The 124999-nt window shown below is 47.2% G+C and overlaps 3 protein-coding genes and 1 pseudogene across 7 annotated transcripts; 3 read left to right on the plus strand and 1 right to left on the minus strand.

Annotated features, from left to right (window-relative positions):
• The first annotated feature begins 779 nt into the window (after positions 1 to 779).
• On the plus strand, positions 780 to 40845 carry LOC8053207 (protein-lysine N-methyltransferase EEF2KMT). 3 transcript variants are annotated; one of them, XM_040212810.3, is made up of 9 exons: positions 780 to 1024; positions 13759 to 13860; positions 20467 to 20604; positions 22800 to 22901; positions 25386 to 25466; positions 28069 to 28124; positions 33948 to 34180; positions 38619 to 38753; positions 40665 to 40845. In XM_040212810.3, exons 2-9 carry the CDS (start codon positions 13783 to 13785, stop codon positions 40781 to 40783), a joined length of 942 nt encoding a protein of 313 aa, XP_040068744.1. In that variant the 5' UTR covers positions 780 to 1024; positions 13759 to 13782; the 3' UTR covers positions 40784 to 40845. The 3 variants fall into 3 exon arrangements, with proteins under 3 accessions (XP_040068744.1, XP_042144236.1, XP_029823053.2); XM_042288302.1 differs by lacking the exons at positions 780 to 1024; positions 13759 to 13860 and adding an exon at positions 14519 to 14552; XM_029967193.4 differs by lacking the exons at positions 780 to 1024; positions 13759 to 13860 and adding an exon at positions 20283 to 20380.
• On the minus strand, positions 37148 to 74131 carry LOC115309046 (dihydrofolate reductase). The gene is made up of 5 exons (XM_029967195.3): positions 73966 to 74131; positions 65527 to 65782; positions 59204 to 59315; positions 52438 to 52673; positions 37148 to 38284 (listed from the first exon to the last, which is right to left on the minus strand). Exons 1-5 carry the CDS (start codon positions 74114 to 74116, stop codon positions 38278 to 38280), a joined length of 762 nt encoding a protein of 253 aa, XP_029823055.3. The 5' UTR covers positions 74117 to 74131; the 3' UTR covers positions 37148 to 38277.
• Positions 74132 to 74238: 107 nt separating this feature from the next.
• On the plus strand, positions 74239 to 85834 carry LOC121834577 (serine/arginine-rich splicing factor 2-like). 3 transcript variants are annotated; one of them, XM_042288299.1, is made up of 4 exons: positions 74240 to 74799; positions 79732 to 79818; positions 83178 to 83867; positions 84670 to 85834. In XM_042288299.1, exons 1-4 carry the CDS (start codon positions 74408 to 74410, stop codon positions 84674 to 84676), a joined length of 1176 nt encoding a protein of 391 aa, XP_042144233.1. In that variant the 5' UTR covers positions 74240 to 74407; the 3' UTR covers positions 84677 to 85834. The 3 variants fall into 3 exon arrangements, with proteins under 3 accessions (XP_042144234.1, XP_042144233.1, XP_042144235.1); XM_042288300.1 differs by lacking the exon at positions 79732 to 79818 and having other exon boundaries at positions 74239 to 74799; XM_042288301.1 differs by lacking the exon at positions 84670 to 85834.
• A 34784-nt stretch (positions 85835 to 120618) lies between these two features.
• Positions 120619 to 121307, plus strand: LOC115309028 (annotated as a pseudogene).
• The last annotated feature ends 3692 nt before the right edge of the window (positions 121308 to 124999 follow it).

Here is a 124999-nt window from a genome sequence, read left to right on the forward strand (position 1 = left end):
CGCGTTCAAAAAAAGTTTAAATCATCCAACTTTCTTGCGCAGAAGGCGCAAGAAATCAGTGTTACGTCACGAACTACGCAATTTCCGGCAGACGCACGGCCTACGCTTGCCTACGCGCGCACAAAAGCGAGTTGGTTTGAATCGCGCTTTCCAAAAACCGCGCGACGCGACGAGTGACAGCGAGAAGTCTCCGTCGCTCGTCTCATCGCTTACATGCAGTTCATCTTTCAGTATCCGTTGACCGACCGCAATCGCAGGGAAATAAAAAATAGCGCCGTTTCTCCCGCAAGACATACCTGCCCTCCTTGGTCACGAAGTGCGGATGACTGTTCAACAGGGACCGCTGCAGAGTCGGCAGGGTGCTCAGCGTCTTTGACAGGGCGTCGCTTACGCAGATTGCGGCGCACAACCCCCTTCGAAGACATGGCTGTAAGGACGTTGCGAAGACACACGCTTCAACCACAGTTTATCATAGGCTTCAACGCTTCAACTTGGCGTCGCAACAACAGCAACACCGTCCGTCCGTCCTGTCCGCCCATAGAGATCCGTCCGTCCGTCCGCCCGCGTTCACACATTTGCCATCATCATCATTAAATTTTAGTTTTCTTGGACTATTTCAGCACACAGTTGTTACGCGCAATACACGTGTTTTTATACATTTAAATGGCATTGCGAATACTAACTCATCTTTCCGAAACTGTTCATTTCCAAAAGCTATCAATTTCAACCGAGTCTTTAGTTGTCATCATCACCGGTGCGGGGTTGGCGGGGTTCCGTAAAGTCCGGTCGTCTGGTGCTGGTGGTTCGGCACGTTGACCGCATGCTTATCGGTACTTGTCGTGAGAAGACCGTGTTGTCCTTTTTTAAACGAGGAATCGTCAGGTGCACCGGAAGTCGGCTGTTCTTGCTGTCTAGTGGAAAGGGTCGCAGACTCCTTCACTCCGGAGTAATTCAAGCTTTGCTTGAAAAGGCCAGCAATTCAAACGAATGTTCGAATATAGGCGATAACTCTAAACACTAGCAGGGTAAAGATGTCGCTGGTCTGCCGCTGGCGTGGCCTAAGAAGAGGGGAGGAGCCTGGGAGAGGGGAGGGGGAGGGGCTATTGCGGAGCGCCAATGGCGAGGTGCGCGGAGGGGCGCGCGCCGGGAAGCAGGCACGGGCGCTGCGGGCTCCTATTTCAGTTGCTTTGTCGGAGTACAGATGGCGCTACGAGCGCGCTGTCGCGTGGAGTGAGGGAGACAGGGCAGACGGGCGCACCAAGGACGCGGACACCTCTTTGAGTTGCTTTGTCAGAGTACAGACGGCGCTACGAGCGGCGCAGTGCGCTCGTGACGGTTGTGCGCCTTTGCGCTACGCGGTGAAACGGGCGCACGGCAGGGTTACCAGATTGGGCTATTAATAGCCAAATTGGGCTACTTCTTTTTTTATTTGGCGTCAAAATGTGGCGGTTGGCTATGTGGCTATTTTTGGGCTATTTCAAATCATGACGGAGAAAAATAATTCAACATGACAAACATTGAGACTGCGGGCAATATAAGGGGACACGAAGACACAGAGGTCTCTATTATTTATTTTTCTTGTGCTTGCTTTAGGGTAGAGAGATAAAAGACACTTTAGGATGGACACAAATCAACAGTCCATTTTTTACGGATTCCTGCTTTCAAGGTTTTCTGTGAAGATGCGTAGGCATGACGTCAGGACCACGGCTTTGACCTAGATTCAGTTCTAATGGCATCGCTTCTGTATTCATTGTCGCTTATCTTATGCCTCCAAGTTCACACAAAGAAGGACCTTGCCCCTGCATCCTCCTCCCTGACCTTTCTTTTCATCACCCTACCATTTCCTAGGAAAGAAGTGGATTGGAAGGCTACATCTAGGTCAAAGCCGTGCAAGGGCAACTCTTCGATATTGATGAAACGAGTAATCATGCCGAATTACGCATCACCCGAATGCGCGGACTGGGAAACGAATGTGCTTCATGTACGTGCATGTGGCTTCGGAAGTGTTTTTCTGAATACTCTTGAACAGTCCTCGCTTTGCGAGAAGGACAGAATTGCGCTCTTGGAAGTATGTCGGAGGTTTGTGATTGCGTGTATCAAACGTGTGATGAAACGCCTCCCTGCGAACATGCAGCTTCTCAACGATTTGTTGTTTCTCAAGCCTGGCAGCATCACACAGCTTTCTTTTGACAGTTTTTACAAAGCGTTTTCGCCTTTTATACAGACTTCGGTGATCTCGGCCATGGAGTCCGAGTACAGGCTTCTCCAGACGAATATCAGAGATCTGTCTGATGATTGTTTAGAGCTATTTTGGAAAAATGTAAGGGAGGCAAGAAACAGCTCTGGGGCAGCCATGTTCCCGTTGCTCTCTGCGCTTGGCACCGCGCTTTTGACACTACCCATGTCAAATGCCGCCGTTGAGAGGGTGTTTAGTTAGGTGTCCCTCACGAAGTCGGACCTCAGAAACAGATTGTCCCATTCCACCCTGGAAAGCATCCTGTTTGTGAAGTTCGCATTCCTTGGGAAGAAAGAGTGCTGCAAGGACGTCAAGCCCACAGAAGAATTTTTTGTGCGCTTCAACTCGCAACTGATGTATGAGGTCAGCCCGGTCAGCCAGCCCTGCACGAGCGATTGTTAACTCTATGTGACTCTACAAACGTGTGTCAATACTTAAAAATGCCGATACTTTTTTGTTAGTGTTTTTCCAATAAAATGTTTCATATACATTTCAAGATGTTGCTGTTCTTGGAAGCTTCTTCTACACAATATATGCAGATGCAGTTCCGGCTCCAGTTCCTACTTGCGACAGCATAATTTTGAATTTTGTGGACCCTGTCACTCAGCTGGTTTTTGGCTACTTTTTGGCTATACAAATTTTTTGCATTTGGCTACTTTTGGGCTACACCGTTTGGCATTTTGGCGGTTTGAGCTAAACCTACCTGGCAACCCTGGCGCACGGTCGCACTAGCGACGCCGGCGTGCTGTCGTGACGGCTCTTGCGGCGCGCCGCCGTGTTTCGCTTGCTTTTGACGGGTCTGCGCTCGGTCGCGCGTCATCGCTCTCTGGGCGCGCTTATGGCGCTGGTCACTTGATGAACTCGCGCTCACTTTTCTGCGCGCTTTTAAACTGCAGATGACGGGGCTCTGTAGCGCTTTTGAGTGTACACATTTGAAAAGTGATGGCAGTGAGGTCTTGTGAAAGTAATTTGGAATACGTAAATCAATCCCTGATTGATAGACAGTTTGACGTCTATTTTTAGGTTATTGGTTGTCGTATCAATACCGCTTTTCTTCTAGCAGTCTTCTAGCTGAAAGGCTCAATATAAAAAAAAGAAAACGCATTATAGCGCTGGTACCTGATCCCCCCCCCCCCCCCCCCCCCCTCACTAACGCAGATGAAAGCGGGGGACAGAAATAACTCTCGTATAGTAATAAAGTTATCATTTTTGCATGAAAAAGCAACGGTAGAAAATTGCGAAGGGAAATCAATTTCCTTATCACATATTTATGTTTTCTTTTCACATTTTTTTCGTTAATTTCAGTACGGATATTGTGATCCGAAATCGGAGCAAGCAAGCCCAAACACACAACTACGCAAAGCAGCAGAGACTGTGTTAAAGAATTATACATATATCATTTTGGGACTCCACAATTAGCTCACATTTCTCACCTACCTTCAAAACAACTTCTCACAAGGTGTATCAAGTGATTAAAAAAAAATACAGTAGAGATATTTCGACTTGTGTACGCGATCAACCTATCGCGCGAGCACGGACATAGCAACCGGAGCAGCTATCATCCAAGCATTTCAGACTGCTGCCGGGCGAAAACAATAAAAATGAAGGAACAGCTGCACTGCGCGATAAACCGGCCCTCACGTTAGGGTGCCCGTTTGGAATTTTGCTTTTTGTGGTGGTGCTCAGATACGGGTTCCCCACCAATGCAAGCCTCGTCATCGTCCGTTCATTAGAGCTCAGTTATAAAATTTATTGAGGTTTTTCGTGTTTTGTTTTTTGCTTCCAAAGCACCTGTCAACGTGCTCCTGGCACTACTTGACCGCGCGCAGAGCAGAAGATGTCGCGGTGTTACAAAGTCCCTACATACGAGCAATTCTTACAAGCTGCGACATTCTTTGAAGCGCCGACTGCTTGACGGTGCAGTTTTCAGGAAGCGAATGGCGGCGCACAGCAGAAGACTGAACGGAATGACGCCATTTTGTTTCAGCGGAATGGGCCCCGTCATTTGGATTGGTTCTCGTTACTTGTAAAATTAATAATGAAGGGACTTTACAGTGCTAAGAAGCGGGGCGTCCCCTACATCGTGATGTCACCGTCCTCCAGGCGCCGGCCGCTCCCAATGCACGGCGGAGGCTACGCGGTCACTGTCGTGCTGTCGTGTGACCGCCAGTGACCGCCTGTGGCCGTGTGGACGTACACTTTCGTTCGCGGCTCCCGGAAGGCTCCCACTTGCTTTGCAGTCACTTGCTTTCTCTTTCTTTATGACAGCATTTCAGAAATTTCATAACATAAGTATCGTGATAGTTTAATACCAAAATTAAAAAAAAAAAGAAATAAGACATCCTCGTTGCCTTTTTTAGTGCGACACCTTTAAGCTCAATTATCATATTCAATCTCGAGCCCTTGTTTGTTTCATTCTCCCAAGCTTGCCGATCGATACCAGAAGGTCCGGAAACTGTGCCAGTCTGACAAAGCCACGAAAGAAGCCAAGTACGAGTTTCCCATCAACTCATAAGCCGTCATACATACACAGAATGAGAGTCATGGAAAAATGCACAGCCATCTAACGACAGCTTTTTGGGAGTGCCAGATAATGTGTGTGTGTGTAGGGGGGGGGGGGGGGGGGGGGGATCATAACGCGTTGACACGTGCTGAAACGCGCAGTTGTTCGGCGCCGCAAGTGCACATGCTTCGGACAGGTGGCGAATTCTGAGTTAGGTTCCGTTAGAATGGAATTCTACATTGATATTGGGAACTTCTAGCAATCCGTTACCGTGTTCCGCGTACTGCGCTACCGTCCGCTCAAGGTATCATCGGGGCGCGCCCTTAAAAGCTTGCTTCAGAGGCTCCGGTAGTGCGGTACGCGAAACACGGTAGCGGATTGCTAAAAGTCCCTATTACTACTATCTACGACTACAAACTGTTCAGAACGCTATTGAGCCAAAATATTGCGCTACTTTTACTCTGAAATTGTTTCTCCCCACGTCACCTCCAGTTGACTTCTTCAGACATGGCTCGCATACGTCAATCGTACAAACCCACCGTAGGGACGTATACCGTTCAGAAGTCTGGCACTCTGGGACTGATATGTTTTCTTGTTTTTTAGACTACCCAGCTATGCGGAGAGTCAAATAAAAACACATAAAGCTGTATGAAAGTAAGACAAAGCATAGAAGAGTAAAATAAGGAATAAGGAGAAACATAGTAGATTTTTTTATTCAGCGATGAACATGAACAGAGTTTTAAGTCGCACTGAATAAACTGATGCACTTTACACACATAAGTCGGATCTATTTCAAGATACGCGTATTCATTTCAAATACCATTCATAATGCGACCGTTGGATATAAAGAGAAAAACAATTATATGTTGCTCTTTCAAGACGAAATCAAAACTAGCCCATAAAGCGCGATCCAAACCAACGCTTCTTTTTGCGCCTGTAGGTCGTGCGGCTGCGGATGTGACGTATTTTCGTGACGTCGCGCCACTTCTTCGCTCCTTCCGGGCGCGCACAAGAAAGTTGGTTGATTTCAACTTCTTTCTCAACGCGCACAAAAACGCGCGGTGACGTAGTAGGGCGCTCCTGTGTCCCGGCCAATCGGTGGAGGGCAAGCTAGTTCCGGCTCCGCGTTTCTCGCCGTCTGGCTGCCCTCTCCTCCCCCCCCCCCCCCCCCCCCTTTATTCTATTCCAACATGACAACGCGATCTCTCTCTCTCTCTCTTTCTCTCGCCGTCTGGCGCAGTTTCACTTTGCTTGTGCGCTCGTGCCGAAGTTTCGCCCGTCCAAACCAAAGCGCACGGTTCTGACTCAGAAAGCGCGCCCGGAAACAGCAAAAACGCAGCGAAATGCGTCACATCCGCAGCCGCACGACCTACAGGCGCAAAAAGGAGCGTTGGTTTGGATCGCGCTTAAGGGGGGCGGTAAAACAAATTCTGTATTTTGCGCGAATACGGCCTATACCCACGTCAGACGGGAAGGTAAATGTCATTTTGATCGAATGTCATTCATCGCTGGGCGAATCAGCTCGTGATGCTATAGTTCTGCATGTGGCGGGTGCACGCGCAGCGTGGCTTATTAAACACGCGGATTGGCCGAGCTGTAATGTCATTTTGCTCAAATGTCATTTAACGTGCCCGTCTGGCAGGGGTATTAATACAGTGGTCTCGAACTCATTTGAGTGTAGGCTTATAGATTAGACACGACAACTGCGTGGGCACTCGACTTCGGCTCGTAACAGTCAATGCCTCGGCGGACACTCGGATCGTGGCTCGTGTCCACCCACTGCGGTGATGAGAATAGCCGTAACAATTCCTGGATTCCTGGAGCCGTTTAACGGCATAGGATTGGCACGAGGCCAAGTGGCCGCTTGTTCTAGCTTAGATTTGAGGGGATAGACGATGCATATAGATATTTCTCGAATTTTTTTAGCGACTGCCCAATGCCTAGAAAGAAAAACTAAGTCAAGTTTATTCAGTTATTAACGTTAGTGAGTGATTTTAAGTAGAGATTGGCGAAGGTACAAAAATCGTTTCGTGGCTCCTTTGATGGTGATATTTATTTTATATTTTTTTGAAGGCGAGAATCCCGAGCTTTTAGCTTTATTTTTGGCAGTTGCTCCTGTTGATCGAGAGATCGCGCAACCGAGATGCATCCCTCAACGAATAGCTCGCTCTTGCATTACAAAAAGCTGTAAAGCAAAAATAAAACAATACAAAGGGCAAATGAACACGGATAAGTTTAAACTATGTGAATACGTTAAAAGAGCAGAGGTACTTTTCGAGCAAAAATGAATCGACGACACGAGATCACTACGGCGCATGCCATGTCTAGCGGTCCAGACATCGGAACCGCGGGACTCGAAGCTGATAGCCTGCGGGCCGCGTGTTTGAAACCCCTGGCTTAGAACGAATCCCTGCACGTTTATGATTAATGAAACACGCGTTCGTTTTTCTCCGCACGAAATGAATGTTTGAAACCCCTGGCTTAGAACGAATCCCTGCACGTTTATGATTAATGAAACACGCGTTCGTTTTTCTCCGCACGAAATGAACGTCGCAGAAAAAAGAATGATAATAAAAGAAAAACAAAAAAAAACAGCGTTCATTCTCTCAACTCGCAGTCAGAACAAGCGGCCGAGTGATCTGGAGCCGATGATATGCCGCCAGAGTGGATCATAGCCACACGCTGAGGTTGGCAAAGCACAGGACACGCGCTGAGTTTCAGACATTATTTGGGTTCGGCGTGGTGATTGCCGCGATCGGACACACGAGCCACTATACCCGAATGCTTGTCGAGCTATCGATTATCACGAGTCCAAATCGAGTGCTCACGCGATGCTCGGGTTCAATCTATGAGCCGCATTTAAATATTATCACTAGGGGACTATACCAACACTGCGACCCCCACGCTACGTCATCAAGTTTTGCGAAGGATAGACTGAAAGAACACGCTCGCTTTTATCCTTGAATTTGCACTGCAACAAAGAGGTTTCTCGGTCAGTGGTGTTGCGTGCGAGTATACCTGGGTCCCACGAGCGCCGGTAAACTCGTGTAAAGTGAAACACATTCCAACTGAATATCCTTGCACCGCCCATTTGTAGGGGTAGTGCAACAATTTTAGTGTTAAAAAATTGTCAGTTTTTTTTTTCTCTTTTTTATGCATCCAATCACTACGAATGACATGTAACAAAACGACGAATAACTGAGGAAAGTGAGACGTTTAACAAAACGAATTTGTACAAATCCACGATCCCGGCACGTTGCAGAATAAAGTTGTTTTTCTGGTCTTAAAAAAAAAAAAAAAGAGATGCTTTTGATGGCATTGCGGCCATCTTAGTGGCATTTACAGTCAGTGCCTCCATCACGCGCTCTTTGTCTTTCGCAGCGCTTTGGCTAGAGTGTACTTTGGCTGCGTGTATAGGGAGTATTCACTGTCGGCCATAGCTGTGTGCGCGAATGCTGATCGCGTGCTGATGGCGAGCTTCCACAGTTCTTTTGCAACGTGCATTCCGCACCATCAAGAGTGTCGGTCTTAGCAGCCTATTGATGTGAGCTCGTTCTGAGCTTGCGCTCTAAACAGCACCCACAAATATGGCGTCCAGTGAATACTCCCTGCAGCTGCGTGAGCACTCTTCCGCTTTCAAGACGAGAAAGCTCGCGCTGGAGGCGGAGCTTCGACTGCGCTCTTCGCCTGTCACCACGACTATTCGCCCCGAGATTCGATCGACACGGCTCATACGGTGAAAATCAGAACTACTCTTTGTTTTACACTTACTTGGAGCAAAAGGAATGCTACGCACGTGAGGCCGAACCCATGGGAGACGCCAATGCAGCGCTCGCGCACTGGGATCAAGTGCTAAGAACTCGTGCTCTGTACCCTTGCCCGTGCTCTGTGCCGCTGGTGTGGATGCTTTGTCTCCACCCGCATTGTGGACAGATGGAATCACCACATGCCTCATAGAGATAGGTAAACAAAAGCACGCTTCCATACAATCCAATCTTGGTCTCGAGGCCAATAATGTTTGTTTTGTGCGCCATAAAGAGAGCAAGACGCGTTATCGGAACTGTTTTCTAACGCCTATAAACGAGACAAAATGCCTTTATATAAAATCGGCTTCGATACTTAGAGTGATGACATAACGAGGAAAGGATCATGCCGGCGGCATCGCTTCTTTCGCCTATTGTTCGTGATAGCCTAGATCAGGGGTCTCAAACACGCGGACCGCATGCGGCCCGCGACTCGCCGAGACGCAGCCCGCAGGCAACCGGCTACGAGTCCCGGTTCCCATGTCTCGAGTACTAGAAATGGCCTGCGCCATCGTGATCTCGTCTCGCCTATTCATATTCGCTCGGAAATTGGCCCTCTTTTTTCAACTTTTTCACATCGTTTTTACATACCCTATCTGTGTTCATTTGCCCTTTGTTTCACTTTATGTTTTGCTTCCCAGTTTTTTGTGATGTACAACGATTCCGCGACTAGGCTGCAAGCGTGAACTCTTCCTTGAAAAATGCATCTCGGAGAACTCTCGATCAGCAGGAGCAACTGCCTAAGATAAAACTGCGAGCTCGGGATTCTCGCCTTAAAAAGAAAAATATATATATATATATATATATAATGTATATCGCCATGAAAAGACAAGTATATGGGTGCTGTAATGAAAATCTTTGGAAAAGCAAGAACTGCCAAATTAACTGATTCTTTCATAGAGACATATCGAGCTTGGTTAATTCGCGAGTGAATTGAGCAATGGGAACGACAGTGTACTTGATCTCCTATTTTAAAAATGCGAGCACGTTGGCTGGGCGGTGTCATTTTAATTATCGTTATCACATCAAGTCAGGGCCCAGAGTAGTCATATAAACAAATGAAATCTAAAAACGTCCCTCGGAAAACTGAGTTTACCTAGAATGTAGCGTAGATTGTAGAGAGGGTCCAACTCAAACTATGGGGAGCGTTTGCCATTTGAAAGCGGACGCCTCTATCGGAGATTGGTCGCAAGTGTATCTTGTTAGCTCCATAACCTAAAGGTGTACCTTCTGTTTGCAAGTAGAAAAATGCTCATGCACTCTTTGGTGTAGTGTCCTTAGGTATGGTGTAACTCTATTTTTTAACTGCTTTCGACAATGGCACGCCAGAATTGATAGCATTCTGAGGGGGATGTTGAAAAGTGTTACTTCAACACCTCAGGTAATAATTTATTTAGTTTACTCAAATTGCCTTGTTTCTATTCGTTATTTATTCAGGCGGTTGTTTTTTGTCACTTTTGATGCAGTGATTTTAAAACTGAGAGTTTGGCCCCACGTATATTTAGAGCACTACTCGGCTTTGAAATTCCTCGTATTTATACTCATTATAGGGAAAGCATTCAGTAATTTTACGCGCCGAAGATTTTTAATGAGCTACCAGATAACTTATTCTAACCATGGGTTCAAAAAGAGTCTGAAAAAATTTATTACATGATATCACCAAGTGATAAATGTACAGATGATATTTAGTGAGTTATGTTGCTACCTGCTATTTCTGCAAGGAATGGGCTGTACTGCAAGGTCATGCAACATAAGCCTCCCTTGGCTCACGCACACCTGTATTTGTATTTGTTTATTGCTATGAATAAAAATGTATAATTATTATATTATTAATAGTATTATTACTAGTATTATTAAGTGCGCATGACTGCGTTATCGCGTGACTATACCCCGTCTCACTAAAACTGTGCAGTAAAGCCAAAGATACAGGAGAGAGTGTACCCCTGACCTGTTCAAGAGGAGGGAAAGGGGGAAGGAGGGAATCCCGTTCTCCCCTCGTGAACAGGTTGGCACATGCTCTCTCCCCTGTAACTTTGGCTGTACTGAACGGTTTTAGTGAAATGGAGTATAGACACTTTTCACAAGGGCGCCCCAGTATCGGCGAAAACGTTGTTTTGCCGTCGCCACGCCAATATAATATATTTAGGATATAAGTGGTAGCCGTCACACATTCTCGTTTTGCCGCCCCTCTATTTTTTTTTTTTTTTTTTTACTATTTACAGGTTGAAGCGTTTTATTATTTTTTCGTCGCTCATACCGGATACGTTTATTAAGTGGCCGGGGACAAGAGCACAAAATATGCGGATGGCTCCGGTCAGCTGTGCCCGGAAGCAAAGCGAGAGGCGCCTTGGGGTCGCCAACGTGGCCTCCAACGAAGGATTATTGAGTTGACTGACGAAGTTCGTCCCGACAGCCTTGGAGAGATTCCGCCTTCTCCTAGCTTCTGGCGCGTTTGTGGGATTATCCCTTACCGCATGGATTATCCTCTTCCTCCGTCCGGACTTCGATGGCGACACAGCGACGAAGGACGTCTGGCCCCTTGGCGCGGGTGTGGTTAACGCGAATGGCGGTGTTTGAGGGAGAGGGAAAGGCATAGCTGTACGTTGAGACAATGGCCCTATTGCTTTGGTCGGGGCATTGTCCATCGGGATTCCCTGCTAGCGATATGGAGAAATGTGACGTTATAAAAGGAGCGGCAGGCGGCTGCTAGCGTGGGTGCGATTGCGCTATGAGCAAAAAGTTTCCATATGCCGCCAACGAAGTTTTGACGCAAAAAAACCATCCTGTCGGCAAAAAAAAAAAAAAATCTTTTTTTTCATTGCGCGCCCTCAATTGTGACGGACGGCTCAAGGAGCCGCTTGTAGTAAAACATTTACGATCTTTCGAAGTACTGGTAAGCAAAGTAAGGTTACCGTCATAATCTAAACCCTGAAAAAAGGAGAAAAAAATACTGAACGACGACTCTCCTTGTATCAAGGTTTAAATTATATTTCCTAAGCAGCTCACGTGCACACTTTCGCTCCTTGCAAAGGTTATCGTGTCGCAGACGGCACAAGCCGATGCCCCGGCGGCGGCGTCTCTGTGAGCGTGCACACGGCGGCGCCGCTGACCGATCGCCGTCTGGCCGGGCAAACAGCCCAAATGTGCGCTTGAAGCGTGGAAACGGCGTGATGAAACGAAAGGCCGAGGGTATCTCCAGGACGAACGGAGAAAGCAGATGCAAAGGTGTGCACCAACGCAAACAACGGTAGAAAAGTGCGGTCGCTCGCCGCTATGAAATCCGTCCGCAAACTCAGTAATGCGCGCCCGCATTCCTTTCCTGCTGCTCGTACTTTTTCTAACTTGATGATTACTCTGTCGCGGGGCATGCCGACGAAACGCTGGGCAGGGCACTTAGCAATTGCTACAACCGAGCGCGGCGCAGTTTACCAAGGCTCTTGCCGCGAATCACCATCGACTCAACCACCAGCATGGGTGTTACCGGTGTTCAACGTCGTCATGTGACGTAGGTTCAAGGCATGTACACAAATGACGAAGCAGATTCCGCTGGAACAAAATGGCGCCATTCCGTTTAGTCTTCTGCTGTGCGCCGCCATTCGCTTCCTTAAAACTGCACCGCCACGCAGTCGGCGCCTCAAGAAATGTCGCAACTAGTAGGAAGCTCTTATCTAGGGACTTTGTAACACCGCGACGCCCCTGCCCAGCGCGCAGTCAAGTAATGCCAAGAGCACGTTGACAGGTATTTCGGGAACAAAAACAAGACACAAAAAACCTCAATAAACTCTATAACTTAGGTCGAATGAACGGACGATGACGAGACTTGTATTGGTGGGAACACGTATCTACGCACCACCGCGAAAAAAAAAAAAAAATTCCAATCGGGCATTGTGGCGTGGGAGCCAGGTTTTTCGCGCAGTGCAGCTGTTCCTTTATTTTTATTGTTTTCGCCTGGCAGCAGTTGCTACACTGCGAAGTATGAAATGCTTGGATGATAGCTGCTCCGGTTTCTATTTCCGTGCTCGCTCGATTGGTTGATCCAGAGCCTTTTATACTGGGTTGATCACCTACAGAAGGGGAAATATTTCTACTGTATTTTTTTCTTCATGTTATTGATACACTGAGTGAGAAGTTGTTTGATGGTGGGCGAGAGATGTGAACTAATTGTGCAGTCCAAAAAATTGGATATATGTAAAATTCTTTAACCCAGTCCCTGATGCTTTGCGCCGTAGTGCCTTTGGGCTTGCTCGCTCCAATTTTGAGTCACAATACCCGTGCACAAACTAACAAACCTACGAAAAGAAAAAGAAATTTGTGAAAAGAAAGCAGGAATATCTGATAAGGAAATTCATTTCCCTTCGCAATTTACAAGCATTGCTTTTTCATGCAAAAATAACAACTTTATTACCGTTCGAGAGTTATTTCTGTTCCTCGCTCTCATCTCCATTAATGCGAGGTCATGTACCCAGTGCGTTGTCTTTGTTTGTCTTGAGCCTTTCAGCTAGCAGACTGCTAGAAGAAAAGCAGTATTGATACGACAACCAATAACCTAAAAATAGACGTCAAACTGTCTATCAATCAGGGATTGTTTTACGTATTCCGATTAAATTTTACAAGACCTCACTGCCATCACTTTCCAAATGTGTACACTCAAAAGCGCTACAGAGCCCCGTCATCTGCAGTTTAAAAGCTCGCAGAAAAGTGAGCGCGAGTTCATCAAGTGACCAGCGCCATAAGCGCGCCCAGAGAGCGACGACGCGCGACCGAGCGCAGAGCCGTCAAAAGCAAGCGAAACACGGCGGCGCGCCGGAAGAGCCGTCACAACAGGGCTGCGACAACATGCCGGCGTCGCTAGTGCGACAGTGCGCCCGTTTCACCGCGTAGCGCAAAGGCGCACAACCGTCACGAGTGCACTGCGCCGCTCGTAGCGCCATCTGTACTCTGACAAAGCAACTCAAAGAGGTGTCTGCGTCGTTGCTGCGCCCGTCTGCCCAGTCTTCCCCACTCCACGCGACAGCGCGCTCCTAGCGCCATCTGTACTCCGACAAAGCAACTGAAATAGGAGCCCGCAGCCTCCGTGCCTGCTTCCCGGCGCGCGCCCCTCCGCGCACCTCGCCATTGGCGCTCCGCAATAGCCCCTCCCCCTCCCCTCTCCAGGCTCCTCCCCTCTTCTTAGGCCACGCCAGCGGCAGACCAGCGACATCTTTACCCACTAGCAGTTTAGTGTGCTTAGAATAGTCGCGATGACGGAAGGTGTTCTCAAAGAACTTGCCAACCGCTTCCTTGCCTGTGTTCCCGCGTCGGAAGCGATGCAGTGCCTGGTAAGTTGAACTCGTACGAGGTCCTTATCACGTGAGCGAATGACGTTTTAGCGAACAGCGGTTTTGGACTGAATTAAAGGCCGCCGTACAGTTCGCGCTTTCCACTTTCTCTGCGTTTCCTCCTCTCCTGCCCTCCTTTCCTTCCTTCACCGCCCTCCCCCACCTGTTTACCGCCCTCCCCCGAGGGGACAACACGGAGAGTGGATTAGGAGACGCCTCCGTTAATCCGGCCTAACCCGCCGAAGAGGGGGCCTGCTCCTTGACTAAAATTATTTCGCTGCTCGAAAAAAAAAAAAAAAAAAACGCCACGGGCAGCGACCACATGCGCTTTGCCGGATGCGCAACGCTCCGTCCGCCTTGAAAAAGCTTGTATGAATTGGACTAACATTTTTCGAAGCGCGGCAGGTTTAGTGTAGGTCCTATCATAATGGTCCTGCAAGATTTCCCTGTCCGCCACAAGCTAGCCAATAATTCAAGAACATAACGACGGCAGCGTATTCAAACAGTGTAAAATAAAATGTATATAATATTTATAAGAACCATGTTGCCTTCACTGCTTGGCTTTCAAATTTGTAGCGTTGCCAATAACCTTAATCAAACTATTTTTATGATTGAAGACCCCTCGTCGTGCATCGACCCCAAGATTACGCTTGCGTGAAACATGATTCGGCGCGGGAGCGGCTCGAGTCACCGTAAGCTTTTTTTTTTTTTTCAACGTGGATTTTGCTTTTTAATTTAGCTGAGGTACCACTGGCAGAACACGAATCGCATTCTTGGAAGGTATATACCGTCTGAAAACTCATATAGCCGGTTGAGTGAATGCATTCGTTGAAGCTTGATTTGTTGATTCGAACTTCAACAAATCACACGCACCCATTCTCCCCATTCCTGTTTACCCAGTCAGTTCCCTCACGATGCAATACGAGTACAAGTAACTGCAGTTTATGCATTGTTGACGTTGCACAGCCGTGATCGCACGGTTTTTAGAAGTGCTATAGAACGAGCACAAGCGTCGAATTCCGGTACACTGATTGATTTCTGTCTCACCGCTGTGACGCCACACGAGAAAAGCGATTTCGTTCTGTCTGTGAAATTAGGAACACAAAAATCAAGCTATAATCCCGGTAATAAAACAAAGCGAAATGCATCTCTGCAGCCAATACCCAACCATTTGCGAGGTGACTAGGCGAAAGCATATATTACCTCCGTGCCTTTACCCTCTGCAAACCGCCAGAGAGAGTCATACAAACTCCTTGGAGCTATTGTCAACACGATTGCGTTTGCAAGCCGGTAGTTTGACTCGGCTGGGATTCGTCCCTTTCATAGCTCTCTATGAAACCAGAAAGGTAGATACTTTTCTACATTGCGTTTTGCCCGGGGCCTCCAGTTATTTACGGCCAAAATCACACTGGAGGCGCTTCAGCAATGTTCACTCTGGTCGACACGTGCACTCTAAAAATGCCAGTCGTCTGCCTTCCCAAAAGATACTTGAAGAGCCAATCATAGAGACCGACGGATAACGAGGCCGAAATTATGCTTATACCTCAAAAAAATTATAACACAAATTTGGCCTCGTCATTCCCAAACTGGTTGCCGGACGAAATTCTCTATCCGTATTGGAAGCCAGGATTGGTAATAGTAACTTAAGATGGTTAGAGTCTACGTTGTACTTTTTCTTGTTACTTACCTAACCAGGCGGAGTGCCGCCGAAATGTTTACATTTAACTTAAGATACGCACGGCAGAATTCCCTGCCATAAATAAAATGATTTGGCTAACGTCAAAGTAATGCGAAATAGGTGCAAAGAGTTTTGCAGAAGGGAGCGTAAACCGAAAAAAAAAAAAAGGAAAAAAAAAAAGACAGAAGAAAAGGAAAATAAGAAAAAAAAAATCTCTGGTGACGTGGCCAAAAAAAATTCTGTTCATGTGATTTTTATTGACACGTGACCCAACAAAAAAAAAATATAAACGAAATAGAAAAATAACACGAGAAAAAAAACCATCCCCTGCCCTGTTTCGAAGCTAGGCCCTCTTGATCGTGAAACTAGCGCGCTATTCGTTGCGCCTAGTTGTGCCAACATAACTTTTTTTTTCTTTCTTTATTGCAAGTTGCGCCGACATAACTCTGCCTGTTATACTCACGCATTCTCACATCATAGGAGAAAGCTTAGGTGCCTTCGTAGTTTTTCATGTATGTGTCATTTTTATTTGTGGCAAGAGTTCACGTTCCAGAGTGCTTTTAGAGTTTTGGAGCAAAACGAGTTTTCTTCATCCGAGTCACCTTCTAGAGCCAGGAGACCGCACTGGGTCATCCGGCTAATCAAGCAGCTATTTTCAAATTTTCCGACGTGCCCGTCCTCGCATCCGAGGTCGCCGTTTGACAAGCTTATCTTCCACCTGGTAGCCGGAACCCCCACGGCAGCTTCGTTCCGTCCCCACTCCTTCTCGAGAGGATGGCTCGCCCCGAGGCTAATCCCATTCTCTAGACGCCCTTTCCACCCAACGCTGGCCCTTTCCCTTCCCCTCTCCAGCTTCGGGAGAGAAGGTTCTTCCCTGCAAAACGTCCCGTTTGTACAGCGGCCTTTAAGCGCAAATGAGGACAGAGCGCTTACTTACAACTAGGGGTGTCGCAAACTTTTGTCAAACCAGATTTTTTGGTCGAACTTTCGGGGTTTGACGAACCTTCAAACTTTTCACCAGATTCGACCGGTTCGACTTTGTGGACAGTGTGGCCAGACACAACATAAGATCAGCAGTAGAAGCTCTGCCTACAGCACATGCTTGCCCTCTAGCGTCTGTAGTGCGTTGGTGCACGCACACGCTTGTCTTTTCAAATGAAAGCTCTCGCTGGAGACGGCACCTTTACTACTGATCTCACGTTGCAAAAGATTTAGTTCAATCGGATCGCTCCACCGGTCGGACAGTATAGTGTGTTCCACTTCGTAAAATTCGCATGACATACGTTCCTCTGCATGCCATAACCGCTTGATCGTGTAGCCGTGCTCAGCAGAACAACCCGGACTGCGAGAAAAACAATTGTCTCGCTTACTCAGTGTGCTGGGTGGCTAGTATCGTTCCCTCTTGTTGACGACACTAAAGTACTGTTGATGGTGACGTTTCAAATGTATCGAGGCCGCGCTTGTTGCTCCCGGTATTGACATGCTTGGACAAAGAAACAATTCCTAGCATGCGGCGAGCTCGGGTCCCCGGGGTAATGTTGTGCGGTGACGACTACGAGGGACGTATTTTGAGTCGTGACCACGCGAACATACAAATAACAGCTGCGTGCAGAGGTAAACAGTCGCTCGAACAGGTTTGTTATTGTGCGGGGCCACGGGACTTGTACTACTCTGACACTCTATTGCCCGCCACCGGAGGGCGCCACAATACATTCAAAGCTGCAGCACAGGGGGCCTACGAATCGAACCTCGAAACCAGGAGGAGCACTAAACGGAGTGAAAAGGGACGAGAACTCCATTGTGTTTGCGGCGGCAGCGGCGGTAGAGATGGTCAAGGTTTGGGGAAGAACTTGGAAACGACACTCCTGTGAGATTTTGAGTGACTGCCAACGTTCGACTGTCCTTCTGAAGCCAGTAGGATCTTCCTTTTAAGGTATCCCTCACGTACACACTAGTAGTTCTCTTTATCGTCGGATTAATAAGTCGCATTTAGCTTTTATTCTTGGATTCGACTTTCTGAAACAGTTCAGCAACAGCGCAATAACATCGTTGGGTGCCTCAATGATGTGTACATGTGAAACGGGTCGTGCAACTATATGTTTACTTTCAGTAAATACCGCTAAGAGCTAATCCCTAACGTTGATAACTTGCAAAAACACCCATTAGTTTTCCTCTCCACGCAATGGCAGACGTGGAAAAAAAAAAAAAAAAAAAGCTCCCCCCTCCTCAACTTGCTATTAGAATAAATGGCCACGTGATCTGACACTAATTACAGTACATATACCGTCGGTGTTCATCATAGTCATGTGCTAGGGTTGGTAAAGAATAAAGCATGGGTTGAGCCAGTGCCTCTTATATAAGTTACACTATGTCCGTCAGCTTCTCTCCAAGACGTGTCCAGGCCCGATGCTTCACCTCACAACACGCACGTACAGCTAGGCAGCGCCGCCTGGCGGACGTTCGTTTTGTCTATTTTTCTAGCATGTTGTATTTACCTTATTATTGAAGATATATCATATATATGTTTTTTTAACAACATGCCGAACACTGTTCTGAATGTGACCGCCCTGATTCAAACGAGTTTCGCAGAGACAAAATACGAAACTACGAAACAAGCACGGCCAGGTTTCGCTTCTGCAGCGCGAACGCGGAGAACGCTTGGCCGCTTGATCGTCTGCTTTGGCGGCACTTTGGGGCTTTGGCGGTCACCTTGAATAGCGCACATAGAAATAGTTGGCGCCGGGTCGTGTGTGGGTGAAAAGGTAGGAAAATAAGAAGTAATATTCCGTTGAAAACGGCGAGCTGGTCCCGAGCTGTCAGTCAAAAACATTAGATTTCGTGCTCTCGGTGCTGCTGGGGCAACATCATTGGACCTGCTACGGAAGAGATGGTTGGCTTCACTACATGGCACGTTTGTACGCCTAGTGGCTCCACCGCACGGCAACCACACATACTATTTGCCCTCTCCCTTCCGCTTGCCAATGCTCGGAGCTGATAGGCATAGTGTAACTTATATAGGAGGCACTGGTTGAGCTTTAGACATTGTTAGAGTTCGGCCATTCTATCTTTGATTGAACACAAGCCGTTACCCGAATGTTTAGTGATGCTGATTGTCATGAACCCGAGCACTCGATTCGGACTCATGACGAGTATGTCACGTGATTCGCGTTGAGAAGTTGCAATGTCATGTGACGTCACGGTGTCAACAATGCTAATAAATTTAGTGATGTTCTCAATTTAAGCTGACTTGACACGGGAGTCGCGTGACTATGTTGCCACGTGACGTGACATTACTTGGCAGCATTTCTTGGCACCATGGCGTCACATGACCACGTGACACGATTTATAATAGTGCCAATACAAAGTGCCATGAACACCCACAATTTCTTATACATTTCAATTCAGTATATGACATTTCGATCACAACATAGAAATACAGCTGCCCATTTTTATTTCTCAAACATCAATTTTGTAATACAAAAAAATAATATTGTGAACCATTTTGAATGGGTTACCATTATATTTTTTCCCGGTTTAGTTCTAAGATGGCGGCAAAGATTTCGGTTCGGTTCAGTTCTGGTTCCGCTAACAATAATGGTTTGGTTCGGTTCCGGTTCGACACTGTACTACACTAAGGACATGAGATATGTTCTACTAGGGCAGGGATTGTGGGTTCAATTCCTGCCCATTGAGTCTGGACGAGCTACACGGTTGTTCATCACTGCCGAGTGATGCGCATTGCAGAGCCCGGGCTAGCAGGGGTCCCGCACTGGCTGAATTGCTCATCTACAGCGTCCCAATGCCCATTGAAGCCGACCAACTTCCCGCTGCTCTATGCACAATACACTTACTTGCACGGGGTGTCTAGCGACCGGTAGAACCAGGAAAACCAGGAATTGTCAGGGAAAATTTAGTTACTGGGAAAAAATCAGTGAATTGTCAGGGATATTGTCAAAAAGCGAGCCCAGTCAGGGAAAATGAGCCGGAAATACCATTGAGTGCCCTGAGCACAGAGTTGAGGACTTGGAGGCAGAAAAATATGCAGTAAAGTCGGCTTAGAGCGGAGCGCGGGCTCTGCTCACCCGATGTAGAGTGTGCTGCCCGATACAAAGGGAACAGCTGACAAATCCAGTCCAAGCCTTGAATTGAATTGGATTGAGAGCGCGACATTAGGCTAAATCCAGTTAGAGCAACTAGGTTTAGTAACAAATGGGAAAGCCGCAAACCCCAAAAGTATCCGAAAGTGTGCATCTGGCGGCCATGCTGCCATTCTGTTATTGGCGTCTGTGCTTGAGCACTTGAGCGTCGTGTTTTCATGGTGTTTCCAGAAGTGGCCTCTTCACTGACGATGTCGGCGGCAAGAAAACGCTCGTTTAATCCGGACTGGACGAACCTAATAATTTCGGAATATGCAAGTTAGATTAGGCCCGTGCAAAATGATCCTCACAGTGCTCAATGCTGAATGCCTTGTGTTGTAATGGCCTTATATATTTAACCGCCTCCACAGTGGTCAGGAAATTTTACCTGAAATTGTCGGGGAATTTCACCTGAAGTTGTCAGGGAAAACCTGGAAAAGTCGGGGATTTTCAAAATAATAATTCGCTAGACACCCTGCTTGCATACTTATGTGCATTTAATTCTTCTCGCAATCCATCCTTCTCCCGTAGCATTTGAACTCGATTTCAAAGTTGCTATTTAGAGGTTTTTCATTCTTCTAAGATTTTCTTCCAGATGCCTAACTGGAGCTGCCTGCTGCGGCCATTACTTGAATAAGCGTTTCTCTGCGCGTCCTTTATGGTGCTTAGTGAAGAATGGGCTGTGAAAGGCGTCTGAAATTGCACAGTATGTGTTCCGCAGCCCAGTAGATAAGGATGGTGCTTTTAAGCAGAATATTCTAAATGAAGCATCCTGTGGTTGTTTTGGCACAGGAAGGTATCCCCACGCACGCACTTACCCAAGAACTGCAGAAGAGAATAATGGCAGCCACCTTGGAACACCCGACTGCGAAACGTTTTCCGGCCACCAGCACCTACGTGAAGCACTACCTGAAGCTTCTCATCGACAAGGTACACCCCTGAACCAGTTCCCCCCACCCCCACCCGTCAAGCTTCAGCGCGTTTGGGGCAGATCAATGACACTCTGGATGGCCTCAACTTTGCAGTCTTGGTTCATCATAATGGTTCTTCTCTTTAGCCCAGAGTGAGTGGTAGAGCAGTGAAATGTAGGAAACAATTTGATGCTTGCAGGTCTTCCTTCATAGTAACGACATTTATTTACTTTTCTTTTTATATACTTTATTTATATTATTATATTATATATATATATAATATATATTTATATACTTTTCCCCTTATGTACTGGAGGTGGCGACACATATCAGCAAATCGGTTTTTGTGTGTAGGCAGCAGCTAAAAAGAGCTTTTAGAAGCAGCTCTGTACAGCGGGACGCCATGATTTTTTCGGTCATAGCTATCAGACTTTGTCCCTACGTTCTTACCAGCTAGTAGAACAAAGACGTTGGATAGATGAAAAATTTCCACCAATTTCAAGCTTTGCTTCGAAAAGACGTTGAAGGTTATTAAAAATTTAGTTTGTGTTTTCTCCTTTCTGGAAATTCCAAGTGCCGTCAAGTTTTTCTCAGGCATACGACTATGCTTGATGGTGCATCTCTCCGATGTCTTGTTTTGTTTATCTGTAAGAAAACATTTGTTTTGCTTTCAGCAAGGGCGACTGCAGAAGACAAAGACGTTGTGCGTATGTTTTGTTTGTCCACCGCAACTGCCCACAGCCTCGCCACTACGGTCCGATTGTGGTCTATTCGATCGATTTGTTCCCCATTAATTTTTTTGTTTGGGTCACGAGTCAGACAGCATAAACTTGATGGAAAGATGGATGCGAATGGCTGAACTCTTCGAGTCGGACAGCAGCTTGCACCACCTATCCAGTGTTTCTAACAGCTAACCACTGCCTAATAAAAAACATGTCCCTGAAACAAATTTTCACAGTTTATTGTGCCACGAAAATGAAGCACACAGAGCTGAATGCTGAGTGTCCGCTTAAATGTTGTGCCTCTGGACACCAAAGTTTCACAACTACCCGCTATCTTATTCAAAGTTAAAAGTGATTTTCTGAAAGACAGAAAAACAGCTGGTCCCCTTAGCCATTCAGCTTTATGTATTTGTGGATTTGGTCAGCCGCCATTTTCCCATTGAAAATTTTCAAAAATTGCTTTTTGAACCAGATAAGAGCAAGCTGGGAGGCTTTGGTATTTACATGATTGTAAACCTGAGTCTGGGGTAGACAAGAAAACACAACAGAAGGTAGAAAAAGAGGAGGCAACATCTCAAACTCAGCTGAGTTTGAGACGTTGCCTCCTCTTTTTCTGCCTTCTGTTGTGTTCTCTTTTCTACCCCAGTCTCAGGTTTACAATCATGTTCAACTTACACCAGCTCGCCTGCACTCTGACTATTTTTTGGTATCTGGTTGGAACTGGTGCATTTGGGCAGAGCATTTGGCAATGCATAGTTTCTTTGTGCAGCGAAAAGGCTCGAAGTACACCTAAGCACTTCTTATGAGTTGTTAATGCGAAAGCATGCACGCCGCTCTTTCGCTCCCTTCTTTCGTCGACGATCAAGCGCACGCGCTGACCTTGGGCATGGAACGGTGGAGGCGTTGAAACTGACGCGCTGTGGCCAATGGGAGCCTTGTCGGTGCACGCCAGCCAATGGGACTAAAGCCGAAAATCCATCAGCTTTGCTCCGCTCCTTTGGGATCAGAAAATTTTGGTGCCATTGGCTAGCTTTTCGCGTGGTTTCATAGCTGGGAGCTGGCTTCACTTGGAGAAAGGATTTAAGGTGCCGTTTGGCGCGGTTTCAAAACTGAGGACGTCGGCTTGCTCTATGAGACAGTTAATGCTTTCGCATTACAAAGCACTTTTCAGGGACACCCTAACGTGGGGGTTAAGCCTTTTAAGGCTTAACCCCAACATGAGTGACCCGCATAACAACGCCTCAATCGAGGCAAAGATGCTACAATATGTTACCATTTTGTTACCATGGTGCAATGCATACGAGCAATAGATGTTTGTAAGCACCTATTTCTAAGGGGGGTAGGTCTTCAGAAAAATTATTGTTTAAAGTATATAAACAACAAAAGCAAAAAAAAAAAATTTTTTCAAGATGGGTATCAGAGGACCGAGGCTTTTGAGGTGGCGTCTCTGCTGTCCTGCTCCGGTCTTATGTGGGCCCGTTGATTTCTCCAGCTCGAGAGCCGCGAGGTCGAGGTGCTTGAAGACCTCTACGTCTGCTACACGGAGCTACTTGGCAGCGTTGACAGCGGCCCGGGATTCGTCACCTATGTGCTGGTAATCTTCTTGGTTGTCTGTTGTCTGCTTTGAAAGCAAACTGGTTTTTATTTATTCGTTTGGGTCATCCTTCCCAGGGACATGATCGCGGGATAGTGGTTGGAGTGCATGATCAATGTGTAACAAATACATTCTGTATGCACACGCAAATATATGAACAGTAATAAACGCGACTACCAGGGAAAGACCAATGGTACAATATCTCGTAACTAGGGTTTTGTGTTTTTAGAGTTTATGTTTGCATGAAATTTAAAAGGGTATTTTCTGGAGTTCATTTGTGTTGTTCAAAACTCTAGGGTTGGTTTTTTGTTTTTTTTTAGATTATTTTTGTTGGATTTTCAATTCTCCAAAATTGTGAGCCTAAATTTTGCTGTGCTCGCTAATTTTCTTAAAATTAGATACAAAAATAATATTCAGACATAAACATACCTTAAATTCATAAGGCTCTTGCACACATCAATTGCGAGCACACAACGAAGCAAGATATTCCAAAACCATGAAATCTAACATTAATAAGCCATGTGCAGCCCTGCTGGTGAGACCTTCTGCTAGATCTTTTTTTTTTTCGCATGCATGTTAGCGTTATCGTCGGCAGAAGGTAGAAGCAAATTAGTCAATGACAGGACTCAAGGAACATGTAATTGGAACTTTGACGGTTGAGTTTTATTTCCAAAAAGATGTTTCCCAGTGGTTGAGTTTTGTTTCTAAAGAAACAGTATAAAGAAAGGGGTAATGCACCGGTCTTTTCCTAATTATCTAGCAGACGCACGTATAGTGCTTGCAAGCTTTTCAGGGATAGAAGCATCAAGTGGAAATATTGAAGGCTAAATTGGTTACCTTCCTTTAGGGGTGTGTGAATATTTAGAATATTCAAGTATGAATTAAATATTTTCCTTGTTCGAAACAGATTCGATTTGAGAATTGCATATTCGGAATTTCCTGAATATTCGGCCAAATAACCATGAATATTCGGAAGTGTACGGCTAAAAAATAAATAATATGCATGTCGCGCATGCCTTGAACCTTCTGAAGCATCTCAGAATGTTTATTCACCAAAATCTAAGCACGATGCATTCATTATTTGTTTCATACCAGCTCTGTTTTACTTTGACATAGAACTCTTATCTGCCCCACAAAAGTCACGGTTTCTTTTTTTCGTTTGTCATTCTGGTCTAACGAGTGCAAGCTCGTTGAACCAGAAAACAGTCCAAGAAGAAATCGGGGGTTAAACATATTTCCTCTGTAAGTAGTTTTGTGGTAGCTAAAGAGGCATGAGATTGTGTAAGAAAAATAAAAGGCAACTACCGTGGTTTCACTATCCCGGTCTTTAATTTGCCCCTTGGGTCGGTCAGAGATGTCTCCAACGTGCTCGCCCAGCATTTTCACGCCGTATCGAGCTCCGGTAACTACAGCGCAAAATTTCGAGAGTTCAAATCTTGCTCGGAAAGCCATTCGATTTGCATGTCGGGGTCAAGCTCAACACAGAACAAAATTAGTATGAAAACGTCATTTAGCCGATTAGTAATTGCAATTCTAGAATGAGCAGTCATAGTTGGAGTGACCGTGAGGTCGGTCAGAGTGTCTCACCACAAAGGGTTAAATCATTTTAAGGGGGGACACTGGCTAGAGGTTGAACTTCTGAACTACTCAAGTGATCGGAATGAAATTTGCAGCGGTGTACTGTGCAAACTTTCAGCTCCCTAAGACAACTTCACATACTTGCATAAGGAGATGTGTCACTCTTCAATAAGAAATCTATGATATGCAAATGAAGCTATTAAGCAGCATTTTAACTGCTTGAGTATAAAGTGGGGGATGTGGGACTTCAGGCTATCTATAACTCTAATGTAAATATTTCAGAAAGAGTGACTAGTACCTCAAAATATGAGATGCATATCTGTCCTATGTCAATTTTTGAAAACATGTCTTTTTCTTAATGAGAACTTTAATGTAAAACAAAATAAAGTGGATAGCCCGATTCCCCAGTAAATTTCAGTCCAGAAACACCTTGATTATGATATCAGAATAATTTTACCTTCGGACAAAAGATTCCTTCGTATGAAATTTGCAGAAAAAAGTGAAACTGAGAAAAATGCATTCAAACATTGAACTCCTTTACTTTGTTACTGCCTCACAATGTGTTGAAAATATTTAATATCAACGTAACTATTTGGCGCATAGTTATGAAATTTAGTGTAAGGGTGTATAATTAGTTTCTAAAACTGAAAACCTCAAAATTGAAAAATGAGTTTTTTAAAAAAAATTTAAAACTTAGGCCCATGTCCCCCCTTAAGAATTTGGGAAAGTGCCAGTTTCGGAAATGTTCTGTGGGCACAGAATTTCGCGATTGGTAATGCTGCGGTGTCTGTTGGTCACCAAAGGTGTACTTGCGCGATGCATTTTTTGCAGTGTGGTTCCAACGGGCATTATGTGAAATCCACGCAACACGTTAAGTTGCTTAGCATATTTTGGTTTGTTTTTCAGGATGGCCATGACATGGAGGTGACAGTGAGAGAGGCGAAAGCCCTGGTCGCTGACGGCACCACCGGTCTCAGGGCGTGGCAGGTGAGTGCCTCGGGGCAAGGGTACATTCTGCACGGCTTGCCCAGATCCCTCCAGCTGTAAGAACCTCCAAGTTGTGGCTTCTCTGGTTGTTAGACCACATTGTAACTGGTCTACCATTTGGGTCAAAGAGATTCTTAGCTCTTTGAAGGGACTGCATAAATCACTTTCTAGACCTATTGAGCCCAAAATTTGTACGAAGGTGGCCAAAGAATGTGCATCAAGGCAAGAAAAATAAAACTTCACTGAACAAACTTGCTCAAATAAAAAGTTACAAATCAAAAACTTGAAATCCGTACCTACGGTGTCCATCTGCTAATGAAAGGAGCCCGATCGGCACAAGAGCCGACAGATGGTGGCACGTAAAATGGCAGGCGGCCATGACGGACACTTCCCTCCACCCCGGCATTAGCAGATGAGGTTTCCGAGCCAAGCAACGCGCTCTTTTTCTGCGCGAATTCTCAGGGCATGACTCTTTCATTTTTGCCAATCGAATGTAACAAATAAACGCAAACATAAAACATCTGTAATATCTTTTTTTTTTTTTGGCAATTATTTTCAGCTACATGTTGTCTGCTTTGCACTCGCTGGTTGTAACCGCGTCTCTTGTCTGCAATTTCCATCCGTGCTCTTTTGGAGTATAAGTTGATGGTGCGATTAGCTCCCAATGAGCGAGTGAAGGCTGCTCTCCACTGCGCGGAGTGCCAGAGGACGAAAGAGGTTCGCCGACGTTTTGCAGCCGAGTTTGGGCGGTGACCTCCCCTACAATCTTACGCCGGGTGAGGCGCTTCAACGAGGATGGAAATCTATAAAACACACCACTGATTGGTTGCATATATCGAGTTCCTGCTCACCGGCCAATCAAAAGCCCACGTTTTGCACTATGCTAGGCTCGCTGCGCTCAACGTCGGTGAATAATACAAGCCTTAAGAGAGTGCCACGACAAAGCTCGGTAATTTGGCCCCCTTCGGACGGGGCGACTTTTCCCAGTGTCTTGGCGTCGCACTCCTGGCAATGTGGGGAGTGAGACACAAAACATGAATTGCAGACTTTTGTTGTCGCTAGGCTCGTTCGATTTACCCGCACCTTTTACACCGGCACAGAAACGTGTGAGGTGGCATACCTACGGTCGTATCTCGATACGTGTACCACACTGCCCCACACTTTACTGCACCGGCACGATAGGTGCGGGTAAATGGAACCTGCGAGGAAAATCTAAATTTTTGTGCACTACGCAGACACTGAAGGCTGGTTCACATACTTGCAACCAAGTGCGTTGTGCTTTCTTGAAAAGAAAGAACACACTGATTGGGCGGAATATCATCATTTCACTAGGGTGCCTGGAACTCCGACTGGTGTGTTCCAAAAAAGTGCTCCCTCCACTTCCGCCCGGTGTCACGCTGTCTCCAGTCGAGATCCTGGCGGCAGCACCGGATGTGGCAGACGCCCATTCTGCTGCACTTCGCTGTGCAGTGTGCTACCTTTAGAATATTCGGCAACCACGCTCGCGTCGGCTCGTGGTTTTCGCCAACATTTCGCTGGCTTGTACGGTGTCGCTTGTTGCCGCTTCGCTTTGGCCGTATGGGCAGACGCCAAACGTGCCTGTGGGAGACGCACTTCGGGCCCCGTACCATGGGCTTTAAAACTTACGACAAAGTTACGCGGAGTGCAGGTTCGTCCACTTCTTTTGCGGGAGTTGCGGCAGCGTGGGAACGCCGAGCTCCGATTGGCTCCGATCGAAGGGTGGTGGGTCGACCTCGAGGGCAGCTTGCTTCGAGGTCTACCCACTATCTTTCAGTCGGAGCCAATAGGAACTCGCCATTCCGACGTCGCCGTAACCCCCGCAAAAAAAGTGGACGAACGAGTTTTCCTATGGGAAGCAACTTTTTCCAAACATTGGGCTTTCTATAGATGCTTTACACACGTTCCAATTACAGCCGCCATGGCTGACCTTCTCTTGTCTTGCCGAGATTCCGAGCCTCTGAAACGGGCATTGCCGTGCCTCTATAAAGGCTGTTGGGACAAAGAACACAATAGAAGCTAATACGGCAAAAACCTGGCCTACTATGGTAACGATGAAGTGAAGTAAAGATAATAAGAGAAAACAAAAATTGAAGGTCCGTCATGGCGGCGCCCATGCATCGCTGCTGTAAAGCGTCAATAGTGCATTGCACCTGAAGAAGAGCAGGAAACGGAGCCCTTCCCTCTGTCGACATTAGCACTGCAAACGCTGGAATGCGCTCTCTCATTCTCTCCAGCATTCGCTCTGCTAATATGGAAAGAGGAAAGGACTCTGTCTCCTGCAGTTCTTAGGTTGCGACAAACTATAGGCGGCCACGAAATATATACTGTAAACAACTTGATTTTCGGGAGGACCTCATTTGTGGTAATTTTGGGACTCGAATAATTTGACGAAAAATTAATCTTGCGAATATATTTTCCCATGGTAACAGATACTGTATCCTATCACCCCGAGACGTTTTTGTGCCCTCGAAATAGTTCTGAAACCCTACTAAATTCACGAAAATGAAGTTGTTTGCGGTAATGTTCGTGGACAGATGGATGTCTAATTTTGTTGTTGCTTCTTCGTTTTCCCGTGCCCAAGGCTTCCAAGTTTCTGGCAGAGTGGTGTCTGGAGAACCGGCAAGTCCTGAGTGGCAAGTAGGCTTCCCCGTCGCACCTAAAACGCGCGCATTTGGTACTGTACCATGCTCCGTGAAGGTATTCCACGCGGCGCTGGGGTGATGTGCACCTTCTCGAGCGATGTGCCCCGGTAATTTTCCAAAGAGAGTAAGTCAATACGCCTCGCAAGTGGGCTCATTTTCATCTTCTGCGCATGAGAAACGAAGTAGCGGTGACGTCAGAACGCCGAGCCCTGATTGGCTGATCGCGACCCTCTATTTCAGCGTCGTCTGCTCCTTTGCAACGTCGTCTGCTCGCAACATCGTCTGCGTCTGTCTTACCTTTCCTGCGACTTTCGGAAGTGCAGGTCTTTACGTGCGAGCTCGACTTAGCCTTTCAGAGAGGGCAGACGAAATAACTCGAGCGGTACGTTGTTTTTGTCTAACAACTAGCAGACGCGCATCAAGGAGGGAAGTCAAAGGACTCACTGGCGAGGTGTCCCGAGGCGCCGAGGTTTGTTTGCTAAGAACCGAGAGTGAGCGTGTTAGTGCCCCACAAGTTCCCTCCCAAATACTTTTTCCCTCCTTTCGTGTGCGGCAAGACCCCTCATCCTTTAACGGCGTCGGCGGGTTGGCGCAGTTAACGTCGCCTGCTTTACGTCTGCTAGTCAAAGCGATGGCTGCTTTACCTTTCCTGCATCTGTCGGAGATTTACCGCTTTTTCACCGGCGAGAGTAACCGTTACCTCGGGAAACAAGGAGATAACAAGAGGAAGAAATTGATCTCTTGATCTAAAATTGAGGTCAGCGATCGAAGTATATTGGGGGAAGGGTTCACAAGGGTCGCGCGGGCATATTCCATTCAGCACGCCAGCCGGTAGTGGGCAGACGGTCGCCGAGTCGCAGAATGCCTTCTAGGCCTAAATGCCGAAGCTCGCTTGGTGCGTTCGGTGGAATCGTGGCCGTTGGAGCTTTTCCCGGGTGTTTGTGGAGCCAGCGTTATTGTTCGTTGTGGTCTGTTTCAAGCACTTCTTACTTTTTTCTTGCTGCTTGAAGTCGGGACGCATGAGAAGCGCACATAGAAAAATAATTGTCCGTGGGTCGTCGCGATCGCGACGCTGTCGGCCATGCTGATTTGATTGTAAGAAGTGCGTAAGACAGCTTCGGAGCTGTCGTAGGATTTCGTCGTAACCTGCGCAAAACTTACGAAAATTTCGTTTCGTGAATACGAATTAGTTTTTAAGTTTTGTCTTACGCACATTCTTGGCGTAAGATTATTGTTTCGTGAATCTGGCCTCTGCACTTCCGAAAGTCGCGGGAAAGGTAAGACAGACGCAGTCGACGTTGCGAGCAAACGACGTTGCAAAGGAGCAGACGACGCTCAGATAGGGGGTCGCGATCAGCCAATCAGGGCTCAGCGTTCTGACGTCACCGCTACCCCCTGCGCAAAAAGCAGACAAACTTGCCCTCCGCATTATCTAACTGAAACATTACAGCGCTTTGCAAGCTCTCCAGATTGAATGGAAATATTAATAACCAACCTTTCTTCCATTTCTTTTTTTTTTTTCTTTTTTTTTTTTTTTTTGGCACATTTACAATGCTTTTTTTAGACTCAAAATCAGAGGTACTTTACAAAGCCTCTCCATTGCATGACGAGCTCTCCTCCTCTCGATGCAGTTTTGAGAAATGTTAAAAGTCTGACTCGGACAAACCGGCACTCGATTTGCTGTCTTTGAATAAGAAAATTCTGAAGTTCCCAAAAACAAATTTGTATCCGCAGCTTTATTTTGAGTTCGCCCACAATGCAGCGCCCAATGTCCACAAGAATGCTGCTTTTTTTGGGAACCTCTTATCTATTGGCACATTTTCGGTATTTGCACCCGTTCACTGGAGGTTGGGACGCCCTTTAATGTAAGCCTCAATAAACGACTCGCTGAATCTCTGGGAAAACCTGAAAAAGCAGCCTCGAATTAAAAAAAACGTTCAGCCTTTCCACTCTCGTGAAGAAGGAAGACCAGCGGAGCTCTACTCGATACGCTGTGTGCTTCTTCTTCATCGTCGTCTGTTTTTCGCACTGTTTCCTACGATGAATTCCCACCAACGCACCCAACTATCCATTCTATTATAGCCGGAAAGGTTGGTGCCATCTACGAGCAACGGCGGAAACCATACAGGTTGTGTGCTTGCCGCCGTCGCTTATAGATGGCGGTAGCTGTCTAGGCAGGTTTGTGTCGACATACCGGACACGATCCTGGGGAACCTAGCCCCTAAGAGCTCCGCTGTAAAAAGCTCCCAAACGCAGTGCCCCGGTTACATCCTAATGTGGGGTTTTTGAACTTGCACGAAATACCATACTGTATATTTGGTGGCAGGTTAAGAGGGGAAGCTCTTCCCACTTTAGCAGAGCTGGAGACGAGGTTGTCTTCTCTGCAACCTTTACTCTGCTACAATGGGGTGGAAAGGGCTGAGTTCTTAACCTGTCACCAACTCTCTAGGGCTGTGTTCCAAATCTTGCCCAAAAAGATCAGAGTTACTCCGGCGGGTCGTGTCACGTGACAACACAGACTGAAAAACGCTGGGCGCGGGTAAGTTTTAGAATGCCAAGCGTTTAAAACCCTTACCCTGGAATAGAATCGAGTAAATTTTGGAACACGGCCTAGCTTGCCTGCACTCCTCACGCCGGAGCAACCTTGTTCGAGGTGTTTCACATCTTGGAATCTCAGCCTCAAAGAGTAACTTTTGATATTAGTCTGCCACATGTTAACTTGCAGTACAAACTTTGCTTTTTGATGCACTTTAACGATGTTTCCTGCGCAAATTAGCCAACGGCAGACGAAAATGACGACGTGTGTCTTTCACGGAGCAAAGGCACAGATAGTGTCACTAACTAAGCTACGCCTGGAGTCTTGACGCGACATCTTGCGTGTGCCACCATTTTGCGGCCTTGTGCGAAACGGGCGAAAATTGCGATAGCTCCAATTAAAAACTCGGACTTCCCAATCTTTATATAAGATGTTGAATGACTCGGTCAGGTGATATTGTTTTTTTCTCTCGCGACTGTTTTCACATTCCTGGAAGACAGAAAAGAGTTTCGCGCAATTTAATATTTCATATAACTGGCAGCGGCAATTTTAAACACTTTTTAGCGTAGCTAGAGTCACTCAAAGAGCTATGCCTGAGAATAACCACACTGCTGCCATTTCGGAGCTTAGAAGTATTGAATGTGAAAACAGTCCATGACGGAGCGAAACATGTTGCCCGAGCCTCCCTCGGCTGCTTATCTAAAGCCCGGGAAGTAGAGTTTTGAAGTTGTAGCTGTCGCCAATTGCACCCGTTCCACATAGAGCAGCGAGAGCATCTGTAAGACCGTTGGGGAATGGAACTGTGAGCTGGGATTTCTCTTCCGTCTCAAAGATCCAGTAGTTGAGGAACCCCTCGCGGTCCTGGCATTCGTGCAACCAAGCAGGAGCCTACGTACTTTGTAAACAGCAATGTGTATACTACAGAGTCAAAAGAAAGAAAACTCAAACCAAAAGTTTAGAAACAAACCGTTCACAACGTTTCGGGGTCGACTTGACTCCTTCTTCAGGGGTGGCTAAAAATGGAATGGGACAGCCCGAGCTTCGACCTCTCCTTCGTCTTCTACCGAGGTGATATTTTGTGAACGTGACGCAGGCCATGGACGTAAATAGACAGTAAGGCCCCAAGGGACCTGTTAACGTTCCCCGGTGTATTCTGGATATGCCACGACTTCAAGAACAGGCGTTTCCGAATATGTGGCTCCGTGTCTATCACGTGCGCGTTTCCGAAGTCGATCCAATGATCAAATATCTCACAATGTTCCGCGACGGCGCTACGCTCGCGATCGAAATTGCACACATCGTTTTGGTGCTGGCGCATGCGTTCGGGAAAAGATTTAGTTTCACCGATGTAGGCGGCGGGGCACTCTGCACACGGTATCTTATGGACCACGCCTTGTGCTTTCTCTTTTGGTAGGCGATCTTTTAGCCTTGGCATGAGCAGTCCTAATGTTGACACTGGCTTGTGCGCCACTTGGATCCCTTCTTTTTGCAGCACGCGCGCATCAGCGTCCCCTACGTAAAAGGGACGAGCGAGACATTGGCGCGCGCGCTGCGAAAAGAAGGGATCCAAGTGGCGCACAAGCCAGTGTCAACATTAGGACGGCTCATGCCAAGGCCGAAAGATCGCCTACCAAAAGGGAAAGCACAAGGCGTGGTCTATAAGATACCGTGTGCAGAGTGCCCCACCGCCTACATCGGTGAAACTAAATCTTTTCCGGAACGCATGCGCCAGCACCAGAACGATGTGTGCAATTTCGATCGTGAGCGTAGCGCCGTCGCGGAACATTGTGAGATATTTGATCATTGGATCGACTTCGGAAACGCGCACGTGATAGACACGGAGCCACATATTCGAAAACGCCTGTTCTTGAAGTCGTGGCATATCCAGAATACACCGGGGAACGTTAACAGGTCCCTTGGGGCCTTACTGTCTATTTACGTTCATGGCCTGCGACACGTTCACAAAATATCACCTCGGTAGAAGAGGAAGGAGAGGTCGAAGCTTGTGCTGTGGCATTCCATTTTTAATCACCCCTGAAGAAGGAGTCAAGTCGACCCCGAAACGTTGGGAACTCTTTGTTTATAAACTTTTGGTTTGAGTTTCCTTTTCTCCGAATTGTTCCCCAAACCAGACAGATTTCTGTCGAAGATGTTTACTTTCAAGATAGTGCAGAGTGGTTGGCCCATAGCTACACATCAGTGGGTGTCTCAGATCTGCCCAAAATCTGCTTAAAGGGACACTGACGGGTATTTATGCTCGTCAAGGTTTTGATTTCTACATGACGCAAAAGAGCCCAACTACTCGGAGCACAATTTGCGGCTCAAATTTCTTTTCTTCCGGCCCGAAAACCACCGATCGAGAACTGGCCGGTTCGAGTCGTGCTTACTGTCTTCTTCATGGTCACGAGCCGTTGTCTATGGTTTACTCACAACCACCAAAGCTAATCAAAGTTGTGGGTCATCGATGGCACACACCTAATATTAAAAATAGAAGCAAAAAATGACACCTATTTTTTGTGGCTTCTAAAAAGCCGCAAATACTTTGATTGAAGCCAGCCACGTGACTTCCGCCAACTCTCTCCTCCTCTATATTTCTTCTTCCTCCCCAGTCCAGTTTCGATTTCAGTTTTGAGCAGTTGCATCTTTTTACTTTATTAAAAATATATGGGACGCCGTAGCAAAATATTGATTGGGTAGTCTTCCGACACCATAATAAATTGCCTGGCAAGAAATAAAACAAATTTTAAGGGGTGTTAGTGTCCCTTTACATAACACTTCACTGGGGGTAAGGGACAACCCAGGAAATTTGGGAGCTTGGGGAGAGTAGCGTGGGCCATCATCCTAAGAAACGGGCTTGGTTTGTTGCGATACTCTCTTTGAGATGGGTATCTGTATTTCTGTATGAAAATACAAATGGATTTGTGTTTCAGTAGTGAAATGCGCTGACAATATGTCGCAATCGTCCACCATGCTTCGTCAGATTTGTTGTCGACCATCATCCGTCGAGTCCTTACGATAAACTAAAAAACAGCCCTTTGGAGCGCGGGGCCCCAACTTCACCGCATGAACTTGACCCAGGGGGGGAAATCCGAAAGGAAAGCCCGACACGTTGCGAGCAGTTACCAAAACATGAACCATTTGCGTTGGCCACGAACCGCAGTTTGGAAGAATTAGTATTTGTGCACGTATTCCAAGATTGCTGCCCCGCTAGGAACCCAGTTGCCACGGTCTAAGCGCAGCTCGTTTAGGGGCCACAGTTTCAAAAGTTTCTTCTTTGGGAAGGCGAGTGCTGGAGCTGGGCAGTGGCGTGGGGCTGACGGGCCTGGTGGTGTGCCGGGCGTGTCGGCCGTCTCGCTACACCTTCACCGACGGCCATCAAAGCGTCCTCCGGGTGGTGGAAGAAAACGTGGCCACAAACCGGTGGCCGTCCATGCCGGACGTCAAGGTGGAGACGCTGCGCTGGGGCCAGCAGCTCGAGGAGGACCACTTAGGGACCGACGTGGTACTGGGTGCCGGTAAGCCATGCCTGGACTTTTTCCTCTTTCTTGGGTTGTTTTTTACAGCTCCGATTTTTCTCAAATCAGCTCGGGGGTCGATTTTGGGGTTTATCTGTATTTACTGACGGAACCCTAATTGTGGGTAGAGTCCCGTGTTTGCAACAAATACCGACAAACCCTAAATTTAAGCTTTGAGTTAAAGTATCTTTCCGTGAAGCTTGGTTTTTTTTTTATTGAAGTACGACTACAACTCCGGGTTTTTCTGTTTTCCCCAGTAATAATCACGTCGGGTCAGGGTTACTTTTCGGGATTTATCCGTGCATACTGAAAACACGGAACCCTAATTACAACAAATCTTTAAACGTGCAGTGTAATCCACTCATTTTGCAAAGTGTGATCATTTCATCGAGAGTTTATTAAGAACGAATAATATGTAATAAGCCTGGCTCGAAATTTGTGCTTTCTTCTTTTTTGTTCGTTGTAATTGGGTTTCGTGTTTTCGGTAAATACCGATACACCCCGATAATTAACCCCCGATTTTATCTAGATGGGGGAACACGGAAAAATCTCTAATTGAAGCTTGAATTGAATTGAGATTGAGAAAAAGATTGAGTTGGTAGAAGAAAAAGTTGAGCCTCAAAGGAAGAAAAAGACAGCATCCTTTTCTGTTGAGTCGAAACACGGCCCCTGGTGATCTGGCCACCAGGCTGCTGCTTCGGTCGGACCTTATTTCGCTTCCGTCTCTGGTCGACACAGGGAAGTTGTCCAAGCGCTCGGGTCACGCCTCTCTGGAGGTCGATGGAACTCGTGCCCATGTCCCATTTTCATCAACAGAAACCCCGATTTTTCGTCCAACCCCAAAAATAATGATACTAAAAAGTGCAGAATTTGTGGGAAAAAATTTGCCTAGTAAAAGCAGCGCGAAATTGAAAGAAAAATTAACCCCGGAAAAATGGAACCCTAGTTATAATAGAAGTTTGTTATATGTGAACCTGTTATAAGTGGCTTCACGGTATAGGAAAAACTACTCTATATTTTACGAGTGGCGTATATTAGAAGTTTGCTATAAGTGGATTAGGACTTACACGTGATAACCTTCGCTCAAAGCTTGTTGCTACTTCCAGTTGTTACTTCCATATGCGGGGGCTGTACGCGATTGTAGATTTGCAATTAATTGTTTTGCTGCAGGCACCGATCATTTAGAGGTCGGTACGTACATAAACCTTCCCGACAGTTGCTTCCAGTTATCAGTGTGAGTGCGTGGTATCCTCCGTCTCCTTTTCTTCTTTCTACTACCTTTGACGCGCCCCAGGTGAGCGTGCCTAGTGACAGTTGAGAAAGAAGCCACCCTCGTGCCCGGCCCGGACGGCACGTGCGTTCTAGTCTGGCGCCTGTCTCATGCCTGTCAAGCCTTCAGCCAGTCAAGTCAGCCAGCACTAACTCGCTCTTAGCCCTATTACTTAACATCTTTATTTAATGTAAATATACTTTCCTCATTCCTTTCGAAGACTCAGCCCTCATATCTTATATCAGTTACCGCGAAATGGCGTCCTCACTTTGTGTTTCCCAACGGATGATAATCACTGGTGTCAGGCCACACCCATGCACGATTACATGTCTGACCGGTCGAACGATGTGCGAATGAGACAGCCAAACCCGATCGGACGCCAGCAAATTACGGCTGTACGCGAGTGTCGCAGTGATTGACCGGCAGCCGATCGGGTTCGGCCGTCTCTTCGACACTTTGTACGACCCGTCGGACGTTTGGTCGTGCATGGGTGCAACTTGACTGGGCCTGTTTGATGGCACGAAAAAAACCCTGCGAAGGCACCATTTTGCATACGATCTGGAAGCCTCGGGTGCGAGGTACTTCCAAAAAGTGGTTCCAGTGGTGCATGGGGAGGTACGGGGCGAGTCCGTCGAGAATTTGGACATACGTGCTGACCTCTAAGGGACCGGTCTCTGCGGAAAATGTGGAGTGTGCATTATAGCGAAAAATAGTCCAATTTACGACGGAGGTGCGACTAAAACTGCATTTGCCACATGAAAACACCCAGACTTGGCATCACCTGCTCTACATGATGTCGTTGATAGCGTAGCTTCCGCAGTGCTTCGGCCCCACACTGCAACGCAAAAATGTGGCTTCATCTTGTCGGGACGCAATCTCTTGCGAAGAAGATGCCGAACTAAGCCACGCCCTTATAGCTTTCACGGCGGCGTGGAAACTAGGCCAGTCTCGACAATGCAGGCAAGTGGAATATAAGGAAGATCCTCCTTTGACTAAAAGTTAGAAACATAACTTTTCGTTTACTTTTTTTGCAAATTTTAAATGGATACTGAGGACAATTTCAATTTTTTCCGAACTGCTTCCTCGAGGACTCAACAAAGAGCTCATTTTTAAATTTTTTTTTTTCGAGGACCATAAGTAAGGTTAAATATATTGGGCATATAGCCCCGAAAATGAGCCTCCGAGCGAGTTTTATTCAAATTGAGGAAAAGGGAGAAATCTCGTCCTTGATTCAGAAAAAGCCAGACTTGATGGGAGGTTTACTTGGTGTTGAGCCAGAACAAGGCCCCCACTTAACTGTCCGCGAGGCTGCCTGTTTCTCCTCCGTTGGCTTCCCTTATCGGCGCAGGAACATTTTTACTGGAACGACACTCCCTGGAGGTTGGGGAATCTCATGCCCCTGCCGATAAACACCCATTTCTTGTCCAACCCCAGGGTGGAGAAAGACAATTTAAATCGTGATTTAAATTACGACGGTATAAATCAAACCATAAAAACAATTAAAAAAGTATTACATTTATCATCCATCACTCGACGCTTTCTATGGGCATTTGTTTTGTATTCAAATCAAAGAATCGTCAAGCAGGAAAGGTTTAGATTATACGAGGCAGAAAGTTGGCCGAGTTGGTTGATTCCCTTACAAGGTAGGATGGTGGAGAAAACAGATGCAAGAAACAAGGAAGGCACAAACACAGCGCTGACTTTCAACCCAATGTTTATTCTAGCCAACTAGAAAAAAGATGAAGGGGAAAAACAAAGGCACATAATAATGATAAAAATATTTCTACCGCACCATATCACCTACATACAAATCTGGTATATTTCTTGGTAAAGCCTGCAGCTTGAATGAATGAATGAAAAAAACAAATAGGAAGGAATCGGTAGAGCATCAGTCAGTTGATTTCCAGTGAAGTTTGAGAGTGAATATATAATAGCCAGGCGAGGGTGAATGTTTGAAAACTTGACATTGATGTTATACTTTCCGGTAGACCGTTCCATGTTTTAGTTGCTACATATGTGAATGAAAAAGCACCGTAGTTAGTTTGAATTTGCAGAATCAGAGACATTGGTGTACACAATCTGAGTGGGTGGTCACGTGTTTTGATGTGTCAGGTGTATTGATGGACAGTGTACAAGATTGGAGAGAAGCCTGAAAATTAATGTGGATTACAGTGTTCTTGATGTTGTTGAACGATGACATGTTAACACACACTCCTTTAAAAGTTGCGGTGGCTGCATGCGAAACTGCCGACGCTTGAAAGAACAGACTGGTTCTCTGAAAACAGCAAACCCCTACTCTAAATGTTTCATTTCATTTAATATACCCTTAAAGTGCCCAGGGCTTTACATAAGGGGGGGCATACGCAACAGATATTAAAGAAATGGAAAACACAAAGATGTCAGGTTGCTAAGTATTAAAAGAGGTGCCGAGTGCAGCTCTGAAACCGGACGATTCCTGAATATTGACAATACTCTCTTGAAGTGAGTTCCAGTCTGAAATGGATAACTGAAGCGGTGGAAATTTGAAATGGTTTGTTTTCGGTGTGGTCAAATGAAGTTTTTGAGAGTGGTCAGTACTTGTTGAAATGTGATGTGCAGCCGGGCAGTACAATAATGAATTTTATCGAGAATCAGCGTAATGACACCAGCGATTTCGGCATCATTTTTTTTCTTTGTTTTTGAAGATTCCATAGTTTGCAAACTCTTTTCAAACATCTCAGTCTTCTCTTCTGCTTCTTTTTTTTTTTCCACAGTTGCATGGTGTGGCTGGGGGAGCTTGCAGGTCGGTGCACGGCACTCGTCCAACTCTCCTCGATCGTTGGATGCTTCACTTTCTAAGGATAAATCATTTAGCGTTTGTAAGAATGCAATACTGCATTTAAGAAAAACAAAAAAAAACATTTTAGCGCAATATTTATGTTACAAGACATATACTGAGTTCCCCAAAACTTGCTTTACTTCCCTTAAAATTGCTCCTTACCCAGCGAGATGCACTAAACATTTTTTTATTTTTTGGGGGGAAGCTTTTTTTTGTGTAAAAAATGTTTTTTGGGAGTTTTTTATTTATTAAAAGTGAGTAGCAACCATCTTTGCGGTGGATCCATGCGCCCAACTAGACAAACTCCCCGAGGGCGTCCCGCGAATGACTCAGTCTTTGTTCTTCCACAGACCTAGTGTTCGACCCCGACCTGATCGAGCCGCTGGCAGCAACCCTGACAGACCTGTTGCGGCATAGAGGCACGGCCTACATCGTTTCGACGATTCGCAACGCAGACACATACTACACGTTTCAAACGGCGTTGGGTGGGTGCTTGTCCCGAGCCTCCCGAATTTCCTTCCAGTCTAAGGTGGCGTCGAGATTCAACCAATGTGACCCTGTTGCAGGTTAAAGGGAAGCACTTTTTGAGAAATCCAAGTTAGGAGCAGACTTCTATGGCTTCTTGTCTCGTAAATTCAGTTATTACACTTGTGTAGAAGTAAATGTAAACCGCATTTATTATAAAAAGTACACGCAGCAATTGCCGCAGCGCATGCGGCGAACCTCTCTGCCACCTGTTGTCTGTCTCAAGCGCCGTGACTTCATCGTCGGCATCCTTGAGCTAGCTTAGTGGCAAGGAAAGGTCATCTGACCTCACCGATGACGTCAGTCTTGCTAGGTTTTCTCACCACTCTAGTGCTCTGCTGCGGTCGTTGTGTTACAACGGGCAAAGTAATATGTGATGTCACGGTGTCAACAACGCTAAAAATCTTGCGACGTCCTCAATTTAAGCCGACGCAGTGAGTCACGCAAGTATGTCATGGGGCCACATGACGTGACATTACTCGACAGCATGTCTTGACGTTACGTGACCCACGATTGATCTTAGTGCCAATACAAAAGCGCTACCAAAACCAACAATTTCTCAAACATTGCAAAAGACGATATGTGAAACTGCTTGGTGGTCTGGCAGCACTGTGCTTGTGGCCATCTTGGTAGCTCCAAATTTCCTGAGTTTCGGTTTCTCAGCATTTTCAAAGTAAAGACGCTTTGCCATTGATTGTGATTTAGCAACTTTATTGTTTTCCGACTTCCAATCATTCCACGTGAAAAATGGACTAGGCCGTCGTGCCTTTCATCTGTGAGGACACTTTCAATCCTTTTTTCGATGGAAAGACGCATGAAGTTGTTCAGTTTAGCGGTAACTCCGTGAAATGAAGTTGGCATCGCCAGGTCCAGATCAAGGAATTTTAATGCCTTGGGCTAAGGCAGTTCATGAGGCTCATAATGATAATATTGACTATGATGACGATTGTGGTGATGGTAACGACACAGACGGCAATATGTATATTTCACCGCTTTATAAAATACAAATATTGTTCATTTTATGATACATTTTAGAATGTTTCTGTACCGGTAGATTCATTGATTAGGGTTTCACTGGGTCGAAATGAGGCAGATGCCATTGTGGATTAGAGGCTCACTAAGAGCACAAAGCAAAGGATGATTGTGAGAAATGTGAAGTGTCGCGCACATTGAGCAGCTCCATAGGGCCTCACAAATGTCGGATGAAATTGTTGTTTAAGTAGTTGTTTGACAAAGTCGACAACCCTATTTATGCAGTATGTGTCTCTGCCGGCTTGCATAAATTCATCATGACGTTGAGTTAGAGAGATGGCACGGTAACCCTTTGATGTCCAGTGGCATGATTACATGAGCACATATTTCATTAGACAGTAACCAAGAGGACTGCCGCAAAGTTCGTATTACAAAAAAAAAAAATAGGAATTTTGCAACTTTAAAGACATGTCTCGCGATTCACAACTTGAAAACTGTCCGATAATATAGTGTTTTTATTCCACTAATTGCTCAGATTGATCTGAGCTTGTCCAATTAGCCCTTTTTAACTTTTGTACAGACTAGAACAGTAAAGCAACACAGACAACAGTGTAATCTTGGTGACAACGCTCGCTGCTCCTTCTTCGCATGTTCTTTTTTGGTTTCAAGCACACTTTCACACCCATTAAATCTATAGTTGTTCTGTTTTCTCCTGCCTTATCGTCCGTCATTCGTGACAATATGTCCTTGCACTTCTGCTTTATCTTCCTTTGAATCTTCACTAAACGTGAATTGTGAGTCGGCGCTTGGTTCGTGTCTTCTGCTTGTGCTCGTCTTTAGTGCTACCTTTATTTGTGTAATGCACCAGGTAATGTGAACCTTACCCTCTCTTCTCCCAGAGACAGCGATGCTGCAGTGGACAGTCGTTCTTCCCCCGCAGAATCGGGTCTTTGTGTACGACCGGTCGTGCAAGATGGAAATCCTCCGGATCACGCGAGCGTCTTCAACAACTCCATGAGTTTGCGTGCATTTTGGTTCAACCAAGACAGACTTCCTGAAATACAATCTATTTTGCCTTTCCATTTGAACAAACTGCCGATCCAGACATCGGCGATCCTGGAGAGACCGGCATTAATGGCATATTAACCTCAATTTTCTGCGAGAACTCCTCCTCTCTCTATCCTCCCATACTGCACTCGTTGCGAGGCACACACAGTGTGTACATTAACCCTTCGAACCTACTTTAGACGGTCCGCAAAAGGTGGTTTCTCAACGTATCGCACTGAAATCTAGGCTGAACTTACCCCGGTAAAAAAAAAAAGAGAAAAGAAGAACCTGTTTGGGGCAATATATGGCGGCATTCGCAGACGGCGTGTGCTGTTTGCACAATGCTGGTGACACATGCTGGGAGCGTCGAGGATGCCCCGGCACCGAGCTTGGTAGACGATCTTCCAAAAATGTTTCCTTTCCTCAGTGCAGTCCCTGTCTCTGCAATGCTCAATTTTTGAAAGTGTGATGATATTTTTAAATAAACTAAATATGAAAAGAAGTCCCCCAGAGCCCCCCATCCCTTGTACAAAGACGATCAAACGAGCTGCCGCATTCTCTCATACTTTACGTTGCAACATCTATCGACAGCCCTTCCAAGTCGGCAAGCACCGTCGTGGCACCATCTAAAAATGTCGCCGTAGATTGCCCGTGACAGGTTTTTCTTTTTTGAACGAGCTAAGTTCATTCAATGATATTTTTTACTCCAAACTTGCACCACCTAGCTGCACCTCTCTAGTAAATCACAGCGAGATACATTGAGAAACTGAAATTTGCGGACTGTTTAAAGAGAGTTCAAAGCGTACATGATGTAGTTGAAATATTCAATATTTGTGAAAAAGAAAAACCATTACAACCTGGAAAACATAATATGGAAGAGGTAAAACTAGAATGACCAACATTTGCGATTAAAACGTGAACGCTGTCGGCAGTGTGGCGAGAGCAAAAACCATGTTTTTCTGCATACTAAAAGTTTAGCGATTCCAGGCCACGCAGGAAGGTCTATAGACAGACACGCGGGCTTGACGTCACGGCGCTGCGATCCCGCCGGAGCCGGGGGGTGTGGGCAAGAGAGCGCACGTTTTGCATGGGCGTCGTAGCATTTCAAGCATGCCGCGAAGGTGTGTTGCCGTTAATCTCACCGAAATGTACAAGAAAAGTAGCGGAGTGAGTTTCTACAAGTTCCCGGCAGACCCTGAAAGACATAGAAGGTGAATAATATCCGTAGATCGAAAATTATGGTCGCCTCGCACGAACGACCGTTTGTGCGGCAAACACTTTCTTGGAGGCAAGTGCGGCAAGTGGAGACGTTGACACACAGGTACACATCCAGATAAAGTTAACGAATATGTATATCTGGTTTATTTGCATACACTCACAGACTAGGTTTGGATCTTATGAGCTACGCGAGACCTCTCTGAGTCTTGGTAGCATCTTGTCCCATCAGATGCTCAGCGTAGACTGCCTTTCTCTTTCCCGCGCGCCCCCAAAATTCCAGGAATCGTCCCCACTTTCCCGGGTGTCTGGTCAGCATCACTTGTCACCTCGCTGGGTCGCTCCGCACTCCCCCCCCACACACACACACACACACACACCGCGTCGTTCTGACTCGGCGGTACTTCTCGCCGACTCCCCACATTTCCAACCCCGGTGCTTGATATTCGGGTTACCTCGGAATTCGTCAACTGCCGTCGCGTCCGGGACTCATAAACATGTCAAGGCCCGCATTCCTTGCCCGGTCCAACCCCACCAAAATCCCCCTAAGACAACAACCCAGAGGTCTTCAAACCTAACAGGCCCGTTAGTGGGCAGCCAGATACCAGCGGACAAAGCATGCAGTATTATGCTCAGCTACGGGGACACAATGCCTGCAATGTATCAGAATTGTCAGTGTACATCCAACAGCTACTGAATATATTTTAGGAGTGTAATACTTTTCCTGTGTTTCTTAAGCATATAAACATAGTACCACTAACATCAAAAAAAGACAATTTATATGAGCTTAACACTAACCACAGGGAGCCAAACCTGCGTAACACACTTTCAAAATATATATTCGGGCTAATTCCTACCCTTCGTTAGGATCTTGGGTCCACCAAAAGTACCTACATTCTTTTCATCAATGAGAGCAAATGTAAGCTTTTTTTAAACATAGCATACATTTGAGCAAGAGCTCCGAGAAATGGAACCGCGAGTGTCATCTGCCCTCATCGGCTGCTTCTGCACGGTTACTGAACTGACTACGGAGCCGGTGCAAGGTTCTGAAGAACTGGGTCTGTACTCTTTCAGAACTGAGATGAATCGAACGTGCCAGTGCAGCAGCCGTGCAACTTCCGGTTGAATCGAATGTTGCACAGCTGAACTAGTTCAGCCAGTTCAAGCGAATCGAATAGACCTATACACGTTGCCCACTATGCTGGCCACTAATCCCAAACAGGTTTGGCAAGATACCAGTGATAACTACTTGCAAACCATGAAAAAAAGTGCAGTAATCTTGAATCATTTTCTTTCCTTTCACCTTGTTTGTTTCCCGAGTGAGACTCCGTGCCCATGGATAAATTTCAGGGTAATCTCATTGATATTGTAAAGTAATTGAAATCCTGAAACTGGGCACCCTCTACTTGCACGGTTCATAGCGTTGCCACCTGCCCGGCTTTCGACCAACACGGCCAGATTTTTGGACAAAGGTCCGGCTGCCGGTCGGTATCTAAAACCGGACGTTATTTGCAGTTCTTTTCATAGCGCTTTTTATTTGGGGGGGGGGGGGGGGGGGGGGGGGGTTTGATTATATTTAGGGCTCCGTGTTTTCGGAGTTTACTTTTCATGAAATTCGGAGGGTGTTTTTCGGAGTTTATTTTTTAGAAAAAATTCTTTGTTTATCGGAGTTTATTTTTCGTAAATCCCCAGTTCTCCAAAATTCGGAGATTAATTTCGCAGTGTTTCCTATTAAAAAATAATAAATAATAACCGGACGCAAACGTATGCCAGGTAAAAAATAAAGCGCGCTTGTATCAATTAAGATTTCTTCAGTTGAATTTGACGTCGGCGTCATTGGGAATACTGATTCGTCCCACGACAAAAGTCGCTCACGCTTCGATAAACGTTGATACCTTAAAATCAATAAACTGCCGGAGGTAGCCGCAAGGAAGCTCGTAGTCATCCCATCAATCTATCCCATGGCCACGCGAGGTGGAGTGGTTAAGGATGTAATAGAGAAGTCTCAACTGCCCCTCTTCCCCATTTTATACAATCTCTATAGTCCATATAGCTTTCCCTGTTACCCCAGAAACATACCCTCTCTTTTCTCTAAATCCCATGGCCCAAACTGGAAACCAAAAGAGTGGCTTTTGTCGTGGCACGAATGGTACGATGACCTCTTTCCCAGAACCAACCTTGACGAGACAAGCCGTAAGTAAGACCCCCTTTTGACAACGGTCTGAGGCTTGAAAGATAATTATGGTGTCATTTTCCCAGGACCATTAATCCTGCCCTGCTCATATTGTACAAAAAAAAAAAATTCCTTTTTTTTTTTTTTTGCTGGGGAGAAGGGAAAGGGTGGGGTGGGGGGGGGGGGGGGGGGGCGGCAGCATGGGCATATAACAATTCAGAGTTTATTGAATAAATCCGAATTGACAAAAATTTTACCGGCGGGCGTTTTTCGAATTTATCCGAAGACACGGAGTTCTAATTATATTTATAAACCATCAACATTATTTTTATCTAGTCTTGTGAATAATCCCCTTGTACATGGAATTACTTGTACTAATACTTTATTTGTACTCAGTGGGGGGGGATTACCCGGGCATACAGGGTCACAAAAGGCAATGCTGCCCAAACCGGAATGGCTTATGTACCCAACCTTGGCCCGTTAGTGCATACATATGCATCAACGAAAGTTATTATAAAGAAGGGGAAGGAACAAAAAGGGGGAGGGATGTTGGGCTGACGGAAGGCGACCAGTCCTTCCGTCAGCCCAACATCCCTCCCCGACTAGACCAGGCCGGTCTAGTCATGAGCCCGCCCGAGATGGCCGGCTCCAACGTGCTGTCGAGGCAAGACAATCCCCAGCCGCAGTCGGACAGGGGCGCCAAGGGGCATAGGTAACGCCAAACACTACCGCATGCGCAGCCTTCCTGATGGAAGAACTGTCGCTGTGAGTGTGAGGGCAGCTGCCGCCATGAAGCGACAGCTCGTGGCAGTCAGGAAGAGCCGTGCCTCTGCATTCGGGTAGGGGGGGGCTGAAGGCAGCCAGTGCGGCTGTTTCAACATTGAGCGGCCACTAGGATCTGGTGCTTGGAGTTGGCATAGCAGGCGGATCGTGGCGGCCTGCACCCTCGACGCAAGCGACTGCCACGAAGCACATCGCATCAGCGGAGTGAGGGCTTTCGCCTTCATAATACATTTACAGTCTAAATCCGCATGCTGAGCATCGTGCTCAGTGTCTTAGAACCATTTTTACTCAAAGCGTTAATTAATTTGCCACCATTTTTATGTAAACTGCAATAATCGGTTCTTCACCCGTTGCACAGGACGAGTGAAAGTGCGAGATTTCGGTTGGGCACTTGAATTTTGACTAAATGGTACTCATCTATTTGACATAGGGAAGAGGCAGGGGAATATATTGAGGAGACAATCAAAGAGGCTTTCTCCCAGCGTGAGCAGTGCGGGACGGTGGATAGCACTGACAGCAGCATAGAGAAGGAGCAGAATTGTGTGACAATGAAGACAACCACAAGAGAATGGGAAAAGGCAGAAAGTAAGGCTCCAGCAGATACAGCGACAGGCCCGGACGATATACCCATGGAACTCATAAAGACACTAGGAAAAACAAGCAAATGGAAGTTACGGCACGTGATTAGCTGAGTAATTATGGGCGGAGTGGTACCCAATGATTGGAAACAGTAAAATAAGACTAATGTATAAAGGCAAAGGAAACAAAGACAACATTAAGTCATATCGCCCGATAACGGTAACTTCAGTTCTAAAAGCAGTGATGGAAGTGCTGCGCCAAATTGCGCCAAGGACGCAACCCTGCTACATGTAGCGCCAAATTGTCATTTTACCGAAGAATTGCGCCATGCCTGCGCCGAGATGAGATGTAGCAATAAAAAATAAAAATTGAAGTCTTATCAGAGCGCGTGGCAGTACCGCGGTATTTTCCACGCCGCAACTGTTACGCAAACCGAAACTGCGAGGGCGCATTATCATCATCATCATTGAAAGGAACAACATTAGCAACATCTGAGACCAAAGCCGCAGAGGCTAAGCGAAGAACCATCCCACTGAGCAGCCTATAAAAAAAAAAGAGGCCGAGCATGTGGATGTTTTCAATGTTGGCCCGCCCTGTTCCCGTTCGCTATAGTCGGTTGCAAGCTAAGAAAAAACCGGAAATGCCTCTCAGAGGAAAATGTAATCCTACGCCGAGAAACGCCAGCCAATCGTTTTCATGACGTCACGATTCCGTGGACCAATCACAATCCTTTTGAAAAAAAAAAATGCTCAACATGGCTGCTGGCCTTACCAACGCGACGCTAGTTTCTCGTGACAATTATTCTACTTTTTTGCACCGTGTTTTACGTGCCCGAGGTTACGCCGCAAAATCTTGATGGTATCGCCCTGCGTTTCCAGCAGTTTTTGCGCGACAACGTGAGAATCCAGCGACGCTATCGCCAACGAAAATTTCGAAGCGGGCGCGAGGCTTAGTATTGCTGAGAGGCAGTGTTGCGGAATTGCCACTCCGGAGTTGGAATGATTCCGGAATCATTCCGCATTTTTGCTACCCCGGAATGGAATGGGAATGGAATGGTGGTAACGATGAGGGGAATGGAATGGGAATGGAATTAGACGCCTTTTGCCCGGAATGGAATGGGAATGGAATGGGCCTGGTTCTTTATTATTTTTGTTTTAGGGGGGGGGGGGGGGGGGGGGGGCGGGGCGTTCAGCTAAACGGAGCCAGTCAGCGAGTCAGTTGCTCAGAAAAAGAAATGCGCGGGAACTGCTAGCAATACAAAAAACAAGCGTCAGAGCAAAGACCAAAGGAGGGAGGGGGTAGTGGTGGTGCTTTTCACGGACGCGCAGACGACGGGCTTTACTGGTGTTATATGAGAGCGAAACAAGAAACCTAGCACCAAAAAAAGAAGCGAAGAGTGGCAAAGAAAGAAGCCGCCATGCACGGCTCCTCATCGTGCTTCTTGTATTACTTTTTTTGTTTTTGTGTCTTTGCGACGGCATGGAGAATGTACGCGCGCGCACAGACTGAGATCTGGGAGCGGGGGCGATTCATAACTCGCAGAGCTCTGATAACTCGTTGACTCGCACGCTGCCGCTGAAGGATGATCAGTTATTGTTTTCTTGTAGTTCGAGTAGCGTTGTTTAGCAGGTGGCCAATCCTGCTGCCTTCCGCGTTCATTCGCGTGCACTCCTTTGACGTGCAAAATCTGGGTTTGCTTTGGCATTAAAACAAAGCGAGATTCACTTCTCACTTCTTCTCTCACGCTTTGCTCCGACACTTGTTTTTTTTTATACTGCATTTTTACGTCTAAGTCCGCCTTTTACTTGGTCGTTGTTCTTATGCTTGTTTTCTGTGTTATATGTTTTACATTCAAGTGGGTTGGGGTTACAAACAAGCTAGCGGATGCCCGCTCATTTTCTTTGACTTTAGTCACTGCATACCTTGTTTCACCTTGTGATGGACCGCTGCGGACGCTTCGAGTCGCCCCAGGCAATCCAGCATTGTAAGCTTGGTAAGATCAGTGCTTTTATTGAGGCATTTAACTTTTTTTTTTTTTTTTTTGCAAGTGTGTAGGCGTTTGACAATGTGATCAGCTTTATGCTGCTTATGCCGGAAACATTGCACAGTGTCAATTTTTACGTTTAGGAATTAGAGGAATGGAATGGAACGATTCAACCACTCCAGGAGTGGGAATGGGCCCAGTGTCCCCTTTCCTAGGAGTTGAAAGGAATTGAATTATCGAAAACTCTAATTCCTGAAATGGAATTGGAATGGAATGGAGGTGCCCATTCCGCAACACTGCTGAGAGGTATGTTAGACGGTATGTTAGACAGTATCTTGGACAGAAAATGAATTGGGAAGACGGTACATTGGACATATGACTTTCTTTCTTTACTAAACAGCTATTTCGTTGACAAAACCGTATTCTAACTTATTTAAATGTCCTGAATGAATTAAATAAATATTGTAGCAGTTTAAGACACGTTTCCTGGAGGAAGAAAAAGCAACGTTGCTAGCGAACTTCTTTCTCGACGGCGGAGGCACTTCAGATGGGTGCAATGCGCTTGTGGGTGGAGCTAAAATATTGTTCTTAGGTTGCATCCGACTATAGCTACCAGCGAAGTCAAAGCTAGCGCGAGCCCAATGCTCTGTGCATTCCTGACTCGCGCGTGGGCTCGTGCAGTGCGGGTACCGTTACGGGCTCCATGCACACGCTTGTAGCTTCGGCTGCGCTCGCACCGAAGCTGAAAGAAAGTATAGTTTAGTTGTACCAAACTCTGGATGTAGTGCTGGTAAAGCCTCACCGTCCTTTTCGGAGCACAAAGCACTGCGCGACTCGCGCGACGGCGGTGTCTGCTCCGCGGGTGTCACTTCTCTGCAGCGCGTCGGTGCATGCCAAGGAGCGCACTCAACGGTTTAACTCGCCGTGATCCGATCGTGACTTCACCAGCACATTGAAAATGAATCGGAATTTTTGAAGCGAATATCAGATACCGCAATATTTGAAGTTGCTGTCCGAAAGACAACACTAACCCAAACTAAAACATTCCACAACAGTGAAGGTCGTTAGGTGCTGCTACAGATACCTTAAAAGAAGTGCAGGCTGATAAAACTAAATATTCTGTACCATCAGAACTCAGTGTGACATTTTTAATTGTATTTTTTTGTCTGACGAGCAGATAAACTTTATTTAAAAAATGTTTTTTTTTTTGTGTGTGTGTTTACTTTGTTGAATTTTATATATCCTGTCTTAAAAAGGCGACAGGCGCTGTGTTCCAATAATAAAGATGGGCTTTATGTAGCAACGCAGCATTATTTCATTTTCAAGTATTATGCTAACATATGCCGGACCCTGCTCCAAAAGGGCCACTACCTGCTCCAAAACAACATTTTGCCTGCTACAAGGCCTGCTCCAAAAGGTCAAATGGCACTTCCATCACTGTAAAAGATTAGCTGTCCAGATAGTGAAACGTAAAATAGAGGAATGGGCAGAAGATATGCAAATACTGGATGAGCTCCAAAATGGATTCCGAAGAGATAAGACTATAAGGTAACTTATTCATCACCACTCAATGAAGAACCAAACCCCTTTATGGTTAGCTTATTTGGACATCAAGGGGGCGTACGACAATGTGAGCCAGGAAAAACTGGGGTCAGCTGAGGTATTAGATGCAAATTTGGTTAGGTTTCTTCAGCAGGTGTACACAGACAATAAGATAGTTCTAACACGGGAAGCAGAAACCACACAACCCGCAGCAATAAAGGAAGGGCTCAGGCAGGACTGTCCACTGTCACCTCTGCTCTTCATGATATATCTCGGGGAAATGAAAAAGAAATTAGAGCAGAGCTTAGATTTTGATGCAAGTTATACGGAAGGAGGGAGAAATGTAGTACCGGTAATACCAGGACTGATGTATGCAGACGACATAGTACTTATGGTAGATAACCAGGATAGACTACAGCAGCGGTTCTCAAATGGGCGTCCGCAGACCCTTTGGGGTCCGCGAAGGTATTCTAGGGGTCCGCGAAGCCCAGCTTTATCAGTCAAGCCCGGAGGTAAAAGTTGTCTTTTCTCAGATTGTGAAGAAACATTCCAATTTTTGGGTGAGTTCCCTCCTGTATATGTCAGAAAGAGAAGTATACTTCACACAAGGCCCTGCTTATATCAATTTATTAAATCACTGTCATAATTAAGTTATACTTTCCCTTCCCCTCACCACAAACAGGGTCCTCCATCATCTCAAGCGATCCACAAGGGGTCTGCGAAACATCAATGGCTGAGAACCACTGGGTTACAGGAACTAGCTGGAATATGCGGAGAGGAGGGGGGCACCCTGGGCATGAGTTTTAGTAGTGACAAGTCTGGGGTAATGGTGTTTAACGACGAAAAGAGGGAACCCCTGAGGATGCAAGACATTCTAATAGACCTCGTAGGAAAATACAAATATATCTGGCAGTCTGGCCCAGTAAGGGAAGCAAATACCTAGAGGAACATGAGGAAAAACAGAAGGTCAAGATTTACTAGGATATTTAAAGTCTCTCTCTACTAGAGGACTTCGGGGCAGTCGTACTGAAATGCTGAGGCCTATGAAAGCCTGGATTGACCTTTTTAGGTATTCCTTTTTTCCCCCCGAGGACTATGGCCAAGTGGAACAGCCTTCCGCAAGATGCTTCTGAATGTGACACCGTTCAAGGTTGTTGAAGTCGGCCTGAGAGGCCTTGCCCAACAATATACATAATTTCCTTTCGCTCCTTTTCTGTGTTCCTTACTTCAGGGGTGAAACTCATGAAATGTACTTGGGAGCAGCCACGGGAGCAGCTGAAGCAGCTGTTTTGGAGCGGGTTGGGAGCAGCTAAGACTACATTCTGGAGCAGGCTAGCAGCAGCCCAGGTCAGCTTTCATTGCACTTCAGCTTGTGCCTTAGACAAGCACGGGAGAAATTTCAATTGTGCTTAGCAGTACAGATGAACATGAGTGGTTAGGGACCTTAGGTGGATGGGATAACAGTGTAATAGATGCGAAAACTTGAAACTTTGTGAGCCTTAATGAGAACCAAAAATAAAGTACCATATGTTTCTGAAGATAGTGTCCTGCACATTTTCTGAGTGGCTTTCAGCTGCTCAAATTCGAAACCAGCACTGCTTATCGCGCAACCCACACAGGCTGGACGTAGTAATTATATCTGCGAACCACGTAACGTGCGTAAGCAACGGACGTGCAGTTGCGCGGAGGAACAGGGCAACAAATTTCGAGTTTATCCTATTGTGCAACTCAATATCGAAGCAGCAAATTACGATTAAGGGAGTTATCGTATTCAAAGCGATAAGCAGGCGCAAGGTTAAAGTACGCCGAGCAGATCTACCGCTCGCCAGAGAGCTACTGGCTGGCAAGGTTTCGGATCGGACCGCGTTTCAGTTCTATCAAATGACGATTTATCTTGCGGGAATGCGGTTCCAACTTCTAACGATGAAGTGCTAAGCGAAATCTTTTGCTCATTTGCTTTCAACTGACGACGTCCGGATCCTGGGCCGCAGAGCCTCAGGCAATCTGATGAATAACGACTCAACCTCACCTCGGCCGACTTGCTTAAGGGGGGACACTACCCAAAAGAGTAAATTTTTGAACCACTTGTCGGATTTAAATTATATTTACACTGCTTGTTTCTGTTGATGTTGAGAACATTTCTGCCAATTTTTGTTAACCTGGGTGAAGTACAAAAGAAATTGCAAACGTTCAAAGACAAAAGTAGGCGTGTCTGCTTAGGAAAACTATCGTTTTGAAATTACTTATAAATTTGTTGTTTTCATGTGTTATATTGCATTAGGACAGTTCAAAGCAGATAACTATGGAGCTATATTTCTATGTTATACCATCTTTCATGACAAAAAAGCCACATAAACACAAATACAGTTTTTTAGATTTCCATCCTTTGTCCAAACTTTTAGTTCTTGAGCATGAAAAATTACAAAAATAAAAAATACAAGCTCATAGTTATCTTCCCCTTAAAATTTCACTCCAGAAAAATTCATAAAAATGAATCCAAGTTGCATAATAACAAAACGATAGTTTTCCTAAAGTGAATTTTATGCCAAAAAGGGGAATGGAGAAAAATGCGTTCAAAGTGCTCCAACCTCTACCTTTTCTTTAGCATCGGAGGACCGAAAATAATTTATAAAAAATTAACTATGCAGTGTAAACTAATGAAACTTTCTGGGAATACTCTCTAGATGTTGGTGGATGTAAATATGACATTTTTGAAAATCAACTTTTTTTTGCAGAAATTGTTTTTCTGGGTAGTGTCCCCCCTTAACCGCTTATGGTTGAAGAATAGCAATCTACTCGCAGGTGGTGCGGCGCTTGGAATCCGACCCCGAGTTTTTTCGCCCGCTTCAGACACGGGATACACAGGGAGAATAAAAAGAACAAAGGATTGCAAGGACGACCAAGCTAAACGCACTCATTGTTGCCAATTGAGTCGATAAAAACCGAAACCAAAACAAAATCCAATTTGTTTTGGCGCATGTTTTGCGATTTGGTGCATAATGGCGCGAGGTATCGGCTGTGGCGCAGGACGGCGCAGACAGATGCGTCTGGTGCAAAATGGCGCAAATGGCGCAGCCGTTCCACCCCTGTTACTTGGATGATATTTATATAGGTTTAAAGGCATCTGTGTTTGAATCATTAATGTGCATATCATTTGGGAAAGTGTGCTTTAAAAATTTTGTAATTTTACTAACAACCCACTCCTGCAACGACCAAAAGGCCAACATTACGAATAAATAAATACATAAATAAAAACAGTAAACGGCAAGCTCTTTAATGGTGAACAATAATGCAGGTATTACCTTCCTTTCGTCAATTCCATTTAAGGAAACACGGGGCTCAAACTGACCCCGAAGAGATCCTCTGGTAGACGTTGAAGCGGTAGGTGAGGCCGCCCTCCGTCTGCTCCTCCTGGGGCACCCCCTCCTCCTGGACGAGCCGGAACTGGCCCGGCTCCAGTTCGGGGAAGAAGACGTCGCACTCAAAGTCGGCGTCTATCTCCGTCAGGTAGACTCGCGTGCAGCGGGGGTCGGCCAGGGCCTCCCGGTACAGCTGGGCCCCGCCCACCACAAACGTCTTGTCCACCTGCAGAGCCACGCGTCCTACGTTCAGGCGCCATAGCCAATGCAAACCAGAACGAATTTCAAAAATACAGTGCAATCCACTTATGGGGGAACCCAAAGATTTGTTCTAACCGATTATTGTTGTACTATCTGGACTCGAAACTTAATGTTTCCAGTCTAGAGACTGATGCGTACCTACCAACCTGTGGACTTTCAAATTCGTAGAACTCCTGCGGTTGCAAAGGAAGGGGGGGGGGGGGGGGGGGGGGGGGAAGTAGGATGAAGGCACTTTTCGGGGTGAACGATAGTAAACACCAGGGATATCGCACATATCCCTGGTGTTTACGCGAAGCAATGTGCAGCTTACATCACACGTGCATGTGCTACAGAATCCAAACTTCTCTCCCTTCTTGGACGGCACGAAGCACAAGAATTTTGACGTGTAGGACTTCAGGAACACCTGAAAGTACTTTTGAGGTACGGAGTTCGCCATTGTGCCGTGAAGCCACTGGAACTAGGGGCATGCCACAATTACACGTGCAACAAACACAGACGCCGCACTGGTCGCCACGAAATTGGACGAAACGGTGAGGCTCAACCACGGCTAAACACACCGAACCAACGTGCACCACCAAAGACACAGACAGAGGCTTTGGATCCATGGCCATCGGATAGACGAATATTAAAAACCGTACCGCCAGCAGTAGTCTCTTTTTAGCATTCTTTTGTAACTTTTTTTACATTTTCTTTTTGTAATTTTATGTTTCTTACCAAACTTTGAAGCAATATTAGTAAAATCAGTTCCAATTCTTACATTTTACGAAAGATTTGGAAGAGTTGGCAGGTATGCTGGTGGTTCTAAGCAGTACATGGTCACGTCTGGTCACAAGTGTAGAGCCCAGCTAGAACACAAGGCCCGAGTCAACATCGCCCCCAGGGCATCTCGCCGAGACTCGAAACGAGAGTGCGGCGACACCAAGACGAGCACCGCTTTGCAGCGACTCTCCTCGAGGCATCTTTGCCGCTTGGGCCGGGCATCGGCGTAAACCCCGGAGGGGGGGGGGGGTTCCAAACTCGTACTTGGTGATTGTCACGTGCAATTGTCTCCCCCTAAAATTTACAACCTCCCCTATCTTAGTCGGTATGGATGGATTCATTGGCAACGCAACTCGGGGAAACCAAGGAATGATTCAAGCTCCGAACAATGGCCTAGCCCAGCCAGTTGTCTACGTAATTTTTCTGCCATAATGAAAAAGTTCCAAGATGTTGGAACTTTTTCGAATTTGCCGACTGCAGGCGGTGGGCATATCTGTCCGAACATTGGTGCAAAGTCTGGGACAGGCAAGTTTGAGCCGTAAACCAGAAAAATCTCGCGACTCGTTAAAAGTTTTTTTTAGAGGTCTGTAAACGGCATTAAGGGACCCTAAAGGGCATTTTGAGATCCTCGTTTTATGGTCATAACCCAATCTACGAACTCTAAGCATCTTAAAAAACTTGAACTTACATTCATGTGCAACCGATTTGCATATTAAAAAAGTGTTCAAAGTTACGGACACTTATTGTCGGCGCAGAAAGACAGATGGCACTACCGAAACTTGCTGAATGTGGTCGAACGGCACACAGCACTTGTCAGCCACTCGCGAACTATCGGTTTCCACGTGCGCAAGCGGCCAATCAGCCCCGCCCGTCCACGTGGGAACCCATAGATCGCGATCGGCTGACAGGCGCTGTCCGTCATTCGACCATATTCAGCAAAGTTTGATCAATTGACTGAATGACAGAGTTTTATTAGCACAAAAGCATCTAAGGCTACAGAGCGCCAAAATCTGCCACTACTTCAAGACACGGTTTTTAGAGAAGGAAGAGGGCTCAGTGGCCACTCATAGAATAAAACTATGGACATGAATGTGTATATAAATAAGGTAGATGAAAAATTTAAAAGCTGCTAAGGTAGTTTAAAAGTCGGCATAAAAGTTAAGAGCTTTCTAAGATTTTAAAAACCTATGTATGATTTATAAACGGTTCATCTCCAAGCAGAAGAGCAAGGTGTAGAGGCATGTGTGCTGAACAAAATGGGCAAAGTGGAATTGGCAGTACAGTATAGACCACTTACAATGTGACCGCTTATAGTGCAGGACAGGGTATAACGCGGCTTTTTTAAACCATCGGTTCGCCTCCCATAGAACTCCATGTATTTACATACCGCTTAAAATGCAGGCGCGCTAAGGGAAATACCGGTTATAGTGCGGTTTTTGGAACAGCGCGCCGACTGACCAGCGCAGCGAGCACGCTTCCCTGTGCGACATATAACAGTGCGAGCCGCAAGTTGGCGAGCGGCCCTCGCGGGGCAAGGAGGTTGCTCGAAGAAGTGGAGAGAAGCGAAGAGAGAGGCTTCAGCTGCCATAGCAACGGAGGGACGCACGCACGTGTTGTTCACGTGCTACGTCCCTCCGCTGCGTTGGAAACAAACAACCGCAACGACAGACCAATCGCGGGTCGAGGAGAAGTGTTCGCGCACGTTGCATGCCGGCCGCGGGCCGGCTGTTTCTATCCGCGAACATGGCGCCGGTTGTGATCGTCGACGTAGACGGCGTAGTTACGGAGCCACCGTAGCGTGGTGGAAGCTCATCGTTCCGCGAAAAAGCGCTATCCTTGACTGAATTTTCGTTGTGTGTCGCTATGATAACCCAGCACGTACTAGAAGGGAAGATCCACCTACTCGTGCGGCGATGCTGTGGCGGCACTCTCAAAACGGCAGAAACGCCCGTGTCGTCGTGTTTGTTTACTTCGAATACAATGGTGCTTTCTAAGCATTTGTGTTTTCGAACATCGCCCGGATTTCTTATTTGGCACATTTCATGCCTGTGCTCAAGTTGAAGGTATTACTGGCGCGTACCATATGAAGGATGCGAATTTTCACGCGTTTTCATCGCCGGAGAAAAGTGATTAGGGTTAGCAATCCTGAACGCTCGCAACGTCCGTCCGGCTGCGCCAGGCAAAAGTCACTCATTTCTTACAAAATGTGCGACACACTTAAGAGAGAAGTGTACTAGTCTGGTGAAATAAAGACTTTCCTCAAACTAAGCTTTATTTTTCATTTAACATAAAATAAATTGTTTTACAAAGGTAAGTTTTGGCCTGAAAAATTTATGTTTTGGTTATAGCGCGGTACCGCTTATAGTGCGGATTTTCGCGACTCCCGCGACATACATTATATGCGGTCTACACTGTATCTTTGACATGCGGGGCACTCAAGAAGGATATGCACTACAGTTAATGGTTCTGAGCAGTGTTTGCATGCAGGTGGATTCTCTCTGCGAAGCAGATACCCATGTGTTATATGTGTGTGGCCAATTCTTAGCCGACGAAAGGACTACCTGAAAAAAATGGTCCCTGTGACGGGCTTTCGGCCACTCCTGTAGCATCGGCTTTACCACTTAAAGTTTGTTGCTGGTTTTGTGGGACCATTCCTCTTGCCATTTAACCTTGATACTTTTCTTTACGGTCGCTTTGTAGTCTTTGTAGGGTATGTCTTGAATATCAACCTTCCTTGTAGCACATGTGGAAGCGGCACGATCAGCAGCTTCATTGCCGGGAATACCCACATGACTAGGCACCCAGCAAAAGACTATCTGCAATTTGTTGTCCCTAGCCGCAGCAACCACTTTATGTTGTAGCTGAGTTATTAGGGCGTTTTTTTGCTATCTCAAGGGATCTGAATGCTCTCAGAGCACTTAGTGAATCAGTGTGAACTACAGAGTATGGATGCCTATTTTTGATAATATAGTCTGGCCAATAGTAAACCGTATAACTGGGCAGTCAAGATAGTTGCACTAGAATTAATAACAATAGGTACTATGTTCAGTATACAGGGCAAAATTAACATCCCATGTGCTATTTTCAAGGTATGCACATTGACGAACTGGTATCAATTTTGAAGCAATAGCTTCACGCGCGACATTCTGCAGAGATTTCGACCTCGCCTGTTGTCGTCGCCGCTACGGAAAAACCCGTCTCTCTGCTCCTGGTACGGGGCCAGGGAAGTCAGGTTTTCCCATCGGCCGCAGAGATGAGCATATTTGGCAACCTGCGGACTTTCGAATTCGTAAAACTCCCGCAAGGGGGGGGGGGGGGGGGGGAGGTGGGTAGTAGTAGTAAGAGGCAGGCACTTATCCATGGTGTTTACGCGAAGCGATGTGCAGCTTACTGTCAGCCTTGCCACCGCGCAAAACGCTTACATCACATGTGCACATGCAACAGAATCCAAACATCTCTCCCTTCTTGGACGGCACGAACACAAGAATTCCTTCGTTTAGCATTTCAGGAACACCTGAAAGTACCTCTTTTGAGGTTTGGAGTTCGCCATTGCGCCGCGAAGCCACCGCGACTAGAGAAATGCTATGATTATACGTGCAACAAACACAGACACCGCTCTGCTTGCCACGAAACTGGCCGAAACAGCAAGGCCCAACACGCCACACCAACGTGCGTTGCCAAACACAGGCTTTGGGCTTTGGATTGGTTTTGGATCCGTGGCCACCGGATAGACGAACAGTAAAAACCACGACGCTGCCGTCGACGGTACCTAGCGCCCCCTTGTGGCGGTGCAAAGTACTGCCAACAGCAATTTTACAAAAAAAAAATGAAAAACAAAATTATAATTTTTTTTTTGTAAAATTTGCAGCAAGATTTGTACAGTCGTAAAATTAGACCGAATTCATACATTTTACGAAAGATTCGGAAGAGTTGGCAGGTATAGATGAGGAGCCCCGGCATCCCGCCAGTAACGACCCGACAGAAGCAGATATTTTCGTTTCAGCTTGAAAGACTTGTTTTCCAACATTACTCGCTTTATGCGAAATCCCAATTTGGCTGTATCCAGCTGCTACGCGTAATGTTGGATGGTTTTAGAAGCTTCCACCACGCTTACCCACTCACTTCTCGGATCACTCAAGGCTTCTGGATGCCAGTGGCATGCAGAAGCGTATGAAATACGCTTCGGAATGACCTTCTGATCAAATGACAAATGACGTGCCAAAACAAACACCGAGTTTCAGACATGACATGATTCTCGTGAAAATGGGCGCATATACGCTCACGCGTAAAAAAAGAAATGCTTTACCTTTAGGCAGTGTGGGCGCGCGAGGAAAACCGATCATGCTTGATGCGCTGTACGCTTGCGTGTCCTTAGCGTGATTTTTGTTTTGTGCGTACCCACTCACAAATAGCGCTTTGCTATCAATGTAACAAACAAATGTCCCACAAATACCAAAAGTGGTTCTTGTGCATATGAAATGCCACCGACAAAGTCCGAACCGCCGGCCTTGCAGCACGTTCGCGGGCGGTTGCCCGGCAAGCCGACCGATCTAAGTGTCGACAGCAGCGCCGCCGCTGCTAGCATGCTAGCATGATTGGCCGCTACACTCCGCAGCGGCCAATGCTGCCACCTCCCCTTCTGGCCACCATAACCGAGAAGCGGCCATTTTGAATTCTATGTTGGCTGCAAATGGATTGGCTTGGTTTGGCAGCGCAACTTGAGTACTCATGAGTCCTACCACTAGGGCCGTGTTCCAAAATTTACTCTATCATACTCCAGGGTAAGGGTTTTGTACCCTTGGCGTTCTGAAACCTACCTGCGTCCAGCGTTTTTCAGTCTGTGCCGTCACGTGACACGATCCGCCGGAGTAACTCGGATCCATTAGGGTAAGATTTGGAACACAGCCTAAGTGACGCTATGCTAGCCATTTTTTTTTTTTTTTTTTCATTTAGCTGCATGCCATTATCATCATCATCATCATCATTATTATAATTTTGCTTTGTTTCCTTCCATCGCTTTCATCCCTTCGCGCCTCCGCCCCACTTTCGCATCGCTAGTCGCCATTTTGCGCCTCTCCTCTCATTCGGACAATGCTGGCTTGAACGGCACGTCTCCGTCTGTTCTTCTGCCGCCGTGATGTGTCGCAAAGAAGTGCAGAAAGTATTCGACCATAACGCTAGGAAAGAAGGGAGCGATTCTCAAGCTAACAGAAAGTTGCCCAACGCAAACGGAGGCGTGACCTAAAACAAGGCACGCAGGCGTAACTTGAAGCAAGGCACTATTTATGCCTTTTTTAAGCCCACTTGGAAGTAATAAAGGCAAGTTTTTGAATCTGCTGATTTTTCGGACTGCTCTATTATTCGGACGTTTTTTTCAGTCCGTGCAAAGCCCGATTAATCGGTCGGCGACTGTATAGGCTTTTCTTCCTATCCGATATTCAGATTAAACTTCAGTTGCAAGTGTGCTCTGTGGTGTGTGTGTCTTATTTTACTGGTCCTCGTCTTCTTAACGACTTTAACCTTCACATTAGCTCCGTGACAGAGTGTACCCTCTGCACAAGTGCAACGTCACTCGTATGTTTTGGTTTCCCAAGACTCCAAAAACACTGTGTTTGGGGAGTTCAGTCAACAATAAGGCAAAAAAAGAGGTTCTTTTTCAAAGAAAAAATTAAAACGGCGCACCCAGACGACACAGGACGAGTCCTTCAAGTTGGTCGAAATGTGGGGCCAACTCACCTTGCCGCTGTCCACGAGCGGTTGGAGTAGGCTGAGGGCGTCCGAGAAGCTCCTTGCCACGTGGTGACCGTCCGGAACTTTCTCCAGAGTTCGGCTCACCACCACGTTCACTCTGCAGCGCAAAAGGGTACGCAATCTGTGCCAATCCAGAGATCCCGAGTCGAGGGTGGAGCCACCCAATACGCCCAGGACCGACTGAATGCCATCGACTGCGTTGCAACCATTTGTGGCCGCTCAGTCTGAGCCAGTCGCTAATCGTTTTAGTAGCATCACGGCTGCTCGACATACACAGATTTTGATTCCCACAGACCCATAAAAAAAAAGGCGCAAAAGGTACACTAATATCGTTTGTGAGGGCAAGTTACACAGCCAGGGAGACATAATACAGGGGGCTAATCGTCGCAATAAGTCAAATAATTAACTAAAATTTGATAATTATCTTTTTAGTTGGGGAAGTAAACCCCCATTAGAAACTTGCCGAGTGTCATTGAAAACCACTAAAACAGTAGGTTTTAGAAACAATTGGAGCACTTGGGAAGTGTACGCTAAAGTTACCACTCGAGCAACAAGTGCAAGGCTGGCAGTGCAAAAACGAGGATGATATCATTATTCCAATTTTCCACTACACCCCTGCAACACTGTACCATCACCTAAATTTCACTAGGCAATAAATATCTCATAAAAAGCAGTCAAAAAGATCAAGCACACATATTCAGAACACATATGTTAGAAAGAATGGAAATTACCCAGACAGTTTTCTTCAGGTACTATCCAGTATAAATGAAATGCAAACACTGTGGCCTACAATACGTGCTGCACCACCTAAAGGCAACTATACTCGTTTTCACCTCAAGAACCTTAGTAAAGAAGGCCTGGCTTTTCACGGAGCATTACTTTCCCCTTTAGTTGGAGAATTAAGATATAGGCAGGTGCATTTTAGATTAGATATATGTTATCTTATCAACACTTGCAGGCTTCAAATGCCAAAAGCATCGCTTGTTTTTCTGACAACCAAGTCTTGAAAGAACTGCTTTGTGTGGCGTATGAACAATGCGCAAAACTTCTTATTTTGGTTGAGCAGAAACAAGCCGCAGTTTCATCACTTACTAATTACATCTAGGTCGTGCAGCACGTATCCAAGGCCACGATGTTCACATTTCATTCGTGCCAGATAGTATGTATGCACATCTCTTCTTCAACGAGACAAAGCTACTGCGAGACAAACTGGACAAAAGGGGCACCAATTCCCCCATGCTCGTTGCAATGACGCCCCCAAAAGAAAAGAAAAATTTTCTGCATGGTTTATGCACTGCGCAAAATATGTTAGATGTCTTTTTTTAGAACATTTGGCTGTCAAAGAAAAAATAGTTTTCTTGCACTTGATTATGTTTTGATCAAATAACCAAGAACCATTGTCCTTAGCCATAAAATAACCAAGAACTGGCAGATTGCTTTTATGTCTCTTTCTCGATCTGGCCTCTCGAGTATGTGGCTCTACTTGAATCAAGCGGCAGCTTCTGGAAGTAATTGATGGCTAGTTTTATGCATTTTGGGTTGCTTGAGGTGAAGAGGCATTTTTCCTCAGATTTGAGCAAAATTTGTTCACTGGAAAATACCGGCCCACTCCACTTTCACTGAAAACTAATTTAACTGACTGCGGCCCTTTCTGCGATCCCGCCAGGAAATCTGCTGCATCGTCATCTTCTGGCTTGGGACACGTCATCTGTTGTCATCGAGAGTGTCACGGCATTTCCTCGAGCGTTTCCGCCACCAACTTGGATCCACCAGGAGGCGTTCAACATCAGCACCTGGCAACAATCAAGCACTGTAACATCACATGGTTCCTACCCGGACGGGTGGCTACATAAGCCGACCGCTATGGATGGCCAGTTGGGGCACGGCGTCGCCAGACAAACAGCGATGCAAAACCTCTCCCTTCTTCAGGTTGGTTACCTTCCGAATGCAGTTTGTTCTTGAAGTAGAAATCCGAATTTTATTGCGATGTCGTGCCCCAACGACCTTTTCTGGCGAAAGTGGCTGTGTTTTTACTGTTTGCAGTACTCATACATTTTTTATGTTTCTCGGCTCCTTTTGTTAATGTCCGGAGACGTGGAGGCAAACCCGGGACCACTAACCGATAGTGAGCAAATCACGAGTATTCTTGCAGCTGTCCAGAGAATCGAGGCTGCTCAGACAACTTTGCTGGCAACAATCTCGTCACTGGAGAGCGGACAAAAGGCTACCGAGATATCTGTCCAACAATTGTTTTCAAGGATGAGTGCTGTAGAAACGAAGTTGGCTGATAGGAACTCTGCATCTCTAACCCCCCATGATGAAAATCTTCCTGTTGACCTAGCGAATATTCGGAAGCAGTGCGATGACAACGAAGTTGGCTTCAGAGGTCAAATCTGTTGTTCTTTGGCTGCCCAGATAACAGCACCGAAACATGGGGGCAGTCGAAACAAAAATTTATTGAGTTTTGTTCGAGCAAGCTGGGAATCCAGCTTGATGCCGCAAATTTAGAAAGATTACACCGCCTAGGGAAATTCGAGCCCCAGAAAGCTAGGCCAATAATAGTTAAGTTTGCCCGATTTAAAGACAAAGAGAGCATCCTGGCTTGTGGGTTCAAACTGAAAGGCACCCATTACGCTGTACGCAAAGATTTTTCTGCGTCTGTGCGAGTTGCCCGTGCCAAACTTTTTGAGTATGGTAGGAGTATGAACGTACCGTTTAAAGTGCGTTTTAACAAACTGCATGCGGACAAGCGTTTTATTTTTAACTCGGAATCTCAAACAGTTGTTGAATTTTCATAGCTACATGCTTCTGGCAAAAATAAAGCGTTACCGTCATCCCCTTGTGCCGCCTTGCGCGATAAAAAGAAAAGCCTTTCTGTTCTTTTCACTAATATTCGCAGCTTCATGCCAAAACGCAACGAGTTTCACAGTGTACTGGAGGACAGCTCATCAGATTTAGTCATTTTGACAGAAACTTGGTTAAACCCTGAAATCGAAGATAAGGAGCTTTTTCCGCGAAACCTAGATTACAAAATCTTCCGCCACGACCGGCATGGCCAGAGGGGTGGCGGTGTGCTTATCGCAATAAAGAGTTTTATATCTTCTTTTGATATCTGTTTAGCGAACCATGACTTGGAATTTACTTGCATATGTGTTTGTACGCCATCAAATAAGGTCATTGTGGGCGTATGTTATAGGCCACCAAATTGTGCTTCATCATTTCATACTGATCTATGCTCTGTCTTACTTGATATACGAGATCGGTTTCCAAAGGCTGATATGTTGTTATTTGGTGATTTTAATTTTCCTCAAATCGATTGGTCAAACCTTTCATCCGTAGGCTCGGCCACATCCGCACATTTTCTAGACATGTGTCTTACTCTGAACCTTACACAGCTTGTTGATAAACCAACTCGTTTGGGAAATATTCTCGATTTAATACTAACTACGTCACTGGATCTTGTCAAGTGTATCCAGTACTGTGACGGGCTCAGTGATCACAGGCTGCTGCATGTTGATTTGTCACTCCCCACTCTCACCAAGCATCCCATTTCCAAAACTATTCACGATTATAACAGAGCTGATTATATCTCGATAAACAGCGAGTTGGCAATCTTCTTTGACAATTACGTCGTTCATTTTCATCTTAGATCTGTAGAAGAAAACTGGACATTATTTAAAACTAAAATGAATCATCTAGTAAAAATGTTTGTTCCTACAGTTCGTGTACGCACCGATTTAGGTAATCCATGGTTTACAAAAACCTTGCTCTTTTTGCGAAACAAGAAAAAAAGACTTTTTGTAAAGGCCAAACGGTTAGATACCAGCCAGTCTTGGGATGTCTACAATTCTGCATTAAAAAACTACACCAGGAGCATAAAACAAGCCAAGAATAAATTCTTTTTTAATGACTTACTGTCCATTTTGAGGAGTAACCCGAGAAAGTTTTGGAATATGGTTTCACCAAAGAACAACAACTCTGCCATCCAGCTACGTACCGACAACGGCGATCCCATTCCAGAGAGAGACATTCCTACAGTGTTTAACGAATATTTTTCTTCCATTTTTACTAACGAGTGTTTGAACACTGTTCCCAGCCTCCCCGAGCAACCTTACGAAACCATGCCTCCAATCAGTGTAAGCGCAGCCGGTATTCGAGACCTCATTGCCAAATTAAAACTCTCATCATCCGCCGGTACCGACAACATCAATTCAAAAATTCTAAAAAATACTACCAGTATCTCGAGTGAGTTCTTAAAATTAATATTTGACCAGTCACTATCTGAAAGCTCCCTCCCTTCTGACTGGAAGGTTGGCAGGATCGTCCCAGTTTTCAAGCTGGGAAGTCGCTGTTTGGTTTCAAACTATCGTCCAACATCTTTAACTTCAATCGCATCTAAACTTGTTGAGCATATACTATATTCGCAAATTATGAGTCACCTAACAACTAATAGATTTTTTTCCAAAAAGCAGCATGGATTTAGAAAGGGACTCTCCTGTGAGACGCAGCTTTGAGACTTCATTCATGACCTACATACTAATCTCGAGTGTCGGGCTCAGACTGACGCCATCTTTCTGGATTTTTCGAAAGCTTTTGATCATGTTCCCCATCAACGACTACTATCCAAACTGGCATCCCTACGTCTTGACCCGCTAATCTTCTCATGGATACGTGACTCTTTCTCACCGCGTGCAATACACCGTTACTAATTACCATGAGTCTGCCCTAACAAACGTTTCATCTGGTGTTCCCCAAGGGTCCGTACTGGGTCCCCTACTTTTTTTAATATTCATAAATGACCTTCCGGCCACCATTTTGTCTAATATTCGCCTGTTTGCAGATGACTGTGTCGTATATAACAAAGTAACAAGTGAACATGATAACATTCAACTTCAAGATGGTTTAGTAAAAATTAATAGATGGTGTGAACAGTGGCTGATGCCATTAAACAAATCTAAATGTAAACTAATCAGTTTCACTAGAAAAAAAAAACTGTTTTGTCCTACCACTATTACTTGGGCTCCGATTTAATTGAGACCGTTCCTTCGTACAAATATCTTGGTGTAAAATTAACATCAGACCTTTCATGGAATAATCACATTGAAGCCATCTCCGCAGACACCTCCAGGACCCTGGGAGTACTCCGACGTAACCTTCGACCTGCTCCACCAACTGTCCGCAAACTGGCCTACGACACACTTATCCGACCTAAATTAGAATATGCTGCCTCCATCTGGAACCCCCATCAAGGCTACCTTATCAATCATCTGGAAGCAATTCAAAACAGGGTCACTCGTTTCATCCTCTCCACGTACGATAACTCCATCAGTGTCTCTTCACTAAAAAGTCAACTCAACCTTTCTTCTTTGCAGCTTCGTAGGAACATCTCTCAGCTCTGCCTCCTTCACAAAATTTATTATGACTGTCTTGAACTTAAAACAGCATTATTATCACCTCCCGATCGAACATCATCTCGCCTAAGCAATGCCTGTACCATCAGAAGGATCTCTGGCTCAACAAACGCTTTCAACCGATCTTTCCTCCCACAAGCTATCAATGACTGGAACAGCCTCCCATCCTCCATCGTCACCATCGTAGAACCAAACGCCTTTAAATCAAGTCTTCAATCGCACTTTTTATGTTGTTAACTGTTTACCAACCTTTTCCAGAATGTATTTTTTTTGTGTCCGTTTTTTCCAATGTATAATATGAATGATCCCCCCCTTATGTAATGCCCTCACGGGCCCTTAAAGGGAAGCTACGGAGCTTCTTGGAAAAAATGAGTTAGAAGTGAATTCTAGTGTATTTTTACCCCGTGAACCCGAATACCCAAACCATTTGCTGCGTAAGTATTGTTAAACGCGAGAAAAACGCGAAAGACAGTCGCTGTCCGTGACGTCATCGACGGCTCTTTTGGCTGCCCAAGGCTAGGGAGGCGGGGCTTCAGTCCTATTTCGAAATTGCTCGTATGGCTCTCCGGCGCGTCGCATTGAAATACAATTTTGATATCTGTTAATCTAAAGGCCAAATGAATGCAATTCAAGCGTTTTTTCTCAAATGTAGAAGTGCCCCATCTTCCCTTTAAGGTTCAATAAATGAAATGAAATAATCTAGTCATGGATACTTGTCCAGTCAAATCGGACGCTGAACATATATTTTGCAGCATTCCAAAGTTTGGAACACATTAATAGTGGGTGCTTGAACAAAGTGGGCGCTTCCGCCGTATTTTACGATAGTGTTCACTAACCAGGAAGGCTCGAGCACATGGCCCCATTTCCAAAATCGGGTGACTCTGGCAAGTCCCTCACCTTCCAGGCAGGGGCTTGTATTTGGGTGGGATGGAGTCCCAGGTATTGCGCCCCATCACGACCGCGTTGCTCTTGCCCTCGGCCGCCTGGCTGGTGATGCGCGAGAAGTACGCCATCTCCTTCTTGAGCCGCCAGGGCAGCGTGTTGAGGACGCCGATGCCCCGGTTGTGGCACATGGCCGCAATGGCAAAGTACTGGAGGGACTCCTGCACACCCGGACACATGGCGCTGGCTCCAGGTCTCCGATCGTGCCAGTCTGAGGGGGAAAAAATGAAAGACCTTTACAATTCTCAGTAACGGCGAATTAGAGCGCAGCTCTTGAAGAGGGGAGGGTCACGTGACGTCACAAGGGTAAAATTTTTCCGATAAATTTAGCGGAACCATTCTCCCGCTAGATATAGCGGAAAAATTTCCTGACAAACTTAGCGGGCACATTTGGACCTTCTGATATCCCACGAGACGTCACAATGGGAAACGTTGTATAATGCAACGCACGGTTACACCGACCGCGACAACGTTCAAGCCGGAAACAGACACTAAGAGCTGCGCTATAAAATTAACGCCGTTTACAAATTTCTGTAATGCAAAATTACGAGTGCAGCTCTTGAGGTATTTTGATTTTGGGATATATCGTACTAAAGAATTTGAGAAAGAAATATAGATATGTACAAATGTGACAGCCGGTGACGTTTCTAGGAGGAGAAGGAGGGTATGGTGGCCCAACCCAAAAGCATCACTCGTACAACAATATTTCTAACGGATGAAGGTATTTGTGGAAAAAGAGTGCGCGACTGAACACGGTTGACGAGGCCAACGACACAAGTGACGTCACAATTCTCATTCTTTGTCCTCTCTGCTTCATCCCCTCAAGCTGATGAACTGAAGCGAGGCCACTTCCCTTCATTCTCAACTGTTCCAGCAGGATTGTGACGTCACAGTCCCCCCCTGATCACATAGCTCTTTTCCAAAAGTATGGCCATCCGTTTGAGATATCAATGTAAGAGTGATGTTTTGAAGTTTGTAGCATCCCACTCGGTGCTCCTGCGGCCCTATTTTGCGAAATCTAAATTTTGGTTCAGCATCCCTTTAAAGGGCAACTCCGCTTCTTTTCCAGTAGTGCAAAACTATACAGTTCTCTTTGTTATCATCTACCAAACCCCCATGGCAAATATTACGACGAAATTCCGCCTAGAAGTTCATTAAAATCGCTGTCAAAGTTTGACAAGCACGAATCCGCTGGTTTTGGTTGAGACGTGCGGGCCAGACAACACTGCCCGGCTGCATTTCCGCTTCCTCCAAATTCCTTCTCCCGGCACGTCCGCGACGTCATCAAACATGTACAGCTTCTTTTTTTTTTTTTAATTTTGTTTTCTTTCCCGGGGAGAGCACGGGTGGCGCCAGCGCCGTGAAAGACGTGAGTGACGCGCTCGGCCAGCCCGGCGCTAGACTATTGATACTACTGATAAGCCGATCGCCTCGTTGAGCGCGGCTTGTGTTACATCGCATACTTTTGAACACCAAGTAAAAGGAGGAGAGGGAAGCTGCTTTTGTAAGAATTTTGAGTGACAGGTTAATCTTCTATAATCTTCTGGGAGGAGAATAGCGACGCCTGTGCTAATCCAGGAGGCACAAAGGAGGATCCTGATAAGAGGGGAGCTGCTTCTTCCCCTCTTATCGTGGGTGTACATGCTTAGTGATGCCGAATACACAATGTTGTCCGGCTTTGCCACCGTTTCGGTTTCGGTTTGTGATCATGGCTAGAGTAAAATTACACGAAAAATATTTTATTTTTCGCGAAACAAAGGATTGGGGATTGTTTTTGAGTGCTTCAAAAAGCAAAATCGGCCACTATCTCAAAATTTTTGAAATTAAGCGGAGTTGCCCTTTAAGGGCTGTTTATGCAAAACACAGCAGATGCCGTGCAGGAAAAAAGTGCTGCTCAAAAAAAATGAAGGTTTTGGTACACATGTTTGTTTTTAGCGAGGGCATCAACCATGCAAACTGCACGGTTGGCTTCCTCCCTTTTTGTTTTCGGGAAATCGGGGACCGATAGTGGGGGCCAGCAGAGCGTGTCAGTGGCAGACGTCCAAGGATGCAAGCGGAGAAGTGGCAAGAAAAATGTGCCAAAGCAAACCGGAGGAAAACCTCCACTTCCAGAAAATGCTGCGACTGCAGAACCTTTGCGCTGCACCTCCGTCAGATTGCGGGAACCCCGGCACGGAATCGAACCCGCCACCATAGGCTGGCGCTTCGCCGCTTCGCCTCGGAGACACCAGCTTAGGGAAGTGGTTCCGAATCTCTGTACGCTGAGGTATGCTTAATAAAAAAAGTGTCCCCAAAATGAGTGTAATCAGCGATGGAAGCCACATTTGAAATTTTATAGCAGCTTCTGCAGCAGGCAAAATATTGTTTTGGAGCACCCACTGACGCTTTTGGAGCAGATGCCAACATCTGCTAGCACATCACTTAAGAATGAAAAAGTGATTGCATCTCTAAACGAGTTCATTCGTGATAGTGATCAAGGGTTCCACTTTGATACTCGAGCATATTACTTGTTATTGATAAGAATAGAGAGGGCGTAAAAGGAACACAGTCTTCATAAATAAGACTAGTTGGAGTAGGTTTAATTTACTATGGGCATTAAAAAATTATTGAAAAGTGCAGCATTGCGCAATACTTCATTGCGATAAATCCTCTCTCACCTTGCATTTTACAGTCGGTAGTTTGTTTAGCTTCTAAATATAATTTGTGAAATGCCAGCAAAAACCAGTATATCTGCTAACACATCTACCAATAAAAATGTTTCCCGAAAGTTCAATGAACCTATCAAACTCAAAACTCTAATATCATACGCTGCAAAATCAAGCACAAAAAAAAATTATAAAATCCTACACTTGTTTTTTGTAACCTATTCACGCGATGAACCAAACCGCGATTTTCGTCTGCGGACCGTGTACCAAATGATTGTCGCGTCACCGATTCCCGCGATCCGCGCCTCGTATGCAGGCTGATAAAGTTTAGCACCTTTTCACTCGTGGATTTTCGGCAGGAGATTGAATTGAAAAGCTTGTCTGGCAAAAATAGTGTTTTCTTGCTCTTTTTTTCTTTTTCGGACGATTAAAACAAAAATGGCGCACTGTTGTGTTTTGTGCGTTCGCTGGTTAATTTTGGTGCGCGATTCTTGGTTTCACGCGTGAAAGAAACTGCAGAACCTTTGTACAGCTGACGCGACGCAGGCTGCGCTACTCCTCCAGGTCCGTGTCAAGGAGCTTCCGTCAAAACTTGTCTATCATGCCGCGAAAATTCTCGCCGATCTAGTCAGCCTTTTACCGAGCGAGACGTTTCTTTTGGCTGTGGTGTGCCTGAGTGTAGTGCACGAGCGCGGAGTGAGTGAAGGCATCTCCAAACGCCCTCCGCGAGCCCAGAACTTCGTCGCTTGCACGCCGAACAATTCTCGAGATTGAATATGCGTGTGTCGCAGTCATGCCTTGGGTTAGTAAAGCTAATGGCGTTTCGCGCGAAGCCCATCATGGTGTTGTGTCTCAATCTGTATGTAACAGCAGCGTACAATTCTCTATTGCGGTAGCAAACAGCGATTTCTCTCTTGGGCAACGGTGCCACAGTGCAATGTTAGAGTTTCGTGGCACTGAGGGGTGGCGAACAGGTTCGGTTTGTCCTCACTGGCGTCTGCTTGCTGTCTCCCTCGTGTGGGTGTGCTTGGGAGACAAACGAACCGCGGACACGTCGCCACGTGATCAACTCGGTTGCGGATCAGTCTGTCGTGTGAATCGGCCATTAAAGGTGACACTAGCGGCGAAGGACTCAGAGTTACGTCTCTCGGCTCAGTTTCTTTCTTTTTTTATTACAGATTAATTTACAATTAGGTCAAAGAAGGTCGACCTGTAATAATCCTCAGTATTATCTGTGCGACTATCAAACTAAGTCAGGCGCTCCCCCAGGTCAGCCGCTGCTTTTAGCACTCTGGTGCAAAGCTGTGAAGCTTTGCACCGGAGTGCTACGGTATTCTGCAGTCACGAGACAAAGGCACGTGGCAGGCACAATAATCGAGTCATCTTACGAGGAGTACCCAAGACCCTAGTTCTGTCTTATCACAGTAGCCGCAATCGGCAATCTCACTACTTTGCAAAGTTTTCTCGGGATCGACGACATCATGCGGAACTTTAGACGATGTCGGAGATTAACCAGCCATTGCATCAACCGGCCAGAGCTGTTGATGCCTAGCACCAACTGCCCTGGCCAGTTGATTTGCAGCATCAAAGCAGGACATTCTGGCATTCTTCATTTCCTCAAATGTGTTCTTTCATCGGCTACACCAATCAAGTGCTGAGAATGTTGCGTGACTCGAGCTTTTAGTGTTTGTGGTTGTTAGTGCTCGAGCCTTCGAATGTGCTCTGACCCAAGACGAAACAAACTATATAATGAGTAGAGACGCTGTGAAACTCATATCTGTACAATTTTTCTTTGCTTCTACTTTTCCAAATATTAGGGTTGACCAATAATAAATTAGTCAACTTTTTTTAAGCCCATTTCGGCGCACGTGTGGCGCAATTCTTATCAAAAATTGCACTTTGGCGCAAGATGTGGCGGACGTTCCCCCATGGCGCGAATTGGCGCAGCACTTCCATCACTGTGTAATGCAAAGTTTGTAGCGTGGAAGCGCAACGCAAATGTATTACCCGACGCCAAGTTTAGCGGGGAAATTCAAGGGGTATACATGTGTACAACAATTCGACTTGGTGTGTATTTATACACAAACTTAGATCGTTCCCCCTAAATTTAAAGACGAAATTGATTTGGTGAATACTTATGCACCAGGTTTTCTGATTTTTAGCAGGGAAATGCTTCCGGCTAATTTTAGAGGAATTTAGTGCGACCTCCGAGCTCAGGAACACCGAGCACGGTTCAAAACATGCTGCACACTCTGTGCCTACTCAATTTATACAAAGGGTTGAAATATACATTTTTCGCTGAAAAAATCAACTACACTTTACCATACATGCAGTCTCAGCTGAAATCGTCAAGCTGCAACACTGCAGTGCGATCCACCTATACTGCACATAACGATGTACCGCTTATAACGACCAGATACAATGACAATCGGTCATAGCGATTGTATTTGTGACCCAACGCCACGGGAGAATTTGTGTCACCGCGCGAAATGCGAGCGGCTAGAATAGAACCATACGATCCATTTAGACGCAAATCTGCGACGGGTGCTTATGTCAGGGCACAGTGCAATGCTTTAGGCGGAAACGGCCGGTTACAGGGCTGCGATCGTCAAGGGCCACGGCGCCACGAGGCGAAAAAAATCTAGCAAATACGGATGGGGCATCACTTTTTTGGTGTAAATATAATTGAAACTCTGAAATTTGTGATTATTTATTCTTTGTATCTTCTCGTTATAGATGGAATCGCATGGGTTCAATTGCCGTTAAAAGAAAAAGAAGCCTAGAACTACTTGTTGCCTCGGAGGGCTCTCTTGCTGAGGCGGTAACAAGGCCCCGGTGGCCTCGACCACGGAGTAATAATGTGCCTTGCTCCGGGGCCCTCATTGGGTCGTGGGGGCCACAGCCTCCACAGTTTGCCAAGTTATGGTGAAACAGAGCACTGGGGATGACATCAGACCGTGGCGCCCCAAGCGGCTATCTTTAGGACTACAGGGATCGGGACAACAAAATAACAATGATTCAGCGCTCGGCCGACTTATACTGCTGTTACACGGGCACACTTAACCGCGGTTAACTCAGCTTTAACTGCGGTTACGTGGCAGCACAGATGCCGCACTATACCCTCGGACAGCTATTTCAAAAGAAGTGAAGAGAGCGCGTGCACTGCTTTGATGGGTGCTCAAGATGCTCAAGCGCACGTTCGTCCATAGCTCTGACTGCATCGCCGCAGAATGTTGTCGGCAAGTATTGTGCGCTAATTGTGGTTTAGCGTAACTGCAGTTAAATGTGCCCGTGTAACAGCGGTATTAGCCGATCGGCGTGTCAGCGTTCGGCTGGAGTTTCTGTTCTCCGGCGAGGCGGAGGAGGGGCTCTTCTGCTACCACTCCAGCCTGAATGAACAATGCAGCATGCACGGTGCATATGCCCGGCTCAGCACAAAAGCTGAAGTAGGTCAAGCTCGCATTCTCCGACGATTGCTTTCGGGAGAGATCTGGCACAAACAATAAACGTTACTTCGTTTGCTTCGTATTTTTGCGTTAAAACATAAACATGCCCACAAGGACCGTAGGCATGTTCACGGGCCTTGAGTTGGGTAAACACAGAGTTATGGGGACAACCAATAAAGCCCCCCTATCTTGGGAAAAGTGGCACCATTTATTGTTGTGGAAATGCTTGAGACACGGGCCCCCCCTGCCCGTTTTCTTGGAAGAAAATGGCGTCTTAAATCTAGCTCAGTTCTGCGCAGTGCCGTCATGATCTTCCCAAGGGCTGCACGTTCCTCAAGCATCGACAGACCTTGTCCTACTTTTGAAACATGAAGGGGCTTTAGCAACAAATTGGTCAGAGCACCCCCATAGTTCAATCTCCTCGCCAATAATAGAAACCCAACGCCCAAGTCAAAAAGAGAAAAGCAAAGATGGCGGCGATTAACAGGCGGAGAAGCAGTCAGTACGGGCAGGTTTGGCGGCGCGGTGCAGATTCATGAACAGTCGCGACGAGTGCAAGCACCGCATATAAATGTGATGACCGGAGGAACTTTCTTTTAGCGGTGCAAAAATGTCCGAAATGCTTCGAGAACATTCGCCTGTTCTTTGACGTTTGCGGTCTTTACCGGGTTTGGCAAGCCTAGTAAAGCTTCCTAAAATGGACAGTCGGGCTAAGGGTCCATATCACGAGCGAATGGCATTTTAGCAAACAACTGGGACGCGGGTTAACCCACCCCCTGTGCTGCACTTACGCTGCTTCGCGGCAGCTCATTACAAAAATGTTAACCCACTTGGCCCACCTGTAAATGCCACTTCGCGGCGACCGACTATTCAACGAGTGTCATTCGGTGGTGTTCGCTAACAGGTCATTAGATCAAGTGAGTGCCTCCCTTGGGCTAGTTGGTATAACCGGTTGTTTGTGAGAAACCCGAACCTGACTTTTCGCACCGCAAAAATGAACTAGACCAACTATGCCAAAAGTTTCACCACCAACCGTTATCTTAAGGCCCGTTCACACTCTTGCGACTGAGTAAGACCCAGAGAGACCAGACCGGTTTTTAAGCATCTTGCGATCTCTTAGAACCAGCTCCGCTGCATCGCATCTGGTCCTAAGAAGTCGCAAAAGGCTTAAAAACCGGTCTCGTCTCTCTCGGTCGTACTCGGTTGCAAGAGTGTGTACGGGCCTTTATTCAAAAGTTATAAGCGATTTTCAGAAACTTTCAATGAAAAAAAAGGCAGCCGACGGAGCTCTCGAATACATGGAACTGGAAATCATGGTGTAAGGCACAAAAAACAACAGACATGCGCCCATAGAGCACATGGAACTCTATGGCGCCAGAAACCGAAAACTGGCGAAAATGGGTCCCATTTTCGCATTAAAAAAAAAAAAAAAAAAAAAAAAACCATTTCCAATTTTTTAATAAGACAACGGTTGGTGCTGAAACTTTGGCATCTTACTCGAACGGCTGAGGCTACGTTCTGACGGAGTTCGAGCTCCCCGCGATGTCTTGTTTATTTCTGCGGTGCGAAAAGCCGGGCTCAGATTTCTCACAAACATCCGGGACGTTCATAATGAAAAACGGCGCGAAACACAAGGACACATAGGAGAGAATTACAGACAGGACAAGGCGCTGGCTATCAACTTTCTTATTTCGAAGAAAGACTTCATCAACTTTCTTATTTTCGTCTTTCTTCAAAATAAGAAAGTTGATAGCCAGCGCCTTGTCCTGTCTGTAATTCTCTCCTATGTGTCCTTGTGTTTCGCGCCGTTTTTCATCAAGGCCTAGGAAACCCAGTGAGCCGAATCTGACGATTGGTATTCATAAAGCAGACTGTCTCTTCCCTATGCGTACTTCGTTTCATTTTAATGCGAAACGCTCGTAATTCCCGGTGCAGATGACAAGGTTTGGCGAAATTCTCGCGAGTCAAAAATACGTCACAGGTTTCGAGCGTCAAACTTTACGCGTGAACAGGCCGATGATTTCGCGAAAGCTCAGTTTTGCTAACCCGAAATTTAAAAAAATATATATATTTTTTTTTTTTTTTTTGACCGCCCTTTGTTCGACAAATCTTGAGTTGTCGCCTAATAAAATAGAGACTGGACAGAAAGTTGTGTACTTTACGTCCGGTAGCCGACGGTGTTTGTGTTTTACGATGTACCGTCCCAACTGTGCACGCACGAAACATGCATGGACTGGAGGATGGACACATCTTTCTATCATCTCGTAAAAATGGGATAAGTTAACTTATGAAGTTGTGGTCACCTTTAGAACAGGCCGTTCGCTTGCAAGTTGCAAGTTGGTTTCTTCTACTGCTGCCGAGGCGGGAAAACAAACGGGCAGCAGAAAGAAAGAAAACCAGAGGGAGGGCATCACGTGACTTTTTTGAAGCACAGCCCAGCGCCCAGCAAACCATAGAGATCAGTGGTATTTATATTTATCAATTAATAATGTATCTATGGTTACAGCAGTTACATTAAATATACAATACCTATAATAAAGTATTAAACTGAGTCACGTGATAGCGCAGCTTAGAATCGCTTCGTTGGAGAGTATCGAGAGCACCGTGATCGAGAGTACGCAGCCGCCATTTCAACGTGCGAGTTGCGTTCATTGTTCGTGAGAAGCAGCGTCGTCGTTCGAGCGCGCTCCAGAGGACGGATCGAGACGTTGACGAGGCCGGTCGTCGCCTCCCGCTTTCGCCAAGATGAGTTACGGCCGCGGCCCGCCTACCATCGATGGGATGACCTCCCTGAAGGTAGATAACCTAACGTACCGCACCACGCCGGAGGACCTGAAACGCGTCTTCGAGAAGTACGGAGATGTTGGCGACGTCTACATTCCGCGTCACCCCTACACGAGGGACAGCCGAGGCTTCGCTTTCGTGCGATTCTACGACAAGCGGGACGGCGAAGACGCCATGGACGCCCTGGACGGCTACATCTTGGACGGCCGCGAGCTCCGCGTGCAAATGGCGCGCTACGGTAGGCCTACCGACCCCTACCGCCAGTCGTCCCGGGGAAGCCGCTACAGCGGCGGCGGATCGTCCAGTCGCCGGTCTCGCTCCAGATCGCGGTCGAGGAGCAGAAGGCGATCACGGTGAGTTCACGGCCGATCTACTACCGCCTTTCCATCTCGGATGGTAATTTTTTTTGGGGGGGGGGTTCGGGCCAGAACAATGGATTTTGTGTGACGCATTATTTCTAACGCCATGGTACCGTTGTTCGCCGCTGCCGTATCAGGCGCGCTGCGAGCGCCGAAGGCAAAACTGGTCTACTTCGAAGCCAAGTGCCTTTTTAGTGTTTATATGAATAATAATAATATTTATATTGGTTCAGGACAACCGGGGCGCCGCAGAAACGTTTATTTCTTTTAGTAGTGATGCTATATGCTCGATGAGAAGGGCTCCTGCCATTTGGGTGGCCCTTTTCGAAGGCGCAGTGGGGGACGGCGGGTGTTCACTGGGGGCTGTAGTTAAAGGGTAACTGCAAAGAAAAAAGTTTTTTTTTTAAACAGCCTAATTGGGACAAGCATGTCACAAAACAAATGTTCCGCGAAAAAAATGATTTTTTTTATCAATATTTACGCCACAGGACGTAATTTAGTAGCGTCAAAACCTCTCCACATTTGAAACTCCCGCTCTTTCGACCCCCGCGGAAGAGGAGTACGCCCCGCCCCTCACTCTCCTTGCGTTGCGGAGTTGAACGACGCAGCGTCTCGACTTCCGGCAAGATCTGGCAACTACGCCAGGCCGCGGTATTGTAGCTGCTAGCCAGGCTAGATCCAGCGCTGCTGAGATCCCCCGATACAAAGGGGTTAGCCCGAAATCCAATCCAATGTTGGTCGTGTTGTTAGTATTGTTTTGGTTTGACGCGGTTTGCGAGCACATGTAGCGAAGACGTGACCGGAGAAGTGCCCCTGTGATGTTCCCGGAAGACGGAAAGTATCGTTCGTAATCGTCGTGCGCACTTTGAAAGAAAGCGAAGGGAGTCACAGAATCCACAAGTGCGCAACCACAAGCCAAGGTTCACGACAGCGCTGCGTTATTTTCGGCGATCTCGTTCTGTTTGGTGCAACACGGCGATGCGACAGAGCTGAAACGTTCGTGGTGTGTGTAATGCGGTGCTAACACGGAGCGCAAATTGGTTGTTGTGGGGTTGACGTTCAACCAGTTAAGTCCCGTCGTCGTCAGCTGATCCAGTCAAACTGGTCCGGGAGGACGCTGGGAGCGTTTTTAAAAGTAAATCTGCCTCGTTCTGTTTCAAAATGTGGAAGTTTCCCGACACATACTGTGAGTAAAAAGCTGCGGGCGTTTTCAACAAAATTACGTCGTTTTAATTGAACAATGGACTCCGAATTGTTGTCCTAACTCTGCCGTTTTTATGCTTCGTGTTGGACTGCGTTTGCACTGCGACTTGTTGCATCGTGCGGTGTGAATAAATTTGGGCACGATTTCGTACCTGCCTACAGATGCATGAACTGAGACCATTTTTACGTAGTGGACATAGTGCTTTTTTATTTTCTGTCGAGTCGCGGTCGTTAGATGCACACGGGGCGAATCTCGACGGCCTCCAGAGCGATATGACGAGAACGTAACTAGGCACGTTGGTTGCTACGCGAACGCCCGATTGCCTCCAGCCAAATAGCATTCCTTTCGGGGCGACATGGCTGCTGGAAGGCTCACTGTCGGGATCACGCATCTGACATCTCCGAAAAGTCAGCACTTGCACGTGCAAACGAGCAAAAAAAAAAAAAAAAAAACACGCTATGCAAGCAAAGAGGAAAACGAAAGAACCGCGCTATGAAAGCCAAAACCCCGCGTCACTTCCTATCACTAACACCTGCGACAGCTGCTAAACACACACTACTTCACTTCAAGAAGTCTCACTCAAGCACCTGGGTCAGCACGAAACGACGAAACACTGATCACTTCGGCGAAACGATTAGGCGAGACAGGCGGGAGCAGAGACTTCGGCGGCCATGAAAGAATGGCGAAGCTTTTGTTTGTATGAATCCAAACGGAAGTGCCCGTCTTGTAACCCTTTTGTGAAGAATAACTCTCATCACATGGGTTATTCTTTAAACGTAAAAATATGCGGCTCAAAAGGAAATTGCAACATATAACAAAGGTTTAACAACCAAGATCTAAGCGGTCAATCAAACTCTTAGCCAATGAGAACCTTTTGGGATTGACGTCACATAATCACAACTTCGTGGCGCGCGATTTAAAACGGACGAAATAGCCGCAAACTAAAATGAGTCTCACGCAATAAATATTGCTGTAAAAAATGTTTTTTCTCGCGGAAAAATTGTTTTTTTGACATGCTTGTCCCAATTAGGCTATTTAGAAAAAATCTTTTTTTTCTTTGCAGTTACCCTTTAAGCGCGCGTTAACCCCCCCCCCCCCCCCCCCCCCCCCCCTTTACACCGATTCGCGGCGACAGCCTGAGAATAGCTCATTAAGATGCTATTTTGAGGCTATTTTGCCGGCGGTTTTGCATGGCGCGTGTATCATTGGGAAGCGTGTTAAGCCGCCCCACACCACCGCCTGCGTTCATGCCACTTCGCGGCGACAGTCTGGGGTTGTTATTAAGACAAATATTAACCCAATTGGCCGACATCTACACGCCGCTTCTCGGTGGCCCAAACCCCGCTGTCCTTCATACACCCCCGGAAATAAGAGTCCACGCCATAGAGTTCAGCAAAGTTTCGTCTGCAACATTCGTTTTTTTTTTTTTTTTTTTTCTTTCTCTCTACTGTTGATTGTTGTTGACAAGAATGTGTCGACGAGAAAAAAAAAAAAGGAAACCCACATTGTGTATTTAACCATGGTCCTGCTGTGTATGAGACATGCACCTTACCGTTAAGCTACTCTACAGCTTCAAATAGCCGTGTTCACAATTCGTTTTATACGAGACCCAATAAGGGACAACTGCCGCCTTTTTTTTTTTTTTTTTTTTTCGGGTTATTGTGTTGATTGTTGGGAGAATACCACTTCCAAAATATGAACCCACCTAGCCCACTCGCCGGCAGCCCGAGCTTTGCTGTCCTCCATTGCACCTCCGGAAAGCAAGTTTCACACCATTTAGTTCAGCGCCGTTCGTCGACAACGTTTGTTCTTAGTCGTACAGAACATACTCCGAGCGACACTCCGGCTCAAATATATTGGACATCACTTCCTGCATCTGGCGTGCATTAGGCCCTTTTCGAAATGATGCATAGGTGAGGTGCGGGTGCCATTAGTTGGTCATGCACTGGGAGCACTCATTGGACACGAGCGCTTTGTCAGCATTCGGACCAATACACATTCTGCACGAGTGATTGATGCGTCGGTGCTTGTCACAAACTCGATTAATGACGAGCCTCACGCCGGAAGTGGTGAGAGCAATGAATGGCGGCTGCGCAGAATCTCTGCATCATTTCAGAAAGGGTTCTGGCTAAATACCGTTTTATATGAGAAGCAGGCTCGGAGCGGGTCGCTGCATTTTTGTCCACACTCTGCACTCGTATTACCTATCACATGAGAGTTGTTATTGAGTTCCCGCAGTTTTTTAGCGCAATTTGAACACGCTCTGTCGGTTTGCAAATTCAAACATATTCCACTCGAGTGATGCGTCGGTGCTCGCCGCGAACTCGGTAGGAACCAATCATGGGCTTCATGTCAGAAGCAGTGAGACCAATGAATGGCGGCTGCGCATCATTTCACAATTTCGGAACGGGTCTTTGGGTGCGAGCAGTGACGCGGCACTTGTGTCGAAGGCATTTTGACCCAAGTATGCCTGGAAGACTGAGCAGCACTCGTTGCAGTGCATGCTCGGGGTATGTGCCCACAATATGGCAGCCTCGGATAATCGCTAGCAGCAGTCCCTGACAGTAATAGAAAGACGTTTGTTCAGGATGCCTGGCGTGTCCGCCTTTCGTGGTGCCCGGCTGCACGTCCGTGCTTGATTCTACGAAGGTAGGAGAAAGGAGACGACATACAGGCTCAAGCCAGTTAGAAGTAGAGGTTGCGTTCGGTGGGGAAGGGGGCTCCACGTTCCCCAACTTCTCGTCTGGTGGCGTCATGTGGCTTCCAGAAGCTTCCTCCCTCCATGCTCGAATCTCATGAAATGCCCGAGCGTTATGAAAGATAGGAAGCGGAACATCTCGAGGAGCTCCCTGCTGTTCTCATGCTGTCAATGTATGAATGTATGGCACAATGGCACATCACTGTCTGCTGCTGACATACAGAAGTGGCTGCCCTCTAAGATTCTGCATTCTTTTTGCCATCAGTGTGCGAAAAGGTTGCTTGACTCATATTTGTTCTTTGATTACACTGTGCCGCAAAAGATTAGGAATAACGGCACCGAGACTAGAAAGGAGGCGTACGGGTCTGCACAAACCCGCCACTAGAGTCTGGCAGGCTCAGAATTCATTAGAAGCTCCATCTCCAAAGCGTGCTCGGCACCTTCTGCGGACCTTTTGCTGCGCGTGCGATTGAACCGTGGAGGTAGGAAGCTTCTGGGGGCAACTTGACGCCACTAGAGCTGAAACCGAGGGAGATGAGACTCTTGGGTGGAAAGAGGTGCAGATGTGGTGCAAAGAGCTCTTTAGAGCGCAGCTCTTAGGGGCCCGTTGCCGGCTTTAGCGGCGTTGGTGTAACTGCTAGGTCACGTGACCTCGAGGAGTCATACTTATCCCTCAGTACCCTTACATCCTCCTCCTCAAGAGCTGCACTCTAATCCGGCGTCACACTTTTTTTTTTTTTTTTTTTTTTCCGTCCCACTGTTTGCAGCCTCTGCTTCCGGCTGGCATTTTCTCGCTTGGCTGGCTCGAGCCGATGTCGCCTCCTTCTTCCTACCTCCATGTACCGAGCGTTGAAGGCAGACGGCTCGAGACAAAGTGGAGACTGGGTTCTTAACCTGTCCCCGACTGCTCAGAGTTTGGGAGAGGGTCTGCCAAGGGGGGGAGGCTTGGCTTGGCTTTGGTAGCGGGTGGGACGCTTGCGACGGACGCGTCTGCTAACCGGTGGGAGGTGTCTACCACGGGCAGGAGGAGTCGCACTCGATCGAGGTCCCGATCCAGACGCCGGTCCCGGAGCCGCTCCAGGGAGAGGAAGCACCGCAAGTCCGCTTCTAGGTGGGCGCTCTCTGGCCGAGCCGTCCTCTCTGGTGTCCTTCCCTCGCACCCCGTCTGCCCATCCGCGAGAAGCCTCTGCCCACCCGCTCCCTCCCACTTTGTTTTGACAGGGTGTCTAGCCCCGGGGAGGGGACTCAGCGTAGCCTGCATTGCAAACGTCTGTACTCGACTTTCACTTCAGTGCGAGCAGAAGCTGCGATGATGCCTTTTGGATGCCCCTGGCATGCCATCGTTGCCTTCCACCGTAAATTGGCTGCACGTGCTGGAAGTGGGACAACTAAAACACCGCTGTTCTGTCATTGACTGCGGTGTGTCGTCTGTGCACCATGCTTGAAATCTGGACTTCGCTTGATGTGAAGCAAACTATGGGGAGGGGGAGTTCTCTAGATTCTCTTGGACGTATGTGTGCTTAAGCCTGCAGTTTTGGGCGTACTGTGACCCGTCCCACTTCGTCTGGGCTGGTGCCGGCCACTGCGCAGTGTGTTTGGGGCAGTATTGTGGACTTCTTTAGTACCTTTGCTCCTATAAATCAGTGGAGGTATTTAACTAAACAGATTTGGGGCAGTGAATTCAGCGACTGTGGTGGACACCCTGTTTGCCTTCTTTGCCCTTGGTTGTGAGCGTCTGTGTTTGTAGTGCAAGAGTTTGTAACCCCCCTGTGCTGTTGCTGTGAGTGTGTTGGCCAATTCAATGTTACCTGCATGTTGGGCTGGCAAGATGATGTGGTTTAGGATGTGCATCACCTATACTTGATTTCACCTCAAGAAAAAAAAAATACTGTTATTTGTACACTGCGCGAAGTAGTTCCTACCGGTGTTGCGGAGTTGCCACTCCGGAGTTGGAATGATTCCTGAATCATTCCGCATTTTCGCGACCCCGGAATGGGAATGGGGAATGGCCGTAACGATGAGAGGAATGGAATGGGAATGGAATTAAGCGCGAGACACATTCGCAAAAAAACCGTCCGATCTGGCAATACGACTGCCTGATCCGAAAAGTTTGGTCGCTTCATACGTCGGATCGGCAATGCGGCGTGCGTCCAACGTGCCAGATAGTTTCGCACGGCGGACGGACTGTCGGAAGCGTCCAGCCAATGACAGCACAGCTAGCGCGAACGCCATGATGATGTACTGGGTCTGGCGGGACGAATAAGAAAACGGAACGGGTGACGGGAAGCCGGACGCGTGCATCCCGCTGACCCATTCGGAGAAGATTGCCCCGGCGAAGAATGCACGCGCCAGCAGAGAGCGAGCTCCCAACTTCACTTGTGCGAGCTAAATCGTCAATCTGGGACCATATATCTGTGAATGCGGACCTTCCGCTGGAGTGCTTGGATGTCCTGGGCGGAGCCGAACGGATCGTTGTGTCGCATGCAAGTTCGGAAGCGTGTGTCTCAAACTGTCGCGTGCAGCAGTTCGGAGAGGCGTTCGGACTATCGGATTGGACGATTCTTCCATCCATGTGTCTCGTGCTTTAGATGCATTTTTCCAGGAATGGAATTGGCCCAGTTCTTTATTATTTTTTTAGGGGGGGGGGGGGTTACGTTCAGCTAAACTGAGCCAGTCAGCGAGTCAGTTGCTCAGAAAAAGAAATGTGCGGGAAACTGCTAGCAATACAAAAGACAAGCGTCGGAGCAAAGGCCAAAAAGGGAGGCGGTGGCGCCTTTCACGGACGCGCAGACGACGAGCTTTACTGGTGTTCCACGATAGTTAAACAAGAAACCAAGCACCAAGCAAAAGAAACAAAGGAAGTGACACAGAACGAAACCGCCATGCACGGCTCCTCATCTTGCTTTATGTGTTTTTTATGGCATGGAGAATGCATGCGCGCGCACAGACTAGGGGTGGGGGGGACTCTTAACTCGCGGAGCTCTGATAACTGATTGACTCGCACGCCGCCGCAGAAAGATGATCAGTCATTGTTTTCTTGTAGTTCGAGGGGCATTGTTTAGCAGGTGGCCAACTTTGCTGCCTTCCACATTCATTCGTGCACACTCTTTTGAAGTGCGAAAGCTGGGTTTGGTTCGGCATTAAAACAAAGCGAGATTCACTTCTCTCTTCTCCTTCAAGTGGGTTAGGGTTACAAACTATCTAGCAGATACCCGCTCATTTCCTTTGACTTTAGTCTGCATACCTTGTTTCACCTTGCGATGGACCGCTGCGGACGCTTCAAGTCACCCAGGCAATCCAGCACCGTGAGCTTAGATCGGTGCTTTTTTGAAATGTTTAGCTTCTTTTTTTGCAATTGTCTGTTTTTGACAATGTCAGCTTTATGCTGCTTATGCCGGAAACATTGCACAATGTAGCTGTCAAGTGCCAATTTTCACGTTTAGGAATTGGAGGAATGGAACGATTCAGCCATTCCAGGAATGGGCCCAGGTTCCCCAATCCTAGGAGTTGAATTGAATTATCGAAAACTCTAATTCCCGGAATGAAATTGGAAGGGGGGGGGGGGGGGGGTCTATTCCGCAAAACGGGTTCCTACATTTGGTTGTCGAAGGAACGAGCAGTGTTCTTGTGCATTTGAAATGTCTTGTATCTAATGACATATCTAATCTGAAAATCTCAAGGGCTTCCTCTGTTGAGAGATCACCCATCAGTTATCAATTCCCATAATATGAGAGTTCTTATTGAGTTTCCGTATTTTTTGTCCACAATTTGTACACACTATGTCAGTTTCCATAGCACACACATTTGGCCGGTTTCCACTTGTTTATTGCACCGTAAAGCACAAATTTGCAGCATCTGCAGTATTTTTCAGTGGAGTTTGTAGCAAATTCCAGCGTGCTTATCACTTTCTTAAATGGGTTAAATACGTTTAGTGTAGATAAACACATGGTTTGTAGTGGGTGCCCTTTGTGTCTATCCTCAATTTTCGATAGAGTTTTGCAGTTTCATTCCCACAGATAGCCCACCTCCATTTTATGTCTCCATTTTGCATTTTATGAGATTTTGCGTTGCATTAATCTTAATTCCCTATCTCAACTCCATGAGGACTTTTCTTCCTAAGGTTCTTGGGGTGAATTAGAGTATATCCTTCCATCACATGGGACAGGTGGTGGTTTGTTGGCAGATAGGTATGCATTGGATTTTGTTTTGTTACAAGGTGAGGGCTTGGTTGGGATCAGCAACATCCCTTTGAGGAAATTAGTGTATGTTTATTGGGGCCAGGTCTTTTAAGGTGTAAGTCTGGGTTCCTGCTTTTGAGTGTTGGCTGGAGTGAGTGGCATGATAGAACCAGCATGACGCACCTTGTTGGCACTCGTGTGACCTTAGGTCTCTACCAGCCTAGAGCTTGTTCTGGCTGCCGTGGTGGTTGCCCTCTCGGTACTCACAGACCTTGCGGTCTATTCCCGACAGGTCTCGTTCCAGGAGCCGCTCAAAGGGCAGGAAGCGCACACGCAGTCGCAGTCGAAGCAAGTCCCGGAGGAGTCGCAGCCGTTCCCGTCGCCGCGAGTCGAAACCCCGGAGCCGCAGCAAGTCAAGGGGCCGTAGCCGATCCAAGAACCGCAGCCGATCCAAGTCCAGAGGCCACAGCCGGTCCAAGGGCCGCAGCCGATCCAAGTCCAGAGGCCACAGCCGATCCAAGGGCCACAGTCGCAGCAAGTCTAGGGGACGCAGCCGATCCAAGTCGAGGGGACACAGCCGGACCAAGGCCCGGAGCAAGTCCAAGGAGCGCAGCCGGTCCAAGTCGAAGGGACGCAGCCGATCCAAGTCCAAGGACCGCAGCCGCTCCAAGTCGGGGCGCAGCCGCAGTCGTAGCCGCAACCAGAGCAAGTCGAAAGGGGGCCGGAGCCGCAGCCGGTCGGTGAATGGGGAGGCGAAGGCACGCAGCGGATCGCGCAGCCCAAGGGCGGGCAAGGACGGCGGTCGGTCGTCGAGGTCGCGCTCTCGCAGTCCCCGGGGGGAGGGGGAGGGCGGTCGGGCAAGGTCGCCGTCTGCCGGAGGAGGCGGGGATGCCGAGAACGGGGGAGGAGCCAGGGGCTCTCCTGGCGCTTCCCGGGAGCGCTCGCGCTCCAAGTCGCCCTCTCAGGACTCCAACCCAGACATGTGAGGGGCTCCTTTATTCGTCTTCACAAAGTTTTTTTTTTTTTTTTTTTGTGTGTGTCTTTTGCTGGGTTACAATATGTCCAGGAACAATTGAAATACCTGCTTCCCTTTGTTTTGTCGTTTTTCTCCTTAGTTGTTTTCATTTGAAAGTCTTGCTTTACTTCATTGTATTGTTTCAAGTCGGCATTGCCATTCCACCGCTTTGTTCCCTGGGGTTCGATATTTTCCCCATGCTCCTTCTTTGCCACATTTTTGTAGTGTGCCTAGACAGTCCGGACGCCTAGGGATTGTAAACGAATAGCGCTGTTATGTATCAATCTCCCCGTAATATGTGCCGCCGTGCCATCACTCTTGACAAACTGAGTAACCCCTTCCCGTCGGTGTTAATTCGTGAGCACATTGTAACGTGCCCGCCTTGTTTGTTGTGTGCAGAGTCATGCCGTTTTTAAGAGCACCCTTGTTTGAGAGAGGGATGTCCCTGTGCTTGGGAAGGCATGGTCCTAACCTGAAGTCCCTCACTGCATTGTTTACTGAGCTGCAAAGATCGCTTGGCACAGCTTCTGGGAGGAAGACAAGACGTACGTCTTGACTGTTGCGCAAAGGTCTTTCCAGGAGTTGTGCTGGACGCACATTCGCACTCTGTTGAGTCTCGCCAACGGACACAAGAAGAAACAGCGCCTTTGAGTAGCGACCAGGTGTCGAAGCAAAGCCTTGTTTCTCCTTGTGTCGTTGGCAACCTGATGCGGGTAGGGTGTGGCCTGACCTCTCCTGTGGTTGTGTTGCCCCCTGTCTGTGACTGCAGGCGCTGAGGGGTTGGTAAGGCGGATGGTTGTCCTTGAAAGCGGTGTTGCTGAGCCGTGCCCAGTTTGCAGCCGGCCTGTGTTCGGGCGGAGAGGTGTTGCTGACGGTCCTGCTGATGTCCCTTCCCTTCTGAGCGTTTTCCCCCAGAAAAGCGAGGCCATCTTCCAGATAGCTAGGTCATCCCCCGTAAGATGATTGCTATGTCAGTGGTTTACCCCAGATCAGGGAAGCTACGCCAGAGTTTTTCCCTGTAGTCTCAATACTGAGGGAAATGTGGGTGTTTGGGAAAAGAGGCTGGATAATCGTTTCACCTTTTATGGGTGCTTCACTATCTGATTGACCCTGCTCTAACAGCTGCAGTTCACTTCAAAAGTGTATACCTCTGGGAAAAGTGTTCTGTGAATTTGAGGGGCTTAATCCTGGGGGTCAAGCATAGGTTTTAGGGCAATCAGCAAGTATGGAGAACCGGGGTGTTGAGGGCAACCTTTTTTTTAGAGAATGACGGTAACCCTCTGGGATTTAGTCTTTCTGGGTATCAAAAAACTGGGTTTGATGGGAACCCCTTTTGGGAAGGGCTGTTAGGGATTTAAATGGGGTATTTAGAAGGCTCCATTGAAGTGGTAGGGGTGAACGTTGAGGCTGCAGTTCATTCTGGGTGCACAGAAGTGAGGCGCTTTGGGGCTGCTAATCCATCATGGCAGGACTAGATGCTGCTGGTTAGTCCCTCGGGGAATTTGGGGTTCCGTACCTTTTGGGTGGGGTGGGGGCTGCCTTCGGCGGATGCATCTTCCTCCTGGACGAGTGAGGCGGTCGTGTCGGTTGCTGGGGTGCTGCTGCGGTTGCTGTTCCCTCTGACGGGCGTAAGTAGGGGGGCTCTCCTGGGAACACGGGCGCTGACCAAGTCTCGCCACAGGCGCGGCTGGCTGCAGCTGGGGCCGGCCTGCAGTAAGCAGTGGCGTGCGGCGGGCTGTCCGGCTGTGCTGTGCAGAGAATGCTGTTTGGTGATTCTTCTTTTTTTTCCCTCTAGATTTCTCCTTTTTTTTTTTTTTTTCATCTCTGTGATCTAGCGTATTGTCCCGTGTGTTCATCGATGCAAAAAATCAACTGGCAAAAGCTTTTTTTTTTTTTCTTCATTTTGAAATAAATGTCATTTATTCGCCTCTTTCTGTGGCTTGTGTTACTTTGAGTTGCAGTGAGGTGGTGCACTTTTGGCTGGGTATAACATACCTGCCAAGTGTACAGCATTACCCAGGAGACTCCCGAATTTTGATTGACACAAGCATCTCTTGGCAAATGCTAATCACCCCCTTCCCGCACTTAGATGAGGAGTCTTTGCCGTTGCCATGATAGCGAGGCCCAGCTGTACATCGTTAACATGAGTGCTGCAATATAAATGTAATGAAGTTGTCTGGTGTAAATTGGTTGTCAATATTTCTTAAAAGCTTTTAAAGATGTGGCTGGTGGCTCTGCAATAATCTTTCTTGGGTGGCGAGCGACAGTAAGTGCTCTGCCCTGTCTTTTTTTTCCAAGTGATTTGCTCTTCTTAATTCACAGTCTAGAGATAGTGCAACTGATGCAGGGTGACCAACTGACATCTTCCGATAGTCTGAGAGAAAATGCTTAAGTTGCTGTTTTAGTGCTGTAATGCTCGTGCAAGTGTAGTTGTGAAGTATGAAGGGCGAGTAGCTCGGTTTTGTATGGCTTCTAGCTTAACGACTAGATACGAGTGATGCAGATGACTGATGCATACTCAAGCTTGGGTCGAATGAGAGATGAATATGCAACCAGTCTTGCGTCCAGTGTTGTAAGGTAGATGTGTCGCCTTGACAAACGGTGGGTTTTGTTAGCCTTTGCAATAATGTAATTTTTGTAAGGCACCTATGAAAAGTTGGAGGCGACATGGTGGACCCCAAGATAGTTGCGCAATGAAAATGAACTGTTGTATGTTTGGTATTGAAGTTCAAAAATTTTGTTTTGGAAACATTAATTTTCACCTGCCACTGTTCGCACCATGTTTCGAGACATGTCGGGTCATTCTGCAAAAGTGCGCAGTCATCCAGCCTATTTCCCGATAGATCAGGCAGTCATCGGCATGTAATCTAATTGTGGACCGAATACAAGTTGGCAAGTCAAATTACATGTATGAGGAACAGCAACACACACCGAGCTAGGTTCCCTCAGGCGCACCCGATTTGACAGGTGGTGAATCTTACCGATATAATTAACGCTTTGTGTACGGTTAAAAACTAGTTAAAATCCACTCCATTGCCAAAACGTGTATTGTCAATGAACGGATCTCTAACATGAGGCAGTGATCAGATACTTAGTCAAATGCTTTCTGGAAATCAAAGATGGCGTGCATTTCGGTGTGGGTCTTCATGTATGTCATTAGTATACTCAAAGCTGCGTTTCTCCAGAGTGGGACCTTCGGAAACCGTGCTGGTTTACAAAGATGTAATTGTGCGTGCATCAGTGGTTCATTATGTTTGAAAATTCTCTCCACGAGTTTAGTGGGTGCACTTGTCAAATGATATTGGTTTTCGAACCACTTTCATACATTGGAACTGCTTGAGCATGCTTCCGGACGTCGGGGCCTTGCCATTGTTTAAAAACGAGGAGATGAACACTCATATTTCCAAAGTTTGAGAAGCTTCGCTGTTCTTTTGTCAGGGCCTGGGGACGAGTTAGAAGGTAGGTCGTCAATCAGTCTCGTAATGCCCGATTCATAGAAGGTTAATGGGGGCCATTCCTTCGTAAAAAAATTGTCTTTAAATCAAAGTCGAGAGGAGGAAACGGGTCCCCTGAAAAAACGTTGAAATACCACCACTCTTCACACGCCTCAGCAGTGCTCATCTCACCTCCGGACGCATCGATGAAAGGTAAAGATTGTCATCTATAGTAACTGGACTAGGGAGGAAGAATATATATACAGGGGGGGGGGCTTGCGCTGACGTCACATCGCATACTTGACCACCATGTAAGAGGAGGAGAGGGAAACTGCTTTTGTAGGAATTTTGAGGGACTGGTTACTCTGTAATCTGGGAGAATAGCGACGTTTGTGCAAATCCCGGAAGCACAAAAGGTCCTGGTAAGAGGGAAGCTGCCCCTCCCCCTCTTGTCTGGTGGTCATCTGAGCGCTTTTTGAATGACGTCTTGTGAAGTCACGTGGCTGTGCAACACTTGTTTCTTCAATCCACTTATTTGCAGCTTTTTAGAAGCCACACAAAGTTGGTATCGTTTTGCTTCTATTTCATAATATTGAGTGTGTGCTCTTGATAAACCCACAACTTCAGTTACCTGTGGTAGTTGTGTCTGAAAAAAAAAAAAAAAAGCTCGAGGTGGACCGAAGCATTTCTTGTGGGTTGTGAATGCGAAGCATGCAAGACGATCGTCCGCTCCCTTCGTCTATACTCCGAACGCTGTCAAAGCTACTGGCGTGAGCGCTTGGCTTTGTCTGGCCACGGCCGGACTCGAAGCGCGCGCTCTCTTCCTCCTCTTACGGCCTATGCAATTGGGGCAATCGTCACCTCCCGCCGACATTCGCGGGGGGCGCTGTCACCTCACCCCTGGGCTGCCCTTTGCCGTTTGCACAGAGCGCGTCTGACAGTGTATAGCCTAGTTCACATGCAGCGATTTCTGCCGTCGCGGCGCTCGTGCCGCTCAACCACTGGTGCTGGCCAGAGCGCCGCGACGGCAGAAATCGCGCCGCTCTCGGGCCAAAACCGCTGCAGTGAAACACGCTTTACTCAGCGCTCTGATAACTTGCGGCCGAGATTTTTATAGCCTTTGACATCTGATCCTTAGGTTTGAACCATCAGCCACTATCTAATGTGCTTCTGGCGAGCCCAAAACGGAGAATATTCGACGCACACCTCCGAGAGATTCGGGAGTAAAAAGTAGTAAGAGACAGCGAATGCGATTGAGAAAAAACTATACTCGCTTTTACCTCCAGGACTTCGATTGCAACTCCAGAACCCCGATTCTCCTGCTCAGCGGGCATGGCGGAACTGCTCGCAATCATGGCTCGCGAAATGTCGTTTCCGAATGCAAACAACACTCTTCACTGCTCCAACGTAGTGCTGCAGCCGGTATGGGATTGTACCTTACTGGAGAGTTTTAGTATTGCGCATAGAAGCAAACGCAAGCGGTGTGAGTTTGCGTTAGAGTTGCGTGCCCCACGTTGTGCGTGCGCCCATGGGCGTCCGCAGAACTTTTTCCAGGGGGGTGCACACTTATCCTCCTCCTCCTCCCCCCCCCCCCCCCCCCCCCGGGGATGTTAGCTATGTTGGCTATTTTCAGCATGTTTCCACGTTACTCTCTACCTGCTTTCACGGCCGCGCCCTGGATTTTGGACTGCACACCCGTTGATCTCTATGACAATTGCTGGATCGCGCTTCCCGCTTCCGGGAGTGAAGCCACCATAAAGTTATAATAATGTACGCTAGAGGTTAAACTGGCGCTAGAGTGCTGCTACAAATAGAGTTCCTGTATAGGCTCCCTACGGGAGCCAGAGTTGCGCATTTGTTTTCCCCGCGCCGCCACGCCGCTATTCGCCGAGATCCATCACGTGAGGAGCAAAGCATCCGTTGGCGTGCAAGAAAGCCACCTTTACGGTCGCTCCGCCGACGTTTCTCTTGCCCCGGCGTGTGTTTCCCTGCTTTCCGCCTCCTTTTCCTCCTCTCCTGTTTTCCATGCGCGGCGGCGCGCGCGGCGCCGCTATTCGCCAAATTTAGTCACGTGAAGAGCAAAGCATCCACCTCGTGCGGGAATGCCGGCGCTATGGCCACGCGCCGAGGCTGTATGCGCAACTCTGCTACCGTAGGTAGCATATACAGGAACTCTAGCTACAAATTGAAGCAAATAGCAACCAGTCGAAAATTGACTTCCGGTAATTTATTTCTATGGGAAAAAGCGAGTGCATTTTCTCTCTGCGCTCGATTATAACAGCAAATATCACGAATTATTCGTATGTACTAGGTGGCTTGGAACATTTCTCAGTCACGCAGACGAAATAATTGGTCAGTTACAGCGTTTTTACTTGAAATTCGTGGCATGAAAAACGGTGTTAAAACCGCTCCGTACATGTACTTTTGTGCACTGTCGGACACTGTTAGCGCGAACACGGCGTCGGCGCTTTCCACCATGGGGGATATACCTGTCAAACGAACGAAGTCCATGTAGGAAATCAAGAGAGACGGCAAGAAGTACGCAGTAACACTGGATAAGTAACTCCTTGTGCATGCAGGCGATCAAAATGAATTGAAAGCCACGTAGTATAGTTTGATTCGCAATAAATAAGTGCTGCTTTATTCTTTCTGGTCATGAATATGTGCCAACATGCATGTTCTGGGTTGTGGGGATTGTGATCCCTCAACATTCTGTCGCGTCAGCGTTTTGGCGCGCCGTGGCGGCCGCGCTGGCGTAGCGAGAGGTGGCGCTGCTTACCACTGTGAGTGGCTTCCTCCTCTCCCCCCTTGGGGCGATTTCCGTAACGGACCACCGCACAAAGGAGATCGACGTGTCGCTCCTTGATTGGCCACTTCGCCCCCGCCGTTATCTTAAAACCAGCGGACAGGAGTCTCGCTTCTCTCTTCTTCCTGGGATTCGGCGGCGGTGACAACGGGGAACCTTCCGGCGCACCGGTGAGCGTTTACCCCGTCCTTTGTACCTTTGTGAACGACCGTTCGGCCGTGGGCGATCTCCACACCGACGGCGTTCACCAGCTTATAGCCGCTGTGTTGTTGTTATTTTGTTTCATTGTAAATAAACAGTTTATCACCGTTACCAACATGACTGGTGTCTCATTGCGCTCGACGAGCAGCATGCCACGCGAGTACGAACCCGCTTCGCGGTAGAGCGTCTCGCCGCGAACGTGGAACTCCCAAAGGCAGTGGCCCTAAGGAGAACCACAATTTGGCGCCCAACAAAAGGGCTGACGACCAGAACCCTGGTACGTCTGTGTGTGGCGACTGCTGCCGAGTGACGAGTCCTCGCGCAACCAGCGCTTACCGTGACGATGCAGACCGACTTCTCGGATTTGCTCACGCTGGCGACCGCGGCCGACGCATTCGCGCGGCCCCCACTTCAACGGGAAGCCGAAATGCCAACCTTCCAACGAGAAGCGCCCTACGACGCACTCCTGGAGCCGAGCGTGGCTCCGACGCCATTGCGGACGGGCGCCATCGCTCCCGGATCTTCCCTGAACGCACGTGCTCCGCCGCCGGCACAAAGCGAGGCCTACCGGTCTCCCCACGGAGAAAACGCGGCACGTGTGATAGAGAGTCTGACAGGTGCGTTGCGAACGACAACACTCGCACCACAGGCCCAACGACCTCCGGTCCGAATTCCCGTCCCGACTTATCGGGGTTACGCAGACAAAGCGAGCGCTACGGACTTCCTTGACGATTTACGGAAGTACCAACGCGCGATGGGAATGTCCGATCGTGAAATACTTGAGCGCATTCTGCCAGTCGCGCTCGTCGACGGAGCCACCCGCTGGTTCCGACTTGTCGGTGACCAACCCGGAACGCTCGATCAGTTCCGAGAGGCGTTCCGCCGCGAATTCCTTCCCGCCGACTACGAGAGAAGGATGCGGCGGGAGCTCGAACAGCGAACCCAGCATCCGGACGAGTCCCTGCTGGAGTTCGTACGAGCCATGCAAGAGCTCTTCGAGCTCGCAGAACCCTCAGCTCCCAATGCAGAGCGAGTGGAACGCGTCATACGCCAAAGCCACCCGACTTTCGCTGCGTATCTTCGAGGCAGCCGTTTCCGCGACCTGAACGAGCTCGCCTCCGAGGCCCGGCGCCTTCAGGGTGACATTCTCGCGGCCCGTGCGTACCGGCCTCCGCCTCCAGCGTCAGCGGCCCTCGAACCGCGCTGCGCGTGGAGCGGGGACACGCCATCTCGAGCACCAAGGCGCTACGATTCCGCAAACTATGCGGAAGATCGGGGCCGAGACACGTACGCAATCTCAGATCGTGCGCTCGACCCGTACTCCTACGGTAGACGAACAAACCGGCCGACGCCGCAGTTCAGAACCACCGACTCGCGCCCCAACGAGGCAGCGAGGCAGGAGGAAACGAGGATCCCTCAATCTCAGCGAGCCGGTGCACGCTACGACAGAGCCTGCGAAAACCCAAACGCACGGCGGAACCCCCAGCGTGGCGACGACAGAAGATGTTTTCGGTGCAATCGCCCCGGTCATCTCGCTCGCCAGTGCCCGGAGCGGCCGAACACGGAATCGCACCGTGCGGGAAACGAGCAAAGCCACCGGTAAACAGCCCTTGGACGGACGGACCGGTGGCTAACAAAGAATCAGAGGGTCCCATGGCCACTCTTTTGCCGACCGCCTACAGAATAGGCTTCCCGACCGGCACGCCGGCCCCGTTCATTTCTGTAACGATCGCCGGCAAGGCATTCAAGGCACTCCTCGACACCGGAGCAAGCGCTTCGATGTTCGGCGACGAAGTGTTGACTCACCTCCGACAGAATTCTGTCCGACTCCGAGAATGCAACACTGCTTTTCGCCTAGCCTGCGGAACCGCCCTTTCGGCTGGTACCGCGCGGCTGGTCGCGAGATGGGAGAATCGAGTAAGACGACAACGCTTCGTTCATCTCCCTAGCCTATCGGTGCCCATTATTTTGGGCAGAGACTTCCTTGCCAAAACAGGCATTGTAATCGACGTCAGCAGCGCAGGCTATCGGGAGGGCACGTTTGCACCCCTGAAACCCTTCTGCGAACCCCCGGCCGTACCGCCAACGCCACCATTGGCGCACGCGACGAGCCGTCGAGAGGAAGCAAGGGACTCCCTAAACCGGGCCATTGACCCCAAGACACCGAGTCCAGCGCCGATGGCAGCGAGCGCCGCCCCCATCGGGGAAATGACGCACCCACTGCTCACGCAATCATGCAGCGTGTCAGGGCGAGAAAAAGCCCGACTGTCGTCGTTGTTGCGCCGCTATGACGCAATGTTCACGGACCGACCGGGCTGCACAAACGAAGTGCGACATCGCATTGACACGGGCGACGAACTGCCAAGAAGGCAGAACGCGCGACCCGTAAGCTTGGCTAAACGAAAAGCCATCGACCGTGCCCTGGACGAAATGATCGACACCGGAGTTGTCCGGCGATCTAACAGCCCCTGGGCATTCCCCGTGGTGTTGGTCCCGAAGAAAGACGGCAGCTCACGTCTTTGCGTGGACTACCGCCGTCTGAACGACGTCACACGAAAGGACGCCTACCCGCTACCGAGCATCGACTCGATTCTGTCCAATTTGGGCAGTGCGCGGTACTTCACCACCCTGGACGCTAGCCGAGGCTACCTCCAGGTTCGGATGGAGCCAGGTGACGAGGCAAAAACAGCCTTCTGTTGTCACCGCGGGCTTTTCGAATTCACGCGAATGCCCTTCGGTCTGTGCGGAGCGCCTATGACGTTCCAGCGATTGATCGACCGAGTACTGGGAGAAGCCAAATGGAAACACGCAGTGGCCTATCTCGACGACATTGTCGTCTACTCCAACACCTTCGAAGATCACCTACGTCATCTCGAGGACGTACTGGACCGGCTAAAAGCCGCGGGAATGACCCTGAACCCCGAAAAGGCTCAAATAGCCGAAACCCGCATCGCCTTGCTCGGGTTCGAACTTGATCGCGGGCGCCTTGCGCCACATCCCGACAAACTACAGGCAATCCTGGAGTTTCCGGCGCCAACCGACGTGAGCTCCCTCCGTCGCTACCTGGGAATGGTGAACTTCTATCGCCAATTCATCCCAAACTGCGCGACGCTTCAAGCACCACTGACACGCCTATTGCGAAAGTCCGTGAGTTGGAGCTGGGGTCCCGAGCAGGAAGCGGCCTTTCGCCGCACCTCCCGAGCGCTCGCGGACACAGCTGAACTCAAGCTACCCGACTTGAACAAGCCCTTTCTGATCCAAACAGATGCCAGCAATCTTGGCTTGGGCGCGGTCCTGCTCCAACAGCACGAAGGTGTACTCCGACCGGTGGCCTTCGCCAGCCGCTCGTTGACGCCAGCTGAAAGGAACTACAGCACATGCGAACAAGAGTGCTTGGCCATCGTCTTTGCACTCCGGCGTTTCGACATTTATGTCGACGGGACCAGTTTCGTGATCGAAACAGATCACCAAAGCCTAATATGGCTCTCCCGACTTCGCGAACCCGCTGGTCGCTTGGCAAGATGGGCTTTGATGCTGCAAAAATACGACTACGTCGTGCGGTACCGGAAAGGCAGCACAAACGTGGTGGCGGACGCATTAGGGAGTTTTCGTAGACCGCGCTGCCCCCTCCGCTAAGCGTTCCGCAACGAAGAAGTCGCTACTGCGCCTGCGCGCCGATAGCCTTGACTGTGGAGTTCCCGCTATCGTAGCGGGTTGCGGAGGGCCTTGCGGGACGGCGAAAACGATCTACGAAAACTCCCTATTGTCACGAGCCCCCGTAGACTGCACACAGATTTCCGCAAAGACCCAGGCCGAGCCAACGACACTCACAGTGCCAGGCGAAGCCGTGACTCAGTCCCAAAGGGAGGCGGCAGATCTGACCACCCCGGACGAGACGATCAACCACCTAGACGCAGTGAGCGCAGTGGGAATCGTGTTCAGCAAAGAAGAGCTTCTGAAAGCCCAGCAGAATGATCCGTTTTGTCGAAAGGTGATCGACGGACTCGCGGAAGAGTCAGACGCCGTGGAGGCGGGCGGTGCGACCGCCGGGCGCAACACTACTGGTATTGTAGTAGGCGCCGAGTGCCGGGACGTATCTGGTATTGGTGCGGGCACGGAGGATTCATATCTGCTGAGCAATGACGGGCTCTTGCTGAGGTACATACCCTCCGAGAACGACTCCGACGAGGCGTTCAAGGTAGTGGTACCCCGCAGTCTGAGAAACGCAGTTTTGCGCTACTATCACGACTCGCACTTGGCCGGACACGCGAGCGGCTCCAAGACTTACACAAAGTTATGTCGCATCGCCACCTGGCCGGGCATGAAACGGGACGTTTTCCGTTATGCCCGCACCTGCCACTCTTGCCAAAGCTTCAAACCGAGAGGCGGCAAACCGCCGGGCCTAATGCAACCGATTCCGAGCCAGCAATCATGGTCTCTGGCAGCCTGCGACGTGGTCGGCCCCCTACCGAGGAGCCCTAAAGGACACCAGTATTTGCTGGTTGTAACTGACCACTTCAGCAAATGGACGGAACTTTTTCCACTCCGTAAGCTGACAGCCCGAGCAATCACGGAGAAGCTCATGGAGGTTTTCACCCGTTTTGGATTCCCCGAAGCTCTTTTGACTGATCGAGCAAGCTACTTCGTCGGGAAGGTATTCGTGGACGCGTGCAAGGCCCTTGGCATAAAGCACAAAACAACCACGCCATACCACCCGCAGTCGAACATCACGGAGCGATGTAACAGAAACATCAAACCAATGCTGGCCGCCTTCGCGGAAAGGCACCGTGACTGGGACGCATTTATCCCCGAGATCGGGTTCGCACTTCGGACCACTCTCAACCGTTCGACGGGCTTCACCCCCGCTTTCCTCACATTCGGGAGAGAGCTTCCGAACCCCATGGACCGTGTCCTAGGGGCGAGCGCCGGGGTGCACAACGCGCAGCCGACGCAAACGGACCACGCGCGGCAGCTACAAACTCGGATGACGGAAGCCTTCTCGGAGGCGCGTCGCAATCTCGGGATAGCGCGAGCGAAACAAAAAGCTCAGTACGACCGCTCGCATCGAGATCTCCGCTACAAAGTGGGCGATCTCGTCCTCAGACGCAACCATGTTCTGAGTGATGCCAGCAAAGGCTTCTCGGCCGCTTTGGCTCCAAAGTGGTGTGGCCCGTACCGAGTGCAGGAACTTCTCTCCCCACTGGTGTACAAGCTGACAAACTTGCAATCAAGAAACGTCGGTGGGCCGGTACATGTGTGCGATCTGAAACCCTACCATGAGAGGGAAAACGGGGCCAACGAGCAAACTCAGCCCCCGCAGAAACAAGCACACGCAGCGCGAGACGACGCCAGCAGGGAACAACAGTCGTCTCGCTACAATCTGCGGAGACGGAGGAACTATTATCCGAAGTTTTCGTAGAGGCAGCCCCTGTAAGTGGCGAAATGTCACATTAAGGGAAGTGCAACACACAATGCACCTGCTGCCTTCGCGAACGCGCCAGAAACCATTGTTTACTGGCAAGCAGTGACCTACATACGTCACCTCAGCGTTCGCTCCCGGATGAACCCGTAGGGGAATACCCCAAACACGGCTTCCGAGGGAAAGGGTACGCGTAACTGCCATTGGTCAGTTATTGCCACCTACGCTCACGTGGGCCACATGTCAACACAAGAGCGCAGTGCGAGCGTCGTCACAAGCGGTCGGAGACCAAGTGGTCATTCTACCGCAGTACGTTCCGCACCAACGAAGAGGACCTCCAGCCTTTGCTTCGCGTCGTTCGTGAGCTGCTGTCTCCTGGCTACGGCAGTTCAGCGGCGTCCAGGGACCACGGCTGGGCGTGGCTCGTCAGGCGGCCCCGCTACCCCAGCCGGCCGCGGGCCAAACCAGCAGCCCGTCGTTTTCGCGTGCCGTCGGGATCGACATCCGGCCAGGGACTGCCGGCTCATCATCTTCGGGACCCGCGCCGCGGTCGGAAAGCTCGCCGACCAGGGACCAGCTGTTCCCGTTTCGTCCCGTAACAAGTCCCAAGGGCCCCAGTGACCTGGCGCAGTGCGCCCAGCAGGGCTCGTAAGGCACGCACTACATCGGCAGCCGAGGGACAATCCACCGGGACCTGACCGCCTGGAACGTGCTCGTCGACGAACACGGTTGCTACAAAGTCGCCGACTTCGGCCTCTCCAGGAGCATTACGGACTTCGAGACGGACGTCTACCACCAGTGTCCAAGTGCGCCCTCCTGGTGCGGTGGATGGCTCCGGAGTGCGTGCAACTCCTGGTTTCCCCTTCAAGTCCGACGTCTGGGCGTTCGGCGGACTACTGCTGTGGGACATTCGTCACTTTGGGCTCGACGCCCTACCCCGGCCTGGGCGCTCAGGGGGTGACCCGCCACGTGCGAGGCGGTCACGGAATGACGCAACCGATCAACTGCAGCTGGGAGCTGTACCGCTGGTGAGCGAGCGCTGGACGAACTTTTTGGACCACGGACCAATGAGCCGGGCTGTTGTGTCCCGTGGCGGCCTTTTTCTTTTTTTTTCTTCTTATTTTAGTCTAGTTGTTGTGTGTTTGTGTTGGTCCACCCGTTTGGGGGTGACTATTGGCTAAGGAGGGGGGAGTGTGGGGATTGTGATCCCTCAACATTCTGTCGCGTCAGCGTTTTGGCGCGCCGTGGCGGCCGCGCTGGCGTAGCGAGAGGTGGCGCTGCTTACCACTGTGAGTGGCTTCCTCCTCTCCCTCCTTGGGGCGATTTCCGTAACGGACCCCCGCACAAAGGAGATCGACGTGTCGCTCCTTGATTGGCCACTTCGCCCCCGCCGTTATCTTAAAACCAGCGGACAGGAGTCTCGCTTCTCTCTTCTTCCTGGGATTCGGCGGCGGTGACAACGGGGAACCTTCCGGCGCACCGGTGAGCGTTTACCCCGTCCTTTGTACCTTTGTGAACGACCGTTCGGCCGTGGGCGATCTCCACACCGACGGCGTTCACCAGCTTATAGCCGCTGTGTTGTTGTTATTTTGTTTCATTGTAAATAAACAGTTTATCACCGTTACCAACGTGACTGGTGTCTCATTGCGCTCGACGAGCAGCATGCCACGCGAGTACGAACCCGCTTCGCGGTAGAGCGTCTCGCCGCGAACGTGGAACTCCCAAAGGCAGTGGCCCTAAGGAGAACCACAGGGTTCAAATCATCAACCGCACGCTGCAAATCTTCGCAAATAGGGAGAAGTCAGAGAAAAAGTGCCCGATAAAAACTGCCTGACATAGGAAATAATAAAAAGACGCACCTTTCGTAGCCCACGTACTTTATTTTTTACATTCGAAAGTTTTTAACCGATCGTAAAGATGCACGACGGAGTCATTTTCATAGAGTGACAGGACGGGTATATTAGCAAAATATAAGCGCCACCGGAATGCTAGCGAAGCTTGAACACACTCTCCACTCCTTTCGATCGTTAGTTTGCTTAGAATCGTCGCTCGTTCTAACATACCTGCCATGGAACAGAGGCTTAATCCTGAAATATAAAGCAGCTTAACATCGTTCAGTGGTGAAGAAAAATACTGTAATTAAAGCAATTACACTTTTACAATATTACTAAAGGTACATACTATCCTTTACAACCAAAATGACAGAAGTTGTTCGTGTTATTTTCTGGCGAAGAGACAAAATTCACGCACGATTTCCCATAGGAATGCACGGGAGCACCGCAAAAGTAGACTGGTTGCTGTCTGCTTCAATTTGCCTCCCGGAAGTCGCATAGACACTAGAGCCAGTTGAACCTCTAGCGTACATTATAACCATTATAACCATTATAGCCACTGGGCGGCCATCCTCCATGTCGAAAAATCGCGTTTTTGGAGCGTTGCGGAGGCTAGCGGCAGCGTGCTGAAGACACATTTTCTACTCGTTCGTCATCATTCGTCGAAGGAGTTTTTAAAACCCTCCGTAAGCCGTGAGTCTTGCCATTGAGAACACGTGGAAATTTTTACGGAAGCGCGGTGCCGCAGAAAAAAGACACAACGCGTCGAAAACAAGTTTTGCCGGTCTCGCGACGTAGTCAAAACTTCCTTAACACTATCTTTTTTTTTTTCTTTTTTTTTTTTGCCCTTTAGATTTGCCGTTTTTTCAATAGCCATTTTGAATTTCTAGATAAAAAAATAGCCTGCCGGGAACAGTAAGTCCATATTATTCAGAAAATGTAGTTAGTTTGGGTAGTCAAAAAACCACCGGAGTACCCTTTAACTGGTGTTGGTGCAGCTCCCCCCCCCCCCCCCCCCTTCCTGCACCCCCCTCGAAATTCCAAGGGGGGGCAACTGCCCCCCCTTGCACCCCTCTGCGGACGCCCATGCACGGCGCCTCATCGCCGTGCGCCATCCAAGACCGCGATTTCGGGCTCCGCGCACGCGCAGTGTGGAACGCGCAAAGCTAACGCAAAAACACAGGGCTTGAGTTCGCTCGTATACGCAATAATAAAACTCGCTACTGTTTCACCGGCTTCCAACGCCAACGAAACGTGCTGCAGTGACCAGACGTGCAAGCAGGTAGGCGTTCCTACGAACTGGAAAAGCTGAGATTGGCAAAACGACGGCGAGCAAATACAAAAGTAATTAAATGTTATGAACAAAAACTAGTAATTAAAAGAAAGCTTTTTTTTTTTTTTTACTTTTGGGCATTTGGTTTGGAAGTATATTGGCGGCGACTTTGGACGTTTCGCCGATTGTCAAAAGTCGCGACTTTGATAGCACAATATACTTTACTCACAATTATTGTAATTTTACATGGATTTCTCACATTAGCTAGAATGTTTTCATTGATTTTAGACTATTTTTATTTTATTTGTAATTAAATTGCAGCAATTGGAACCAGTGATGATAATTAGCCCAGTTTTCATTGTCATATTTCTTCGCTCGTCTAAAATTAGATCATGAACAACAAATTATATTAGGGCTTGAAGAATTACTTATTCAGATATGTGAATTTTAATATTATTATTATTAATACAAATCGCGGAAATGTATGCCTCTAATTAACGCCAAGATCACGAGAATACTCTATTTAACCAAAACAGTCTTTCCAGAAAGGTATAATTCTGTTTTCTTTTTAGCGTATGAAAAACTCTGACATAGTTATCAAGATAGCAAACAGTTAAACGCTGGATGTAATATGAAGTCCTACGCGGTCACGCGGTGCTATGAAAACACACACACACTTCAGCTGTCTGACTCGGATTCCGTCTTGGGTTGTTGCAGTGAGAGCAACGTTTATTAGTTTAGGCATTTCGTGGACATATTGTAAAAATTAGAATTATTTTCTTATTCTTGTGCTGGAATAATTGTCATTATTTCCCATGGCAATTATCTGAGCGAGAAAAAGGCAGCGAGAACGCACAGATATCAGCACTGACTTTTTCAACAACCACGAATCCTGGATCGAACAGTATGTCACAAAATAAAGTTTCCGCGAACAACTTTTCTAAGTCAATAATTACGATGTGAGACACATCTTGAGTCACGAAAGAATCCGAAATTAAGACCTCTGTCCAAAAATTAAATCCAAAATGGAGGTAAGTTTCGGTTTCGCTCGAGAATTAAAACGCGCATCCTTCCGTAATTCATACGCTAAACACCGTTCTTGTTTTCAGGTTGAAGAGGTGACTTGCGCTCATAAAACATTAGCTTCCTCGTATTACCAGAAATAATTTATGTCGCTCAGTGAAGCCAGCACACTAGACAGGCTCAACAGCGGCACGCATCTCTTAGAGCACTATAAAGCTCCTACGGAGCATGAATAACGCAATCCTTTGATCCGCGTGTTTCCCCGACAACATGGCCGACAGAGCAGCGCGGCGCGAGTCACGTGGTACTCAGGGTTCCAGGAGGCGGCCCGCCCTATGGGAGAACACTTGGAGATCGACTCAACACGGCTGATTAAAAAATAAATGCCAAGTTTACACTTCTCGAAACTAGTCTGTCGTGAAGTTGGTAAAGCACTAAACACTTTATCAAAGTTTTATTATCAGATGCGTGTGAAAATTTTGAGAAGGCAATTTCCAAGGCAGTGGCGTTTGAAGCAGACGATTTTTGTACGCAGCGGAGATGGACTTCCTGGGTTGGCCGGAGCGGGTCACGTGGACGGTGCGACGTCTCCGTGACGTCGCCGCGTAGTCTGCTGCGTAATGAAGCTCAAGCGATTTTTTTTTTTAATTACGCCCTTACATGGCACGCAACTTAGCGCCAATTATTGTAAACTATTCCCTTATTATGTCAAAAACTATTTACGCTCCGTACATCCCCACAATATTGAAGAAACAGCGATTTTCTCACGTTCCCTATGCATTTCTGATCGGAGTTCGAACCCCCGGGCGTTCGCCGCTAGTCACCGAAAGAGGGCGTTCTAGATTGCGCTACTCTGGTCCGAAGGAGCTATATAGTGCTCTAGCATCTCTGACCCTCACTAAACCCGCCATCTTGGAAAATGAGCGGCGCCACCTATAGTTAGTTGGAGTCGCGAATAGTAACGACACTTGGCCATATTGTGGCTTAAAGTCATGGTTGCCAGTTATGTTAAGGTCCATCTATACAGGAAACGTTTTCTTCCGTACTCAACATAAGTTTCAAGCAGTTCGCGATAGAGAAATGCAATAATACACGAGCCTCCTAACAGCGAATCTAATGCTGAAGAAGTCGCTCTTTTCAATCATGACTATCGGCAGTTGCGTCCGCTCTGCACAAGTACCAAAATGGCGGCGCCCACAACAATGCCGGGGAACATAGTGCCGATAAAGTGCAGCTCATTTATGCGTGGTATAACTTGCTAACGAGTTAGGAATTCGCGTGACATGCAAATTCCTAACTCGTTCTTGCCTTTTTTTTTTATTTTATTTTTTAGCGGATTCATTCGCACTGTGAAGTGCGAATGCACTGCGTTCACGTTCTGCTGCCGTACTCGTGACAGGGGAGTTCATAGCGAATTCCCGCATACCAATTGCACATTTGATCGCATTGCTATTTTCTTTAAATTGTGCGTCACTCGGTGTATATACGATATCTCAACAACTTTTCCTTTTTGTCTTGCCAGCTGGCTCCCATTGTTTTCCACGAGACAGCGCTTTCTAAGAAGGCCCTCCGCAACCGCAACAAGAATGTGTTTAGGGTACCCAGCTGCGAGCAAGCGCAAAACTTGCTGATCAAAACCACTGGGAATCAAAGGCTCACGAGACTTTTTTAGTGCATTGGTGAAACGCAGGTTATTAATACTTCTTTTGACTAGCTTGGAGTGGGCTGAAGGAAACGAAAGTAACGGCTTATTTGCACGTGGCTCATAACACCAACAGATGTGGTCGTCGAGAAATAAAAATCTGATGTGAAAGAAGCGAATAGTGTTGTCCACAGGTATCTCGTGCGTGACCTCGAGTGGGCCAAAACATTCCTTAAAAGTGGTTAGGGTTTTGACAGCCTCTGCTTCAAAAGCATCTGTGTCAGATGCGATAAAAACTAAAAAATCATCTACGTACCTAAAAGCTTCTTTTTACCTTTGATCCCTGAAACCGGCTCTTAAAGGGTTTTTGCGTCTCTTTGTGAGTGTCCATCTTCACCGGTTTGAGGAGAACAGCCACTGTCCTGTGCTTCAGTTCTTAGCTCTGCTCTTCGAGTACACCTTCCAACAGGTGGGTGCCAGGTCATTTGTCTCTGACTAGGTCGGCGACCTCTGGACCTAAAGGTCAGTGACCTGTGACTTTAGATGCAAAGCATTTCGTTGTGTCATTGCCAATAAACCTCTTTTAGGGGCGAAGCTCCTTAGGGTCTAGCCTTTTCCGTCCGGTGTCCGTGCTGTCATCGATTGTCATTCCATCTGTCTTAAAAAAATAAAAAATGTTTGCACCGTCGACAGGATTCGAACCTGTGCGGGGAGACCCCAATGGATTTCTAGTCCATCGCCTTAAAGTGGCACTGACACATCAAAATCATATTTCATTTTATTATCCGAAACGATTGAAAATGATGCCGGGACATTACCCTCAAAATTCGAAACTTGGGAATTCAGTATTTCTGAATAAAAAGACAATTTCCAATTGCCGAATTTGAAGTTCCCGCGCGATCCACGCCAGTGCAATGAGTCAAATTTTGCGGTCTCCTGCGACTCGACTTTCTTTTGGACCTCCGCTCCACGCTGTGAAGCAAAGCGCCGTTGCCACCGCTACCCGAAGCGAGGAGGAGGTGAGCAGGCGGGATAGAAGGGTGTCGGCACGGGAAAAACCCGGTTTCTTCCCCGACTCGCTGATAATCCTCTGCTCGAGCACCGCCAAGTTTTCCGATGGAGGATACAAATCCAGGAAGCGCCATCACACCGAAATCTGATTTTTGGTATTGCAAAAAGAAATTAAGGCCGTAGTGCGTTCGCAATTGCGTTAAAAAACATGTTTTACGATTGCCATTATTAAATGTTATAAAAATGTCGCCTACAAAGCTTCTAAATTTACTGATTTTTGACGTCACCAATCAAAAGAAGCAAGGAGGTGAGCGCGCAAGATATAAACACCAAAAATAAAAAAACGCGCGCGCAAAAAAAAAAAAAAAATTTTTTTTCGCGATGAGTTTTTTTTTTTTTTGCGTGCCTATGACTACAACTTGCATCGTTTTAGACAATAAAAAAGAACACGACCTTTGTGCTAAATATAAATCGCTTAGAACAGGCGCGATATACGAGTCAATGCATATGGCCTTTTTTTTTTTTTTTTTTTTTTTGCAAGTTAGGCTTGCCTCCCGCTAAATAAAAGTTGTTCGAAGATAAAAACTGAGTAAAAACTGCTTGACATCCCTAGCTCATTTTGAAAGGCTACCACTCCAAACTTGGCGATGCACTCCTCTACACACGACAGCCGGAATGTGGGAGGGAGTAATAAAGGTCTTTCACATCGACCGAAAACGCCCTCAGAGCGTTCCCTGTTTGAGTTTTTACGAAGTCTAGAACTTCTTCAGAGCATCTGACGAGGAAAGGGTCGTCGACGTGTAGCATATTAAGTCTCTTAAAAATGTAGTGCGCTTGATTTCTACCACCTGCCTTTTTCGGATATTATTACGCGTAAGGGCATTTCTAGTTTGTGGGCTTTGGCACTCAAAAAAACATCTAAACACTCGCGCGTGCTCCTTACAACACTACTGAGTTCAAGTTCTTTGCACAGTTATTTTGCTTCCGACTTTAGTTTTGGCAGCGACACACTCCTATGGCGATTAAACACCTCCTCAACAGCTTCCAGGGTTTTTTCATTGTACATCCCTTGTGAAAGAACCGCGAAGCCTCCCTCCTTATCAGCAGATAACACGGAAAGGGAATTATCTTTCAGGTATGTCAACACTCGCTTTACGGGTACCTTGGTAGCTGCAGGCTTGCAGGAACGGACGACGTCAACACCCTCCGACACGCAGCGGGCAGAGTCCTCTTCAGACCTTTTCGTATAAGTAACTGTAACTGTATCGTACATTTTTCAAGTAACTTTTACAACCCTGCACTCTTAGAAAAAAGGGTCAGTATAGTCCTCCCTAAAGGGAGGAACGCTCTTGACACATATGTTCCTTCAGAAAGGGAGAAACTTTCGTCCATTAAGCAGGGGAGGAAAAGTTCCTCCGTCGACTGCATCTCATTATGGCGGCCACGAATCGAGCAAATCGAGCTCGGTAAGGCTTAACGAGAACACTAAGTCTATTGCACGAAGCGAGAGGAGCAGGAAATAAAAACGTAACACGAGCTTTCCGCGAACTGTATTTATTTCCGAAGTTTCTTTACCCCTGCAGGTAAAGAAACTTACGTTTCGAAAGCATGCAGTCACTCAGTCTTCTCATCGTCAGCACTGCGATGTTCAACGGAGACAACCGGCACTCAGTTCGCGCACTTTATGTCCTACCTTTGCTATTCCTCGAGCCATAATTCCTTCGTCAACCGTAGCGTCAACCGCACATCACGGAGGAGTGAAAATCATTCGCCCGCAAAACCAAAAGCCGCTCTCAAAAAAAAAGCAAACCCGAAGCAACCTCTTGGCTTATCTCAGCACGGTAACACGAAATTATGGCGTAGCCGCGTAGCGTAAAAGGATGTTAAATCGCTTGCCACCAGATGGCAGGGTCAAGCAGAGTAATCGCACGTAGCTAGGCTAGGTGGCGCTAGGTACCGCCCAATTCATGTTTTACAAAAAAATATTTTTATTTTCTTACGCCACAATTGCGTTTCCTTTTCTTCGGAATTTCTAACACATGTAGACACGTTGCGCACACTACAAACATCAGGTCAACATATATTGAACGCATACACAGGCATCGCACATACAAACATCAATACAACAGCACACTACCCCGATCACTACTAGCGAGCCCTGCGTTTCCGTCTTTTATAGTGGTCGTTTTGAACGTGCGGAATTTTTCGGTGACTCCCTAAGCAAAAAAAAAAAAATATTCCGAACATGTTCATTTTTTTCCAGCAATGTCATACATCTGAGGATATTTTTAATGGCTCAGGGGATGAATCTCTTATTAAAAAGAAGACGCTCAATCATGCCATAATTATTTGAAAGCCAATAAATCGAGCCGCTCCAATGTGGTTCCAAGCCATGAGTTTGTTTTCCCGCATGGCCCTTCGTAGCCAGTATTTATATTGTAGTGTTCGTTTTTCTATTTGTGCTGTTCGCGCAAAGCTGCAATTGCCGTCTTGAATTAATCTCTGTAGAGCGGATATCCACTCGGCTGGAAGTGATGCTTCACGGGCACAGAAATCGCTTTTCGATCAACTTGAATGCAGTCAAAGCCGCGACTTCCGACAACTGTTAAGTGTACGGAGCTGCGCCGTTGCGAGCTCGAAAACTTCTAGCGCTCATCCCAGCGCGCCACTTAGAGGGCAGTTTCTACAGGAACCGTAATATATTTAAACAGTAAAATAAAGGATAGCGTTTTTTTTTTTTTCGATTTTGCCTGTCTTTTTTTTTATGCTAAACTTCCATTATAAATATACGTACTTTCCGTCATACTTTCGTAGTGTTGTCTTTTCCCCAGAGCGCAATCGCTCTCGGGGACCGACAGTCACATTGGCCACTGTACGATAGGAGCTTACCGTTCAGACCAGCGTTCCAACATGACTATCCACACGTCGATCGACTGCACCTAATCCCTCAAGTGGTTTTAAACTCTTTAATGTAAAGCGGAATGTCATCCTGCGACACCCCGGCCCCTCCGATAACGGCCCGACCAGCGGCATCAATGCCCGACAGTTTACGTCATCTCATCTTGTTGTTACACCACTGATACGCGAACACACGGTCACATCGGCGATAATTCCAGTCTTCTGTTCACAACCCACAACACTGCCATCACGATGTCGCTGACACGAAGAAATACAGAACCACGTTGACGATGTTGCTGACACGCAGAAGAATCACGTTGAACGCCGGTTGGCACTCGGCACGGGACAACGGAACCGAACTCAGCACGGAAGGCACCCAGGCAGCCGGCAGGAAAACCTGCCTTCCTTGGACGCAGTTCCCGCGATTTCCATAACGTCGAAAACGTCGACACAGTTCCTCGTGGTTTCGCTGCTGTAGTTCCGCGTGTGTCCCGCAAATTGGAGACGGCCGTCCACTGATCTCTTATGACAATTGCTGGATCGCGCTTCCCCGCTTGTTCGCTGCAGCGCAAGTGAAGCCACCGGGCTTCACTCGCTTGGGATACGATTTGCCGTTTTTGCTAGCCTTTGCTGCGGTTTTCCAGCGTGCTGACGACACGTTTTCTACTCGTTCGTCGTCATTCGCCGAAGAAGTTTTTTGAAGACTCTGTGTATTGTTGAGACTTTCCGTTGTGAACACGTGGAAAATTTTACGAAAGTGCAGTGTCGCAGGAAAAAGGCACAACGCGTCGAAAGGAAGGGCTGGCGGCGTGTTCAAAGCATCCTTGGCACGCCGAAGTGCCGTGTCTCTGTGCCTTCGCACGCTTGGATACCGACCAAGAACCGACGCCGTGTGTATGTGTTCAGCGAGTGCAATGTGCGTGAAGCTGTTCGTGCCTCTGGATCAGCGTCTTTTCCCCTCGCGGTTTAGGAACGAGCTTAATCCAGCGTCCACTAGCGACGGAGGATGGGGAGAAGGTACGTCTTTTTTTCGTCCTTAGACGATTTACACAATACCGTGCACAACAGCTCCTCATCACTGATCAGTGCTGGCTTATTATCAACCTACGCGACTCGCCTAATTGTAATTGGTCAACAGATTGCACACGACCATATCGGCCGCGCTTCAAAGATTTTCATTCTCGCCGTCTTGTACTTTTGCTTTCGAAAACCCCCCTGGCTCCACGTACAACGTTGCCCTATTCGTGCTCCCACGGAATCTATTAGAGTAGATTTGGGACGTAGGCATGGTTAATATAGAACATAAGAATACGTACAGATCTCCCCCTTTTATTGATAGCAACTCACCGGAACAGCTGGACGATCCAGAACTCCGTGGCCGATATATATAAATGATCTAAAGGCATCTACGCGCGACACACGTTCAGAACTTTGGCGCGGCGTCAATTCTTGACCGGTATCCAAGCGTGCGAAGGCACAAAGATGCATCACTCAGCGTGCCAAGGAAGCTTTGATCACGCCGCGACACCGGCGACACGTTTTCGACGAGTTGTACCTTTTGATACGGCTTCACGCACATTGCACTCGCTAAACACATTCACACGGCGTCGGTTCTTGGTCGGTATCCAAGCGCGCGAAGGCACAGAGACACGGCACTTCGGCGTGCCAAGGATGCTTTGAACACGCCGCCAGCCCTTCCTTTCGACGCGTTGTGCCTTTTTCCTGCGACACTGCACTTTCGTAAAATTTTCCACGTGTTCACAACGGAAAGTCTCAACAATACACAGAGTCTTCAAAAAACTCCTTCGGCGAATGACGACGAGCGAGTAGAAAACGTGTCGTCAGCACGCTGGAAAACCGCAGCAAAGGCTAGCAAAAACGGCAAATCGTATCCCAAGCGAGTGACGCCCGGTGGCTTCACTTGCGGGAGCGGCAAGCGCGATCCAGCAATTGTCATTGAGATCAGTGCGGCCGTCTTACCCAGTGTATGTAGCACTGCTGGCACTGCTCCGGAACTTCGCTGTTTCTAGCGGCTTCGTTAGCTCATTTGATAAAATTAGTGGTAAAAACGTCAATGCAACCGAAATGTTCTGCACGTTTGGACTAGAAGACGGAATTACAGGCGGCCTTCGCTGCCGCTGAAGCTCAATCAACTCAACATTAATTTATTAAACAACGTGCGCGATGTGCTCGAAAAACGAAACCGAAAGAAGATGGGTCGGGAGGGCGAAAGCTTTCTCCGGTCTGCCTGGAGGAGGAAAACGTCTCGGAGAATAATAAGGACTTTAATTTTCCTTTCATCGGTCTGGGTTTGTTTATGTGTGTTTTGGTAAACAAGAATAAAAAAAAAAACTTTACAAAAAAAAAAAAAAAAAAAAAAAACCCACTTTCCTGGGGATCGAACCGTTGACCACTTGCTCAGTAGCGCGATGTTCTACCCCTGCGCCAACTGAACAAGGAGGAACTCGCCCTCCTCCTTTCATCTGAACTGCCGTTCCTCCCTTCTCTGGGCAACTTGCCCGCAACAAGGAGGAACAGTCGCTTTTGCTACCTTTCTCCTCCCTTTTTTCTTAGAGTGTGCTCCCGGGTCGGGGTAATTAGGGAGTTTTCCTAGACTGTTTTCCCACTTCCCCAGGTGGGTCAAATTAATCCTGAGTCCTCCCCTGGGGCGTGCCAGATGCCCGTCGTTGGTTTGGCACGTAAAACCCCCCAAATTTGACTTTGTTTTCCATACGCTGCGCTCTCCGGAACGTGACGCTAGCTTTGCCTGCAGAGTCCCTGTTCTCGTAGCGGGTCGCCGAGAGCGTTGCGGGGCACGATTCACAAAAAGGAAACAGCCATGAGTAGTGGTGATCACCCTCTGAAGAGAGTCGGGCGCTCGCTTTTGGACAATGCAGTTCCGCTGAACCAAATTCGCACCAAGTCGTCAACACAACCGACTGGCGGACCCTAACAGTCTCACCACCCTCCACACAGGAAGAGGGGCGTCCGAGGTCGCCCAGTCACTGTCGGCTTTGACTTTTCCTTTACACGTGACATCCCGCGCACGTGACATCCGTGACATCCCGCGCAAAGCTCACCCGGCTTTTGGGTCAGCCATTTTATTTATTTATTTATTTAAAATACCCCTAAAGGCCCTATGTATGAGGGTATTACATAGGGGGGGGGGGGGGGGCACGCAAATATATAGTACACAGATAAAACAGTAAATTATACAAAGACAATATGAGAACAAGAAATAAAAAAGAACACGAGCTCTACGCATGCGGTGACTCCCTGCTCTACTGTGGTCGTAGTTGCGGCCCACCAACTTTAAAAGCTTCCTCCATCCATCCAGGAGTGGTAACTTTAACGCACCACTACCCTTCTCACGCGCTCAGTCTTTCTGAAGATTACAGATTTAGTGGTTTTCGATGTCGCTCAGCAAGTATCTAATTGGAGCCCCTTATGTCCATTTCCACTAATCAAAAAAAGTTAATCGGTCATTTTTAATTAATTATCCAACTAATTAGCGAGTGTCGCGCATTTTCTGACTTCCGCCACCACAAATAATGCGGTCCCGATGAAATTATCTTTATACCTCGAATACACCAATTTTTGGAATTCTTGTTACTTCGTAGAAAACAAAACCGCTTTCAATTTTGTTCTTCGTTTTTTCGCTTAATAACGCATTTAAAGGTGGAGCGAGGTGAAAACCAAATTTCGTGTTTGCAATATCTGAGTAGTTTGGTTGGCTGGCATAAATACGAAAAACATGTCAAACTTCAGGTATTTATTGTCGGAATAAATGCATACATCAGATTTCTTAGGTAGAAATAACTATTTGGACATACATTAAGTGTAGCCGAGATACAAATGCTAAACATTGTGCCTTTCAAAATCTGGTACATATTGGGAGCCTTATATCTTACGATGCGTCATAGCTGCTACTTACTAAATACTATCACCGTGTCGTCCTATACTTAGGCTAGTTACTGGTTTTATTTTTATTTGTCGCAGAATCACGAAATATTCATATTAAATCTAAAAAATGATAAAAACTGAAATTTGACTAACGTTTAAACACGAACAAAAAGGTCATGTTGACATGGCAGCCCTGGAGCCCCGCGGCTCCAGGGTTACCATGTCAGTATTGAACCAGCTCGCATGCACCCTTGCTTTAGTCACAATGAGGTGTCTTTTTTTTAATTTATTGCTTCTCGTGATATTGCCTTCCTAGTGGAAAACTTTGATTTCCCCCTTTTCCGTTGTATTTCCTGTAGAAGCGGTCAAATAACCACGCAGGCACCAGAATCGGCTAAGTGGTAGTTACTGCTGGTTGGCTTTTTTGCAATTTGATTCATAAAAATGTCACCACTAAATACTATTAGCCTGTAATTATACACCCCGGCTATCGACCGGCAGTATTTTAGTTCTATTCGTTGTCACAAAACGTTCTATATAAAATCTGAAATTTGAGAAAAATAAAACTCTGCCATAGTTTCTGTGTGTGTGTGTGTGTGCGTGCGTGTGTTTGTCTGTGTGTTTGTTTGTATGTGTAACTGACATGTCATTGTTGATCGCATTTCTTTTACTTAGATAATTTCGACTTCCCCCTTTCGATGGTTTTTTTGCAGGTGCGGTCAAACCCACATCCAAGCACTGGAATCGAGGAACAAGTAGTTTTCACTGATTGGGTTCACATCGTGGTCATGAATAATAATACCATTTAGTAAACGCTATGCGCAGATGGTCCTATTCCTGGGATGCCGGCCCGTGTTATGTTTTAACAAAGACTTCTATATTAATTTTAAACTGATCAAATATAAAATTCAGTCATTATTTAAGTCTGCTTTTTGCGAAAATAACATTTGTCTTCCTTGTACTTTTTTCTAATAATTACCCATCACATCGCAGGTCTATTAATTTGTTCCACAATCCGCTTTTTAAATTCTTTTGTATGTAGAATATATAAAAAAGACGAGAACAAAAAAAAAAAACACTGAGGCACCCAAATTGGTGTGGCTATGTGTAAAAGTGGTAATTTCGGCGTGTTAGCTTCACTTCAACGTGGTGCATTATTATTTCGCTGGATAAACACCATTCGCGTGTAATCCTTTACCTGGACTATTGGCTGGGATTTCTGTTTTATTTATTACCCCTGACTGTTTCCAACTAGAGGTCTAAATATTCTCAAAAATAAATCTATTTCTTTGCCCAGCTCGAAGCCCACCCAGCCATCAATTGATTGAATGGCCGTGTTGCTGGCAGCGATGCTGTGTGCAACGGAATATTTTTGCTTGAGGGCAAGCTCTTGAAGTCGTTTCCTGATACTCAGTTCCGTGAACTGTATTTTTAATAAAACCACACTTGTAAAACTGTAAGACAAATATTCGTATTTAGCACACTGTAGGGAAGTGCAAAGAAACAGACCTGCAAAAACTACAATGTTTCTCATCCTGTTACCTAAATATGTTAAAAAAAAAAAAACGGTTCAGCTTGGCGTTTTAAAACTGCTCGGTTTCTTCATCGGGGGTGACTACATCGCGAGGAGCAGCAGCAGTTTTCATCTTCTTAGTTGTTTTCGACTCGAAATTTCTTCATTTTCGTACAGACGGTTTTCTACGAACGCGCAAGTGATTGAAACAGAGCCACAATTCCGGAAAAGGCTTTTCTGGAGTCGTGGCACATACAACACACACCGGGAAACATGAACAGGGGCCCTATGTTGCGCTTTTTGGACTCCCATGGAGACTAGGGACAAGGAAGTGACGTCAACAACGCAGCAAATGCAGATTGGATGTTGATTTTGTTTTCTTCTGTCAACATCCAATCTGCGTTTGCTCTATCGTTGACGTCACTTCCTTCTCCCTAGTCTCCTGGAAGTCCAAAAAGCGCAACATAGCACCCCAGGTCCCTGGGTGCTTTGCCAACGGTGTACGTTAAAGCCCCTCGTGTATGTTAAAGCCCCTCTATCCTGGGAAAAGTAGCGCCATCTATTATTGTAGAAATGCTCGAGGCACGCGCCGCGCGCCACTTCGGGGAAATTCATGGCGTCTGAAATCTAGCTCAGTGCTGCGCTGTGCCGCCATGTTCGTCCCAAGGGCTGCACGTTGCACTTGCCTCGTGCATCGACTCACCTTGCGCTACTTTTGAAACATGAAGGGGTTTTAGTGAATGCCCATGGATTGCGCCACCTGACGATGGCAACAAACAAGAAAGGGTTTTAACTTTCCCAGAGTTCTGTAGCGGTCAATCGGAACCCCACCGCCCCCGTTGCATCGACGATGATATACACGGCGTGACAGAGTTAGTACGAAGGAGTTGGTTCCGGATTTTCTTATCGTACATTGACAAATTACATTATTTTCGCAATTACTTATGCGGTGAAACGGGCTCAACTCAGACCCCAACCGGTGTTAAAATGTTGCCTCCCTCGACAGGCTGTTTGAGCAAAATGCAAAAAACCGCCGGTGTCGCGGTGTATGCATTCGTACATTTTATTTTCCTCGAACTTCTCTATATACTGTAAGATATATAAAATCACTATTAATTCTATGTTCTGGCATGTTTTGTATTTGAAGAAATAAACTTCCCCAAACGACGAAGAGGGACGTTGGGTTCCAGCCGTGAACTGCTTTAGCCGTTTCAAGGAAATGACTGCGGAATCGTCGGAACCAACGGGACCTGAGGGAAGCTTCGTCCCGGAACAAGCAACCGTCAAAGAGCTGACCATGTACGCGCACTCTTCAGGAGTTTCACCTTTGAAACCACGTTCTACTGAAAAACCACTGTAGACGCTAAGCGAAAGCAGGAAAAAATTTGACGCGCTCCGAGCGAGAAGGTAAAATCAAGCGTCACTACAGCGTATGGCGTGGGAGACAGCCCTGCAACCTCGGCACGAAGCTGCAGTACCTGCTCAGAGTTCTTGAGCAACCTTAGGTCTGCCTTTGACACTTCGGGCTCATACCATAAGCGCTGCCGACTTTTTTTTTTTTTTTTTAGGATTAGGAACTTGACTTACTAAGCCTTATCACAATGTCCCGCAAAGGCCAACCCACAAGACCTCTTTTGTTGCATGCTGAACCTCGGAAGAGGGCGACCACGAAGACGTCACACAATGTCGCGGCACGAAGCTGCAGTACCTGCTCAGGGTTCTTGAGCAACCTTAGGTCTGCCTTTGACACTTCGGGCTCATACCATAAGCGCTGCCGACTTTTTTTTTTTTTTTTTAGGATTAGGAACTTGACTTACTAAGCCTTATCACAATGTCCCGCAAAGGCCAACCCACAAGACCTCTTTTGTTGCATGTTGAACCTCGGAAGAGGGCAATCACGAAGACGTCACACAATGTCGCGGCACGAAGCTGCAGTACCTGCTCAGGGTTCTTGAGCAACCTTAGGTCTGCCTTTGACACTTCGGGCTCATACCATAAGCGCTGCCGACTTTTTTTTTTTTTTAGGATTAGGAACTTGACTTACTAAGCCTTATCACAATGTCCCGCAAAGGCCAACCCACAAGACCTCTTTTGTTGCATGTTGAACCTCGGAAGAGGGCGACCACGAAGACGTCACACAATGTCGCGGCACGAAGCTGCAGTACCTGCTCAGGGTTCTTGAGCAACCTTAGGTCTGCCTTTGACACTTCGGGCTCATACCATAAGCGCTGCCGACTTTTTTTTTTTTTTTAGGATTAGGAACTTGACTTACTAAGCCTTATCACAATGTCCCGCAAAGGCCAACCCACAAGACCTCTTTTGTTGCATGTTGAACCTCGGAAGAGGGCGACCACGAAGACGTCACACAATGTCGCGGCACGAAGCTGCAGTACCTGCTCAGGGTTCTTGAGCAACCTTAGGTCTGCCTTTGACACTTCGGGCTCATACCATAAGCGCTGCCGACTTTTTTTTTTTTTTAGGATTAGGAACTTGACTTACTAAGCCTTATCACAATGTCCCGCAAAGGCCAGCCCACAAGACCTCTTTTGTTGCATGTTGAACCTCGGAAGAGGGCAATCACGAAGACGTCACACAATGTCGCGGCACGAAGCTGCAGTACCTGCTCAGAGTTCTTGAGCAACCTTAGGTCTGCCTTTGACACTTCGGGCTCATACCATAAGCGCTGCCGACTTTTTTTTTTTTTTTTTTTTAGGATTAGGAACTTGACTTACTAAGCCTTATCACAATGTCCCGCAAAGGCCAGCCCACAAGACCTCTTTTGTTGCATGTTGAACCTCGGAAGAGGGCAATCACGAAGACGTCACACAATGTCGCGGCACGAAGCTGCAGTACCTGCTCAGAGTTCTTGAGCAACCTTAGGTCTGCCTTTGACACTTCGGGCTCATACCATAAGCGCTGCCGACTTTTTTTTTTTTTTTTTTAGGATTAGGAACTTGACTTACTAAGCCTTATCACAATGTCCCGCAAAGGCCAGCCCACAAGACCTCTTTTGTTGCATGTTGAACCTCGGAAGAGGGCAATCACGAAGACGTCACACAATGTCGAAGCTTGGAAAGCCCTCTCTAACCCCCCCCCCCCCCCCCCCCCCCCCCGCCTTGACGCCAGTCTTGGGTAAGTTACTTTTAAAAAGTAATTCGTTACAGTTAGTTACTTTGAGAAAAAAGTAGCGAAGTTACCGTTACAGTTACCAGAACAAAAAAGTAACTCGTTACAGTTACAGTTACTTTTAAAAAGTAACGACATTACATTTCAGTTACTTTTCTATAACAGAAAAAAAAATTAGGAAAAACTAGAAAACGCTTTTCACCAAGTTTATTTGCATAAAATTAAAAAAAGTGTGCTTTTTACTTCATATTGTAACCTAGCAGAAGTTGCTTCTCGAAATTAGTGTCTGAAAGTTTCCCTTGTTTGATAACGAACACGTCCATGCCCTTGCTGAACAGGCGCTTGTCTGGATGGGATTGCTGTGTTGTTTCGCCGGTACAGGTTTTTGCTTGCCGTGTAGGCGTTGAGGCAACAGAGTGCCGTTTTCTGCGGTCAAGTTGTTAGTAACCACCTTTACCACAGCAAAATACTCTCTGTACGCCGGCCATTGTAGTTCTTCTTTGTTCTTATCAACATTCATATCCTTGGTAGCACTAGCACATTGCTGGCTCGTTGACGGTTGCACTGGGTTCATACAGTCCCTGGACATATTTCAGTTTGTACCCGGCAAGCCAAAAACAAGCCCCTCGCAAACAGCAGTAAATTCTGCCTCGACTGTTGACACTACACTGGAGTAGCGGCGCAAATCAAAATACGAAACATGCGCAGTGCGGAGTGGTGGCGCTAATCAAAATACGAAACATTCGCAGTGCAATCCGCGTGTATTGTTTTTTTTTCACGTTTGATTCATCCGATTAAAAAGCGTTTGCGCAGAAAAAAAAAAACCGCAAAAGAGATAGTTTTTTAAGATTCTAAGATGCAAGTGTTCAGTCACAAAGTACAAGCGCGTGCTAAAGATAACTACTTTTTTTTTCACCAAATCTACAAGTGGCTATATTCGGGTCGTGACTGGCGAGAAAGAACGTATTCACAAGTTTGTGCAAAAAATAATTCGACACTCGGAATGTTGGAACAGACAATTTGGAAAGCGCAAAGAATGGCTAAATTGTACTCGTTCAGTGACATATTATTCATAAAAAACTGGAAAGTAACGACAAAAGTAACGTAGTTACTTTCATCGTCACCTCAGAAAAAGTAATAGAACTACAGTTACAAGTTACATTTTTAAAAAGTAACTCGTTACAGTTACAAGTTACCAAAAAAGTAACGAAGTTACAGTAACGCGTTACTAGTAACGCGTTACTACCCAAGACTGCTTGACGCGGCACTACTGAGCTTTTTCGGTTAAAACCGTAACAAAACCGCAACCAAAACGCAGCGGCAACATTTATTGACACCAAGACAAGAAAAGGGTAAAAAAAGGTGGAGAGAGGGAGCACTATGCCGTCAAGGGTACGTCGCTGTCGGGAACGGGGGAAGGGGGGGAGAGGGAGGGGGAAAGCGGGCAAGGGAGGGGGAACCGATGTTGTCCTTGGACCGACACATGGCGAGGGCTTCTCTTATCTCCCGACCATACCTCGAGGGGGCCACACCTCGAGGTATGGTCGGGAGATAATAGAAGCCCTCGCCATGTGTCGATCCAAGCACACATGGCGATCCAAGGACACATGAAGGGCCTCATAGGACGAAAAATTAAGATGACCTTTATTTTAAACTTATTTTCCGATTATCCCAAAATCAGTAACCTGTCTACATTTTAGTGCATTTTTTTTTTTGAAAGGTTGTCGTTTTCAACGTCAATGACAATACATTCGAATATTGAACACACGCGTCCAAATCATGTTAAAATTTTTTGTAATCAATAATTAGGGCTCCGTGTTTTCGGATAAATCCGAAAAACTCAGAAAAATACCTGCCGGTACAATTCTGATCAATTCGGATTTATCCAATAATCTCCGAATTTTGATGTGCCAATATCATCCCCCCCCCCTCTCCCCCCCCAAAAAAGAATAATAATAATAAAAATTAAAGACGGTATTTTACAATTAAGTTTGATCAGCGCACAAGTGGTCTCGGGAAAATCCCACCACAGTAATCTTTCAAATCTCAGATCATAAAAAAAACAAAAAACAGAACGTTTTACAGGACGACGTGTCATTGTACTTTCGAGTTTCGACAAAAGCCTCTGCATTGGTTTCCAGTTTGGGCCATACTATTCGTGTTTTAGGAGGTTTAAGGAAGTCACCTTTCGTGGAGCAGGTACATACAAGGCTGGGGCTAGATAAGAGACGGAAAAATCGCGCGGGCGCCTTACCGCAACCGCTAGCTTTGTACCTGCTCCACGAGTGGTAACTTTAGTGCACGACTACGCTTCTCACGCGCTCAAAGTCTTTCTGAAAATGACTGATTTAGTGGTTTTCGATGACGCTGAGCTAGTTTCTAATTGGAACCATATGTCTATTCTCATTACTTAAAAAGTTAATTAGCGAATTTTAATTAATTAGACGACTGATCGTTACGATTAGCCCGCTGTAATATGTCCCCCTGGCCATATAAGGCTCACCTCTACAAGCGGCATAAGTGTAACTTTCACGGCTTTCTTTTTTTTTTTTTTTTTTTAACAAATCTGTTAAGCTTAACAAAAAAATAAAAAAACGGTATATATATATATACTGTAAATGATCGGCCGCATATCTCATTTGTTAAATATATTGCGAGGTAGGCTGCGCTGCGTAGCGTTACTCAGGAAAGAAAATATCTTTCTTCACTTCTACTTGTATTGCTTCGCGAGTGCCCCGTGTCCCTCTCGCGGAGCCGCCAGGGCTGGTTTGTCGTCGCCACGGGGCGGCCCCGTGGAACCCCGCTCTGGGTGCGGACCACCACGCGCTGGGCCTCGCTCTGTTCTGGGCCTTCTGGCACCTCGACGAGGGTTTTTTCCTGGAAGCAGTGTCCGGCTGACGGTCGACAGTTACCGCCAGGGTTTTTTGGAGTTTTCGAGGGTATGTGCGCGTGTCCTTTTTTAATTCCATTTCGTATTATATACGTTTGTTTTGTACCGCGTGGCTCCCATTGGTCTAAAGAGAGCGATATCTGATTGGCTCCTCGGATGGCGGGAAAAGTCTGAGCAAAGGGAACATAGGCGCCGAAAGGCGCGGGATTTGTGGTTCCAAGGTTCGAGTACGGAAGTTGTCCTCGGCAGTTTGAGAAGCGCGCGAGACAAGGGCGCGAGTGTGTGACCTGCTGCCTCAGGACGAGAGCCAAGTGCAATATCTGAGTGTATGAACCATTTTCCATCGTTCCTTTGTTGCGCTCTGTGACTTCCTTCCTTGACTTTCTTCTGTGAACGCACCTCGGAAACTTAAAAAATCGACACCAACGAACAAATCACGTGAGATTTTTGTTGGTTAGATCAGGTTAAGACGGTGAGTAATTTATGGTGGAGCAGCTTTTCAGTGTTTATCGTCTATCCATTAAGGTGTTCCGCGTCTCTACTTATGCATCATTTTTTTATCAGCCCCAATGACTGGAGGCTTCGTGCATTCGAGGTGCTTTACGAAATGTTTGTTTTTATGATTCTTTTTTTCTGCTTACTTTGGTGCCTTCTGTTGATGTGACTTGTAAATAAAAAAAAGTAAAATGCAAATGCCTTCCTGGTGAGGAATTTCCGGGCATCATTTTTATGTATCATAATCAACCCAAAAGCAATATGACAACTTTATTTTAATTATTTAGTAGAAAAATACACAGTTTATTAGAAAAAAAAAATAAAAAAACGAAAAGGCTTTTTTTTTTTTACTTTCTTTTTTTTATCTTGTCCCCCTTTATCCTCGTTGGTCCCCCCCCCCCCCCCCCCCCTTCCCCCCGAAATCCAGTCCTTCGTACGCCACTGGTACAGTCTCTGCACAAAAAATATAAAACCTAAGGCGGCAACAGTTTTTCTTTTATAAATGTCCAAAGGGACGGTTTTACGCAAGTCGCAAAAACGTGCGAGTATACCGACAGCGACTTTGCGATTTTTGTTCCACAAGAAAAATTTTCCGCAAAAGAAAAGTTCGATCGAATATGCTTTGCAATTGCCCAAAAACATATCTTGGTAAAAAAATAATAATAATAATGTCGACCGGACATGGTTGTTTGTTCCTACCTGAAAACGCCCAAAACAAACAATCTCAATTAATACTTTTTTTTTTTTGCGTTGTGCGGTTTTTTTTGGCGGCGGATTTATTGGCGCTTACAGGCGGCACAGGTTTTGTCGCTCCCTACCACCTATATCATGTTACTCCCAAGATTGTCGGCTGATCTGTCTGCAAAGTCACTCCTGTTCATTAGCACACCCAGATTTTTTGTCTGGAGGAAGTTGTGAAATTTTGACAACCAATCGGAGGAGAGAGGGCCGGGGGGTGGGGGGGGGAGGGGAGAGAGAGGGGGGTAATTGTTTTTTTATGGCCGTCTTTTTTTTTTTTACTCGTTATTGCGAGATTTTATTTCTACTGCGCGAATTCATTTCAATCCCATCGACACGATCGCATTCCTTGGAATGTACATTTATTTATCAAAAACTGATAGAGTGCAGGAAAATTTGAATTTCTCCACCATCGCACCCGCGTATAACCAGGCGCGGTTAAGTGTTTTAAAGGTCATTTTATGTGTTTAAACAATTTATTTTCAGATTTTCACTGCACTGTGCTGAGAAGAACTCTGACATCCTGTCAGGCACGTAGTCAGGGGGGCATGGGGCCCGGCCTCCCCCTCCCCCCCCCCCTCCCCCCCCCCCCCCCCCCCTCCAATGCACCCTAAAAAAAGAATAGATCAAGAACTTTTTTTTTTAATGCTTACTTCGATGTTTACGTTTACTTTACTCTCTCATGGTGTAGTTTATGTACCGGTGACGAAGAAATTAATTGTGAGCTTGAAGTTACTATGGCTGATGACGAAGCTCCTGCTTTTGTAGCTCCAATGCAAGAATCAAGAACGAGCACGGCGGAAACGGTGGGTCCGTCCGCTCTTTCAACGCTACAAGAGCAGACGACGCCGGTCGGCACCGCCACACCGTCTGTAGACTGTGTACCGCCGACGGAACGCGCCTACTCTCACCCCTCGCGACGGCGCACGTGACAACGACACGTGACGACCGAAAGCGCTGATTGCTTGGCGCCGGATCAGACTCTCTCGCAGATACCATGCTCGAAGCAGATATCAAGCACCTCCAGATCGCTGAAAACTCCGAAAACGCGGCAAAATACGCCGCGTTTCGAGAAGGAGGCTCAGGAAGCGACGTAAAGGCGCACGCACCTCTAATATGTATTTGTGGTTACCAATAAACAGCTTGAGGCTGACTGACAACAGAAAGAATAAAACAAACTCCGGACAAGGGACGACGAACATTTCTTTCACTAGATGATGGGGTTTATTTGCGTGCCTGCAAACAGCCAAGTGGCCAGAGCAGCAGTGCACTGTCCTGTACACAAATACATAAAAGTATGAGATAAAAACACACATCTTTTGGTGGTTGTCCAAACCACCCAGACTCTGGCGACTTCACGACTAAAAATGAGTAGTTTCGTACGCCGTATTTTTGTTGCTCGGGTGAGAAATCTGCACACTGGTGCGTGTGACTCGATCAGTTAGCTAAGGATGCGATCTTGAAAGTCGGTCATGAACAAAGACGGGTCCAGTCAGGGCTCGCGGGCCAGCAAGCGACAAGGGTCATCGTTGAAGTTGACAAGTTTCTTCTCCAAAGTGCCAAAGGTTTGAATTTCATGATTTCATATTATCATACGCGCCTTTAACTGCAGCGCATTTATTTGTGCTTAATATGATTTTGTACGTGCACAGATTGTCTACCGAATGCTCGGAGGTCACATTTCCGGCGCTTTTCCAAACTACACTCGACTGTCATGTCGCGGAATATGTTGTATCACAATCGGGGTCGAATACTGCCATAACTATTTCCGATGGAAATAAAAGAAAAGTATGTCCTTAGTTTTGAAATTTCCTAGCGACATCTGAGCCTCTGGTTTCAATCCGAATGTTTCACGCTAGATAAGATTCGTCTGGCAAAGCTACTCTATCGCTATCGTTATGGTTTTCAAGGCTTCGAGCCCATATATATATATATCTTGTATTCTCCTTTGCCATTTTGATATAATGCTTACGTCGGTTGATAGTACAATCAAATGCAAAAAGTTTGTCAGATAAATGTTGATATTCAACAGACCATATTTCTGGAGGATCTTAACGATGGCTTTTCGTGTTGTGTAACCAGGAGGCAAGCCCCGGGCCGTCGCAACCCTCTTCAAGCGGAGAGCTAGCAGCACCAGTCCTGACGCCCAAAAATGCAGCGACGCTCCGAGCTGAGGAAGACACAAAAACGGCCATCCCAATAAGTCAAAATGACATTGGGATGTTCGCTAACCGCACAGATATTTCTGATGACGTCAAGAAACGGGCCTATTCTAAAGTATAAACGCCGCCACCAAACTATGCCTTCGATGTGTCAGTGTCAAAGGGTGGCAAGAAACGCAAGTTTCAGTCCCATTGGCTGCAGCGCTACAAGTGACTTGCATATGCTGACGTGCAAAAGGGCGCATTTTGCAAGACGTGTGTCCTCTTTCACCCCAAAACGGGAGCTGGAAAAGGCTCTCACCAAAAGTGCAAGAGCCTCGTGACATCACCCTTCACAAGGTGGAAGGACGCCATGGAGTCGTTTGAAAACCACTCAGGGACAGACTACCATAAGAGGGCGACTGTTGACGCCCAAAGCTTTCTCGATGTGATGACAGGCAACGTGGACAGCATCCAGATGCCGCTCAACGAGCAAGCCAAAGAGGGGCACGAAAGCAACAAAGCCAAGCTGCTCGCGATCGTTGAGACTGTTCTGCTATGCGGCAGACAAGACCTGGCACTCAGGAGTGACAAAGATTCTGGGCGGCTGACTCTGGAAGAATCGAACAACGACGGCAACTTCAGGGCTTCGCCACCGAGCAAACGGAGGGGACATGCACCTTGGCTGAGCACATTCGAACAGCTGGAAACAAAGCTCTCTACACAAGCCCTACAATCCAAAATGAGATCATTTCCATAATCGGGAACAATTCAGGATAAAATAGTGGAAGCGGTACATAAAACCGGATTTTTCGCGGTGCTGGCTGATGAAACGTCAGACGTGTCGCAAACCGAGCAATTATCCTTGTGCGTGAGATACGCCTAGCACCATGACAATACGAGAAGATTTCCTTTGATTCGTGGCCGTCGAGGATGTTTCTGCTTCCAGCTTGGCTCATACACTGAAACACGAGCTTCTAAAACTTGGGCTGAATTTGAATTTGATGAGGGGTCAGGGATACGATGGTGCCGCGGTGATGAGTGCCCAGGCAGCACATGAAAGTGAAGAAAACGTCGAAAGAACGTCGAGGACGTCTGTAACGTGACGTCGTACAATGTCGAAGGTCCGGACGTTACCTTTCTTCGACGTCGATGAAACCTTTAAATATCCGCGAGAAAAGGTGCACAGAAGGTTGAGAAAACGTTCCCAATGACGTTTACCCTACGTCACATGCACGCCTCAGTGGGCCGTTACGTCCTCTCTTGACGTTTATGACACGTGTGTTTACGGCCGGACTACCAACGACGTTCATAGAACGTCGAGAAACCATTCCAAATTACGTTCCCTAGGCGTCGTGGGGAAGACGTTATGACCCCCCCCCCCCCCCCGCACACACACACAGACTCTAAAATAAATGTACTTTTTGAGTATTATTGCGAAGGCAAGTTGCTCTCATTCAAGTACGAAGGAAGTAACAAAAACACAGGCTTGGTACGAACTGTTTATTTTAGCATTTTCATACATTTCGCGCACTCTGGAGAGAGCGCTCTAGAGCACGCAGAAAGAACCTACCGAATTCGCTATGAGATAAAACGTGCACCCAGAACTAACCCTCGTCGATTGCTCGTCGCCACTATCTTCCCCCACTTTTTTTTTTTTTTTTTTTTTGCTGACACGTAGGTGCGGGCTGAACTTGGACGCTTTTTGGACCGCCATCTGGGCCATTCAACGGTTGGCATCATGAGTGCCAATCTACACAAACTGTTGACAGTAACTACCGGATTTCGTCATTGCCGGGCATTTTATTTTTTGGAGTATATAGGGTTCAAAAATGCCCAAGAGTACAGTGAAATTGTGCTCCGATATAGTCTGTGACGGCGTGCGACTTTTGCTTGGGTACGTCATCAGTGCCACAGAAAGCAAGATCTGTTTTGACAGTCACGTAACAAGACTGCGCACCGATCTACCGAAAGCGCCAATGTGCTGGAAGTTGGTGTTGTGGACGAGCTGTGATGTTGATACAAATTTTGTGGTTTTGCGCAAGTGAGCATGGGTAACAAAACACGAAGAGAAATCGCCGAACCTTAAAACTATGCCAGGTGGTCGCGGAGCAGTATGGACGCTCCTAGGAAATGATGCATGTCTGAAATCACCTGGAGAGGGCATAGTGTGGCAACGCGGCCTGTGGTGCGTCCCAGGACCCAAGGAAGACGACAACGCGCGTGCAAAAAACTAGACTTCGCAAATTAAAAACGTAATAATATTTAAAAAAAAAAGGTAAAAGTAAAAAGTAAAAGTAAAAAAAAATGTAAAAGGAATGATATTCCCAACATGCCTTTATATTTTTTTTTTCCTTCGGTGTACATTGAGTTTTGTATATGCCCTCCTTAGCGGAATCCCATGTGCAATTAATAGTATCTTGAAATAAATAAATTAATGTATAAATAAATAAATTCCTCAAGCTCTCAAAAATTAAGTTTTGCTTGCGGCTCTTGAGCAGTGTCACCTTGACCACAGCTGTAATTAAGCTTTTAACAGTGAACGCGTATTATACGTGATTTTGCGGCTGGAAATGGAGCTGGAAAAGCTAAAAAAAAACACAAAACAAAGGTTGTGGCATGACATCGCCAGGGCGTCAATGACAGGACAAAAAATGGGATGTAATTTAAATATGTCGTCAACGTTGAACAAAACGTGAGTGGTCGACGTTGCCAGTACGTCCTGTATGGACGTTTTCGACAGTTAGGTGCGAACGCGACGTCGCTGAAACGTCACTGTCGGAACAATAATGTAACGGCACTGTGGACTTTATTTTAACGTCGAAGAAACCTGACTGTGCTCTTAAAACGTCTTGTCCTGACGTCGTGGTGACGAAGACGACGTAGAGGTTGAAACATGACGTCGCCAGCACGTCGCGGACAGGACGATAATGGAACGTCGTTTATGAACTTCACTTCAACGTCAAAGAAACGTGAGCGTTGGACGTTGCCTGAACGTCGTGCATCGACGTCGTGGGAACGTTGACGACGTTTGAGTTGAAATACGTCGTCACGTCACTGATTGGACTCTAATGGAACGTTACATAAGGACGTCACCTCAACATCGAAAAAAACGTGATCGAAGTCACGCGGGACGTCACGGACGTCAGGGACCTTTTCTCGACGTTTCCACGACGTTTTGTGCTGCCTGGGTGGGGCATTCCGCTGTGTGCAAGCGCTCATTCGCGACGAATTTCCAACTGCGTTGTACACGCACTGCTCATCGCACTCCCTCAATCTCTGTCTAAGTGACGCCTCGGCTGTTCAAGACATTAAACGGGCCTTTGGCATGATCAGCGACATTTGCTCATTCTTCAGGGCTCTTCTCAAGAGGCACCTTGAGAGTCGCCAGGGTCATTCTGTCGACTACGGCGATACTGTGAGACGAGGTGGGTGGAGCGTCACGCAGCCGTTTCCCTGTTGAGCGAAGCACTGCCTCAAGTAGCGCCGCTTTGGAAGACCTCGTGGAAAACTCCCGTGACACGACAAGCACGGGTGTAGGACAAAATGGTTCCGGTCAGAGTGGTCCCGGTCAAAAGGGTCCCGGACAAAATGGTCCCGGACAAAATGGTCCCGGACGAAATGGTCGCAAGTGCCAACCCGGACAAAATGGTCCCAGGTGAATTTATCAATATTTCGAGCGCTCTTAATAGGACAAAATGGTTTCGTACTTTGAAATTTATTTCGACACACGTTCAAGGATAATATCACCATTTTCATTATAATCATTTGAAACAAATTTTAAATTCCTACTATATATACCATGTAGCTCTAATTCTCAAAGGTTCTTGATTTATACCGATGCATTTACCGTGTGTAATCAATATCTTTCTATCGCCAGAACCTGTTTTCGAACTAGCGCTATCGAACTTCAAAACGATATCCGGAATTAAAATCGTTATCATACACGTACTACAGGTTCTTGACGTGGTTTTCTGAAATAAACCTGTCATACCACCGTGTTCTATTTCTCAAAAACAACATCGCTCTGTCTGAACAATGTATATTAAAGAAGTCAAAAATGGATTTCACAAGTGTGAGCGTATTTATTGCAGACCACTTAAGAGACAAAAAGTCGACGCTGCTGAAGCGGAGCCCTAATACGAAAACGTATTCATACGACCCACACCCCTCAAAAAGTCATTCAAGAGTTAGCGTTGTGTTTAACAAGTATTTCACAAACTATTTTCTAAGTCGTTCATATCCATCAAGGATAGAAAATATAGAAACCTACAAATAGCAAATAGATAATGCCACGCTGGGATCTTTTTGTCCGGGTTGGCAGTTGGTACCATTCTGTCCGGGACCATTTTGTCCGGGACCATTTTGTCCGGGACCATTTTGGCCGGGACCATTTTGACCGGATCCCCCCTATTGGAAAAACCAGCATGAAAATCAAACTGGTCAAGCTGGTAATTAAGGTGGTCAAGCTGGTAATCAAGGTGGTCAAACTGGTCAATGTGGTAATTAAACTGGTTTAGCTGGCAATCAAGCTGGTTTAAGCTGGGCAAGCTGGAATTTAAGCTGGTCAGTCTGGTCTAAGTAAAAACCAGCATGGTCTCACTCGAATCTGGTTTTAGATTCAATCTGGTGTAGCTGGGAGCCAGTCTGGTCTTAACTGGTCAAACTGGTTTTCCATGGAGCCAATGTGGTCAAGCTGGGAGACGAGCTGGTCATGCTGGGAGACAAGCTGGTGAATCTGGTCGAAATAATAA

This window comes from Ixodes scapularis, unplaced genomic scaffold (genome assembly GCF_016920785.2).
Source record: "Ixodes scapularis isolate PalLabHiFi unplaced genomic scaffold, ASM1692078v2 ptg001612l_1___fragment_2___debris__unscaffolded, whole genome shotgun sequence".
In the NCBI taxonomy this organism is placed as follows: Eukaryota; Metazoa; Arthropoda; class Arachnida; order Ixodida; family Ixodidae; genus Ixodes; species Ixodes scapularis.

What these genes read in the sequence shown, in the direction of transcription:
- LOC115309046 (XM_029967195.3), bottom strand. Translation starts at nt 74,116, where the DNA reads ATGGTTTGCTGGGCGCTGGGCTGTGCTTCAAAAAAGTCACGTGATGCC. An exon ending in GCGAACGGCCTGTTCTAAAG is followed by an intron (nt 65,783 to 73,965) that starts GTGACCACAACT and finishes TTTCCCCCTCAG; the next exon opens with ACTGGCACGATCGGAGACCT. An exon ending in CGCTCGTGGACAGCGGCAAG is followed by an intron (nt 52,674 to 59,203) that starts GTGAGTTGGCCC and finishes GTGGCTCTGCAG; the next exon opens with GTGGACAAGACGTTTGTGGT.
- LOC121834577 (XM_042288299.1), top strand. Translation starts at nt 74,408, where the DNA reads ATGAGTTACGGCCGCGGCCCGCCTACCATCGATGGGATGACCTCCCTG. An exon ending in AGGAGCAGAAGGCGATCACG is followed by an intron (nt 74,800 to 79,731) that starts GTGAGTTCACGG and finishes TACCACGGGCAG; the next exon opens with GAGGAGTCGCACTCGATCGA. An exon ending in CACCGCAAGTCCGCTTCTAG is followed by an intron (nt 79,819 to 83,177) that starts GTGGGCGCTCTC and finishes TATTCCCGACAG; the next exon opens with GTCTCGTTCCAGGAGCCGCT.
- LOC8053207 (XM_040212810.3), top strand. Translation starts at nt 13,783, where the DNA reads ATGACGGAAGGTGTTCTCAAAGAACTTGCCAACCGCTTCCTTGCCTGT. An exon ending in TGAAGCTTCTCATCGACAAG is followed by an intron (nt 20,605 to 22,799) that starts GTACACCCCTGA and finishes TGATTTCTCCAG; the next exon opens with CTCGAGAGCCGCGAGGTCGA. An exon ending in CGGCAAGTCCTGAGTGGCAA is followed by an intron (nt 28,125 to 33,947) that starts GTAGGCTTCCCC and finishes TTCTTTGGGAAG; the next exon opens with GCGAGTGCTGGAGCTGGGCA.